Genomic DNA, 143,576 nt, shown 5'->3' on the forward strand with positions numbered 1-143,576 from the left:
AGTACAGTCGTACCTTAGAAGTTGAACGGAATCCGTTCTGGAAGTCCATTTGACTTCCAAACTTTCAGAAACCAAAGCGTGGCTTCTGATTGGCTGCAGGAAGCTCCTGCAGCCAATCGTAAGCCACAGAAGCCCTGTCAGACATTCAGCTTCCAAAAATAGTTCGCAAACCGGAACAGTCACTTCTGGGTTTGCAATGATCAGGAGCCAAAATGTTCAAGAACTAAGCTGTTTGAAAACCAAGGTATGACTGTATTTGAAGGAGGTTGTTGTTGTTGTTGTTTACCAGCGTCTTAAATACTTGCTCAGATAGGGGCGGCTCAGTTGTTTCTACTTGAACATATGGAGGGCTGTTGGTAATATTTTTCTGTACTTCTAAACTTCCAAGGAGTACAAAAATTACTAAAAGCAGGAACACATTTTGTAAGGGGTGAAATATTTTTATTTGGGGGAAAAAACCTTTTATTTTATCCAGACCAGCTGAAGACCAGCCAAAGCTGATGGATGAGACCTTGAGCCACCGAGGCCTTCCATGGATCCAGGAGGACCCCCAAACCTGGAACCCACACTTTGAGAAGAAATGTGACATGTCTAGAGCAGGCTCATATGAACTATATCATATGAGGAGAAGAGCCTCATATTTATTGAATCCAGTTATTAAGAAAAAGCAAGTCACCCCTATGCCGTTAATGCTGTGCTATCCAAAACAGGAAGAAAAATAATCATGGTCCAGGCTAGCAAAAAGAATTAAAATCAAACCTAGGCCTAACAAGATGACACTCAGATATACGGTGACCACAGTTGTGCTGTTATAAAAGGAGATTTGCACAAAAAATGTCTATAATCTGCATCTATACATATTCATAATTAAGAAATAATGACTATAATTTAAATAGAAATACGCCGTAGGGAAGATGAGTTGCTGCTCAGCTGCTCTTCAGGTGATAACTGTTGCTGTGCAATTTCAAGGTCCTTCCTCTCCCTACTTATAGCCTTTAAACCAAACCTGGACCCAACAGCCCTTTCAGCAGAGGAGACTTTCAAATAAGACATCTGTCCTCTGACAGCTCTTCTGGTAGAGAACCATCTTAATCACCTTAGGAGACCGGTCTTACCTGCTTTATCCTTCCTTCCCCTACTTAGAAGTACGTCCCCTAGTTTTAGCTTTTAATTCTGTTCTTCACCCTGCATGCATTCCCTACCTGTTCTATACAACCCATAGGACACCTGCTTCCCTGCTCGCTGCCTGTTCTGCTGCTTCATCAACTGGTCCATCTGTAAGCCTGTCTCTGCAAGCCTGACTTGCTTGGCATCTTGGCACCGACTTGACCACCGGAGAGGATTATGCCTTTCAACGCACCAAAGTCACTGTCTAAACTCTGATTCTTGAAGCCTTGGCCCTATCTACAGTAGGACCATTGTTTCTTTGTTCCTTGTTTATATAGAAAGAGTATAGCAGTGCAGACCCTGCTGGCATCCTGCCTGTTAAGACATTAGGCCCTTGAGCAAAGGTGCAATGTTAAAAGAAGATGGGTTTTCCTCCATGTATTGGAAAAAACAACAACTGAAGAATACTCTTTTGTCTCTTTCTTAATCTTCAATGGTTGTAGGAAAAGGCATTGGTGAATCTGCAGAGATAAACCCACTGCCATCCATACTCCCAACCGGAGTAAAGATATAAGGCATTACATGAGTTAAGCATTAAAAGTCACAGCTTTCTTAACTACAGAACAAAGATCAGCAAGAAGCATTGCCAAATGTACAAAATTCAGCTGTGGGCACACTATAAATAGATCTTTTGTGGTGGTTCCCCCCTCCCCAACGGTGAGCCTATTTTTATTTTACTGAATTTTAAATTTGTGACCTGCCCAGACAACATGGTTAATTAGGTTGTATATTATTAATCAATTAATATCCTTCTAAATATATGTCTCAAGGCAATGTACACAAAGTAACAAAAACAGCCTTTTTTTAAAAAAAAAAAGTTAAAATAGCACAGACAAATAAGAGCAGATGTATTGAAAACAATAAAAGGAGTCACCCATGGCAGAGACATGTTCATCCGGTGGGAAATCTTGTCAGAACAGAATTGTCTTCAGCTGTTTCCAGAAAGTGCAGACAGTGGGTGCTTGTCCTATCCCAACAGCAGCAGGGACAGCCACCCTAAAAACCCGGCTCTGAGTTACTGTGAAGAGAGCTTCTGATCTCTTTCGAACCTTTAGGAGAAACTCTTCCACAGACTGCAGTGACCTACTGGGTATATAAAGGATTTGGTGGTCTCTCATGTAACCTGGTCCTAGCTCCCCCCCCCAACCCCCATTGAGTGCTGCTACATGCCTGTGGTGTTTTCAGAGCCATGTGGCATTGTGGAAACTGTAGTGAAACACAGAACTGACCAAGCTGTATACATCACTTGGTGTCCCATATTAAAGGTGCCCCATATTTAGTTAAGGTGAGTTGCAAACAAAAAGCATTATCCAGCATTAATGAATCTAAGTTACAGTGGTACCTTGGGTTAAGTACTTAATTTGTTCCGGAGGTCCGTTCTTAACCTGAAACTGTTCTTAACCTGAAGCACCACTTTAGCTAATGGGGCCTTCTACTGCCACTGCGCTGGCGGAGCACGATTTCTGTTCTCATCCTGAAGCAAAGTTCTTAACCTGAAGCACTATTTCTGGGTTAGCGGAGTCTGTAACCTGAAGCGTATGTAACCTGAGGTACGACTCTACTCATGTCTGTTAATTCCTATGGGTCTACTCTGAATAAAACTAACAGTGGATACAACTTATTACAGACCCTCCAAGTATCCCTATCTTCCAGGGACATCCCTGATTTAGAGAAGCTATCTCGGTTTCAGATTTGATCCTGGAATGTCCCAGAGTAGACCCATTCCTTAGGATGTCCCTGTTTTCATTTGAAAAATGTTGGAGGTTATGGAGTTATCTGACCCCTGAGCCATCTGAAGGCAATCCTGCATAGGTAAGTTTTTTTAAAAAAATGTTTAATGTTTTATTATGTTTTTATATGTTTTGGAAGCTGCCCAGAGTGGCTGGTGCAACCCAGTAAAAGGTGTGGGGTATAAATAGTAAAATTATCATTATGGAATGGGACATCTTTATTTTCGTCAGAGAAATGTTGTAGTTATGTATTATTGCAGTCGCATACATTAAACAAGACCTTCAATACAAAGAATATACATTGTGGCAAACACATTAATATACTTGAATATATTCAAAATAAACGTTGGCAAAAACCATTTTTAATACCACACTCATCTATACACTATTGTTTTGCTCTTTTGGCAGCTCTTAAAGTTGTTATCGTTTTGGAGCATATGCCTTTTTAAAAAAGAAAAAAGAAAGATTACGTAAATATATTTGTTGTATGCAGTGGTTCAATCTCAGCCTGATTCAGAAGCTCCATTAAGCCAACAGTGCAATCAGCATTTAATTCATTAGCAGAAACATACTAAGCTATGAACCCCCGTTGTTTATGAACAACAGCTTCTCCTGGCTTATAAATATAATTGATATTGGGGTTTACGAGAACAAGGTTAGGCCAGCGTGAATTCCTTCCCTGTTTCTTTTTATTTTTCTGACTGGTTTGTGGATCAGTGTTGCTGGGACCAAGCTAATCGCATTTTCACTAGCTACTACTACATTCATTCACTTTGTGTTACGTTTCATCAAAGGTCATCACATATATATATTTTCCCCCTCCCTCCCCCAAGAACAGTAGCTTCTAATATCAAATACCTGTTCAAAGTAAAGGCGGATAATTAGTGGTTGGGGTGAGCACGGGATTTTCATCTCTAGAGGATCCACTCCTCACAGATCTCTAATTAAACCAGAAGAAGTTGCATGGCATGCGTATGCTGAGAGGCATTAAAAATCCAAGCCAGGCTTGAAGTGGGCTGGTACAAAGTAGAGGAGAGGATAGTGGCAGGGGTTTGGCTGGCTGCTTTTTTCATTAAACCTGACTGAAGTACTCGTACAGCGCTCTCTCTTCTGCAACTCTCTCATTAAGCTTGGTCTCACATGTGTGATGCAGGACTGACTTACCTTGCAAGGTCGCATTTGCCGCTTTGACACAGGGGAAGCTTACAATTTGAACTGCACACATTTCAACAGATAAAGGGCATTAAGAACTCTCTCCATCCAGCGCGTTGGTTTAGATCTGCAGGTCATTGATCTACTTATTTGTTTATAGAAGTGCCAATATACTGCTCTCTCGTAGAATATCAGGTCAGTGTAAAGCAAAAGAAAACATTAAAGTCCATTACCACCAGATTAATGAGACCTTTAAGCAGGACAGGAAACTAGGATTCCAGAAGGAGAGGTCAAAATTAGAAACTGAACTGCTAGAACCCAATACTAAGAATCTGTCTAGAATGTATAATCTGCTGCTAAAATGGAACACACAGGACGAAACAGTGAAATCAGCTATGATTAAGTGGGCACAAGATATTGGACATGATATTATGTTTGCGGACTGGGAACAGTTATGGACCACAGGCATTAAATTTACGGCATGTAGTGCCTTAAAAGAGAACATAATGAAAATGATCTATAGGTGGTACATGACCCCAGTTAAGCTTGCAAAGATATATCATCTGCCCAATAACAACTGTTGGAAATGTAATGAATGTGAAGGAACCTTTTATCATCTTTGGTGGACCTGCCCGAAGGTTAAGACTTACTGGGAAATGATCTACAATGAAATTAAGAAAATCCTTAAGTGGACATTTGTCAAGAAACCGGAGGCCTTTCTTTTGGGCATGGTCGGCCAAATGATTCCAAAGAAAGATAGAACCTTTTTTATGTATGCAACCACAGCAGCAAGAATTCTTTTGGCAAAGTATTGGAAGACTAAAGAACTACCTACTCTGGAAGAATGGCAGACCAAGGTGATTGAATTTATGGGACTGGCAGAGATGACCGGCAGAATTCGTGACCAGAGGAGAGAGACAGTGGAGGAGGACTGGAAAAAATTTAAAATTTATCTTAAAAATTCTTGTAAAATTGTGGAATGTTGAGATGTCGAGGGATATGATCTAGAGAATTACAGCTGTTAAAATTGAAATTAAGAAAATTCTTAAAGGGAATTAAACACAAAATTGAATGATGGATTGCTAGAAAAAAAGGATTTTAAAATAAGAATGCAGTGAAAGAGAGGTATGGGGAAGTCGTGTTTTGTTTGTTTGTATTTTGTTTATGTTTATGTTTATGTTTATGTTGTAAAATCAATAAAAATTATTATAAAAAAAAAAAAGAAAACATTAAAGTCATACCTCAGTTTATGAACTTAATCCGTTCCTGAAGTCCGTTCTTAAACCAAATCCGTTCTTAAACCAAGGCGCACTTTCCCTAATGAGGCCTTCCGCCACTGGTGCCCTTCCACCATTGCAGCTTCTCTTTGTCGACCGAGTTAAAGTTCACAAACCGGAATACTACTTCCGGTTTTGCGCAGTTCATAAACCGAATTGTTCGTTAACAGGACTGTTTGTAAGCTGAAGCACCACTGTATTTACAAACCCACTAGAAAGAGTATGGACCAATACTTAAAAATGAATGGCTGCTCCAGAATTTTTTTAAACAACTACATAGGCCTTCAAGAGATGTCCATCGAATCTCTGCTAGAAGAGCGTTCCACAGCCTGGGACCAGCATGAGGCTATAGGCAGATCCACACCACACATTTAAACCACATGACTTCCTGCAAAGAATCCTGGGAACTGTAGTTTATGGCTGCGAGACTTTTGTATGCACAAAGATGGCAGGACCCATTATGACCAACAATGGAAGAATGGCTGTTAAAAAAAAGGCATAGCTAAGACGGCGAAATTGACATGTTTAGTCAGAGAAAAGTCATTGTTAACATGTGCTAAAGATTGGAAACCTCTCGTAGATATTTTGCTTGAAAAGGAAAAAGAAATAATGACAATTGGATTTGAGGATTGAAGATAGTCTGTGCATAGAAAGTGGCTTTGTTGGGTGCTATTTGGGGTGGATGAACTGAATATTGTTTATATGTAGCGGGCAGGCGAAGAATCGGAAGTCCCTTACCTTCTGAATTTTATTTCTTTTTTTCTTTTAACCTGTCTTCTATTTCTATTTCTTTATTTCTATATTTCTCTTTCTTTATTCTTTTCTCTCCCACCCACTTCTCTTTATGTTTTTATTGTCTTGAGATCAAAGCCTTAGTTTCAACAAAAAAGAAGGGAAATGTATTTTATATTAAGTTTTGTATTTTTCTCTATAAACACTAAAAAAAATTAATAAATAGGAACTGTAGTTCCCTCTCACAGAGTTACAGTTTCCAGTACCCTTAACAAACTACAATTCCCACAATTCTTTTGGGGAAGTGATTTAAATATGTGCTGCGGATGTTTTAACTGTATGGTGCGGATCTGCCCTAAATCTCCACCAAATTCTGTTTCAGGCCACTTAGGCCTCTATAAATTGGCAGGGGGCACCTGACAGCATTCCACTAGATGATCTCATTGGTGGAGCTGTAATACAAGGGCTCCAGCAATCCTTAAGGTATCTAGTTTACAGGTGTGCCCATGGCTCACTAGGGGTGAGGGAGAAATTGTTTGCATATGAATGTGACCCTACCTAATTCACACACCCTCAAACAATGCAGGAACCAAAATAGAGCTACCTTTCCAAATTCACACTTCTCTGAATTTGGAGATGCAGTTCTCCAAGCAGAAGTAAATGCCAAAATATTAAGGGAAAGTGCGCATAAAAAATGTATATATTGGGGCAAACTGCATACAAAAATGTCACTTTAAGGAGAAAGGCACATTAAGATGGTGACGAAGTGATGTGATGAAGTGAATTGAAGGTTGGAAAAACAAGAAACAGGGAGGAAACAAAACTGACAGATGCGGTCATCTCCACTGCTCACCACTTTCCAACTCAATGCAAGCTATCAAATAATAGTAATAATTCCTTGAAGAACTGGAAAAAGTCCCCTAAAAGTGTCCCTGTACCTTGCCCTCCACTAAGCGCAGAATGCCCCAGAACCTGAAGATAAGCAAAGGCCCAGGTCTACCAAATCAGTTGTGTGATTTTTCCAAGGGCTTTCTTGTTGGGTTGGGGGAGAATAAGAAGAGGAGAGAGACAGCTTTTCTAGGCATCTACAGCATGATACACAACACCTCCCTGCTGCACATGCTGCTGGTGATGTGCTGAGTTATACAATATCAGTTTGAGATGTGTGGAGTTTGTTTTGTGAATTGTAACATTTTCGCTGTTACTACACTGGAAGGTGCCAAGCTGAGGCTGCCAGTTCTGGCAGTGTTCGTCTATCCCAGAGAGCGAAATAGACAAGACAGCCCAGAGGGAAGTGCTTGGAGCTTATTTTGAATCTTCCCTTGTCAATCTGGGGGGCATATGTTATGCTTGCATATACAGTACAGAGCAACGCCTGTCAGGAACTGTCCTCCTTCTCTGCAAGTCAAAATGTGGGTGAATTTTACAATTGGTTTTGCATGCTAAGAGGACCCAATTTAGAAGGTGCCATTCCCCCAAGTGTAGCACTCCTGGACAACAAAATCTATCTGTGACACCCAGGGCCGGATTTAGGTTTGATGAGGCCCTAAGCTACTGAAGGTAATGGGGCCCTTTATATGTCCAGCTGTCCTTTGTCAACAACAAATTGCCGCTGTTTTTTGTGTTGAATATATGTTATATGGTAATTTATGGACCTAACAGGTATCTAAAGCCATTTCCAGTTCTTTTCTTTATTTTTTTTGGGGGGGGGGTCCGCAAGAGAGTGGGGCCCTAAGCTATAGCTTATTTAGCTTATATACAAATTTGGCACTGGTGACACCTATGATGGGCACCAGGTTATGGGATTCCTTCCCTTCCAAGATGCATCAAAGCCCATTGCTTTCTGCTTTTCAACTGCAGATTAACAAATTCCTCTTTGGCCTGGCTTTCAGGGATCAATGAGCAACATATTAGATCAACTGTCCTCTCCTTCTGCAGCACTGTATGCCAATTGGAACGGTTTAAGTATGGTTTTCATGAATGTTTGAACTTATGTTTTATTTAATCATTCTTTTTCAATCATTGCATGCTGCTCCCTACATGGTTGAGAGCTAGTTTCCCAGGGCTGCCTCTTGCATGAGGGAAGATAGAGAGAGCAAGGAAGAGGAAGGATGGAGCTTGGGAGTTTGGCAGGAAACACTACAAAATGTATTTTTCCTATCTGTTAGTCTTAAACATGCCCTCTTCTGGCTGGAGGCATGCAAGGTTGCTTGTACCCAACAGATACAAAACAAAAGAAGATGACGCCAAATAACTCCCATGAGACTCAGCTATAAGGACCAATGAAAGCAGAGCAGAGAATTTTTCCAGGAAAGCTTGTGCTAGCAGAGAAGGACTGAAAATTGCAGCAAGTTTTTGAAATTATCCAAAAGCAGAATCCTAAGGAGAGGCATATAGGATCCAAAATTGTCATCCTCTCTCTGTCTCTCTCTCTCTGACCTAATTTCCTCATTTTGTTTTTGGCAGTTCTTAATTTCTAGCTTTCTATATTATAATGCCTGAAAACAAGCTCTGGAAAGCTAAAGTGCAGGGAGGAGATCAATGAAGCCTTTTTAGACGGTTGCTAAAAATGTGATAAATCTTTCCTCCAGTTTGTTCTATAATAGGCACAATATTTAGCAAAGCAGTTAAAGCAATTTCAGGTTCCTGTAAATCTGACTTGAGCTGCGTTAGCATTAGCGTGGGATGGAACATTAAACCATTATGGGTTATCTGTCTTAGAAACTTTGATCCCTGTTATTTGAATTATTCTTCTCAGTCAGTCAGTATATTCCACAGCTTACAGATCTGTGGGATTAAATTGTACACAGAAGCATCCCAGTCCAGCTCCATGAGCCTTTCAAAAAGTATTTATGTGTGTCAAGTTGCAACAGAATGCTCAAGATGCATGGTTGTATGCATGTTCCATTAGACACAACACAATAGGGACCAACGGTGTCAACACTTGAATGCACGTCTGAATGAGTATCAGGATTCTACCTATGGGTCCTAGTGCAGTGAGTGAAGTCCGGCATACAAAACTCCTTAGCTGCATTGGGCATCCATATTCAATGAAATACTGCATGCAAAAGTGAATCCACTAATTGACCATTTGATGTTAGTGGTGGCAACATTACCTGGGAATTCTAAGGAAGTCCCCAAATCAGGACAGATTCAAAATTAGTGATTAAAATCAGGGCAGTTTTGAAAGCTTCAGCTCACCATCTCAGGCCCTCCAAGTGTCCCTGTTTTCCAGGGACCGTCCTGGATTTACAGAAGCCATCCCAGTTTCTGATTTGATCCCAGAATGTCCCACTTTTCCTTAGGATGTCCCTATTTTCATCAGAGAGATGTTGGAGGATATGGAGTTCTCCAACAACTGAGCCAGTTGAAGGCAGCCCTGTATAGGGAAGTTTTTAAATGTTTTATTATGTTTTTATATATGTTGGAAGCCACCCGGAGTGGCTGGGGCAACCCAGTCAGATGGGCAGGGTAAAAATAGTAAAATTATCATTATTTTCTTTGGGAAAATGCAGGAGGGTATGCCATCTTGATTCAAAATAGCATCCAGTTGTTTTTAAACATAGACAAAAACCCATTCCCTGATCTCAATTGTGATATCTTAAGAGGCGTTTCTATGCCTAGAAATCAACTCCTCAAAGTAAATAGAACAACAACAAAAACAACATTTCTTGCCCACCCTTCACCATGAGGTTCCAGCGTGGGTTCCAAAAACAAAGAGTGGGTTTAAAAAAACAATATTAAAACCAGTTGAAACAAGTGGAGATGAGACACTGTCTTCAGAAGTCCCTGTACTGAACTGAGCTTATTCCTTTTATCTTGATAACTCTGTGGGCTGCCCTCAGGGCCCTGCCTATGAGGTTGGATAGACTAATAAATAAATCCTTCTAGCAATAAACTGCTCATGAGGAAGAACTAGTACAGCTTAATTACTAAGAAAGGGTATCTATGAAGACTACAGTGCGTAAGGAAAGCACTAAATGCAGAGGGGAAGACAGAGTAGTTGCTGCGATTTTAAATGGGATGTTTCAATGCAGCCAACCAGGGGCTTATTAATCTCTCCGTTTGTTATATCTTCTGCTGTATCTGTGTCTTCTTAGTAGTGCTCGTCAGCTATTTCTGCCTTGGCAGCTCCTATGAACAACTGTCGTTAAGTGCCATTTATTTTAAACATCCTTTGTGCTGTGCTTTACACGGTCTGCATAGCATCAGCCCCCAATAACCCCATATTCACAAACACAATTTTACCCGTGCAGTTCATATTCATCAATATTATTGATGCATTTTAAATAAAGTTTTTATTTCATTTAGAAACCTCAACCCACAGTAAAACACATCAGGGTTATTGTTTTTTGAGGGTGGGTGGGTGGGGGGTGTTGCAAAGGAGAAAGCCACCCTCTCCGCTGCTGGAAGACAAGAGTCATCTGCCTCCTTGTCACTGTGTGAATATGAATATTCCGATGAAACTGGTAGAGCTGTTTCTTTCTGTTGATCTCTGTTACTCAGTGTTTTCCAAGCCTGGGAACAGATGGTGCACCACCTGACTTTGAACAGTCTAATGTAAGATTCATTGTGCTTCACAGGAAATCAAAGATCAAGCAACATTGCAGAAGGTGAAGCAGCACCTCGGTAACCAGCAACACAGTATGATACAGTCATCGCGGCGAAGAGAGAAAGTAAGAGGAAAAGAAATCGAAAAGGAGAGAGGGAAGGAATTGGGGGGGGGGGTAGTTTGACTTTGATTTTCCAATGTTAGAAGTTCAGGCCTGAGAACCGAAAGCCTGAAAAGAAGTGCTTATGAGATTCTTTGGATGCGCACAGGTATCCATTAAAAACAAGTTCAAAGGGCTGCGAATGCACTTTGAGTTCTCTTCTCTTTTTTCCAAACATGTGCAGCTGTCGCTTATAAGCAAATTGAACACTGGCATATTGTATTTTTAATGCTTCCCTGCATTTTTATGATGGCAGTTGTCTTTTGCAAACTGCCCTGGGATCTCTTGTTGAGGAAGCGTGGTTGAAGAGATGGCTAAGTAAATACGCTCTTCCTCCATTCGCTGGCTGAGCTGTCTATGACACCGCCTCTTCCTCTTCCTGTTGGAGAACCAAATGCAACACAGCTGGGAAAACGAAGGAGATGGACAGTTTGCTTCAGTTTCGGGCACTCGGCTGCAGGGGACTTTTCTTTCCTGGAGACAGCTGCAGGAGGGAAAGGGGGTGGCAAGAAAGAAGAGAAAATGAATGCCCTGCAGCTATGTGTTTTCTTCTGCGGCTCATTCTCCCTGCAGTGCTTTTTCTTGACATAGGAGTAGTGGTTCCTCTAGCCAAGACAATCTAATCCAGGGAAGTGGAACCTCCAGTTGTATTGTCCTACAACTTTCATCATCCATGGCCGCTGGCTGTGGTGTTTGAGGCTGATGGTCAATGGAGACCAACAAAATCTGGAGGGACACACCACTACCCCCTGTTTTAGCGTAACTAAGCGATGCTAGGCATTCAGCTTTGGGCCTTCAATGAAAGCCTTCTGTTACACCGGTGGTTTATGATGCCCCTTTTCATGGTATTGAATTTCAGTAATAAAGACAGCATGCAATAAATGATTCCATGCTCAATTGAGTTTTTGAATGAGCAAGTCATGTAGCTTAGCAGAGGGAAGGCTTTAGCCAGTTTGACAGAAGATCAGGCAAGAGAAATACAATAGTTCCAGTCCCCCCACCCACCCCATGAATGAAATTGCATACAATCTTTGACTTGGCTGGAGAAGAAGCTAAGTTAGACATACTGAATGGAAGCGAATGTTTAGAATTTTTTTTCCTGGACAAGAGGGATTGTGAAACCCAGCCTAATAACAATCTTCAGGGCAGGTCTGTGACCAATGCAGTGCTGTCAGGAACCAGACTGAAGGGTATTGCTCTGAGGAAGAATGGTGGGAGCCCCACTCTCCCTCTACTCAAGGGCCTAATCCTGAAGCTCCTCTGGAGCAGGAGGATAGTATCGACCTAGAGCAATGGTTCGTGGAAGGACACAGTTTGGGAACTGACAGCTGGGCTGAGCTGGGAGAAGAGCAATCAAGGGGAGAGGAACAGGAACAGAGAGAGCTGGTTGAATCTCCCTCACTAGAAAGTGTGCAGCTCATGAGTCCTAGAGCCAGGCGTCTGGATAGGGTAGCCTCTCAGAAGGCTCAGTGGTGGAGGGATCACATGGTGAGGAGATGGGAAGATGGAAGTAACTAGGGGGAAGTGGTAGGAACTCAATTGGAAGCACCTGCACGATGAGAATGGATGCTTAATATTTGTGCTGTGTTTAATAAACCTCTCTGTTGCTGCAAAAGACTGCTTTCGCTTCGTGCTCTTATCTGTAGAGAGGAGGAAGGCAAGCCTTGCCTGGCAGCCTGACAAGTGCAGAAACAGGCCTGCAAATTTCGAGTTGTGGGTTTAACTGGACTGCAAACAGACAAATGGCTTCTTGACTCGCCAAGTATCTAATGCAGGATCAGTGGTTTTGTTGCCTGAGTACTTGCTTCCAATATGGTCTACCTCTACAATTGTAAATAAACAAATACACTATAAGCCTCCATTCAGTGCTCTGTCATCCAAAGGGACCCAAATCCTATAGTACTGGACCTCTGGGAATTGAGGAACACTTTACTGCACAATAGGCACATCCACAAATGCAGGAGTTTAATTTTTAAAATCACAAATAAGCGAATGCATTTTCAACACACCTTATTATAGCCCGGTTGTGTGCGATTTCAGAGCTGTGAAAGTGGCTAATGAATAATGACGCACTGTCTTCACTTTTTTCCCCGATTGAAAACCTAAAGATATTAAAGGCATATAAGTGGACCAATGGTGGGTTCACAGTTCGTAAATCATCTTCCTGGAAACAACAATGTTCACAAAACTGTTCCATCACTTCAGCTTGCTCAATCACTAACCTCAACACTCAGATGCAAATTCATTTATGTCTCCCCTTTTTCTGATCAGGAATGCATTTATTACCACTGCAAAGCAATTTGCACATATCAGCTTAGAGGTTAAACACTGAGCAGACCAGACTTGCCAAAAGGCAGTTGGGTAATTGTCATAGGTAGACATATCCAGTCAGCTGTTTGGTATCTTTTCCACACTATAGCATAGTCTGCAAAGAACAAGCCTTAACATTTCGCTTTGCTTTAAATAAAAACTATCCCATTTGTATAATAGCCCCCTCGTGTTCTTGTCACATCTCTGGTACATGCTATTTTTTTCTGAATAAAAGTTTAGGAAGTTACTTTGCAAGGTTCATGACCATTCTGATTCTGGCAACCAGAACCCCAGCCCTGGTGCAAAGTACCTGGATAATCAAAAGGGTGCTGAAACAAAAAGATAATTGTGCTCTTGAAAATTTGTTTAAGAATTTAATAATTAAGCCAGGTGCGGGAACCCTTGCCCTCCAGATGTTGCTGAACTCCAATTCCCATCACCTCTAGCAAGTTTGGCCAGGGATGATGGGAGCTGGGGCAGGCCAAAGGTTCCATACACCTGAATTAGGGGAACCACTGAGGTTCCTGGTAGGTGGACGGTCTATTTCGTGCAGTAATGGACTATTCTCTAGTCTCTGTGGTTTCGGCTGACTGTCCTGATGGACCCAACAGGATCTGCCATGTATAATCCTTCCACATATTTTCCCTCAAGATGTCTCCTCTAACTTTTCTTCCTCTAGTAACTCTTCTGAGACTGGCTTTATGGATGGCGCGTATTTCAAAATAGTTCTTGAAATGGTCTACATATGAAATGTATGGCATTGTAGGGTTCCTTTTAAATGCTAAATCCATGCTCTTGTTTGTTTGTTAAAGACAAGGCAAATACATCATAAGGTCCCAATTGCCTTGCTGGACCAAATCCCAAGCTCCATCCAGTTCAGACATCCTCCTCTAAGTTTTGCAACAGTGGCCAGTCAAATGTTTCTTGGAAGCCCATGCAGGACATAATAGAGAGGGCCACCTTCTGTTATTATGTGTGTCTCCTCAGCATTGTTCAATGACAGACATTGTCGTCTGAAAAGCAGGGCAGCTAACTCATCTCATCTTACCATATTGGTAGAGCAGTAACTACAGCGTTAGTAATGACTTCTAGTTGTAAGAATTATGATCAGAGTGTACGCATTACTCAATAATATAACCTCTTCCTTTCTTCCTTGGGACGCGGGTGGCGCTGTGGGTAAAACCTCAGCGCCTAGGACTTGCCGGTCGCATGGTCGGCAGTTCGAATCCCCGCGGCGGGGTGAGCTCCTGTCGTTCGGTCCCAGCTCCTGCCCACCTAGCAGTTTGAAAGCACCCTTAAGTGGAAGTAGATAAATAGGTACCGCTTTATAGCGGGAAGGTAAACAGTGTTTCCGTGTGCTGCTCTGGTGCCAGTTCGCCGGAGCAACCTTGTCACGCTGGCCATGTGACCCGGAAGTGTCTGCGGACAGCGCTGGCTCCTGGCCTCTAGAGTGAGATGAGCGCACAACCCTAGAGTCTGTCAAGACTGGCCCGTACGGGCAGGGGTACCTTTACCTTTTACCTTCCTTCCTAGACTTAAACTAATTTAAACCTATTCTGCATTTTAATGGTTCTGAATTGTTAAAATAGTCTTCTGATAGTGCTACACCAAAACTATCGCCAATGTGAATTTAGGTCCCTAAAGGGGATTTCTACCTTGCTGCAAATGACAGTTTTAGTAGGCCAATGATGTCTAATACTGAAAGGTTGACACATTGTCCCATGTATATTATTTTTACACATAATTCTCATTACGCCTCTTTAGTCATATTCTCAACAGCTTTCTTTAGCACCATTACCCTAATCCCCCACTGACTAAGTAAACATGCAATAGATTAGACAGTTGTAACGATTACTGACTGCAGGTCTCCTGCTGCTAAGATCCAATGACAAGCTCATCCCGAGCTCATGTTTCTGATGTTTGGCTGCTTTCCTTCATTATTCCCCAATAAACAGAGCTGGCAAGTCCCCATTCAATTCTGACAACCTAACTAGCAAAGTCAAGATTTAAACTGTGATCCCAACTAAACCGCGATCCCAGCAGCTCAAGAGCTTTCTGAGATGCCTTGTTGGTTGGCATTTCCATTTCCAAGTCATCCCTGCAAAATGACGGGGTAAAACCTCCTCCCACCCAAAAAAGTTGTCATCCTAGATCTACTTTGGCTATGGAATCTGTCATTTCTTGTGCAAGCCATCTGACTGAAGGCATGAAGCACTCAACGGGAGTGCCATATCTCAGAATCCATGGAAGCAGGCATTTCTTTCTGAATTATTTTAATTTTAAATTCAAGGAGACATATATGTTTAAAAGGGGTGGTGGTGGAAAAATTGAATACATCGAGATGGCATTTATATGCACATTTACCCAAGATAAAAAGTTCAATTTAACTCAAGAGAACTTACCTGCCCATTGATCCAATCCCTGCATCGGTTTTCTTCCCTCTTTCTCATCTGCTCACTAAAGTATTAGGGGTATTGGTGGGCCTCTACAGCATCTTAAAAAGCAGAGACATCACCTTGCCAACAAAGGTCTGTATAGTAAAAGCTACGGTTTTCCCAGTAGTGATGTATGGAAATGAGAGTTGTACCATAAAGAAGGCTGATGGCTGAAGAATTGATAGTTTTGAATTATGGTGCTGGAGGAGACTCTTGAGAGTCCCATGGACTGCAAGAAGATCAAACCTATCCATTCTTAAGGAAATCAGCCCTGAGTGCTCACTGGAAGGACAGATCCTGAAGCTGAGGCTCCAATACTTTGGCCACATTATGAGAAGAGAAGAGTCCCTGGAAAAGACCCTGAAAGATGGAGGGCACAAGGAGAAGGGGACGACAGAGGACGAGATGGTTGGACAGTGTTCTCAAAGCTACCAGCATGAGTTTGACCAAACTGCGGGAGGCAGTGGAAGACAGAAGTGCCTGGCGTGCTCTGGTCCATGGGGTCACGAAGAGTCGGACACGACTAAATGACTAAACAACAAGTATCAAATTAGAGCAGGGGCAGGGAACCTTTTTGAGCCCAGAGGGCATCCTTCCTTGTAGGCAACCATCCAGGGAATGCATGTTAGTGGGATGGCTAAAGGCCAAAGTGAACAGAGCAGTGAAGGTGGTCATTCCAGCCATGAAAAAGTGAGAGGTTTTGTCATGCACATGCACATGCATGCCTCTCTCCATCCAGGCAAACAAGAGGCATTATCGGAATGACAGGTTCCAGCTAGGCAAAAGCACTCAAGAAGGTGGCAAGGCAGGGGCTGTGATGGGTGTAGCCCAGGGAAGGTCCCAAGGGCCGGGCAGTCAGAACAGCTGAACCAGGAGTGAACCTGGATTGGTGTACAACGGCAGTGCTAGATGGGATGAGGGTCAATAAGCTGTGTTCAAATTGTGGGAAGGTGGAGGCTCTTTTGGGTTCCCACGTCTAGCAGATAGGCAAGTTACACATTCTAAATGGGGGTCACTTTGCCTCTGAAGGAACAGGCATGCAGCTTGAAGGTATTCTTCCCTACATCTGGAGGTCCAAGTGTCCTCTGTGACTCGGGATGCCATTTTTTTTAGCAGCCTCATTTGGTTCACCAGCTATGGCCATTCCCAGACAGGGGTAGCCTGATCACTGTGGTCTATGCATTGGCAATGCTGAGGTTCGATTACTGAAATGCATTGCTCTTGGTCCAGAAGTTCTATATGGTGCAGTCTGCAGTGGCCAGACTGCTGTTGAGGATATGTGGCCAGCAACATGTGGCACCATTGTTAAAACATCTACACTGGGTGGCCATCTACTACCAAATCAAGTTTAAAGTCCTTGTATCAATTTACAAACTTTACTGAACTTGGGCCATTGCTCAAAAGTTAAGTTGACTGCCAGCTTCCAGGTTTTCTGGCCAAGCAGTCAGTAACAAATATTTTATATACGTTGTTGTTTAGTCGTTTAGTCATGTCCGACTCTTCGTGACCGCATGGACCAGAGCACGCCAGGCACTCCTGTCTTCCACTGCCTCCCGCAGTTTGGTCAGACTCATGTTTGTAGCTTCGAGAACACTGTCCAACCATCTCGTCCTCTGTCGTCCCCTTCTCCTTGTGCCCTCCATCTTTCCCAACATCAGGGTCTTTTCCAGGGACTCTTCTCTTCTCATGAGGTTGCCAAAGTACTGGAGTCTCAGCTTCAGGATCTGTCCTTCCAGTGAGCACTCAGGGTTGATTTCCTTCAGAATGGATAGGTTTGATCTTCTTGCAGTCCATGGGACTCTCAAGAGTCTCCTCCAGCACCATAATTCAAAAGCATCAATTCTTCGGCGATCAGCCTTCTTTATGGTCCAGCTCTCACTTCCATACATCACTACTGGGAAAACCATAGCTTTAATAAATAAATAAATATAGAGGAGTGGAGAGCATGCCTCAGCCTGAGGTTTCCCACCTCTGCTTTAGAAGCTGACTTATCTGGTCATTTTCATTCACTTTGCTTGTGCAAGACTTGAATGACCTCTCCATGTGTGCTTTGGATCTCCAGGGACGGTGCACCATATATTTCCAAGAGATTCAAAGATCCCATGTATTCCCCTAACGTGCATTCTATTCACAATGCCTTCTTCCATCTTAGCATCAGGAGGAGTGGAAGGGAAGGTTACTTTATTCTAATCATGATATCTTATCATTAACACAATGTTCATATATTTCCTTCCAAATGAAATTGGATCTCAGTTAGAAAATCATTACTTATCTATACTTTCTTCGCATATCCACCTCTGCTGTTGTTTCTTGCGAAATGCCAGATAGCTGACATGATTGCTGTTATTTGGGAGTTTCAGCACTGTGCAAGCACTGGCATGCTGCTGTTCTTTCATGACAATTGGCAGGATGAGATACTACATCGCAAATCAGAGTGAATAAATAAGTTTTTACAAGTGATGCTCTGGACTGATCTTCAAGCAGAAACACAGCGTCCTTCTGTATCCTCGTGTCTAAATACCATTCATTGCAGCTAGCCTGTAGCAGATGCTCTACATGAAAGATGAAGAATTAAGGCATTTCTGCATTTACTAGAAAGGAACAAGTTCCTTGCAATTATATGGCACTTCTGTCCCTACTATGTCTTGCTATGGCTGCCAGTGTGGGATTAGAATCACTACCTGGCTAAACCGATACATTGCCAATATTGTTCTGCTATCCTAGAGAGAGTAAATATTGGCCCTGTCCATCAGGAATGCCAAAGCAACTTTCTTGGCTTGATCTAATACAACTTTTTTCCCCTTTTTTGTTTATAATTTTGGTTCAAAATCAAGACAACCCCAAGCATCAATGCTCTTCAATATCTAATTTCACAGTTTTCTTAACACATATCTCGCGTTATTTATTATAGTCGATGTCATCCAAACACCTTTGCCTATATGCCTGCAATATTTTAAATGGCATAACTGGCAAGCCATCAATCATAAATCAAGAAGCATCTTTTAACTTCAAGTAAGATCGCTTTTGGAAAGAAAGCAAGTATCGGATGGTCTAATTGGATACATTACTCACATCTGTAAGTGCCAAACGCCTGTTCGAGGAAGTAAAAAATTCCTCTTCTCGGGAAGGTGCAGGAAGAGGGGTGGTGGTTGCCCCCATTCCTCCTCAGTCCAGCCCCAAACAAGAATGGGGTAAGAAAGTATCAAAGATGGAACAACTCATGGGTCCTTATGTCCTGTGCCTTTGTGCACGATGAGTGCATTTGACATGCAATCAACTGGTTATCTGAAACTTCTAGCATGTGCCGCCTCTCAGGGATACAGCCTTTTGGTCATGAAAGCAGCTGTTCTTCAAGGAGGAAAGAAAGCATCTTGCATGTGAAAAGTTTATCACAGCACTAATTGATATGTTCATGGGAACCCATCTTCCTTTGATCTACATTGTCTGGGGAACAAACAAATAATTAGAAGAGAGTACTATTAACAGGTTTAGCACTGGGATACATAGGATACAAACTGTTAATTTGTATAAAAAATATGATCCTGCTAAATGAGATTCAGATAATTGGAGTCCTACTGTACATCACATTTTTGTAATTAGATCTGCTCTGAACTTATTTCAGTCCAAATCAATTTAATGCCATTATTAGGTTATTAGTACAGGGAATAAGCATGTGGCATTGCCTGCGTGTCCTTACATCTCATCAGCAACATTAGTATTACATTAATTAAACTGGTAAAAAGAGGAATGAGGGGGGGGGGGAAGGAGAGAGGGGTAAAAAGAAGGCACAACCTTAAGCAGGCTGCATTCAGCAAAGATGTAAACTGTGTGGACAGTGCCATTTTAATCTAAAAGGAAATAGTCGATGTTCACATCTTCCACACAGCGAATAGCACTAACTACATTAACCAGGTGATGTTCATTTCACTTTACAGGTAATTTATTGTGCCAGCAACACTGACTCCGAGGTGGTTCACACAAATAATTTACCTTAAGCAAACACCATTTGTCGCTAATGACAGGGCAAAGCAAACTTCGGGAGCATTTATGAACAGTAATGTCTCTCTCTTGCCCTACGCATTTGCAAGCCGATCTCTGTTATTTGCAGATGAATTAACGATGGCTTGCAAAAATCATTAAAGCCATCTGCTTGGATGAAGAAAGGGAGGGAGGGGGGAACCCACTGCGATCATTTGATTGTACTGTAGACCACACTACAATGTATTCGTTTTAGCATCATTTCCCCTAAATTTGACATGACGTCTAAAAAATGAGCAGCATTATCAGAGGTTGTTATGCCTACTTGGAAAGCTTTTTTTTTTTTTTTTTTTTTTGAAACTGAGAGAGAGAGAGAGAGAGAGAGAGAGAGAGAGAGAGAGAGAGAGAGAGAGAGAAACAGCTCATACAGGTAGCCTGAGGTATTTCTTTTGCTGGTCTCTGTTAGAGGAATAAACCTATTACAGTTTCAACAATTAAAATCAGTAGTTACATCAGACAAAAAGAAGAAGTCTTAAACTTTGCCATGAAGCCTTAATCATCCCTGAAATTATATGATCTAATCAGCATAAAAGTGTATCATCAGTGTTTCCCCAAATTAGTTCCTTTGCTCTACTAGAATACATTTTAAAGAGTCTTGCATCCAGCTGCTATGTGACAAATTTAAACTTGTTTTTAAAGGGCTATGTAATTGTATCCCTAATGAAAACTGAAGTTATAAAAGCAGTGGCTCTTTAGTCACTATAAGATTTCTGTTTCTCATTGGCTGGCACTGTGACCTCAGGATCCCTTGTAGGTGAGGGACCTCAAGCCCAGCCACAGATTTTCCCAACTAACTGAAGTCTCATTGATTTCAATGGGTCTACTCCTGTCATGATTATGTCTAGATCTGATGCTTTATCTGAGAACAGCAAACCACCAAGGATGGGGTTGTGCAACAAAAATACATAGCTTGGCAGCACCGACTGTAAGAGGCATTATGCTGCATTAGTGGTAAAGTTGGCTAGAAACAAATAGGAGTGGTAGGAAACAATTAAAGTTGGTCAGCATACAGGAAGCTGCCGTATGCTGAGTTAAACCACAGGCCCACCTGGCTTGGTCTCTCCTAACCCTACCTGGAAATATTGAACCTGCATGCAACTCAGATGCTCTACCCTTTCCCTGGGTGTCCTATCCCCTTGTTCGAGACGTCTTGAACGAGATTAGATGTAGCACGGAGGGTATGTGGAAGAAGCGAGATCACACCTTGCCTCCTGCACGTGGCATTTGTGAGGTCTGAAAGAGTAATAATGTGTGAAGAAAACATCCCGGACTCTCCAAATAAACATGCGGTGACAATAGGCACGCAATTTGTGTGAGCACAAGTGTTTTCAGACATCATGCTGAACACATATAGGGCCCAGTGACCACAGGTGGGACTGATACGATCTTGCTACACATATTCAGAGTGGTTTCTCCGCAGTGGTTTCTATCCCGATGCCTTTAAAGCAGGTTTGGGGTCCTCCAATTGCTGGGGCTGCTGGGAGTTGTAGTTTGGCAACATCTGGAGGGCCAGTGGTTCCCCAAACTGGCTTAAAAGGAACAGGCAATAGGAAGGAAGGGGAGGGAAGCGAGGAAGACAAAACAGTGTTGCTATAGAACACCATATTTTAGATGGCTTATATTTTTGTAAGTTCACAGTGTGCTCAGGTGTTGCCTAAAGGTAAAAAATAAATAGGTAAATGATCATAGGGGAAGTGTATCAACACACCAGTGGAAATGCATTCGTAAGTAGGAACATCATTTTTACTAAATATGGTTTTTTAAGAGAATTGTTGTAATATACCATTCCAGTGGAACTTTGCACCCAAAAGTACCGGTGTGTTATAGTTTCCTCTTTCTGCTTCTCAAACCATCTTCTGTACTTGTAGTAAAGATCACATCCCTACTTTCTACCTTGCTCCATTTTTGATGCTGTTTCCCATCACTGAAACACCTTTCTTCCATCTCCTAACTCTCTTCCTGTGTTTTTAAATCCAGGTGTTTCTTTAAGACGCTTCTATTCTCTTGGCTCTTTATGACTGAATCTTCTCCACTTTTACTTTCCTCTTCAGTGCCTCTAGTCTTTAAGAACATAGGGAGCTGCTGTATACTAGACCATTGGTCCATCTATGATTGCCTACCCTGACTGGTAGCTACAGCCACGAAACATTCCCAGCCCTACCTGGGATCCTTCTACATGTATTGTGTTCCCACAGGCAAGTCCAGTGTTATTTTTAATTTTTTATATACTGTGCTAGCAGCTGTATCGCTCCTGTGGGAGTTTTAAGGTTCTTCAAGATGTTTTCAGAGGAAAATATTATCGGTGGTTTACCAAGTCGTACACCATGATGGAAGAAAAAGGGGGTATAGAAAGAAGAATTAAAATAAATACATATGGTACGATAAAAAGATAGCTGCTATGGGAATGGTAAAGGAAGGATTGGTACAGAATGCTAATGACTAAGCAACAGTATAGTTGAAAAGAGGAAATGTGGATATATGGAGGCAGCACAGCTGGCAGCCATTTATAGATTATTTATTGAAATGAACATAATATCACATAAGGGGTAAGGTCTCAATATTGTCAATAACAGAAGGCATTACAAGGAATAGCAGCATTGTGAGTTTTAACTTACAAATGCGAGTTTCGGTAGTATTTTGCATTATTCTGAATGAAGTGTAATTTGATGGAAGGGGAAGTCTTGGCCTGACTGCTGAAGCCATAGAAAATAAGATCCTGCAACCAGAAGAGCGAAGGTTTCTGGAGTAGAAATGGAGCCCCTGGTCTTCTTCACACTAATCTTCTCTGAGATGAGTGACCTCTAATTGGCACCATTCTGCCTTCTGACAAGAGGTACAGGGAAATCTGTTGACAGAGCCACACTCCCGCAGGCATTTCCCCCAGGTTTTTATAACCACAGCTACAGAACTCTACAGCTAAGTGTACCTAAGGATGGGAGAGGGAACACCAGAGACATCTTCAAGTCTGTGGTCATACCCACACTCTCTATTTAAGTCACATTTAATGCACAAGGGACGAGGGAGCCGAGGGTGGCGCTGTGGGTTAAACCACAGAGCCTAGGATTTGCTGATCAGAAGGTCAGCGGTTCGAATCCCCGTGACGGGGTGAGCTCCCGTTGCTCAGTCCCAGCTCCTGCCAACCTAGCAGTTTGAAAGCACGTCAAAGTGCAAGTAGATAAATAGGTACCAGCGGGAAGGTAAACAGCATTTCCGTGCACTGCTCTGGTTTGCCAGAAGCGGCTTAGTCATGCTGGCCACATGACCTGGAAGCCGTACCCGGCTCCCTTGGCCAATAAAGCGAGATGAGCACTGCAACCCCAGAGTCGGTCACAACTGGACCTAATGGTCAGGGGTCCCTTTACCATTTACTAATGCACAAGGCTTCCCTGCCTGCAGAAAAATCATGGAAATTGCATTTTGTTAAAGGTGCTGGAAACTGTAGCTCTTGGAGGGGGAAACTACTGTTTCTAGGATCCCCAGAATGCTGTGATCTGAACCAATCCCATAAATCCTCTCACACAAAAATCCATTAAAAAATCCTGCTAAAAATGGGCAGCCAGACAGACTCAAAATGGGCAGTAATGGGGTGGGGTGGGGAGAGAGATCTACAATTCCCAAAATGGTTTAATAATCAACCCCCTTTCCCAGGGAACTCTGGGGATTGCACATCTGAGAGATGTACAAGGTACTCCCATTACCTCTCAACATCTTGAACAAAGTACAGTTCTCAATATTTCTTGGGGAAAGCCATGGCTGTATTAAGTGGTATCATAGTGCTTTAAATGCATAGTGCAGATGGGGCCTAAGCAAGAAAGCATCTATGCACACACAAGGGGAATGCACCAGTGTGACACATATTTTTTGTGCAAATTCTTATCACACACATTCCTTGATTGTTAAAAGACAACACCACCTGCCTCTAACTGTTATTTAACCTGATTTGTATTCAGCTCAGCAACCAAATTTAGGGGTAAGGAAGTGTTATTTGGCCCCTGTCATGTTTGCTTTATGGTCCTTCTTCTCCCTTGGGATATTTACTTCTTGATTCTCCTGTGACAACAAGCCAAAGTCTATAGCAAGCCACAACCACCCAGAAGTCCTCTGCTTCTGGAGAAGATTTGGCACACTCTTCTTGCATTATGTTTGAGCATGGATATCAGTGCGTCGGGACTCTTTCCCGTGCCATTTGGGAAAGGCCAAGTTGGAAGAGCTTGTGCTATTGCTCCTCCTTCCCATACGTATCATGTACGACGAGGCCCTCAGCAATCTCCCAGTGTGCTAAGCCAGGCCTCCTTTATGTCATCTAGGAGTGAATCAGTCCCAAGCTGCTGGGACATCCTTGCTCTCACTCATTCCAAAGTGTACCTGCTCTTTACTCATGGACCGATTCGTAAGGAGCCAGAACAGATGGCTGGCGGTTCTTTCCAACTCTATTATTTTGTGTTCTCTTTCTCAATTGCTCAGATTTTCAGTTTTACTTTGCCCTTGATTCTCTCTCTCACTCCTCCCCCCCAGTGTGTGTGTAAGTGGGGGACGTGTGGAAGGATGTTGTGCATTTTTAATCTAAGAATTTTTTTTATTTTCCCTTAAAATATTTATTTCATCTGCGCTGCAATTAAAATAATTGTTGTCTTCCGCTCCATCCCGATTCCTGACTCCTTCCGAGGTGCCCTTTTGCTACCATGCAATCAAGTGTCACATTTCAAGATCCTGTTTGGACAGGCTGAGTTTTACATTTCAGAAGAGCAATTGGCCTTTCTTTTCTGTCTCCCGCTCAGGAATGCCAGTCATTGTTTCCAGAAGAAGAATTTGCTATTATTGTGAATGGAGAAGGACTGCGGTGCCAGTACCTTCATGGAACTGCAGTGTCACAAATGCATGTGGTGGTGGGGTAACAAAAATAAAATCCCATCACAAGGCAATGGTAACATGGCAAATAAAATGGCATTAAAAGTGGTAAGGAAAGAATGCAAAAGGCCTGAGAGGATCAAAGCAAGCCTTCCTTCATGAGTGTTGCATAAGCATAGATAACTGTTAACTAGACTATCTCCTTCTATGAGACGTTGGCTCTGGTGTGCCAACCTGACCTGGCAAAAGGCACTCCATGCAACTTAGTTTACATGAAACTCAAATTCTAAAGCTGGCTCTAATAGCTCTCCCCAACTCCCACCCCACAGGTTGCAGACACAATCTCCTTGAACTGAAACACTGTCTGCCCAAGAAACCCTTGTCTTGTCTTGTCAAGGCTGAGTTTGTTTTTTGGCCCTCACCCAGCCCATTCCAGGCACCAATTCAGCCTTCCTACTTCCTCACCTGATAAAAGAGAATTAGAATTAGTGTGGGTGGCACTGTGGTCTCTAAACCACAGAGCCTAGAGCTTGCCGATTGGAAGGTCGGTGGTTCGAATCCCTGCAACGGGGTGAGCTCCCGTTGCTCGGTCCCTGCTCCTGCCAACGTTCAAAAGCACGTCAAAGAGCAAGTAGATAAATAGGTACTGCTCTGGCAGGAAGGTAAACAGCGTTTCCGTGCGATGCTCTGGTTCGCCAGAAGTGGCTTAGTCATGCTGGCCACATGACCCGGAAGCTGTACGCCAGCTCCCTCGGCCAATAAAGCGAGATGAGCACCGCAACCCCAGAGTCGGCCACGACTGGACCTAACGGTCAGGGGTCCCTTTACCTTTACTTTATAGTGATGATACCTTACCCTCACCCCAAAAATCCTAAGGTGACCTCCCACAGCAGTTTATGTAGATACTGAAAACCATGGGAGATAAGTGAGGTCCTGCAGGATCCAAAGCACAAAATGCAATGGAACTGAAATAATTGGATGGAAGGCTAAATATCATAGATCAGATCTTGTTTCTTGCAGTTAGCCTTATACATCAATGTGGGATTATCTTCTATCAGATCTTGCTCAAAAGCCTTTTCCTATTCCAGGTAATGAACACTGACCACCTGAGGGTTGATCTTCAGTTATCAGGAGCTCTTAGAATGAGACTATAAAATTATACCCCTATTTGACTCTGACAGGCAACAGTTTCAGATGATAAACCAGTGCTATCCAACTTCCTTCTTCCCCTCTGGGCTTGACTCTAGAGTCATTAGCTTTCCATGCCACAGGGAAGCAAACTATCTTTCAGTGGCTAAGTCCTCTGAGTTATTTATACATTCAACTTGTAGCCTGACCTCTCCCGATATTTTTTTTAATCTTCCCTGCATTACAACCCAGCCCTCATTTCTCTCAGTCTGCCCACTACAAGCCTTGACCTCTCCTTATTCACCATATAGCTGTTAACCCACCGCATGATTTCTCTATTCTTCCTTTTTCATTGCAGTATTTCTTCTTAATTACCACATTGCTTTAATTATTTGAACATCTTCCCCCCAAAAGTATGCATAGATGTTTAAAGAAACCAAGCACTTTTCTAAACTGATTGTCCCAAGGTACTACAAAGTAGTACTACTTAGAGAGTAAAGAAAGGAATGTTGATGTGACAAAATTGAAAACTTATGGGGTTGTCGATATGTCATCCGTGCGCCCAAAAGTTGTACTCCAGATAAGAGTGCAATTACTTTGTCCTATTGACTTCAGAGTATACTACTCTTAAATTGCCTCCTTTGAACATGTTTTATGCAATATGATAGTATACGTTTTACATAATAAGTTTTTAAATATTTAAACTGCTTTCTTTTGAAGACAGGCTGTACCTCTGTAAAATGCTTTTCTTCCAGGTCTAAAGGTCTTACTGGAGAACTCTATTTTAGGGTTGTTTTTTGTCTCTGGATTTTCACTTTTTGAAATATGGCAACCCTACACTATTTCACCCATTTAACACTATTTCACCCATCTAAAGGAAAGGCAGTGTTCAGATCATTTAAGCACCACGATTAGACCATTTCTGATGGTCACTGAATTCACTCTTTCTTATTTTCTTGCCCTGGTCCAACTCTGGTTATGCTTGAAATGGTATTTATGCATGGCTAGTTGTGCTAGGGTGTGCTATGGGGTGCATTTTTGACATTCAAATGCACATGATCGATTGGCTCCCATTGTTCCTGAGACAGTAAGTGGTGTTGCTGTTCCAGATGCAACAATGGAATATTTTTCTTCTGCTGCTGCTCCAGAAAATGGTTTAGTTGCCTTGAATCAATGAAAGAGTGAATGAACATACATAAACACCACGAGAAATCCAAACCACCACCTTTCAGAAATCAGCTGCCAGATTTATTAATCTACCTGGAAAATGTGGAATAAAAACAGAACTTAAAATAAACTCTTTTAAAAGGTACAGTTTCAAAAGGGTTAATCAATTCCATATAACATCTTTTTGTACCATTTCCCCCACCCACCCACCCCGCAAATTCATTCAATGGTGGGTGAAGTGCCTATTTTCTTCAGTGAATCACTACCTTATACAGTATATATAATTTTGTAAAAAATAGTATTAGACATTTGAATTAATGTTAGGCTTCTTTTTCTTTTAAACCACCCGCCCCATTCACCAAATATACATCTCTTCCTGACAATAAATGCTGCATGCCAGTATTGATGGAATCAAAAGCATTCAAATAACTTTTCATTCAAAGGGGTTCTATTTCATTGAAAACAACGTCCACCTTAGGAGTTCCTTATCCCACACTATACTTCTTCAGTCTCCGTGAGCCCCAGCCAGTATGCCCAAATATCAGGGGTGCTAGGAGTTGTAATCCAACCTATGCATGTATAAAGCTTCCCCACCTTAAAAATTGGCCCCTCCTGTATTATAGCTAGGTTTGGCCTATAGACAAGTTGACGCTTGGCCAAAGTGGCTGGAGCTGATGGGAGCTGGACTCCAACATCATCTGAAGAGCTACAGGGCTCCATACCCCTGGTTTAAAGGTTCTAGTCTGCACCAATGGGTGCTTTTTGTCTGTTCTCTTATTCGTCAATTGGAGCATTACGGCTATTGATTATTAGTGGGAATAAGGTAAAAGGCTTCCTATTGAGGTTTCTCTAGGGGGTTGCATGCCCTGGATTTGTACACACGCACCTATTAAGATATCTTATGCTTCTAGGTGTATTAAGACGCATATCCAGTGTGCTTTTCCATAACTGTGGTTTATAGTGGCTAACACTTGTTACTTTGAAATGAATTGCATAATAAATCATGTATAACTGCACTGCTTTCCTGACCGACACACAGTGCAAAGTAAATCTCTACCTCAAGGCATCTTTGATATCATGTCATTTACAATGAAACATTATTTCTGAGGCTAACGATTATGGAGTCCTATTCCCAATTTCCTTTTGCTCCAAAGTTGTTAGCATCTGGGAAAGATGGGCATGTTGGGGGGGGGGGATACTTGGAAGAGTCACTGCCTAAAATACTCACTGGACAGCTCAAATCTCTTTTCTATCCTTTTCAAACTAGGAAACTCAACGTTTCAGAAAAGGTGTTCATAAATATTTAAAACTTTCTCTCTCTTTTTTTTTATATGTAGAATAAGGTGTTTCTTGCTTTCACTATTACCCTTCTCAAAATTAAAAAATTAAAAATATTGTAAAAAAAAAATCAGAAAAACCTTTAAATCGTCTCCCAAACGTATCTGATCACATTTACATTTAGTGTCCAAAAAACAAAAGTTTGATTGATAGCATCAGTGCCAGCACTACAACATCATACAGCAAAGTCATTGTATTCTTTGACGCTTTGTATAAGTCTCGGCTCCACTGAAAGGTATAAAATGTTCTGCAGAGCTCCTCTTAGCAAGCTGAAGCTTACTATTCATTTCTCAACACGCGTAAAAGCTGCTTATAGAACAGCTGTGGCATAAGCTATTTTTTTTCCTAAGCAATAAATGGTTCAAGTCATCTATTTTGTCCTGAAATGCTACCTGTAGTTACAGCATTGCTTATAAATGGGCATAGTAAATTCAGCAAAGAGAATATTACAGAAAAAAAGACAGCAGCAGAAGCATTAGCATTATCTAGTATGTATATAGGTTATCAACGTAACACAGCAGTAAAAGGTTTAAATGCATATTAATGGGTACCATGTCTAAAAAAAAACATTACTAGAGTACCTATTTTCGTGTATTGGATATTTTGCTCAAGGAGTGCTTGCTGTGGTCTAAACAGCATGAGATATGTGACCTAGTACAGTTAATTCCTATCGATTAAATAACTTATTTATGAATAAAAGTAAATGGAAGGACACAATGCGACTTCTTCCTCTGTGATCACAATTCTGTTTTCAGTCTTGAAATAATATCCAGAACGGTTCAGCACATGGCATTACTATACTCAGGTGGCTCTGGAAAAGGCTAAAAGGCTTTACATTCGCTGTACTTGCATAGCAAGATGGCACCAGATACAAGGAGCGAAACCACAATCCGCTTCAAGCCAGGAATAGTGCTCTCCATTCCACCCTGAATGCCTTCCTTAATGAGCCATTAACGAGCACAAGGCAACAGAAACGATATGTAGAAACATTTAAAAAAAAAAAACACAACGGGGGGGGGGAAACAAAAAAACAAAACAAAACATGCCTTTTGAAAAACAAAACCAGAAAGGTGCACTGGCACTCCTAGCTCCTATCTAATTCTGCAGCTTCCAAAACTGGTCCGCAGCTCAGCAGCAGAGCCCACACTTTGCATGCACTATGTTCCAGGTCCGATCCCTAAGCACTTTCTTGCAGGACTGGGAAGGACTCCGGTCTGAAACCTTGGAGATCTGCTCAAGTCAGTGCGCATGCAGTACTGAACTAAGCTGGAGCAAATGGTCTGGTTCGGGGTTTTTTTTTTTTTTAAATTCAGGTGTAGAAAATAGACTAGGGTGTGGCAAAAAGGGTGTGACTGGTCAGGGCCATGTCTGTGCCTAATAGAATTTCCCAAGTCGTGTACAGAAACAGTTATTGATCACATCTAGAATTAACTGTACTATGGATACCCAGAGAACTTGTACAATATCTTGAAGCCAATATGAAACAGAAAACAGACATGATACAGCTTCGGTGTACTTAAAACCTGTATGTTCTATTCCCAACCTTAAGGTGTGGGGGGGACACAAACCCACCCTTTTCTTCTTGTTCCACAGAATAAAATCAATAGATCCCAATCTCCCCCTTTCAAATAAAGTGCACTGTCCATGGGAGACCATACGAGTGATGCAACAGGAAAAGCCCCTTTATAGTACTATTTTATTCTTTTTAATTCTTTTTTTGTGTTTGTTTGTGTTTTATTATTTTTTTTACAAAACCAACTTAAGGGGATTCGGGTTTCCTCCTGGTCTCATGAAAGGGGAGAAGCTGGGGGTGGGATGGGATTCTTCAGTGTCACGGCAGTTAATATACATAGCCTTCGTTGTAAGGGTGGGTGTTGCAGCAGCCTCCTTCCTGCATGTAGACCATGCTCTCGTCAAAGTGGGACAGCGGCACGGTGTCCTCTTCGTTAATATGGCGCTCCATGTCGGTCTTCAGCAGCGGGCGCTGGTTGTCCGGGAAGGCCATGGAGAAGAGGGCTTCGGGGTCACACACAAATTTGTAGACGTATCTTTCTCCAGCAACCTTAGGGGCAAGGTCAGAGAAGGGGAAGGAGGTGGGTAAAGGGTGTGAGAGGAAGACGTGGAATCTCCTTCCAGCAGCAAGATCATGCACTGTTTCACCCTCGCGTACAGGAGAAGCAGAAGACCCCAGTTAAGAGGAATGAGCGATCGACTGATTGCACTGTTGAAATTATCACTTTATCGCCTTTCTCAATCCAAGGACCACATGGGCAGCCTTCTGGCGGTCAAGGCCAGAGGCAAGAGTGAACGAGGCAGCAGGTGTGATTCTTACTTTTGTATAGAAAAGTCACAGGCCTCTGTTTACACTCATGCACCTCTCTCTATCGTCCATCCAGGGCAAGCAAGAAACATTACTGGAGTTCAAGGACACATTCCAGTCCTTATTTGGGCAGCAATGGCATGATCAAACTGGACTAAGTAACCACAGGTCTAGGCCTCTCTTGGGACTCTTCCCAGACCACACCCTGCAATAGCCCTGATCCCTCCTTGAGAGCGTTTCCATCTCCAGAAAGATTCCTACCTGAAACCCTGAAGAGCTGCTGTCCGTAGACAGAACTGTGCTGGGTGGCCCGATTGTCTGATCTGGTATAAGGATGGAAGACCAAATTCAGAGGTGAAACACAGCCAGGAATCTTTCTGGAGATGCCTGGGATATTTTATACGCAATGCCGTTTGAACAATCCAAACCATAGCCTTGTGGGAGGGGAAGGTGTCCTCTGCCCAAGGGCTTGTGCAGCAGCTAACTTTCTGTCTTTCTGTCTTGCATATAAGTACCGTTCATGAGGGTGTGTGGGTCGATTGGAAAGGAGGCGTGGATGCACTCTTCTCCAGGCGAACTGCCCTCAGTCTGCTTTTCCATCAGGTATACAGAAATGAAGAGTTGCCAGGGGCAGTACCTCAGAGTCATGGAGTCCCCTGCTTCTCTGCCAAGCACCAGGTCTCCAGGGGCAGAGGAAGCAGCTCGAGCACCTGGGGCCCATAGGGGCGGGGTGCACCGCGGGGCCTCTGGAGTCTGCTTGCCTCCTCCCACTCAGCCACCCTGCAGCTGGGGGGGGGGGGAGGCAGCGGGCGGACCATTTGGGCAGGAGAGACACATGGCTCGGGTGCGCTGCAGGCCCTGCGGTGAGTGCCACCCAGCATTTTGTCACCCCCCTCAGTAGTGACACCCAGGGTGTCCTGCACCCCCCCCCGCACCCCCTTCCTCCCCCTCCCGCAGGTCTCTTAGTGCAGGCCCAGGTAATTGAGCCTGAGCTTTCATAGCCGCCACCTGTCACAAACCACCACTGTCAGCAACAGCTGCAGAAATGCAATGTTTTCTCCTGCTGATTATGCTTTTTAAAATGTGCATTCTATAACTGACCTCCTTTTATTTTGACACGCTTAAGGTATTTTTTGTTGTTAACTTTCCTGCGTGAAAGGTGTATTCTGTACTTGACCCTCCTTTGTAATGTCTTGTTTTGAAATCTCTAAGATATTTTGGCTTCCTGTTAATTATGTTGCTTCAAATGTAAATTTTATACTTGATTTTCTTTCTCTAGTGTTTTATTTTGGAATGTTTTATTTGATGTTTTAATGTAAACTGCTTTGAGTTTTCCCCCCCTTAAAAATATAAAGCGGCATAGGAATGAAGTTAATAATAATAATAATAATAATAATAATGATGATGATGATGTTAACATGTAGGCAAAGTCTTGTTCTCTATACTGATTATTGTTAAACAGGTTTTGAGCTGGGACTGGTTTCAAGAAAAGCAGTTCAAATGTTTTTAAGTTAAGAAATGCAAATAAATGTGTTGAACAAAGGTGGCTTTTTCTTGTCCTGCTTCTTGTTTCTCTAAGCCTAGCCTATCCCACAAGGTTCTTATGAGGATAAAACAGGATCTTTGGTGGGTAAGGGGCAACATGTAACCCTGAGCTCCTTGAAGGAAGGATAGGATGAAAATATTAACAATAAAGGAATGCTATAAATAAATAATGTGGGTAATCTGTCAGGGTGTTTAAGAAGATACAAACGGGTAGATTTGAAATCCAATACAGAATGTGCAATTTTTGGATTTCCACCAGTGTGGTGGTGAAATTCTAAATTCTTAATTCTGCATTAAGAGAAAGAAAAGCCTCCATTTCATAAGCAGATAAAAATCTTAAAAGGTTTGCAGCACTTCCCTAATATTGGTAACAAACCATTTCAGAACAAGGCAATTTACAACAGCTTTGCCCTTATAAACCCAGTTTATAGATGCAACATTCCAATGAAATATTTAACACCACATTAACCGCTCACCTTTTGCATGATTCCCTTCTCATAATAATAACGAAGAGAACGGCTAAGTTTATCGTAGTTCATGGCTGGCCTGTTTTTCTGAATCCCCCAGCGACGTGCCACCTGTCACAGAAAGAGATTAGCACCGATTTGTTAAAATGTCTTTAACAAGCAGGCCTTACCTGCAGCTGCATTTCACAAAAGAAAAGGCAACCTAGAGGTCAAAAATACAAACCAAAGGTTTTGTAATACAGAAGTCTCAGGGTTCAAGTATGCAATTTATTCCAGAACACAAGTGGAACTGGCAACAAGGTTCCAGCTCTGCCTTATCCCAGGATACTCCATTCCATTTCCCTGCTTTCCAGTAGTCAGTCCAGATGCCATACCCATGGAGCATTCTCAGCCCTCACAGAGGTCTTTTTTCCTCTAGTTATATGCTGCGCGCGCGCGCACACACACACACACACACACACACACACACACACACACACACTTTTGGCAAACCTTGATACTTTGCCCCTTCTGTGTGAATGGGGACATTTTCATTCCATAAAGACAGTTTGCTGTTTCTATATATAATATGAATCTCTCTAACTTTAGTTTAGATTTTCGAAATCTTTATCCAGTGTTGGAGGCAATTTACTTCTGTATAACAGCTGCTGAGATTCACAAATGGAGAGCAAGATGGGCAGGGTACAAATAATAAATTTGATTATTTAATGCTGGATTAGGTGGGTCTTTGGCCAGATTCAGCAATGTAGCTGAGCCTACAAATACACGTAGCGACATATTTGTTCTTCACATGATCGGTCTGGTCCGCCTTTCTGGCGAGGGGGAAGGAAAATGCGTCTCAAGATAGATGGCATATTCCAATTCACTAATCTGGGTGGGGCCAGGCATGCTTGCTCCCAAGGACAAGGCCCCACCAGAATGCGAGGCTCTGCTCTAATGGCAGGGAAGCATTTGTCAACAAGTCAGATTGTAAGAATGTAGGAATATATGAAGAGCCCTGTTGAATGGCCAAAGGCCCATCTAGTCCAGTGTCCTGTTTCCAGCGGCCAACCAGATAAGGCTTATGGGGAGCTTGCAAGAAAGCAGGAGGACTAAAGCCCTCTCCCACTCATGACCCTCAGAAAATGGTCATCAGGTGCATGCTGCTTTTGAAACCAGAAGAAATTTAAAGTTATCCAAGTTGGTGGCCATTGTGATGTTTTATGGCAGTGAGTTCCAGAGTTGGCCTTGAATCTCACGGAGACAAATTTTCTCCCCACTGTGCATCATAAATTATGCCTGTCACCTTTTTTCTAAACTAAAAAGCCCCATCACCATCAATTTATTACCTGCCCTTCACCAGCAGGTACAACAATGTGGTACAACAGTGTAAAATTCAGAATTAAAACAGTTAAGATGTTACATTCAAAAGAACAGGTTGGGTCCTGAAAACACATATCTCAGGTGTCAAGGGCCCAGGTAAAGAGGTGCTGTAACCTTTCTTCAGAGGGGAATTGCTCCAGCCCCTTCATCATTTTGGCTGCCCTTTTTCCAGCTTTCCCTTCCAGTGTTGGAGTGTCGCATGGAAACCTATCTTCAAAATCCACTGCGGCATAAACGTACTAGCTTCCATTTTGCAGAAACCATTATGGAAGAAAAAGTATACTTCGACAGAACAAGGCATCAATGCTCTTCAGCCAAAACCTTCACACACATTCCAAGAGAGACGCTGCTCACCTCTTCCGGTTCAATCAGCTTGAATTCCATCCCTCGGCCAGTCCAAGCAATGAAGTGTGAGTTCGACGGATCATCAAGGAGGGCGACCAAAAACTGCCACAGCTGAAGGGAGCCCCGTCGCTGGTATGTGGGCCCCTCGCGGTACATTCCTGGCTCCTGCTTGATATCACCTACACAAAACGAAACAGCTTAATGAGACTCAGTTTGTCACATCAAGTATCAACACAAGCCAACACCTGCAGGAAAGGAATCCATGTTCCTCTAGCCTACAGTACTGAGTATCCTTCTGGCACTGGTCCAGCACACAAGATATGGGTACAGGGTACACAAAGCAATTAATAAATCACTATCAACTTAGCCAAATACGAGTCTTCCAAATGCGGCAAAATTAATTGCTGTCTCACTTGTTTGTCCCATTCCCGATCCATGCAAAACCAACTTGCAAACATCACGCAAGACTTAGCTTTGAAAGACCATGACCCGCTTTTATAACAACTTGAGTATTTGAGGGACTCCATTTGTATACAGTACTTTGCACAATCCCTCATTTGGAAACGCAATGTATGATTTATATATCTGCAAAACCCTATGACTGAAGTGCCTTTAGCATGCAAATTCTTCTAAGAAAAATTTGACAGAGTATTTGACTAGGACTTAAACAGCGTGAGCTTTATGTACGTATGGGTATGGGTATGCAAATCCTGCGGATAGACAAGTTCCTCTTTGGCATATTGGACTTGCATGCAAAATGGGTTCATATTTAGCATGGTTTAGCTGTGCATTAGCAATTCTTCTGAAAAACACTATATCAATTGCAAAGGCAAAACAAGAGCAATCTGAAAATTTATCATAAGTTGTCCCCAGCGGGGAAAAAAGCCAACAAAACTCAAATGCTCAACAGAAGACTGTTTTTAATATAATCTCACTGAGAAGCTCACAGAATTGTCAGCTGAAAAGCTCAGAAGTAAGATTACAATTCCCCCCCCCCCACTAATGATGACTGCAATGCCTGATCTTTGAGCGAAAATGCATTATTTCCCACTTTGATGCAAAGTACAGAATCTATATAAAAAGCATCCTGAAGCCCTGTGCTATGGTACATAACAACTTTACAGTAATCCTGTTCATACGGTATAGGCAAAAGAAGGCTATTCACAACAATACGCTTACAAACATGCTAGCACCCCTATCGTTTTGAACCAAATAGAAATATTGCTATTTAAGTGCCCTTCTTTCAATTAGATCCTTACTGCTGTTTACATCTGAGGAATCTATAAACAGATTAAAAATGACTGAAAACCTGATTCTTAAATAGAGGAGTAGAATTCAATGTTCCAAATGTTATTAAGCCAATCCTTTGCTACTGTCTGCTGTTCTTTGACCCACCCTTTGGGTAGCACAAAGGGTTGATGGTAAACTATACTTTATGACTGATGTCTTTACATCTACGCATTCCACAAAGTGTTGTGATATATTTTGAGAGGGACACAGATGTATAGCTCCTGCACATGCAGAATAGAGTACAGGTGGAGTGAATGAATATTTCTGAAAGCTAAATTACAGTGGTGCCCCACAAGACGAATGCCTCGCAAGACGAAAAACTCGCTAGACGAAAGGGTTTTCCGTTTTTTGAGTCGTTCTGCAAGACGAATTTCCCTATGAGCTTGCTTCGCAAGACGAAACGTCTTGCGTGTTCTTGCGAGTTTGTTTCCTTTTTCTTAAAGCCGCTAATAGCCGCTAAGCCGCTAATAGCCGTGCTTCGCAAGACGATAAAACCACAAGACAAAGAGACTCGCACAACGGATTAATTTCGTCTTGCGAGGCACCACTGTAATTCTTCTGTCTTGCGAACTTACATTATTTTAAAACAGCTTGCAGCCCAGATAGGCCTCTGTTGCTGTTTTGACCAAGCCATGTCCACCTGCCTTCCACCTTTATGGGGCAGATAAATATGTGTTTGGGCCAAAAGGGGGCTTGCAGGCACCAATCAGCATATCTGTGGCTCATGAACCTGTGAACGGCACTATGCAAAAATGGGTCACCCAAGACTATTGTGATTGGCTGATGGGCAGCCCAGCACAACTGTCAAACTTTTCCCTCAGTTTACGGTGCAGGGAGAGGAAAGAAGGACCCAGACTGCTAGTTGAATCCAGTTCCCTACCCTTACTTTACATGATTATCTGGTGATATTTAACCATATATGCAAGAGCCAGACATGTCCTCATTGCTAAATGGAAAATTTGCTGTAGAAGCCAAAAGAAAACAAAAAACTAGGACTCCAGGGTCTGGCACTCCAGGAAAAAAAACAAAAAACCAGGCAATATGAGCTGCTAAAAAAACCACCATAGTTAGCATATGTTGAATTCCCAGAGTACCAGGCTGACTTTCAGGAAAGTCATCTGCGTATAGATGTGTCAGCCTTATGTTAGCAAAATCAGTTCTAAAATGGATAGGAAAACTAATTTTTAAATTGTGCAGAGAAGTGCCACCTCCACTGGGTGAAGAGAATCCAGAATATGATTCAGAAGCAGGCATGCCCCATCCCAACTAACATTTCATGTCGAAACCCTTCCAAGCTGTGAGTAAAATCTATTCATTAACATTAGTGAATCAAAGACAAATGCTAACAGGTCCCTGTTCCCCCCACCCTATGTTTTTAGCTGTTCTTATTTCATTTGCAAGCCACTTTGAGCCGTTGTCAAGGAAAAGACAGCGCAATAATAAATTTAGATAGATGGATAGGTGGATGGATAGATAGATAGATAGATAGATAGATAGATAGATAGATAGATAGATAGATATTCTATATTTTCTTGTTTGAACTGTGAGCATTCAAGGGGAAAAAACCCGAGCAGGTTCTTATGAGGGAATACGGTCTTTTAGATATAGCAGTTCAGTATCAGAAAAAGGGTAGTACATGTTGAACTCTGGGCATTCAAATCCTGCCACTAATAGGTAACAAAACTGTATGAAAATAAAATAAGTAAATTTTCCAACTCTGGGCACCATGAAGATGTGGAATAATCTCCAGCCCACAGAGGAAGGCGCAGTTTGCCCCCCCCGGCACAGAAGAGCTTATGTCAAGCTCTTAATAATTATAATTATAAAAACAATAATTATAATAGCAGAAAAAGAATACACCCTTGTGTTTTTATTTTGTATTTTCGTGCTGCAAACCGCCCTGTGATCTTCAGGTGAAGGGCGGTATATAAATTTAAAAAAAACCAACAAAAAAAACCCCAAATACCATAAGCCCAGGCTCATATGTGAAAGACAGGTGGTGCATACCAGTGAAATAAATAACACATGAATTCAGCCATTGGTCTTGCCTCCTCCTGCTAACCACCTCTTCCACCTGTTCTAGTAGGGAAAAATTAACTGAGCACCCTGCAGCTGGGTGGCTAGGATGAGGGAATGTTGCATCACTTCCTCCCTTTCCTTCAGAGCTTGGTGGAAATTCACTCCCGAGCAGAACGGGTGGAAGGGTGAAAGGCGACCCCTGCACAAAGGAAAGGAAGGAAGGGTAGGAGGGAAGGAGAGAGGGAGGAGACGGAGGGAGTGGAATGACCTTTTTGCATCTCAGGAACCTGGCTGCAGAGTGCTTTTTTCACTGTCCTCAGCTGAAGATGGTAGCAGTAGACTGGCAGGTGGGAGCAAGCCTGACAGCTGAGCTCAGTTCCGAAATGGCATCCACACACGTCTTTCCAGCTGCAAGCCCTGTTTTCATTTTATGCCTGTCTTCGCTATTGCTTGGCAGCAATAACTAACACTGCCTATATTATTTTTAGCTCTGTACCAGTATGGAGATGACACCATACCTGCAACTAAATCAATTAGCTGTTTGTTTTGCAAACCAAACTCCCCCAAAAGCTGGAGAGAGGCACAATTACTGTGAGAAGGAACACCGGTCCAAATTCCTTTGGCTACAAAAGCAACATTAACCTCATTAGCGCTTCTCCCCACAGAATACACGCTGGATTTATAGCTAATAATGAGGAGGCTATGTTTTGTTTCATAAGCCATTTGATACTAGTTAGCCATCCCCAAGAACGTTTTCAGAAAAATAAACGGATATTATACATTCTGCTCTTTAGGCATCAGCTTCATTAAGCAAACTAATGCAACGTTCAACAAAGCACAGCTTTCTCTTTAAACACACAGAAACCCCTGAATAGCTCGGTGGCACTTGTGTTCCATAATTCATCTCTTCATGGATAAAAAAAGACAAGAGTTTGCATTAGTCATCAGTAAATCCAGAGTAGCTGCTTTCTGTTCTGCTTCGTTAATTAAAGGATCAGCTTTCAATAAATCTCTAATAACAAGCTGTATGTGATCATCAGTGCAATGGAAATCCTCCTATTACTTCTCAGAACAGCCAGAGCGACAGTGCTTTATCTTGTCTCTGCGTACAAAATCTCTTGCTAGCAAAAATAGAATGACATCTTATTGAAAAGCAGTCTTTGGTTTCTGGAGGGAAAGGTCAGTCTTTGGTTGGACATGCGACAAATGGTCTATTAAATGGCCTGGAGTCAGAATGCTGCTAACCTTTCATTTCATTTCATTTTTACTATCTATCAAGGAAACAGAAACGACTCGTTTACGGTTCCAGCTCTCCGCGAGAAGAAACACAAACACACAGGCATCTAACATACCGTCAAATTTCTCTGGAACAACACAGGTGTCATCGTAAAACTGTCTCGGCCCCTTTTCATACATACAACCTGGAATTTTTTAGGAGAAAGAGAAACGTATTTACCAAGCAGAATAGGGGGGGAAAGGGTTACCAATTTAAAGCAGGCATCCCCATTAAAACTAAGCAGTAAAGGTGCATGCGTATGTTGTGTTAGTCTTTTTTTGTTGTTGTTGTCCCAAACAAGAGAATGCATTAGTAATGGAAAGTCCTGCGCAAAATGCCAGCCTCCACCATTAGAGAATCCCCTCTGCTGCATATTCTTAAAGCGGTGGTTTTTCCCAGTCAAAAAGGCAGAAATGGGAAGCTTCATGCATCAACTGAATTTTCCAAGCAATCGCCCACAAGCGTTGCTGCTCGCCACACCACCCTCTAGTTGTGTTGCTGTTGCATACCAGGAGGAACAGTAGCAGAGGCAAGGTGGCAGCTATGCAAATGTGCTGGCAGGAGCACCAGACCCCGCTGACCCATCCTGTTATGCAGCAAAATCACAGTTGCAGGAGGTTCGGGAGAGCAGCAGGGCCCCATCACTCTGTCCGGTACTGTCACCACCTCATATGACTTTGCCATGAGAAGTTACCAGAAGAGGCACAGACGAAGAAGCATACAAGAGAGTGTGTGTGGGAGGAGAGACACAGTATAGCTGCTCATGGTCTTGAAAACCAGAAAACCCACGGTCACATGTTTGCTTTGCCAAGAAGGTTGATCCTTGAGGAAATCACCATGGGTGAGAATTTGCATGTACTCTACACAGTGTGCAGTGCTTCTCCACACAGAGAGAAGTGGTCAAGGAAAGCCTAGTCTTCACGTGTTCTCACTTCAAAATAAAAATAAAAATCAGTACCCCTTGCTGATGGGCTTATAGCTTCAAAGAGGCACTAGTCTTTTGCTGTCTCGAGGCTATAACTTAAGGGATGGGCTTAAATTGCCAGTTCAGATGTGTGCCTTTGGGTAATCACAACATGGCTGAAGATAAAGGAAAGTGTGCTGCAATTTAAACATATTTTTCCTATGTTAGAAAAGACATGCAAGCTCCAGAATTTCTCCTAGAGCTTTCAGGTGCCTATTCTGCAAAAGGAAAAAATAAATAAATGCATGATTATAATCAGCCTTATTTATAACCTTTATGAGAATAGGGTTTCAAAGGCAGCATCATGTTCCTCTTTTTTATTATGTGGATACCTAAATTTTGCTTCTGGAGAAAACAGAACTACACAAACACACACTTACATACCTTCTGTTCTGTTTTGGTGAGCCAGGAAGCCTTCTTGCCTCATGTAAATGGAATGGCAGCTAGGCACTTCTGGAAAGAGAAGGCAATGGGTGAGATTTCAACGTACAGTCTGAGAGTGACATTCCGTAAGCAGCAATGCATAACCTTAATTGTTACTGAGAATAACAATATATAATAATAACAGCTGTTGTGGTAAGAGATCTGGAGCAAATGCAAGGCGTCCATTGGATTTGCACTAAGAATGAAGCTCCCACTAGTGGAATGCTGCTTGCATGAAGAGGACTGCCACAATTTGGTATCACAAAAGTTAGTTAGAATATTGTTTGGAATGACACAAGTCAAGAAATAAGGGAAGCTGTAGAGAGAAAAAGAGCACACATGAAGCTACAGGGAATGGCAACCTGTCAACATTTAGGAGTTTAGAATAGCATGTGGAAGGCAAAATAAAGGAAAGGAAAGGAAAACTATAATGTGATTAATATAAATCTTACCCAACATAGATCATTAAACAAAGTATAGTGGTACCTCAGGTTACATATGCTTCAGGTTACATATGCTTCAGGTTACAGACTCCACTAACCCAGAAATAGTACCTCGGGTTAAGAACTTTGCTTCAGGATGAGAACAGAAATCGTGTGGTGGCAGCACAGTAGCAGAGGGAGGCCCCATTAGCTAAAGTGGTGCTTCAGCTTAAGAAGAGTTTTAGGTTAAGAACAGACCTTCGGAACGAATTAAGTACTTAACCCGAGGTACCACTGTATTTAAATCGTCACTGGAGCTTTTGGTGAAGCTCATTACAGTTAGCAGGGAAAAAAGAAAAACTAATAAAGTCCAAATAAAGTCCAGAAACCTCCTTATTGAACAACTGACATAGCATGCTTTTGAAGGACTGTGGCTAGATGGAACAGAAATGTACAGCAAAATGATGAGTTTTGAAAGATTAGATATTTCCACAAAGAACAGTGCTCAAATTCATTAGCAAACTGATTGTCACAATCAGCCTCAGAGTCAAGTTTCAATAAAACTTCTGACATGCCTAGTGAAAAAGGCTACAGGTGACACATGGTCAGTTTCCATGCTAACCAAGTTGAACCTGTTACAGATAGGTAGCCGTGTTGGTCTGCCATAGCTATCTGCCAATCACCCATTCCCAACACCCTTCTGAGTAATACCCCTCCCCACCTTCTCACTATATAGAAGGATCTGGCAACTTCTGTTTCAGTGTATCTGAAGAAGTGTGCATGCACACGAAAGCTCATACCAAGAACTAACTTAGTTGGTCTTTAAGGTGCTACTGGAAGGAATTTTTCAAGTTGAACCTGTATACCTAGAACATATAAACATGTGATATTCTAATGATTCAGCATATACAAAAGGGAAGGGATCAGCAATAGCACTTGATTCTAAAAACAGGCTTAAGTGGGAGTAGGTTCTACCAAAATCAATACAGTTGCGGTACCCAGGCTGCAATTTACTAATGCAGCTCCACCTAGGTGATAGCCTTGTTCTGCCATGTGCTGGCTAAACAGAAGAAGGGGAAGGCATTCACCCACAGAACTTCCACCTGTAACAAGAGATCAATTCATCCACATTAAGGTGCCATGCAACTGCTGAAACCCAGCATTCCAGTAGACTGGCACCTTAACTTCCTGTACCACAACAGCCCAGTCTGGCAGACTTAGCTCTGAACCTCCAGAATGCTACCATATTTGCTGAGGTTCTGATCCTGTCATCTATTGCAGTATTGTTTCAGCTCTCTGCAGATGGCCAGATAAAGCACTAGCTTCAGTACTGGGCTGTGCAATAGGAGCAGCTCAACTATTAGAGAGGACCCTGCTAACTTCACTTTTGGAGCCCAGTCCCTGCTTGTTACAACCTGCTGAATCTGGCTTTTTTCCTTATCTTGGACTACAGTGGTACCTTGGTTCCCAAACGCCGAAAACCCGGAAGTAAGTGTTCCGGTTTTTGAAAGTTTTTTGGAAGCCGAACGTCCGATGCAGTTGTTGGCTATTGTTTCTGGGGCGCCTGCACCAATCAGAAGCTTCGCCTTGGTTTTCAAACATTTTGGAAGTCAAATGGACTTTGGCGCTTTTGTTTTTGCTATTTATTTTGCGTTTTTGTTTTTGAGGATTTTTTGGTTAAGTTGTTTTTGCGACTGTGTGGAACCCAGTTCAGCTACTGATTGATTGATTGTTTGACTGCGGAAAGGGATAAAAGCCCCCCATCCAAACAATGACTACCACCAGAAAAAATATTAATTTAAATTTTTATCATCTACAATACTGTCTAATTTCTTTTTCAGCACAGTACATTGATTATTGCTTTCATTTTATGGATCAATGGTCTCGTTAGATAGTAAAATTCATGTTAAATTGCTGTTTTAGGGGTTGTTTTTTAAAGTCTGGAACCGATTAATCCGTTTTGTATTACTTTCTATGGGAAAGTGTGCCTTGGTTTTGGAACACTTTGGTTTTGGAACGGACTTCTGGGATGGATTAAGTTTGAGAACCAAGGTACCACTGCACATTATTTGCCACCTGGCCACTCAAACCACGTCTGTTCCTCTTCAACCATTAACCCTACTTTGCAGATCCTAAAACCTGAACTCTTGGAGGCTCAAGCCTTGTTGGGTACTGACCATAGGAGCCAACTCCTAGGGGTCGAGGTCCCTTCAGCCCTCTTAATAAAATATTTGAGGGCCCTCCCCCCAAGTTGCCATTCAAATGGGATGTGTGTGTCGTGTCCTGTGATCGATTATGCGGGTGGGGCAAGAGGGAAGCAAGTCAGAGATTGACTTAGCATAACATGGGGACCAGTACTCGTGGTTTGTTTCCTCTAAAGAAACCACACATGGTAAGCCAAGAACAAACATTGGCTTCTGCTCACGGTTTGTTTGGAGAGAAACAAACCACGAGTGCTGGTTCAGATTTAACATTAAGCCAGCTTCTGGTTTGTTTTCCTCTTGGTATGGCACATAAACGAGCAGCAGAGGAGTGAAGTGGGAGCTTCTGAGTAGTTTTCAATGGCTTGTTCAAATTAAACCATGATTTAAAATAAACAACATTTTAACATTACATACAAATGGGGACACGATGTACCATGTGTGTACTGAACTTACATTGTTGGTTGTTTTTTTAAAAAAAACGGAATTTAACTCTTCAGTTGAAATATTAAATGAACTGATTAAAACTGTATTATCTCTGTTAAATCTCACACTCTTGCTACAATGTAAGTATCTACACATACATGAAAACCTTTTGTTCTCTTACACTGCAATTCTCTACACTCGTAGGCCAGCAGTAAACCTGGGAAATGAGATTTAACTCTGACCACACCTGCATTGTACTCAGGACCTGAATAAAGTCCTGTGGAGTTCAACAAGGCTTATTCCCATGTAGCCAGCATTTGAACCTTAACTATTTGAAAGCTAAAATATTGTTCAGTACACCATTGCATTCTGTTCTTCAATCAGCCACTGGAGAAGCACTCACATAAAACCTGCAACAGGACCAAACATAATTTGTCCAGTGTTGTGTGCAAGTCTTTTCCAAAACGCAATCCTGAATTTCACTGTTCACTGACTAGGGATGAGCATCGATGACTTGGAAGGAGAAGAAAATGAGATTTTACACTGAATTCACTAAGTAAGTGCTTATTACAATGGAAGTTCATCTACCCATAGTCTCATTCCACAAATTTTCATTACTCTTTTTTACGATGAAGTGTGTCTATCGCTTGGGACCTCCAGTGATTCAGAATCCCTATCTAAAAAGCAGCCACAAAACTCAAGACAGAACCAGATGCAATGATTGACAGGAGGCTACCACCAAAAATGAGGGCCTTGGGCTAAATTCTTCCTGTAAATGTTTAGGCTGACTTACTTGTATTGCAAGCTCATGTTTTGCATTTGCCCCCCATCAACACCAAGGTTACCGCTTGCAGAGAAATCACACTGGCAAGTCCACCAGAACATTAGCAGAAGTGTGTGGCGAACTTGCTAAGTATCACCTCTAGTTCTCTCAGAGATATGCGACTTTGATGGGAGAAAAGGCAAAAACACCTGTACAAAATGAGCTACATAATAAAGTAGGTAAGTTTGATAGGCGTGTGTGTTTGCAGGAGAAGAGAGTCAAAGTTTTATCTAACAGATCTTGATTTACGATTGTGGCTAAGTATCACCTCTAGTTCTCTCAGAGATATGTGACTTTGATGGGAAAAAAGGCAAAAACACCAGTACAAAATGAGCTACATAATAAACTAGGTAAGTTTGATAGGCGTGTGTGTTTGCAGGAGAAGAGAGTCAAAGTTTTATCTAACAGATCTTGATTTACGATTGTGGCATGTAGCCCCAGTTTCCTGGTAGGGATGCAACAGGACTGCATGTTGACATTAGAAAAGGAGGAACAAAGGCGCACAAAAATGCTCAGAGTCTTGGGTCTGACAAGCCATGGCTTACTCAACCAAAATCATTCTGCCTGAATTCCACCAGGCGACTCTGGAATTCCCTATATTGGGGAAGCACTAAACTCAGGGAGAGGGGAGCCAGGGCTGCTGCAACAAACAGCTGTGCAAGCCTTGGGGAGGCAGAGATGTGAGGGGGCCTCAGAGGAGGGAGGGAAGGAAAGAGGGAAAGAGGCCAGTGTTGCCTGCGGCACCTCTGACCTTCATTCAAGGCACCCTAGGGTGCCATGGCACACTGGTTGAAAACCACTGCATTAGGCTGTATGTTGTGTATGTCTGGTTAGGACAGGGTTTGGGAACCTGCAGCCTCAAAATGTAGCTGGACTCCAACTCCCATCAGGCCCTGCCTGGATAGTCAATGGTCAGGGATTATGGGAGCTGTGGTCCAGCAATACATGAAGAGTCACAGGATCCCCAGGCCTGGGATAAACCTAACAATTGTGAAGAGGCAACTTGTATTTAGCAACATTAACTACAGCATAAGCATATGATTAAACAATCCACAGAGGACGGGGGCGGGGAGGGATACGTCTGAGAAGACTTTGTTCCTTGCAAAGTACCTAAAGTCTTATTATTCTAAAGTGCTATTGGTTAATTTATGACTATCAGAATGGGTCAAACTCTAATCAAATTGTAGAAACATTTCCAAAGTGATTATTCAATCAAATGACTAACATGGTTAATTAGGAGCCATAAACATTGCTCTGAAGTTCATCAAAGTAATGACTTGCCCAGAAAAATTACTGCCAATTAAATTGCCTTCTGCTTTCATTTCTACTTTATCTAATAAAAAGGCCAACCAATGAAATTTAACATTGCAGTTTTAAATTGTGCTAAATGCTTGACTAAGACCCAGGAATAGGTTTAACTACCTAACTGGGGTTACATTAGAGAGCAGCAAATGAAGAACAGAAACTGTATGTTTACTTCTTGTTTCCAAGATGGCCTTTAAAAGAGAAAAAGGAGGAAAGGAAAGATGCCATGCAGCAAAGTTTAGGTACTGGCTTGAAGATGGAATGAATCTGTTGGGCAGAACAGAGCCATTAACTTTTTAGATTTTTTTTTAATTGCACATGTCCCCCCCCACCCCCCGGCAGCATAATTCAGCAGTTCACCTTCTATATTTTGCTATAATTTGTTGTGCACAAGACCTACTACCCAGATTAAAATCCACTATGGAAGAAGAGTTTGAAGAAGAAGAGTTTGGATTTGATATCCCGCTTTATCACTACCCGAAGGAGTCTCAAAGCAGCCAACATTATCCTTTCCCTTCCTCCCCCACAACAAACACTCTGTGAGGTGAGTGAGGCTGAGAGACTTCAGAGAAGCGTGACTAGCCCAAGGTCACCCAGCAGCTGCATGTGGAGGAGCGAGGACGCGAACCCAGTTCACCAGATTACTAGTCCACCGCTCTTAACCACTACACCACACTGGCTGCCAATCCACTTTGTTTGTGTGCAGAGGTCCTGGATTCAGTCCCCAGCATCTCTAGGTAGTGCAAGGAAATGCTCCTGTTCAAAACCTTGCAGAGCTATGGCCAGTCAGTGTTGGTAATGCTGACCTAGGTAGACTGTACATTGTAAACGCCAGTGCCTTATAGTCCTACATATGAGTTTAAGAAGTGAGCAGGAATCTGAGCTACAAATGCTGGGGTGGGGAGGAATCTGCAGTAGTAGTAGTATTCAGACTGCAAAGCAAGTTGCAGTTTTGAGCCATATGCGTGATCTATGAACAGAACAGTATTTTTCTATTATAATTTTTTAACCCAAGACTTCCGAAAGACACGTTTTATTCAATGAGCCTAAATCCTGAGGCCGGTTTCTATGCCGGGAGTTGCCACTCCTATCCCATTGCCACGTGGGTAACAGAGAACATTGGCATTGACGAGGGGATGTGGTCAAGCAAAACCTCTATTCCTTCATGGCCCTGGCAGTTTTAACACCCCTTGCCCGAGACAAGAGAAGATGAAGTATTAGTCATCTGGTAACCTGAGACGTCTAAAGAGGAAAGTGTTGTGTTAAAGGAATCATAGAATCATAGAGTTGGAATAGACCACAAGGGCCATCGAGTCCAACCCCCTGCCAAGCAGGAAACACCAAAGTTTGTTGCCTAGAAAATAAAGAGGAAAGAAGTCAGCTGACTTAAGAGAATCAGCTGGTCCATAAGAAGGAAATACAAATGCGTCCACCCGACAACATTCACAGGGGAAATCCCTTCCACCAGTGACTGTTTTGAAACCAATAGTTCAACTTTGGCCCTGAAGCACTGGGGGGAAAGATGTGAGCTCAGAGACATTGTGCCTAAGCTCACACTGTCTCTAAACCCATTTCCCTGCCTACCCCTGATATCTCCCTATGGGACGCAGTATATAGTTTGTATGCAAGCCATATTTTATGGCCACTTTTGCCTCTGAAACAACTGTTTCATCTGCCTTGTTTGTGGCACGCCCCAGATTCAATCCTTGGCACCTCCAGGTAGGCCTTCGAATGTTAAGTCTGAAACCATAGAGATCTGCTGCACTGAGCTGAATGGACAAATATTCTGAAACTGTGTAAGGCAGTTTCCTGCGTTCTTTTGTAATTTTGAGCTCTGAGACCAGCATGGTAAAATGTGTTCTGTCTCAGAGCAAAACTGTGCCAGTTGACCGCGGTTTGGCCAGCACAATTAAATCCTCCCATCCCTGGCCAGGGCTTGCTTGCTTATTTATTTATTTATTTATTTATTTATTTATTTATTCATTCATTCATTCATTCATATCATTTATATTCCACCTTTTCAGAGGCATACACTGAAGGGTACTGTGTGGGATTCCCCCCTAAATGCAAGATACTCTGGCCCTCTCCTTCTGGTTTGGGTGTTTGGAGCATTTTCACACACTGGGTGCCTGCCATACTAATAGGGGCTATCTTTGCAGTCATAAGCTGAAATGAACAGGGGAAGAGAGGAGGAGACTTATCAGGCAGCAGAACTCTAGACAACATCCATGCCTATGACGTTTCCAGTTTAGCGATTGTGCTCCATTGCTTTACTTGAGCCACAAATTGTTAAGTTAGATGCAGAAATTGACACAGCGGCGTCAAATATATGGCTCATGTTAAGCAGAGCTGAACCATAGCAGCCCTTCCAGACCATAAACTTGCAGGAGTGTAAGAAGCAATCTTGCGTAAAGGGAGAGCATAATATAAATGGAGACGCGACAAATCACTCACAACTGTATTCCTCACAAAGTTGGAGGAAGTAAACTGAAGCAGCAGCAAGATGCAACAAGTAAACAGGACGATGGAACCAACTCGCATTGTCTTAAAAAGAGAGAGAGAGAGAGAGAGAGAGAGAGAGAGACGATGCTGAATGTCTCCTATCACCACAGCATATTTGGATTAGAACTCAGATGATTTAAAAGAGAATAAAGCAGTGAACACAATATACCATTTAAAGCACTGTTCCCCCTTCTCAAAGAACTCTGGCCACTGTGGTTTGTAAAGGTATAGGGTCCATGGATGGTTACGTCCAAAGGCGACTCTGGGGTTGTGGCGCTCATCTCACTTTCAGGCTGAGGGAGCTGGTGTTTGTCCACAGACAGCTTTCCGGGTCATGTGGCCAGCATGACTAAACTGCTTCTGGCACAACGGAACGCAGTGACAGAAACCAGAGTGCACGGAAATGCCATTTACCTTCCTGCCACAGTGGTACCTATTTATCTACTTGCAGTGGTGCGCTTTTAAAGTGCTAGGTTGGCAGGAGCTGGGCCAGAGCAACGGGAGCTCACCCCGTCACGGGGATTTGAACCACCAACCTTCTAATCAGCAAGCCCAAGAGGCTCAGTGGTTTAGACCACAGGGCCACCCACACTGGGATTTTTAATTCAGTTGCTGGGAATTTTTATTCTGTTGGGGGTAAACTACAGTACCCAGAATCCTTTGAGGGAGAAATATGTGCTTTGAATGTGCACAGCGTTAGACAAATGCATGGAGAATATTGCACCAATGGCTTCTAGCCACAGATGGGAGGCAGAATGCTTTTGAATGCCAGCTGCTAGGAATCACAACTTGAAGGGTAGGGAGAGTCCTACTGTACCCAAGTCCTGCTTGTAGGCTTCCCACAGGAATCTGGTTGGCAACCATGAGAAGAGGGGCTGGAATTGGGCTCATCTTATGTTCATAATTCAAGAATCACATCTGAATCGGAACAGGGAGGTCCTTTTAAGATCACAACCCTTTTTCCCTACAGGGGCCAGATAACTATTTTAGGGAGGTAAACAAGGATGGCGTGATGGCAGCAATATGTATTTCCTGTTAATCCCAAGCATAAGGCGAGAAGGATGTGGAAATTTTGTGCCAATTTTTCTCCCCGTCTCAAGAAATTTGCCTAAAAACACAGACATGTTCTATTTACAGCCTGCATAATTATGATAAAGACCTTCAATTTTACGTTACCTGACTGGTACAGTACAATGCAATTTAAAACCAGCAACCATATCTTGGCATCGGCAATAGCCTTTGAATATTGAAAACAGGAGGAAAATCCATAGGATGTATTTATCAGGGATACAGCTTATTGACTCCAAGTTGTTAAATCTATTAACTGGAAAGCTAGTTTGGCAATTGTTCCACAGATACCGTTGCCTTTTGCACTGATGGCTCCCCTTGCAAATCCCGCCAGCTTGTTCTATTATAGTCGCAACGTAATTGATGGTTTCTGCTACACAACACATGTTCGTCTAATAGGGACACAGATGTGATAAATAGCGATGAGATATAGTTTCAGAAGGATGACACTAGTGCACTAGGGGGGAAACCCTAACTTTCAGATGGGGAAAATATTCCTTATTCTCCAGGACCACCTGTTTTGCATGTGGGTTGAACACCAGGTAGAACCAGGGCCGTCTTAACTGTTGGCGCTAGGGGTGCACGGAGGAAACATCTCTGGACAATGACAAAACCCGACGAATAGGAGCGCACGGATCCCCTCCAGAGATCTTTCCTCCGCTCCCGCTTGCATCCCCCATCGTTCTGTGCTGGCACCCCACATTGTGCGGCGCTGGGAGTGTGCGCTGACAGCAGAAAAGCAGTAAAGGAACCCTCAGCTTGGCGCATGCAACAGGATGCGTTGCACAGCACCCACAACATTACATGACACTCCGGGCGCTGCACGCAGCCAAAACAGTTAACCACCATGCAGGGGGGGGGGCAGCGGGTGTACAGTGCTGTGAGTGTGCCGCCCGATATTTGTCCCTCCCCCCCAGCATGGAACCCGCACCCACCTTCGTACGCCCCTGTGTGTTCCAGCGTCCCACAACTTTTCTAAAGGTAAACAACTATTTCCTTAAGAAAGGTCAACAACTTTGGGCAATCTAGGGGCGCCCGGTGGATCTTTGCATCCCAGTGCTGCATATGCTTAAGATGGCCCTGGGTAGAACCCCCCACCAAGAAAGTCTGAAAAAGATGCCTGCCCAAAATCCTGGAGAGACAGTGCCTGTGAATGCAGGTAATAATGTGCTCCATGGTCCAAAGATCAGGGTGGATTAAAGAAAAAAGCTTTTTTAAATAAAAAAAATCAGATTTTTAAAATAAAATTAAATCGGATTTTTAAAATAAAATGCTTTTGGAGGAAAAATCTTTCTAAAGATAGTTTTCTATTTAAGTTACATTATAGTCCAAAAGCTATTCATCAGGAAATAAGGATTTGTTTTAAGTTTTTCATGTGTGCTAAAACTCAAGTCTATAGTATTTTATTTTTTAAAAATCATTTAACCACATCAGTTAACAAACATGGATACATATTCTATGTTATTGTTTTAGTTAAATAATTTGTTTATATTGTTATTAAGGAAATGATTATTTTTCTCCTTCCAATAAAGTACAGCAGAAAAGTTGTTCAAATATAAACAGCTAACTTATTAAAACTCACAATAATTTCATAATTATCTGTCTATGTATTTCTAATAATATAACCAAATCAGTAATTTTTAATATAACTGTAAAAACAACTCTGAAAATTTATTATTCCAAAAATGAAACCTTCCTCTGGTTGTCAATATTAAGATGATACCAGCAAGAATGAGTCTTTCTGTTTTAAAAAATGATTTAAATCAAGTCTTACTGACTAGTGATTTAAATTGATTTGATTTAAATAAAATCCACCCGGCCAAAGATATAAGGCATTTCCCTATGTTCTCATGCGAAACATTTCCAGGATTTAAGAATCAAAGACAATGGATGACATAACTGAGCTATGACTCTAGAAAGGAAGCGGAAAGAAAAACAAGACAATCTTAATTTTCATTTGGGATTCAAATGAAGACAATGAACACCTTTCTTTTATAGGCTGCTAGATTAAAGCATTGTCCATGAAATCTAAGAAACCCGCAAATACTGGAGGTTTTTAAACGGACAGTGTAATTTGTTAGTTTTAGACCAGTTCGCAATTAGGATTTTAAAACTATATATCGTCAAGAGAGGGGGTGGGAGAAGGAGTCAGCACACTTACTTTGCCTCTTCTCCCAACTGAATTGCAGAGAGCAGGCAAGTTGAACCCTTCTTGCAGGGGAGCGATCTCTCAATTGGTGCTCAAACCCATATAGAACAGACAAACAAATAAACCACTTTCCAAAATATATAGTAGAGATTGTGTGTGTGTGTGTGTGTGTGTGTGTGTGTGTGAGAGAGAGAGAGAGAGAGAGAGAGAGAGAGAGAGAGTGCGCGCTCTGATCCACTATGAAGTATCAATACATCTACATACAGTGGTGCCCCGCAAGACGAATGCCTCGCAAGACGAAAAACCCGCTAGACGAAAGGGTTTTCCATTTTTGAGTTGCTTCGCAAGACGATTTTACCTATGGGCTTGCTTCGCAAGACAAAAACGTCTTGCGAGTCTTGCGATTTTTCCCCGCTTCCCCCCTTTTTTCTAAGCCGCTAAGCCTTTAATAGCCGCTAAGCCGCTAATAGCGCTAATCCGATAAGCCGCTAATGGGGTTGCTTCGCAAGACGAAAAAACTGCTAGACGAAGAGACTTGCGGAATGGATTATTTTCGTCTTGCGAGGCACCACTGTAGTTCTTTTAAGGTTCAAAGCACTCCATATAGTAACCTTCACTCAATAATCTTTGTTAATTAGGCAAGTATTATTATTCCCATACAGTGGTACCTTGGGATACAGATGCTTCAGGTTACATACGCTTCAGGTTACAGACTCCACTAACCCAGAAATATTACCTCGGGTTAAGAACTTTGCTTCAGGATGAGAACAGAAATCGTGCTCTGGCAGCGCGGCAGCAGCAGGAGGCCCCATTAGCTAAAGTGGTGCTTCAGATTAAGAACAGTTTCAGGTTAAGAACGGACCTCCAGAACGAATTAAGTATGTAACCCGAGGTACCACTGTATTGCATACTGGGGTGTGTGCAGTGCTGGATTAAACCCTGTGGAGGCCCCTAGGCAGTTGAAATCTCAGGGGGCCCACCACAAAATATCTCCCGATACCAGTGCTTTTTTCTGGGGGGACACGGGAGCGCATATCCCTAAAAATTTTGTGAATCTAAGTTTGGTCTCATTGAGGGGCAGTATTTTAATATGAGTAGGAAAATGAGAGTACCCATAAACATTTTTTTTAAAAGAAAAAAGCACTGCCTAATACATTTTGTAATTTTCTTTCAAGATCACATCAATATTATTATGATCCTCTAAAAGGTGTTGGGCTCATAGGTCGGTTCCTGTTCTGCCTATTTCGTAATCCGGTGCTGGATGTGTGTGAATAGAACTGTCTACTCTCTACCAAGAATTGCTGGATAAAGGTAATATTTAGTTTAAAGTATTCTACTTATGCACCCAAGTACTGTCAGTAACATTCCCAATGCTCGGGGTAAGGACATCAGGGTTATCCTAAAGGAGGATGCAAAAAAGATGTCTCTGAAAAATCAAGTTAAAAATTAAAATTAATTCGGAGTAACAGAAACATCGCATTACGACAAGATGCCAATAAATTCAAAAGCCAGGCTTCACAGAGAGGGAACGTAATCCCTACCTCTCATCTGGCAAACAACCTACAAGTTGTAATTTAATTTGGCTAAAGCAATTCCAAAAGAAACCAAAACACATGCAAAATAAAATCCACAGTTTTCCTCCCTGAAATACACCAGATTGCTTTCTATAGCGAACTGCTGATTTACTCTGGCATCATCACGACATCCGGTTTTCAGAAAACACATTAGGCAACAGCAGCCTCCTTCAACAAAAGGCTACTTGTTATTGACAGCAGAACCAAAACATTAAAAGGACGTCATATTTTTTTTTTTTTTAATGTACAATCCTGTCCCAGCTGGTGGCTCTCCATTTTTACGCTCTATGTTTATTTCAGTCATATGGGGTCACTTTCAAACTATGTGTACGTTAAGTTGCTATTTACAAGAAGAGAAAAACATACACAGAAAACACACAGAGAAAAAGACCCCTCTCTCTTTTGTGAGCCTTGGCTGCAAAAAACACACATCTGCATGGCTCCTCCTCCATCCCATTCTCAGTCTATAAAATTTAAGTTCTACAAACACTGCCTGGCTGAAGTGACATATTTGAATGGAATTCAGACCAACCAGTTCCTGTTTATGTTTCTGATTGGATTATGTAGCCTTCTCATTCACCATACATTAGGAACGCACCAAGGCCATAAATGGTGTCAAGTTACAAGCAGAGGAGGCCAGCAAGCATTAATCATTACTTTAAGTCAATGGGCAAGGGAAGCAGCTGATGGAACACTACACCCTTCAGCTCTCTATAAATGGACATTCCAATGTGTGCACTCCTCCCGCCGCCTCCCTCCCCCTTTCCCCCCTTCAGCATCCATTTTATGAATGAAACTCCAGGCTGCACAGAGTCCATTCATATAAAAGCTTTGCTTACTAGGCTCGGCCTCTAGGGATCAGTCAGTCTTGGAAAGGCCGATGTGATTGGTTTAAGAAAAGCTTCAGCCTTCCATTACTGATTTAAAATGCAGCCCGTGTCCATTTGACCTGCGTTAATGCATAGAGAGTAAATCCAGACTGTATTCTCAATTCTCAAATCAAATCATTAGCCAGTGCCACTTACTGTAACCGTAGATTCAGAGGATATTTTATCCGTTTCTTTGAAAAGGGAGGGAGGAGAGAGACAAAACTTTATAGATATTGCCTGTCCGAATTGATGCAGCACTCACTGCAAGAGAGCTATGGATTTTATGGGGTTATACCTCTAAATAAGAAAATAATCTTGGTAATTAACTTTTTAAACATTGTGTACACATGGAAAACAGACATGGGGGAAGTGAAGGAAGAATACCAGCTAAGGCAGGCACTTTTGAATGTGAACAGTTTCAAGCTGCACAATGCTCTCCCCATAATATGCAGCATTTCCATGTTTTTTGCGACAGGCATGATGAAAACTGTTTATGCCATTTTCTTCTGACAGTGGTCAGAGTGAACCTCTATCAAAATGCTTGGTGTGAGAGGAGTGCCGATGGCCAACAGGCAAGATCACCCAGCCGACAGACTAATCATTGAAATTGCTGGATTCCATAGTCACATGATTTCCTTAGTGATGTACTGAGACTACATGATGCTGGCCTTCAAAGCATGCAGCAAGCCCTTCCAGATGGGTGCAAGCAGTTCCTATGTGAGCCACAAGTTCCTGGGTGTGAGCTCTCTTCCAACTCCATTTTGTGTTGATTTGCAAAAGTGCCAGCGTTTAACTATAAAGCCCTAAATGACTTGGGACCCTAATACCTGATGGATCAACTCTCCCCATCCTGTCCATTCCAATGAAGTTCAGATGGAAAGCTTCTCCACATTCCACTGTCAAGCAAAGTGTGTTATGCAGAATACTCTCCCCTTAGTGTTGATGGTGACACCACATCATTCTGGCACCAAGTTAAGACCCATCTGTTTTCACAGGCACTTTTAGTAGTTTAGCTGATTGGAATTGGATTAATCCTGCTCTATGGTTTTAGCTTCCCCACGGGCTGGGAGGGATTTTATGGTTTTAACATTGGGTATGAATGTGATATTAGGAACTGTGAACATATAATTTATTTATGTACTATTAATATTAGTACATAATATTTTGATGCCTTCTAAAAACTTTGCTTAAGATAGCCTACCCACGCAGTTTTACTATGTACATTTGGTTTTGTAAACTGTTTTTATTTATATTTTGATAATTCTATTGTGTATTTTGTTTTTAAAGTCTGCTTTTTTTCCTATCGTTAATTAACAGTTTACACCATTTAAACTGCTTTGAATTTTTTTCTGACTAAGCAGCACATAAAGCTTGCTATAAAGAAATAAATAAAGTTTTTGTGTCTTGCATTCTCTCCTAGTATCTGTACAGATGAACGGCGGGGTTGCAAATATGTTAACAACAGAACAGCTGTGTGGGCTGAAAGCCAACAGGATGTCTGTCCCTGTCTCCATTACAAACACCTGTGGGCCTGCTCTCTCTCTCTCTCCCTCCATTCTTCTTTTTTCTTTACCGATGAGAAATAAGAAAGTAGTAACAGTCAGCCAATCTATCATTTCTTTCATTCATTCATACTATGAGGCAACAGGCTGACATATAAATTCTTAAAATGGAATACAACTCATTCCCATTCTAGGACCTAATTGAGCAGTCCTTGTGTGGTTGTGTTATTGCAGCAAAAGAATTAGCAATGAGAGGAGATTAAGTCTTTTCAGTGCAAGGCAAGCCAGAGTTCAGTGGCTTTATCTGTTTGTACAGCACAGGATTGTGGTTCAAGAGATGTTTCCCTGCCAGATCAGGCTGTCCTAGCGACTCATAAGGGCAAAATTAACAAGTCTGTGTTGCACAAGCAACCACCACAAGGGTTTACTGTCGGGGTTTTTTAAAGGAACAATTGCTGATCAGAAAAATAAACTTTCTGAACAGCTTGATTCAACACATTCAGCTTTACAGAGGCTGAGGAACAATTAACAAGTGCGGCAGCCTACTGCAATATAGCTATGCTATTTGAAGAGGCTAAAAACGAAAACTATCAGGGCATCAACATAAACTTGTTTCCAAGGATGTAGCAAGGATACATTACTATATACGTTGCCATTAATATATACGCATGGCAAGCGGTTACCATTTTTTGTCTGGCAGAAACAACTATACACAACAATCTTGAATGTTGTGAAGCAAAATGCACTGACTATTTGACCCTACAACTCTTTGTATTGGATAAAACAGGACAATAAATTGTAGCTGCCACCTGCCGTATAAACTAACAGAAGAGTTGTTTCCACATTATAAGGCATTTAGGAATTCATCAAAAACTACTTGTTTTGTACTGATGGGAACTTCAAAACTCGTGTGAACTTCAAAACAAAACAATACCCTAAAAAACTCTAGACAAGAAATACTAAGGAATATATATATATAGGCAGTAGTAGAGCAGAGGATAGTTACATGAATTTGAACAGCACTTGTCCCTAATGTTAACCTACTAAGCAAATAGAAAATAACTGTGTTATATTAAGGTATATCTCATCATTAACAGTGCTAACATGTATTTTACTCAGAAATCTCTACTATGTTCAATGAGTTTTACTTCCTAAAAAGTGTACATCACAATCTAAGGGTTCTTTTACAGAGTGGAATGGAATATCAAAGATAAAAAGGCGTTTATAAAAGATTTGAAACATAAAAAACGGGGCAGGGGTGGGGGAGATAGGCAATCTAAAGGCATAAATATTAGAAGGTCAGCTCTTCAAATCTACAAATTAAGAAGAACATTTCACCTTGGCCTTATTTGCTCTTGCTACAGAGACATCCATCTGGTAAGATACAGTGGTGCCCCGCAAGACGAATGCCTCGCAAGACGGAAAACCCGCAAGACGAAAGGGTTTTCCGTTTTGGAGGCGCTTCGCAAGACGAATTTCCCTATGGGCTTGCTTCGCAAGAAGAACGCGCTGCCTTTCTCCGCTCTCCCGGGAAGGCAGGCAGGGGGGAGCAAAGTCTTTTGCCCCCCGCCGGCCTTCAGAAGAGGTCCAGGACCTCTTCTGAAGGCTGGCGGGGGGCAAAAGTCTTTGTCCCCCCTGCCTGCCTTCCCAGGGGCTTTTACATCGCCCCGGACAGCGGAGAAGTCCTCCGCTGTCCCGGGCGATTTTAAAATGCCGCCCGCCAGCATTTCAAGATCGCCCCGGACAGCGGAGAAGTCCTCCGCTGTCCCGGGGTTTTTTAAAATGCTGGGGGTGGGAAGAAAAGCCCTTGTTCCCCCCCCCCCAGCCTTCAGAAGAGGTCGGGGGACAGACTGTCCCCGGACCTGGTCTGAAGGCGGTTTCCATAGGAACGCATTAATTGATTTTCAATGCATTCCTATGGGAAACCGTGCATCGCAAGACGAAAAACTCGCAAGAAGAAAAAACTTGCGGAATGAATTAATTTCGTCTTGCGAGGCACCACTGTACTGAAATTCTGTTCACTTAAAATATTACACTGAAGAAACAAACCAGGGCACAACCAGCCAAATCACCATAAAAGTTTTTCAAAGCTTTGTTTTTGAAGTCTTTTAACCAGTCTGGTTAAGCAAGGCAAATTCAGATTTGAAGGGGGGGGGAGTAGGCCACATTCAACGTTCTGTTGTACGGAAGCAGTGGATGAAACCAGACACAGAATTCCCGGGGCATCAAACTTGGTCATAAAGGGAGGGAAGAAAGTGCTCCCCACAGCACTCTACCCAAGCAGCTTTGAGTTTCACTCTGGTGAAGATTTGCACAATGCCAGTACAGACTTTGTCTGTCCCAGGCAGGGGCTGTAGCTCAGTAGTAGAGGATATGCTTTGCACAGAGAAGTTTAATCCCTGGCACCTCCAGGTTTCAGGGTTTTTTGTATAGTACCAAGTAGCAGAGGTTAGGATGTGATGGACCTATTCCTCAGACTCTTGATAACCTCTACTGGTCAGAGTAGATAATACTGGATGAGAGGGACAAGCCATCCAGCCTCCCAACCTTCCAACACAGTTTATTTGTCGACCTTCCTAATGGCAGTGGCTCAGGCCCACCTGGCCCTTAGAACTTGCCTGACCCCCCTCAGCAAGCAACAACCCTCAATGAACCTGCTCTTGCTTTCACACTCACTTTTGACAATGGCCTCCCCCATCACTGGCCCGCGCCCCTCACCCTGGAGGCTATCCACAAAAGAATGTGGCCCTCAGGATGGAAAACACCCACACACCCAATCCCTGCTCTACAGCAGATATCTTTCACGTTGCCTACGAAATGTTCTCCCCCCCCCCCTTAAGTTGCCTTTGATGTTCTGCAGCAAAAGCATGTGATTATCCCTGAGCTATGGTCCTTGCACAGAGATAGTGTATTGATTTGTGTGTTTGTTTTTAAATGCTTCTTTGAGATTAAAAAGAAGTAACAAACATAAGGGCTAATAAAAAAAGGGAAAGAAAATGATACAATTTGTTACATCCTATCACTGTACATTCTTCTTGAGTTTCTAACAACTTCCCGTTACCTCATCCTTTATTTACCACTTAATCTATCTAGCACACTGCTAACTTTCATTTTCTTTTTGTTAATTTTCATCAATGTTACCATGCCTCATGGTTGTTCATCCTACCACAGAAGTCATTCAAATCCTGCCACTGACGTCATATTATTGCAGTATTCAGTAAGATATTTTTATCTTTCCTAATAAATGCTTGGTCAGTATTACTTCTCAGTTTGTCATTTTTGCCAACTCAGAGTACCCTAACAACTTAGTTTGCCACTCCAGCTTTGTTGGGATTTTCTCTCCTCTCCAGTTTGTGGCAATTAATATTTTTGCGGCAATATAGTGTATTGCTTTGATTATGTCACTCTCCCTGCCCCGCCCTCGCCGCCACTGGCACTCTTCCCACCCCATTTTTAAAACATTTTCATTCTGACTCCTATATGTAGTAAACAGCATAAACACCAGATTTTTACTCACCTTTGCAATGACAATAATAATAATAATAGTATGTTATGGTAATCTTGCGTTGTATGGTGACAACACCATGGAGTTTGAATCATTTATCTTTGAAAGAGTTTTGCTTCTCTGGTTATCCTTCCTTCAACTCCCATGCCAATTCTCTACTGAGCACTAAGTTTACAAGTGACAGACTGCTGTCATGCTTGTGCCTTGTTTTCTCTGAATATTTCAAACAGAAGAAAATAAACAGCATTCCCAAAGTGTGAAGAGGGAATATTTTGACAGAGAAATTTCTGTTCCAGACATAGAGCAAGTTTCAGCAAGGCACTGCCATTATAGGCTGCCTTTTCTTTGTGACACTCAACAGTTGGTCAACTGACCTGTTGAATATTGTCAAAGGACAGTCAAGTATTTTTAAAGAATCAATGTTATGAGGCAACAAAGTTAATAAATTTTAAATGTGACTGAAAAGCTGGTGGCAAATGCGGGGGGCGGGGGGTTTTTATACTTTGTGTCACAACATTTAATTAAGAACCAGGTGAAGTAATGGATTCAGAACTGTTCAAGGCTGTGAAACTTATTCACTATTACAAGCTGAACCCATTAAATATGGGACACCCTCTACTACTCTCTCAGTCCTCCCCACATTCCCAAATAAAGCAAAAGTGAAAGACTTGTTTTTTTGACCATGGTCTAGTCTCAACAAGCTCACCCACATTCAGCCTCCCAACACACACTGGGATATTTGATTACATCTGATGTTACAGAAATGATGTCAACGGAAGAAACACAAAGTGTCTGCATACAGAGCATGTGGGATATAAAACACACACACACACACACACACACACACACACACACACACCCTGCCCATCCGGCTGGGTTTCCCCAGCCACTCTGGGTGGCTCTCAACAGATTAAAAACAGAATAAAACATCAAACATTAAAAACTTCCCTAAACAGTGCTGCCTTCAGATGTCTTCTAAAAGTCAGATAGTTGTTTATTTCCTTAACATCTGATGGGAGGGGATTCCACAGGGCGGGTGCCACCACCGAGAAGGCCTTCTGCCTGGTTCGCAGTGAGGGAACCGCCAGAAGACCATCGGAGCTGGACCTCAGTATCCAGGCAGAATGATGGGAGTGGAAACGCTCCATCAGGTATACTAGGCCTAGGCCATTTAGGGCTTTAAAGGTCAGCAGCAACACTTTGAATTGTGCTCGGAAACGTACTGGGAGCCAATGTGGGTCTTTTAGGACTGGTACGTGCATGTATGTACAGTAGGGCTGGGCGATATATCGCCCAAAACTGGTTTAAAGTCCATATTGTGATATTGGTTTCAGTTTTTGACCTGGCAATATATTGCGAATGTGTGTGTGAGCACGCACGCACTATGAAAAAATCACAATGTGGGAAAACCCGTGAAGGCAGCCAATGTCTCTACATAGTTCCATCCTTATTTCAGACATCGCGATATATCAATATGTTGTGAAGTTTAGCTGGTGATATATCACGATGTTGAAAACCAGATATTATTCGCAACACCATCCACTTGACATATTAAACCAGGACTGCAAAAAAACAAACAAAAAACATACACAAGTGTCTTGCAACTTTTGCTATCACTGCTGGTTTGTTATATGCAAAACCACTTTAAAGCAGAAGATACTTAATAGTCCATTTTGTCAATAAGAAAAATGATAATTTGGCAGGAAGTGGGCTGAATGAAAATGAGCTGTACGTACAGCTGTGTGGCATTACCACACCAGATGGTACGCTATGCAATTTATAGGATTGAACCCATATTCTGAAGATGATGGGAAGCAAGTATAAACCCTGCAGAGCCCTACAGATAAGTAAGGGGTTGGATAAGCCGTTGCTCAGCACCAAACTTTGGGATGCCTCCCCTCAGAAAAATGAACAGATCAGCTTGAGGTAAGACCCAGGGAAATCTGCACTTCCAGTATTATCAAGCCTAATCATAACAATAGGGTACAATTTATCCTAATGTTGTCTAAGCACAGATAATCTAAGCCACAAGAGCAGTCCTGGTGCTATATTCAGGCTAAAAGAGTTTTTTTTTTATAAAAAACAACAACCTGGCAGGTATCCAGGCACACTTGAAACAGTTCCCCAGAATGGAAAATTGGGGTAGGGTGATAGCTGACTGGGAATATGTTCTGTACTCATGGTTGTTAAAAACAACACATCACGATAGAAGCAAATTCCCATTTTAAATCGACTAACTTCATTTGGCTATTTGAGTATACAAGCTATTGAATTACCTAGAATACTTTACTGTGCAGAATTCTGTGTAACTGAAAAGCTTGCGTATTCTTTCTCTAATAGAAATTAGTCAAATCAAAGGCACTGCCTTATTTTATGTTACTTGATTTTGCCCTCAGCATGGCTCCTAGGATGGGTGGAAAAATAAAGCAGCTTCTATTCTGTTGACATTTCTCTTTTTTTCCATGTTCCATTATCTCAACATTCTGCAATAGAAATTGCATACCTGCAATTACAATTACAACTAATTGATCTGCCATTTCCGATGTCATAATTAATGTCATGTTTTAATAGAGTTATAATCATCCCATAATAATGGTTTTCATTCACCAGATTTCCAAAACGGGTAAGAATACAGTGCTCAAAAGCAATCAGCAGTTATGAGGCTCTTTCAAAATATCCCAGAAGGAACATCTTAGTATAATAATCTTGCAAAACAGATTTTTGAATTTTTATCTGGACAGCAAAGTAATATTATGCAAGCTCTTTGTCAGAGCGACTTATACCCAAACATCCATAAGCATAATAAAATCAATGATTCAATGGCAAATGCATTATGTCTCCAAAAAGGTTATTTAATGTACCCTTAGAGCAAGGAAAGGGAAAATGATGGTTTCTGGAGAACAGATGGCAACACGACAAAATATCATCAGACCCTAGTTGTTGACTGCAATTTATGTTGTGTACAGATGTGTCAACTTAAATGTGGGGTTTTTGGAGTCAATAAGAAGTACTCTGAGGCCACAAATCAATTTTTAATGGCCACTAGTTGCACTGTTGGTTCATTTTTAGAACTAATTCTTCTCCTGCAAGAGCAAAGAGACCAACTTCTGAAGTTTATAGTGATGGGCAGAAAGGAAGGGGAATCAGAAACAAACATATTGGAATAAGAGGGGGAGAGTGTGCTCCATACTGAGTACTAAAAATAAAAGTGCATCAAGGAGCCAGAATAATGCTCCACCAGAGCCAGCCATCACATTCCCCATTGTGTGTCCAAACTATCCATTACCTAGAATGGGAGGACAGTACAGTCAATGTTTCAGGCAACCGAAGAATATACTCAAATTCAACACTCTATGCAAATTCTGAGTCACACCATGGGTGGGTGAGAAATAGTAACCTGTGTGTTCCGTTTTCCTCCTCCCTTATATTTTCATATCATGTGTTTATATTATAAGCCTGAGAATAGGGATAGCCTTTATCACTGACATTTCCAAGCCACTCCAAGATTTTTTTTTATGGCTGAAAAATGGGAAAACAGTACTTTAAATAAATAGATGAGAGTGGTGGAGGACTAGACTAAGGGCTGGTACAATGTGATCTGCACATGCCTAGCAGAGAAGGTTTTATTGGGCCTGGTTGTCAACTGTAAGCGCACAAGTGGATGGAGGGATTGCCCAATGCATTTTTGTCAAAATGCAATGATGACGACTTTGGGAAGAACCTTGTGTGGAAGGCACTAATAGACACAAGTGCATAGTGTATGTGTGGTGGAGCACTTAGAGCAGGCATGGCCAAACTTGGCCCTCCAGCTGTTTTGGGACTACAACTCCCATCATCCCTAGCTCACAGGGCCAGTGGTCAGGGATGATGGGAACTGTAGTCCCAAAACAGTTGGAGGGCCAAGTTTGGCCATGCCTGACTTAGAGTGTCGGACTAGCACATGGAAGACCCACTTTCAAATCCCCACTCAGCTATGAAGTTCACTGGGTAACCATGGGCCCATCACACTTTCTCAGCCTAACCTACTTCATAGGGCTGATGCAAGGATAAAACAGGGGACAGAGAACTTGTACACCACCCTGACTTTCTTGAAGGAAGGGTGAGATAAGAATACATATTCCCGTCTTCATAAAGTGATAATCAAGGACTTTAATTTTCGAATATAAAGGAGATGGCAAGGGAAAGAACCATTTAAGACATTAAACCCCTGTTCAGCAAGGCTATTTCTGACTATCAGGGATATTTCAGGCTCCTCCAGCCAACCTGTATATTGAGCATTCGCCTTCAAATAGCACAGAGGTTATAATTGGTCATTCATTCCAGTTTGCTTGTGGGGAAGTTATGCGACAACAATCATTCATCATGAAATCATATGCTCATATGCTTGTGTGGTAGCTATGCACAGTTCATCCCACACATTTATCTGTTACTTTCCTAACTGCAAAGAGTTCAGGCGGGGTGGTGGATTTGTTGTACCATAGTAACAGAGTGTTTTACTTTACTTTACTTTTTACTTTGGCAAATCTAACATTTCTAGAAACCCTCTTGCAAAATACTGACAGTATTGAGGTGGCCTCCCTATTTGTCCAAAACTGTACTGGGGGGGGGGGGAGTTTTCCCTACCAGCAATGGAAAACAGAAGTTTAAAGACTACTGCACCAGATGATCATCTTTGTGAATGGTAAGGGGGTTAGGGGGAGAAATCATTTGATGGATAAATGAGAAAGAATGAGTAGGAGCTCCCGTGGAAACCAAGAGTGGGGGAAATTGCACAAACTACTTGCCTAAACATAAAAAGCACATTGACAATAGAGCCTTGTTGCCCTTGAAATTTAGTAGGCTGAACAAGTGCACTTGTAAAGATCATAACACGGTGACTAGGACTGTAGGCCCTTTTATTTCTGTGTCATGAGCAACATCTGCTATGCTATGCTAAAAGGAAACAGTTTCAAGGCTTTGAGCAACTCTTAAATCGTGGACAAATCTTTCCAGATTTAATCCTACTGTAAGGTGTGTGGGGGTGGGGGGTGGAATCAATTCTAAGAGGAAAGTGCTCAAGCTTTATCGATTGGAACCTTAACTAGCCCCTCCTGAGCAACTTAATAGGTGGCCGATAGCATCGGCCTTTTGCTAAGCAAAGGACAAGGGTTCTCTGAACAGCAGGCTCTGATGCTTTTGACCTGGCTTCCCAGACATGGGAAATTATCTTATAACCATACAAGGCAATAACACACCATGGGAACTTTAACCTGAAATAGGCTGCCTACTCCTTGCACCAAAAAAGCGAGCACATTCATGGTGTGTCTCCCGAAGAGGCAAAATGTATTATACTCATAATTAGTAAAGGTAAAGGGACCCCTGACCATTAGGTCCAGTCATGACCGACTCTGGGGTTGCGGCGCTCATCTCGCTTTATTGGCCGAGGGAGCCGGCGTACAGCTTCCGGGTCATGTGGCCAGCATGGCTAAGCTGCTTCTGGCAATCCAGAGCAGCGCACGGAAACGCCGTTTACCTTCCCGCCGGAGCGGTACCTATTAATCTACTTGCACTTTGATGTGCTTTCGAACTGCTAGGTTGGCAGGAGCAGGGACCAAGCAACAGGAGCTCACCCCGTCGTGGGGATTCAAACCGCCGACCTTCTGATTGGCAAGTCCTAGGCTCTATGGTTTAACCCACAGCGCCACCCGCATCCCTCATACTCATAATTACTAATTACTTAAAAAGAAAAGAACAGTATCAGCTGAAAGCCAGGATATAAGTCACAATCCAAACGCAATTCATCTGAATTGAATATTCAATATCAAAATCTTTGGAGAATTCTTAAGATCAATAGAAGTGGTGTTTATGGAGACATTCAGTGATATAGATATAGTCAGAGGAGGGGGGTGGGGAGCATGTGGTTCCCCAGATGTTGCTGGAGGGTGACACCTTTTCATCACCGGTGACTACTGACATGCTGGTTGGAGCTGATGGGAGAGGGAGGGCCATAGACACCCAATTCCTGTTTTGATTGGCCTGTTGAATTCCCAATGCACTCAAGATGAAGAATCAAGTCTCTAATATGGCTACGTGAATGTAAAGGTTTAAATTCTGTTCCTAAAATATCGGAGGAGAAGCTCAGACATCACTACATAGACAGATGTATAACTGTATTACGAGCTACAGCATCACGTTCAACAACCAGTTCTCTTCCTCAACAGCTGAAATGATTTCTTTCCATTGCAATTTCACAGGAAAGTATTCAAGAGAGAGAGAAAGCATGGCAAGGCAATTTGAACGCAGCTTTATCTGCTCTGATGAGATAGGGCTGCTAGTCTGGTGTCTAGTACAATAAAGCCTTTTCTACCACAACAATCTCAACATGGAAACTCAAAGGAGTACAGTATTCTTATTTATCAGGAAAGTTATCCTCTCCTATGAGACTTACCGAGGAGGCAAATTGTTGAATAAAGAAAAGCCTACCAAACAAAAGAGGAAAGAGAATAACCTTCTACCTACCTGAATCATACGCAAAATCTCTAGGTTCTTGTTTAATCATCAGAGGAGGGGGAAAGTTTTGATTGACTGAATTGCCAACCATGGCATTGTGTTCATACACTGGATCATGGTACTCCTGCTTAAACCCTTGAGGTGGGAAAGGGATGTTTGGCTCAGACATCTGCCGTTGGTACATCGGGCGTCCTTCCCTTGGCATGGTAGGCAAAGGAGGGAATGAATTGCAAGGTTCTGAGAGCTGACGGCGAAATCTAGGATACAAACACAGAGAGAGTTCAGTTCGAGATACAGAGCGATGTTACTACTATTAATCCAGGAATGGGGGAAAGGTGGGAGGGGGAGTCAGCATGAAAAATTCGAGAAGCGGGAAAAACTCTCACAACAGGTGAGAAACAATTTGTGGTGGTATGCTTTCTGGGACAGAAATCCTTCTACAAGGTAAACACTGCTTATATAATTTTTTTTTGCAGAGTAATGCCTTGACTGGCCTGTATGAGACAGCGCAAGAGGCATCTATCTGCAAGAATTAGATAAGGAGAGTTGCCCCCGAGAAGGCTTTCATAATAAAATTATTTTCCTAGCACCACCACTCATAAGTGATAGAAATTAGGTGGTTGTTTTTTAAAAACAACAACAACAACCAACTATTAGAAACCACAATATTGAATATTTTTGGTCACTTGAGATATGGGGCGGGGGGGGGGGAATAAAACACACATATCATTCAAGTTTTTACTTTCTCCAATTCCACTTCCAAATGCTCAGAAGATCATGGTTTAAACACTAGCTTCTGCTAAAGTGATATTCCCATCTCTAACATTATAATGTACTTTGTACGATATGATAATCTTTATTGTCATTGTCCCATACAGAACAATGAAATTGAAAAAATCTACATCAGACATTCAAAAACCAACAAACCTGCTATCCCAGCCTGTTTAGCCCCCTAAAAACTCTGATACCCTATAATTAAATACAATACACTCCCATAGAGACTACCTTACACTGCATTTAAAACCAAAATTGCATTTGGATAGAAACTGTTTCTAAAGCGGCTAGTCCTAGTCTTTATAACCCTGTACCTTCTTCCAGAAGGCAGAAGCTGAAAGAGATCATTTCCAAGGTGCGCACTATCCTGCACTATCTCTGCAGCTTTCTTATGGCACCTGGAAGCATAGATTTGATCCAAGATGGGAAGAGTGCACCCAATTATTTTCTCTGCAGTCTTTACAACCCTGGACAGCATTTTTCCCTGACCATGCAGCTCCCAAACCACACACACAGACCATAAGTTAATACACTCTCAACAGTACAATGGTAAAATGCCATCAACAGGTCCTTTGAGAGATTATTTTTCCGGAGGATTCTCAGAAAATATAACCTCTGCTGTGCTCTCTTCATCAGGTCTTTGCTGTTTTCCCCAGGTTAGGTCATCTCTCAACTCCATTCCCAGAAATCAAAACACTGAGACCTGTTCCACACACTTCTCCTCAATAATAAGTGGCTGAATTTTCAATTTACATTTCCTAAAGTCCACAATAATCTCTTTTGTTTTCTTTGAGTTAAGGAGTAAGTTGTTTTTCCTGCACCACTCCCCCAACTGCTCAATTTCCTTCCTATAGGCCGCCACCCCCTCTCCAGCTGTGATTAAACCAACCACCGTTGTATCATCTGCAAACTTAATGATCTTATTACTGGGGTATTTGGGGGCACAGTTGGTTCAGAAAACATGCTCAACAATAGTGGGAATAAGAAGAAGTCCTCAAGGTTCACACATCCATCCCACCACAACCAACTCCAGCGTGGCCATAAGGAGTTTGGCAGTTTTTGCTTGGTTTTTGTAAACTAATTCTATTGTATTTTAGTGTAATGTCAAAACCCCTAAGTATGGTTAATATTAACTATGGTTTATTGAAGCAAACTATTGTTTGTGCACACCACAGTTTACCAGGAATTGAGGGAGAGAATTGAAGCATATAAGTAAAGGCGAAAGTGGTCCTAGAAGACAAAGGTGATGATTCACTAGACCAGTGGTTTTCAACCAGTGTGCCGTCGCACCCTGGGGCGCCTTGAATGATGGCCAGGGGTGCTGCAGGAAACACTGGCCTCTGTCCCTCTTCCCTTCCCTCCTCTGATGCCCTCTCGCATCTCTGCCTCCCAAAGGCTTGTACAGCTGTTTGCTGCAGCAGCCCCGGCTACAAGCTCCCCAGGTGAATTGTTCCTCTGGGGCTGGCCAGAGGGTGTTTCCCAGGCCACTGTGGGGCAGTGTGAGGAGGCACCTCTCTGTGGGGCAGGTCGGACAGCTCGAGATCAGGGGCTGCAGCTGCAGCTGTCCAGAGGACTCCCAAGGAGAGAGGAGAGGGGAGGAGGCTAAGGGAACCCTCCACAAGGGAGGGCTAAGGGGCTACCAGCTCTGAAGGCAAGGGGTGACATAATTGGGCTTCTGAGCCCCACAGGGGTGCAATAGAAAGAATGCAGTTGGTCAAGGGAGCTGTGGACCCAAAAAGGTTGAAAACCTCTGCACTAGACACTCCATGGAACCCACTGAACATTTTCTTTTTTCAGCAAGCCTGAAACACAGTCCAATCGGCAAAGCCATAGTTTGACCATTACATGTAAACCACAAATTAACATGTGTTCCATGTCAGCTCTCTTATTATTTTAACTCCAGAGATTCAAAGCAATTAATTAAAGTTATTTTAAAAAGTGAAACTGGAAATATTAATTTATTTGAGCAATTGTATTGACTCAGACAAGCAGAATTAAATGAAGTTGGAGCAGTTACGGTGGGCAGAGCATCCCCAACACTGAAGAGTATTATTATTTATATAATATAGTGCATCTTGTCCTTGTGCCATGTCCAAGCTATATCAGTGTTGCCTACAGCTACAACAGGATCGGGCTAAAAGTATGATCAGAAATAAAACCTGCGCTTGGATTAATTTAAATTTACAGATTCATTCAAAGTAATGCTGAACTCATTCATTCCAAAGAAAGATAAAAAAGACATGGTGTGGAAGCAAGTCTATTTCACACCGCTAAAAATATTCTGTGCCATGGTGAAAGGAGTGGTGCCTTTGCAGTCTGCCCACGCATTCAGAAAATAAAGTATTAACCTCAAAGCACAAGAAAATAGCTAAGTTGACTGGCACTACGCTCATGTTCTGCCCCCACCCCTTTCCCCTTTAGTAAAGAAAAGAAGCAGAAATCATCATTAAAAACTGCCAAGGAGTGAACTTAAAATAAGAAACAGTCTCACTCATGAAGCCTCAAAGGATGTTAATAATACTTGCACTGGAAGTTTTGTATGGAATCAAGCCATGTGTTTATACAAGTGGCTTCGATTCCTGTTGGTGCTTGTTAGGACCATTTATATTCCACATACTTGTTCCTTTTTACGAACTGTGTTATTGAAGCAGCAGGTATGCTAAGCCAGAGGTTCACTCAATTCTGCAAACTTCTTGGGAGTTTTCTTTCTTCCATACAGCAACTGTTTCCCACCCACCCCAAACCTTGCTGTGCCCTGCCACCATACAATTACAGGAGAGCCAGGATGCCAAGCGAGATCATCATCATCACGGGTAAAAAAGGAATTTGCCAAGAAGGCTGCTGCAATAACATCATCTATAGAGCAGCATGGCTATGTAATCTTCTGAACAGGTACTTGGAAGTAAGACCCCACTGAGCTCAATGCGTCTACTTCCAAGCAAGCGTACATGAGATTGGGCCGTGCTCTTGAAACGTGTGGTTTAACAGAGGCCATTTATAAGGCAAGAGGCTCGTTCAATGATCAAGTATTACATAAGCAGGGCACAGGCAGCAATACTGAACCCATGGATGGCTCCTATAGCCTAAAGCTACAGTTACATGGTGTTGGAATGATCATGCTACCAGGATACATAAGTCAAAACGATGCAGGGAACCACCATCAAATTACATGGGCCGTCATGGCAAAATTGTGCCACAATGGTAAAAATCCATTAAATATAATGCCATTTGTGGGTCTTTACATTACTTCACAGGGGCTGGGGAAGTAAAGACACATGACATCAGAGCTGGCTCCTTGAGTATGTTCTGAGCAGGTTAGAACATAACCAAATAAGTAAATGTTTGATCAGACTTGCATAAACAATTACAATCACAATTCAAACATAGCCACAGCAAAATCTAAGCAAAATAGATTTAGCTCAGTCAATGAATGCTTTGCCTTAGGAGCTTCAAACACAAAGACTAAGCAGGGTGATTTAGGGACGTAGAGATGAAGCTTCAATTCAGTTTTTTAGCTTTTGTGGTTTTGCTCAGCCTAGAGTTATTTGAACGTAGTTTGTTTTGGCAGCTTAACTTCCTTTTCCTAAGCTGTTGCATTTCAAAAAGCTCAAAGGGGGGAAAACCCACACCCTTTCAATGGATACTATGCAAATTGTTACAACAAGCAGCAATGCCTGTAGACCTAGGCTATAAAGAACTTAATTCAGAATAGTAACCTGCTGTATTGAAAAGCCACATTCTCCTGAACTGAATGATATACACCAGTGTTTCCCAAACGTGGGTTTCCAGCTGTTTTTGGACTATAACTCCCATCATCCCTGACCACTGGTCCTGCTAGTTAAGGATGATGGGAGTTGGTGTCCAACAACAGCTGGAGACCCAAGTTTGCGAAACCCTGATACACAGCATTACCCATCAACTTGGCTCCACAAAAACAAATGCATAGATGTACATATACCCTATGCTTTCTGTCCTACTCCCCTACAGTGGGTATGATCTATAGAAATATTATGCTACATTTGATCATATTTGCTACAGTGGAACTTATATGGGCCTAGAGCTGTCAGTTTACAACATCCGCTACTTCTGAATAACGCCTACCTTTCACATTCCTTAAAGACGTTCCTGTTTGCCTTTTGCTCATTGACACCCAGAGACACAAGCAGGAACTACAGCAAGAATGGAGAACTTGTGGCCCTCCTGTTGTTGTTAACTACAACAGCCATCATCCATTACCATTGACCATGCTGACTGGGGCTGATGGGACTTGTAGTTCCAAAGAATATAGAGAATCACAAGTTCCCTGTTCCTCTATAAAAGCTTCAAGTATAGAAGACAGCACAAGTGTTGAAAGGCAGTCTTCAACCAGGCCTTTGGCCGATTAATATTCTATGGCCTTGGGGGGGTGTTGTTGTTTCGTTTTGACTATTTGTTTTGTGTTTTTATCCCATATTTCTGTCTTGTGAACCTCCCTGAGATCTTTGGATGAAGGGTGGTATATAAATTTAATAAATATTAATAAACAACAACAATAATAATCAATGGAATATACAGCTACAGCCTTACTCTTTACTTTCCCTTATATGATATCACTTTCACATACATAATCTTCCTGGCAATTGGGTGAAATGTAGCAAGACTGCCCAAAGATACTTAGCTTCATTGTTTTCTTTCCAAAACTAAAAACATGGCGAATGGCGATGGCCAAATTTGCAAGGAACACTGATACAAACAAACAATATGCTCGCTGTGGAAGAAGTAAGGAAAAGCTATCTCTTACCTGTGATCCATGGGGAAGCTGTTGTCTGGGATGGGCTGGGATGGAGGCAGGTGAGCAGAAAAAACCCGGTCAGGTTTAGGATTCTGAGCTGAGTTTGGGGATGCATGGTGCAGTGGCGAGACTGGAGTGCTGGATGGAGTTGGTGGATTGGACGGCCTCATTCCCACTTGTGGCTTCTGATCATAGGCACTGCCAGTTAAATAAAGGGTTGCAAATAATTGACACATTAGCCCCATATACGCAGTGCCATATAGCCTGTACAGAGTCACAAACTCAGTGGCAGAACACATGGATTTGCATGTGAAAAGGTCCTCATTTCAAACACCAACATCTCTAGACTGCTGCTGCCAGTCAGTGCAAATAATACTGAACTAGATAGACCAGTAGTGTGACTTGGTATAAAGCAGCCCTATGACTGGCATTGGTCATCATAGACATGGGAAACCTGGGTTTTACTAACACCTCATTAATGGACAAAACATTCTCTATCCATCATTTCCTGTCTCCATTTAAAAGTTAGGGAAAGAACACTTGGGCATGTAATATACCTAACAAGTAAATGTTGACTAGAAATGTCAGCTGCAAAGTATCCCACAGGACTCCAGCAATGAGTTTTTTGCAAGACCCAACAATCAGCTGATTGTCTTAAGAAGCCCATTGTGAACTGGCTGTGCAACAGAAGAGTCTTGTGGAACACTTTGCAACAGACTGTGCAAGACCCAAGGATCACCTGACTGTCCGTTCTTGCAGAATGCAACTGAACCAATAAACCGTGGCTTAATCTTGGGGCTACAAACTAGTATACAAAACATTCTGCAATTCAGTGTACGAAACCAGGATCTGATCCACAGATATTCTGGTTCAGATGCAACAAAGAACTATGCTTTAATGAAGCCAGGTAGTCTCTTATTGAAGAATGTGAGCAAAGGGAGAGATGAGTTAGCAAGCACAATACTCATTCACAGTCTAATGATGACTTTATTAGACCAGGACCATTATGAATGAACCAGTCTACCGATAGACCTACACTTCCATGTATTAAAACATTGTGCAAAAGCACTTTCCTCAATCCATGCCCAGCTTTTTCAAACCAATAGCTATGTTTTTAGAGGAGGCTCCTCCAGAAGCTTTTCATTCTCTTCGAGAAAGGACCAAGGTGTCTTGCAAGCAGCATGGACCTTTGACCCAATTAAGCCACAGTCAATGTTTAAGTATGGTTTAACAAGAACAAGGAGTGTGACGGTGCACAATGTTCAAAAGTCCCCCCACAAACCTCGGCTTGGTGTGTCATCTGAACTCAGGCTTGTGGTTTGTTTCCCTGAGTGGTAAGCCCAAACAAGTCTCTGTTATTGCATACGGTTTGTTTGGAGAGACACAAGTCACAAGTCCAGGTTCAAACAACGCATTTTAAGGCTTATGGTTTGTTGCTACGAGCCCTACAAGGAGCAAAGTGAAGAATTTTAAGCCGCGTGCACCTGCAGGCTCTTATTTGTGTTTAACTATGGTTTAATGTGATGCGCAAACTAGGTTCTTTTTTAATTTATAAACATGTGAATTCCAAATCCCATCTCGAAGACAAGCTTTTGAAAAAGCCCAAATACTGCCAGAAGGAAACTCTCCTACCAACTGGTAGGAATAGTATACACAATGTAGACACTGATGACATTTCAAAATATTAGAGCCAACCTCTAACTACAAAAAGGTCTTCAACAAGGAACTAGCTCAAGTGGGACAGCATATTTGTATGCCAAATATATGTTTTGTTAACTGAGGTTTTATCTACAACATTTTGGGAGGAAATATAATGGGCAAGAATTGGATCTGTGTTCTTACTGCTGGTTATAAGAGGACTGTCGTCCTTTGGTGGTGCAAAAGTTTGTTGACCATTTTGTAGAAAGTTCCTACGGAGAAATAAGTCTGTCTATGCAGTCAATTTATAATCCTTGTTCTGAGATTTTGGAGAAGCAATGCATGGAGAAACTTTGTGCCGGCAAACTCAAAAGCGAAAGCTATTAAAGAGCATAATGCTATCACACCAATTAAAAATTATTCTACAAGCCATTTAAAAAGGCTTGCTCTCCACCCTTCGTTCCCCAAAGGGAAGAAACCTGTTTCTGAAGAGATAATAGTATCTGTAAAGCCGAATGAAATGTGATTTTTAGTAATCATCCATGAATGAACACACATATCATCTGCAAAAGTTAACAGAACACCTAATGCATTTTGCCCAGGCTTGTTGTCTATGCAGGAAGGACTCTTTCAACCTAATGCATGTAATGCATTTTTTAAAAGTGCTTACACACACACACACCCTTACCTACCAACCTTGGGGCAACCAAGAACCTCCCTTTTGGAATTCAAATTCTAAGGGAAGGTAAATGCATAGTGCCTATATGTAACAATATTATTACCTTAAAGTGAGTTTAGAATCATGGGGTGCCTCCCCTCCAATTAACCATAAACTCCAACTCCCTAGCTTTTTTTAAAAAAAGTTTTTAGTATCTGTAGAATTTGAGCTATGAAGCAAAGTCTACAGGCACTCTTCTTCTCTTTCTGTGTGAGCAAAACTAGCTTGCTTCCCACTCTGCTTTTCACTGTTTTGATTCCCCCAACCACACCGGGAAAATTCCAGTGGACACCCACATTTAGAATGTGTCGGTAAGGATGTAAATATATCCATCGCTCTTCAGTAAATTTCTTCTCATCAGTCTAAAGCAGGCATCCCCAAACTCGGCCCTTCAGATATTTTGGGACTACAGTTCCCATCATCCCTGACCACTGGTCCTATTAGCTAGGGATCACGGGAGTTGTAGTCCCAAAACATCTGGAGGGCTGAGTTTGGGGGTGCCTGGTCTAAAGCTTCGTAATATTAGTTTGTTTGTTTTTATAATTTTCATTTTCATCTTCTAATACACAAAAAGCGAAAAACAGAAAAATAAGGAAGAGAATTTTTGTATTTTAGGTGGTTTTATTTATTTATTTATTTATATTTATTTATCCTGAGGCAGTAGAGTGGACTGTACCACTTTAAAATGAAAGTAAGAAACAACAACAACAATGCACCCCCCCCAAAAAAAAATATTTCAGGGGAAATGGTTCTAACCTAGCCCACTCTACTGCTGTGCTAGTTTTCTGCAGAGGAGATTGTTACAATATCCCCCCCGCTTTCAGTCTGGAGTAGTATAGTCCATTCTAATGCCTCAGAATTTTTCAACTTTATTCTGCTGTGTATTTAGACCAGGCTGCAGCTGCAGGGGAAGGGGAACTTTTACAGCTCAATTACCATCATAGCTTAAATACTACAGCTTGTCACTGAAAATGCTACCACAAAATACAGTGAGGGGGAGGGGAGGGAAGTTAGGAATGAACCCCAGATGCTTGAAGACTGGTTTATTTTAGGTTGAATGCATTTCGGAATACCCTTTCTTATTTACTACACAATTTGATGCACTGGACGAGAATTGTTACTGCCAACAAAAAGTTCCTAAAAGAAGAAGGATTATTCTAAAATGTCACAGGTCTGAAAAAATCTCTTTCTCCAGGCAGATACAGTTCTGTCCCCCTCCCCCCACTCCTATCAGCGGTTTTGTGCTAGTTTTACTACAAAAATACACCTGCTACTTTACCTGACACTGTACAGGCACTTTTCCCCATAACTGAATTTGAATGGTTGCTCTTGACTACAAGCCGAACTGAGTTCAGAACACGGACTGTGCGGTTCTTTCTTGATTTTCACTGGGAGACCATGGAAAGCCACTGGAAAGAAAGAAGACAGAGAACAGAAACTAAGCCATTTCAAGCAATAACAATCAGATGAGAGAATCAAGAGGGTTCAACTCCGTTTTAAACCTGGCACTGGACGGAATGAAATTGCTCCCCTATACTGCTCTCGCCTCCTGTCTAAAATCAGGTTTCTACTGATGTGTGTGTGTCATCGGGACAACAGGTACCTGCTTTTCGGAGAAGACTCTGGATTAGGGGCAACAAACGTGATGCTTTCTAGATGTGGTTGGACTACAACTCCCATCAGCCCCCACCAATCAGGGACGATGAGAGCTGCACATGTGAAGTGCACCATATTGACTATACTTTCTCCCACCCATCAGAACTTCAAAACTGTATGGCTCAGCCTATGATACCGTAGCCTCAGTCAGCACCATCCTGATTTGTTCAGCACTGCACAGTGCATCATGTGCTGCCTGAATTTCAGCATGAACCTGGCTGCGTGGCTTGGTTCACAAACACGAATATTTCAGCCTGCACAGTCGCATGATAAAAACGGGCATCAAAAAGCATGTTGCGTCTGCAGATCCCTAAATACGTAAAACTGGATTTCAGAATTTAAAGACATAAAACACATTTCTAACCCTCGTGAAAATATGATAAAAAATGCTTAAGGATCTGGATTGTAGCAAAACGAAAGACACATGTTAAAATGTATTCACACACACACAACCTGCAATTCTCACAATGCTCCAAGCAACCTATTATGGTAAGTTTCCCACTCTAGGATGCCAATTTTTTGTTCCACGTTCGATGATAACTGACACAATCTAGCACCCCAACCATGTATACAAGTGCTTCCTGTTCTCCTCTACAAAGGCTACACTGTATACGCAAATGGTGAATGCCTATTAGAAGCATAGAACATTCAAAGAAAAGAACAGGTGCATCAACACCACATGTCCATCAACTTCAGTTTGGCACCTTCCAGGATTCATGCAAATGATATGCAAATCCAGTGCTTATATTAACTCAACATATCTAAAGTAAGCAAATGAGCTGCAGCCCAGTAGCTCATCGTATTTCCAATTTTGCCTTCAATGTGGGGCAAGGAAGCCACCCTCCTACCCTTGGTTTAGTGCAGCTTACAAAATGAATGATTAATTAAATCACTGGAGTAAAAATGCAGAGAGAGAATTATCAGGAACATCTTTGGGTGTCAATAGACACCAGGGATCCTTTGTGTTATTAGTGCTTTTAGCCTTTAAAGCTGAAGCATGGCCAAGATTCCAGCTCATTAGCAAGCAAACAAACAATGACCCATTTGCATTTGTTTTTAGCTACTATAATTTATATCACAGGTATTGTACTTACTACAAGAAAGGGCTTCGAAATATCATTGGGCTGGGGAGCCGGAGTACAGAGGAGAAGGGTAACTTTTGGTTGCAGAATGCAATCCTGATCCAGTGAATTCAGAGCCTAACAGCAGAAGACCTTCATCAGCAGTGTTTGAAACTCCCATCGTTCTAGGTGCATTTTGCGACAGGGAATTTCATTAGCGCGAGCCTTTTCTGAGCTCTGGGTGCAGTCCTGTGCCTAAGACTTCAGATTAAAACTGAAGAGTGGAAGGAAGGGAGGACCTCTTTCTGCCTCCCCACTTCTAGCTACTCTCTGAAAACTGGAGAAGAGACCCTCTTAAGAATAGTAGGGGGGTGGGCATGGGAACGACTATACCATGTAAAAAATGAACATACTATTTTAGCTACAGTTTACTCATTTTCAGCTTTGTATGATTCTTATTTTAAAAAATGCACCTAGACATTCCGTTGTTGCAGCCATAATCTAGGTTCAATGTGCCATTTAGCTCCTAGCTTTCATATTTCAGTTTCTAACACTGTTCACCAGTTATCAAAATCACATGCAGGGACATCATACTGCATAACTACCACTATATAACAAACAATATAGGGTTGTTACAAACCATGTGCTCTTCAGCATTCTTTGCGCTTGTTCACATGTTCAAGAACATGTGCAGCTGGATCCAGAACAACCTGCTGCATGTTTACGCAAATGTAAGTCCTACAATGCTCAAGAAATAAATGTATATACTAGGACTGCAGCCTAAGCATTGAGTCACATTGAAATAAAGTGGGACAAAAATATGACTCACTATTCACATTTATGCCAATGAGACCTACCTGTGTACACACTCCTGCTAGTACACACTCCTGCATCCCGTGCTCTCCCACCACTGCTTTGGGAAGCAGCGTTCACATGACAGCCACAATCCATATCCATCCTGCCATTCTTTTTATGTGTTTCCCCAATCCAGCTTCAATCCGAATTGAGAAAAAGGAGGACCTGTGTAATGTGTGGTGTGTACACAGCCAAAATTAGGCTGGATGCAATCCATTATGTGGCCAATTCTACTGCAGAATATTTTCTGCAGTTGTTTTTTTAATCCCTGGGGCAGGGTGTGTCCCTTCAATCTGCTATATAAACTAGGAAACAAAGGTCTTATAAATAAAAAGATTATAAATAAAAACACACTAAAAATTTGATCATTATGACTTATATTTACAGCTGCTTAAAAATAATTTAAATAATTCTAAGCCACACAAATGGCCCACGAAATGGTAAAGAGCAGCATTCCCTAACTCTGTGTTAGGACTGATGGGAGTTGTAGTTCAGAACATGTGGAAGACACAGTGTTGGGGACAGCTGCTTTAGACTTGGAGCAAATGTACCTGTGCAAAACACGTTATGGCCTGAGAGACTTGGGCTGTGGACCATAATGGCAAAAGGGACAGAAATTGACTTACAGCATTACAGCTCTTAACCCCAGAGTTCCCTCTCCCACTTCCTTTCTCCACATTGTAATTACTCACTCTTTGCCAAGTCAGCATGGCCAACGACATGGATGTTGGGAACAGCAATCCCACAACATCTGGAGGGCTCCATGTTGGCTATCCCTGAAAGCCCCTGGTTCTTCCCTTCTCCCTCTGTACTCCCTCAAACTCTGTGTGCATCTCTCTCTGTGTGTGTCAGTGTGTTCTATGTACTGAGAACTCTGGCTCTGCCTACCCCAGCACCACCTGCTTTAAGCTGCCCTGCCCTCTCCTCCCTGTCCTTTGCCCTGTTTGCCCCAGTGGGCAGAAGCTGCCCACTGCCAGGGGGCCAAAAGACATTCACTCTTACAGGTTCACTTTTTAAACCTGTAGAAGAAGCATGGGAAAGTAGACTACCAATTCAGTTTTGATATTTTACTTAAGATTAATATAGTGGTGAAACTTTTAAAATACTTCTATCAACCCTCTGCTGCCACCCTAACTGCACATACAGCCCAGTGGTTTCGCTTAGCATGACATGTGAAAGAGGCCACCAGCACCCGTGTTTATAAGGCACCATCTTGGTTTTGGTGCTGACAATCGTTATATTGGCTCTAAAAAAATAAGATGCAAAATAGGTGAAAAGGCATCTCTTTCACTAGACCAACCACTACTGGCAACTTTCAAACTCCCCAGAAATCTTCAATAGCTTTATTCTAGAAAAAGAACCCATTGGACAAGGAAACATATGTTTTCAAGCTCTTCTTAGCTTTTAATATTCACCATTGTGGTCCAAGTCTGCTGTCTAATGAAGAGCCAGTATAGAGTAGCTGGAGGGGAGTGGAGAGATGAACCCGTGGTGCACAAGTGGCTTTGGACTCCAGATCCCACCAATTCCAGTCACCATGGCAAATGGTCAGGGATAACGGGAGCTGTATTCCAGCAGCATCTTAATGGGTCACAGGTTTCTTCATCCCTTGGCTAGAATTGGGAGACCAAGATTGCCACGATGCTCAGTGGGTGACCATTTCTCAGCTTAACCGCTCCCCTCAAGCCTATATCACAGTGTTGTTGTGAAGATAAAATGGCTTCAGGGAGAACAGAGTATATCATACTGAGTTTCTTGAAGGAAAGGTGGGATATCAATATAAGAAATAATAATTCGAAAAGCCCAGGAGGGATGGCACGACTGTTCCTCAACGCCTTATGATGTATTTGGATGTGCTGATATCAAGCAGTCATCCTTGCGCTTCCAAGATATGAGTGCTATGGTCATCGGGCATCTTATCAGGATCTAAAGGCCCTAAAGAATTCCATTCTTCATGTTTTTAAAGGACTGGTAAGAGAACCAGACCTTTTACACAAATAATTTTCAGAACATTCCTTTCCCTTCTAAATCATAAGAACATAAGACAAGTCTGCTGCATCAGGCCAATGGCCCATCAAAGTCTAGCATCCTGTTCTCACAGTCGCCCGCTGTGGTTTCCAGAAACTGGTATATCCTGTACCCCAACACAAAACCACTTTACTTTCTGAACTTTCTGCTTTTTTGTTTCCTTCCCCGCAGCCAATTTTACTGTATGTAAAAATAGCTTCCCGTTTTTATTTCAAAATGGGGGAAAGCACAGAAACTCCCACATCACACTCCAATGTGGAGAAATGCTGGAGTGTTTTCACCCACAGCATGGAGAACCTGAGCGGCTGCTAACAGGCAGTTTTCCAGCTCACTGGCACTGAGACAAGCAAAAGCAGCACATTCATTTTGTGCAATTTGCTTTACCTTCCCACATGGAGTTGGTAGATGTAAAAGGCTGTTAAGTACTAAATTATTCCTTATCAAATCACCATCATCTGGAGTCATGATCAACACTAATTAAATTACTTTCACTGAACACGGCTCCTGCCTTCTGCTTCGGCTGCAAGGTACATTTTATTTTGCTTTACAGAAAAGGGACTAGCTAGGTCCACAGTGCAGAGCTAGGAGGCTGCTGTGCTGGAGTTTTAATTTAAGATCACCCCCGCTATTTTGGGTTCTCTAAACTGCAGCATCTCAGATTAGGGATGTTAACTCTTTCATGTCACCCCCTCCACTCTTTAGGGGACAGGACCCTCAAAAACTCCCAAGAGGCAATTCACCAAGCATTGTTCCTGTACAATCTTCATTGAGAGAGGGCAGTGAGGTCAAAGCAGTAGTGTTTGGCAGATGGTCTTCCAAAGATTTTGATCTTCCCTGCTGCCAAAGTGGATAACATGCTTTTAAAATTTGAATAAATCCTCGGGTGTTCCGCAGGTATGTTTACTATGCAAAACTTTTATGCACTGTCATTTAAAAACGGCCCAGCTTGCTGAAGTAAGAGGCAGACTTTTGTGTTCGTTTCAAATGGTAGCTGTTTGACCATATTTAAAATTTCAATGAATTATACTAGCACACTAACCAGGTGCTAGGAACCAGACTGTTAGTGCCAAACTTCCATTGTCACCTGCTTTCACTGTTTAGGTCATATTACAATTACATGCTATATTGGAATCTTCAAAACTGTATTTAAATGCGGGGAAGGACTTTGGATAAATTAGTTACCTTCTATCAGCATCTATATGGAAAGTGTAACACAACTACTGTATAAATAAGCTAAGCAATTCAGCTGCCTGGTTCTCAGTTTCTTGGATACAGGGGAAAAGGAACTTTCCCTCCCCCAAATTGCTTCTGGAGAGCATTTCTAGATTTCGAACATACTGTACCAATATCCTCTATGAAAGATTATAACACTACAAGTCATACAGATTGTTGTTGCTGATTTGGAGAAATAATTCTGTCATTCAGTTCTCTACAACTAAGTATTTCAGCGTTAAGACCACATATCATCTAGTATAAAACTAAGCCGTAGGAGGAAAGTAGTAAAAATGAGATTGAGCACTGTGAGCTGGATTACACAAAGTATTACTCCTTGGAAGATCAGAATGAACTGTTGCATTTAGAAGTGGATTATTGCACCAATGGGGAGCGCAATTTGCTGATCACCAAATCCTTTGACATGACCCTCAGGACATCTTCTTAAATCCTATAGTCCAGGAAGTTTTAGTGAAATGCCCCTTCCACAAATCACACATTAACAAGCACAAGCACTTACACTGGGCAGAAGCTTGTATTTACATGCAAGTCTCTGTACAGATTTCATGAAACCTAGATTTTCCCTACATTTTTGCTTCCTTTTCTAACCTCCTGAATCTTGATGTTCACCTAGGATGCTTGCATGAAGCAGGGTGACAAGAAATGAATCACCCACAGAAAGAACAAGTCCAGGGAAAATTCCTGCAAACCACTTTTCAAATCTCCGAGAACATTGGTTTTTTTTTAAAAAAGGCAACACATACATGCAGACAAGGCCTCATCATCTCAAGGAGTCAAGCGCACAAGAGTCATATGAATGCTGGTACTAGATGTGAATTACAATGACTTTCAAACAGAACAACACATGAATGATGGGAGAAGCTTGAACAAAGGCAAATTGTGCTGGATACTTCTCAGTAAAAGGCTGGAAAATAAATTAAATTTAAAAGTCTTTTCAACTAAAATGCCTGGCCTGATCAGAATGAGAAAGAGATTAAGGCTGGAGTAAGACTTCCATGTTTGCATACATATACACACACACATATATACACACAAGACCCTTACTATTCAATCTTTGACAAGCTCCCACCCTAGACGCTGAGATTCTGCATTATGTAGAATCCAGAGCAAAAGGTATCTGTATATTTAAAAACCAATCAAAGTACAGACACATTCTATGCAGAGACTGGTGCAAACCACTGCCAGTTACAAATCATTGGCTTCTGCAAACCTTCATGCAACTTATCTATGCCAGATCCCCAAAATGCACACCAGAGAAACTTGGCACTCGACCACAAAAGGAAGCAAAAGAAGACACAAGACTTGCCACAGAAACATATACCAGAAATGGGTGTGTGGGTTGGTTCTAACACAAAGCAAAAGCTGCGTCTTCAAGAAAGCTTTACTCACTTTCGGCCCAATCAAGGAATGTTTAGAAGTGCTCTGGAATGAAGAGTCTCATAACGAAGCAATGTGCACAGGGCACATGCTTTTTCATGAGAACGAGCAGAAAAGATGGGCCAGCCATACTCCTCTATCTCGGCTGATCTCACTCTGTCTCCAGGTGATGAACTGATTGAGATGACCTCAATTAATATGCAGTTAAATTCCAGAGGCAAAAGGGTACTCATAAAACCCACAGTGTCGAAGACTCGTTAAACCCATCTACCTGCCCATGCATAAGACTCAGAGCAGAAGGCACTTCAGATACATCATCACTGCCTCTCAAAGATTCTTTTCCAGTACATTTCCCTCTGCCAAGCCCTCCCTCCCCCCTCTTTCTCCAGCACGCAAAAATCCATTACTAAAGGGTCTAATCTCAGCTATCAGTGCAGAGTGCCTTTTAGGGAGCCATTAAACCATTTCTCTTGTTTACAGTGCCTGAAGAAAGATGTGAATTATGTCTGTGACAAAGTGGGTGATAACGTTTCTAAACTGCAATCAAAATGCAAACTGAAATACATTTAAAGGACAGGGGCCCTGATTTTGCTTTTGCAGTTTTCTTTACCTGCTCCAAGTTGGGCAAACAGATCCTGCACACACACAAACACACAGCAGGTCTTACAGGGAATGGTGGGACTCCTGTGGGTGGGTGTTTGACACAAGGCAAGATATGCTTATCATCTCAAGTATCTTTAGTTAATACAAAAAGGTTATCACTCAGAAATGTAACCCCCTCACTTGCAAAAATATTAAAAAATGTTAAAAGATTGCCTCCATAGACTCTGCTACTACCGATAAGTGCTCTTGACAAACTGAACCGATCAATACTATTTTTTTCCAAGAGGAATCAAGAATTTCTGATGCAAAGAGATGCTTAAAATACAATAACAATGATACTGCCCTACCCACGATGTTTAAATCCATTTATGCATCATGGAGTCCTAGTTGTATAGACTTGCCAAAGAGATGGATGCAAAACTGAAGACTTTCAAGATGCATTCTAGTCTGACGTATTTATGTGAAAATGCTGAAGATGCAGCATTAAAAACATCGCTGCATTTATCTGCTGCTCTTCAAATGGCTCTGCAGCCCAACCGTTGAGGTCTACATGGAAACTCCCAGACCTTTTGGAGTCTGAATCACTCTTCCTACCCTCCCTTGTTTGACTGGTGTCTTTGAAAAAGCAACACTTATTGCCAAGTATGATTCTGTTTTGTCTTTCAAAGCCTCTGTGCAGTCCCACAATTGGGAGATTTTTCATGTTGGACCTGGAGAAGAGGGCCAAGCAAGGTTGGGAAACCTCAGGCCTGAGGGCCAAATGCAGCCCTCAAAGCTTCTGTATCTGGCCCTCAGAACCCTCCCCAGGCCACCCCCCTCACTTTCAGGCTGCCTGGAATGTATCTCTGGACTCTGATAATGCCTCTTTCTTCTCCATATGGAAGCTAGAGGGTTGTGTGAAGAAAGCAGCCGACATGGGTTACTACATCCACTTTTGCCTGTGACCTTACCCATCATCGGTGTTGGCCAGAAGGGAACCGTAGAGGCTCATTCACACCAATGCTCTTGAAGACTGCCCTGCTCACATTGGCTCATTTTCTCCCATAAATATCAATGGGTCCATGCACTTCACAAAGTTGAGTAGGGATGGACAACCAAGCAGTCATTCTGCACAGTTCCTGATCCACCCTCTTCAAAGTACTGTTGCAGCAGCTTGGGCCTGTGTTGAGTGAACATCCACCTTCAAAGTGAAAGGACAAATCTGCTGACTTGGCAGTTAAGTTGCAGATATAATTCCATCTAGGTATTGCCTGGGGAATAAGAACTCCCATGTGTACAGATAAAAGGTAAGAGCTCTGCGAACACAAAGAGTGCAGGGTGGATTCCGAATTAAAAGCAGATCTATGTCCTGGTTACCAGGAAACACAGGACAGAGGGGAAGAGAGACATTCTAAACTGGGTTGTGAAAAAAGTCATCTGCATCCATTTTTGGAAACCAAGTGTTGCCGTGTTAAGCTCCTGCTTACCAATTCTCCTAGAGTAACTAAAATGCTACAAAAGCACAATGCTGAAGAAAAGACAATCTAATGAACATTTAGCAAGCGGTTCAGAGGATTTCACATCAGTTAAAAGTGTGGTGCTGCAGTGTGGACTAGAGCAATCTCGTGAAATATGCCTTTCAGAAACTTCTCTTTGGATGAGAGAAGATACTGTCCTTTAAAGTGGGATATATTAGCTGAGACAGCATCCAAGTAAACTTTAAATGAGTTTCTACATCACTCCTGTTCTAGAGTTGTTGTTTTTTTAATGTACCACCAGACACAGGGGAAAGGATCAGAGGGCTTTGGGGGAAAGAACATGAGCAATCCATTTACGCCCATCCTGCATGTGGCACTTTTATAGACATGGAAAGAACATACTCAATCCCACCCCCACCCAAAAAAACCTTGCATCTTCAGTGCTCTTAAATGTAGACTGCAAAGATCCCCAAAAGATGGGTGCACTCTGTTTGTGTGTTAAAATATCTGGGATGAAGGGCATGAACTCTTGCAAGGGACAGCAGGAGAGGATTCCACAATTGTCTTTTCCAAGCTGGAAATATAAGGATGCTCATTGACCATAGGGCATGTTATCAAAGGTTCTGGAAGAAAAGAATTACAGACACACCTGCCCATTGAATTTGAAGTTAAGCTTCCAAAGAATCAGGACTGAGTCCCACAATGCTGAAAAATTAAAAGCTATAGTCCCTGCTAACAGAAGGCATATAGTGGCATCACTAAATAAACACCAAACTCCAAATCTAACTATTATGGATTTTTATTAGCCCTATCATCTTTCACTATGTGGACCATGGTACCATGAAAATGTCTCCAGTTCAGACTTCACTGGAAGCTTATAGGTTTAATATCTATGAGGAACAGAAGTGGAATTCTTGCCTGATCTTGGAACCAATATAGTCCCCATGAGTCCCACCACAGAAGTGTGCTGGAAACAGAGATGAAGAATGATATTAGAGATATTTTCCAGGAGCACTTTAGTTTAGAATTGTACAAATGTCATAAGACTCGGATCCAGATATTCCCCTTTTTTCCCTCGTCCTGGTGCCCTACAATGGACTGCAACTTCCATCAGCCCAAGACAGCCCAAGTTGGGATAACTTTTCCAAGTATAGGTAAGATTTATATTTTTTAAAATCCACTTTCTGAATCCACTGGCCTCTCTGTTTGGACACAATATTGTTTTGGTGCACTGTCTTCCTTTTGTTTCAAGGAATCCAGCATTTTTGGCAGGGATACCACCTTAGCTTCTTCAGATAATGTATGTGAAACTTCATTTAATCCAATGTTAAACTTTTTAGAAACTGGTGGGGTAGACTAGAACCCCCCTGTTGAGCCCTCTCTCCTACAGCCATGGTAGCAAAAGAGAGAGAAAAGGAACTGAGGGTGTGAGGTCCTGGCTCTGCTCCATTATCAATGAACTTGGCACCCAATATACACTACTAAAGGGAAGGGGAACAATGACCTCATGCTCCAAAAATAATCCTCTAGCCTTTCACCTATGCAGGTACAAATCCCAATTATAGGACGACCAAGACAACAAAGACTTAACAGGTTTCAAAACACGGGTTTCAAGTATTATTTTAGCACAAAAAACTACTTAGACCCTATGAGCTTCTTTCCTCAAGTAATTCCCTCTCAGAAACTCCCCAGTATTCAGCCTTTTTTGCCACTAACATGCAAGAATCCACATCAGACACAGAAGCAACAGACACTGACCTGTAGCTTTGGCCAAGGCAAAGGGAAAGGGCACAGGCCCCTTGAAATATCCTGGAGGCTTTGAGAAAACTGTAGGATGACTGAAGTGAAGGGCAGTATGGAGATCACCCTGTCCCATCAGCCAAAACCCAGCTTCCAGGACCCAGAAATGTGCACATGATCCTGGACCATCCTCCTCAAAAAGCCTCCAAACCCCTGGCAAACCTTGTAACCCTTCAACCCCCGGTTACATCCCCAACACGTCTCTCAAAACGCCCTTCTCTTCACCAGAAGCCTTTCTCTTTCTGGACCCTCTGAGCACGACTTGGTCCAGCTGTGGGATGGCCTGGCTTTAGCCTGGGCCCCCAAGTGTGGTGCATCAATCTATGCATATGGTTTGCTGGCCCAAAAAATCCAGCCCTCAAGAGCTGCATCTGTGGAGAAATTCAACAGCATCCATACAGCTGCCTTTCCTCTGTTGGTGCAATTACAATTACACAAACACATCCATTGGAAATATCAAATACAAAATGGAAGAAAGCAAATTACATGCAACACTTCTGCGATAGCCAGTTATATGTGTTAGAAGGTAAGTAAACTACAGTAAGGCATTAATGTTTGTGAATGTATTATTCCTGGACATTATTCCAGTAGATTATGAACTGTTGCCATTCTTCTGAAGTGCCCCAACCTCCCTCCCTCAACCTGCCCATGCTTTTGCACTAGCTGTCAATTTGGACAACATCGTGGGCTTATCCTTTATGCTCCTACAAACCACCATTTATGGAGGATTTATACCTGGTGCATAGGAGCCATTACTCTTGAGTAATACATATGGCACTTTGCTTAATGGCTTAATTATAGCATAAGCCCTTCCCACATTACAATTTGCATCATGGAATTTACTTGCAGAATCACTTATGTGAACAAAAACATTAATACTGAAAGCAGCCTTTTCCCAGAAAGCAAAGTTGCAAAACTTGACAATACTTTGGCAAGGATATTAGATGTAATCCAATCCTATCTGGTTCTGCTTTGGCATCGGATCAGATCCTTCCAACCCACACTAGATTAGTGGATGGAAACAGCATGGCATCTCTTTTTTGGAAACTAATTCAGTATGATGAGCCCAAGCACTGGATGACTGAGCCAACTGGCAATAATGGACCATGTGGGCGAGATGAAGCCATGTGGGACATTTATCTAACCCAAAAGAAAAAAAAGAAGGGAAGTACAGCTATAAAGAAAAAGTTGCTACCTTTCCTAGAAAGTAAGGACTCAGAAAAGTAGACAAGTAAATTTAAGAATATCATCTGTCCAAATCCATTACCCAGCCAACAATTCTCCCCCTCCACCTCCAATATAAAAAAGCAGCACACATTAAGAGCATAAAAGAAATCTATATTATGGATGCTACACCATTCAGTAGCAAGACAGTTCATTTCACTATATTTCACCACTTTGAAACAAGCATAATGCTAGCACCAAAGGGTGCTAGCACACAGATGAGGAAGCAAGGAAGCAAAGATGAGGCTACACAAGTCAAGCCAAGTCATGCACCAGCAAGAGTTATGAATAAGTTGTGCTGCTGACCTTGCTTTAGCTCAAGTCCTTTGAAAAGGGAAAGGCTCCCAATCAAGACGCCGCCCAAATGTTTCCAATGTAAAGCATGGATGCTGTATCCCAGTTGGTAACATATGGCAACTGAACGTCAACCCTCCTGACACACGTATATTTCCAAGGAAAGATGCGACTGTACTGGGACGTGAGTTTGTAATGCCTGTGAGCCTTTCTGCTTGCGCCAAGCAAGGGTCAGCATTATCACATACTTGCCAAGGCCCACAATCAACCAACCAGAGTCCCATGCCGTTCTTCCTATTTGTTGTCACTGTCACTGTGAATGCTCAAAGAGTGAAGAACAAGGAGAAGAGTAGCCGCATCCGCTCACATTGCTCACTCCCTGTAGGACTGGGGTGGGAACCTGAGGTCCAGGGGCCAAATGTGGACCTCCACACCTGTATCTTGAGACTTTCTTGAGACTCTCCTCAGACCCCATCACCTCCCCAGCCACACCCTTTCTTGCTAGGCCGCACCCCTCACTGGCCCTGCTACACGCCCTCCTGGAGAGTTTGGCCACCTGGAATATGTTCTTGAACTTTGGTCATGCCACTTGCTTGCCTGGACGAAGGATAGAGAGTATTCTAATATACCAAAGGTAGGATGAACATCTGTTGCTCAGACTACTTTTGCCCCTGGTTCCGCCCACCCTTGAAATGTGGCCCTTGGAAGGTTGCCCAGAAAGGAATGTGGCCCTCAAGCTGAAAAGGGTTTCCTAACCCCTTTTCTTTTGACTAAACATGGAAAAACCTGGTGTTAACCAATGGCATGCCTTGATTTCAATCAAGAATTTTGATTCCCAAGTTCCGATATTCTTCTATTCTGTGAACCACCCTGAAATATTATGATGGAGGGCAGTATATAAATTTTAAGAACAACAACAACAGTTTTGCAGCCACATTTTTAATGCAAAGGGGGGTGGGAATGACGGCCTATTTAAATGTAACATCAGGAAAAGTATCCATGAGTTAATGACACTAATACTGTATGTCGCCTCCACAACTCTGGTGCTTTGAAATTCAAAGGAACAACCAGCCACATCTCCTTGGAGGATTTGTCAACAGCTAAATTTCAGCTGGAGAGAGAAAGCCTGGGAGGCTAACAATTCCTACAGGACAAGAGCAAAATGTTTAAAACAAAGTTTAGCAAAGGTGCCAAGGTTAAATCTGTTGTAGGTGAGGCAATATTTTATCCCATTCATACGGCTGCACCACTAATAGGAACCACCAACCATTCCACCTCAGAAGCAAATATGCCTGTGGTTCTTCTGCTACAAGCACCCAACAAGCTTTGGAGATAGTCAGGAAAATGACCAGTAAGAAACTCATTGCCCACTGGTGGGAATCCCAGCTGGGAATCTGCTGGTCTTGGAAACTGCTGATCCCCAGTGCCTCTCCTCTAGTTAGAAAACAACAACTATGGTAAGGAAAATATTTCCAAGCCATCTTTGGGTAATAAGCCACACTTGCCACATATTGCTCTTGCCCGAAACCTAAAAAGGAAGCACTTATTTAGAACTACTCAGAGTCATTGTGACATTAGGGAAGGATGAGGTGGTCTACCAATTAACTGGACTTACATTTGCAGAGTGCTGATGATTCCAATGACGACATGATTAAAGCCTAACCAAGCATTATTAGTTCTTTATTTTTTGTTGAAGGGGGGGAACACCCCACTGATTAACAATTGCAAATATGCTCTAAATATCAAATGAGGGATATTCCCGCCCCCTCCTGTTACACACCAAAGAAAGAAAGAAAGAAAGAAAGAAAGAAAGAAAGAGGGAGAGGCAGAGGGAAAAGGAAAGTCAGCTTGCTGCAGTCAAAGAGAAGCTTCCACTAAATGCCAAGGATATAACCTGCTTCCAAAACAGCAGAGACAAAGCAATTACGGAAGAAAACTTTTCAATACACTGCCAGTAAACACCTTGTTAGGCCAAATGACTGATAGTGTCCTAAATTGTTTCAGCTGTTAATAGGCTGGAAATCCACATGACTAGAGAAGATTCTGTCAACAGTAGGAGGAGGGTGGGGGAAAAATAAATTATAAAAAGCAGGGGTGGGGAGAGGACATACATACCAAATTATAGCACACATTTTGCAAGTTCATTCATGAACACCCTATCCTCTACTGCTGGTGAAAGCTTCTGAATCTTCTTTCTCTCAGTGCCTTGGAATATTTTACACCGGCTCAGCTGCTACAATACAAACAGTCTCACTAGGTTCCAAAAGGAAACTTGGTGCAGAAATGCAATCTCAAAACAGTTATTTTAAGCCTACTCTGAGCCTTCCCCTGTATGGGTTGTAGATGGTAATGCTTTTAATTTCACTCTAGACATTTGCCTGTTTGCCTCTGGAAATGGCCCTAATTATATGTCTCCTCATCAAATGCAAACAGAGTAAGACAAAAGAAGCATCCCAAAGCAATAACTGATGTGGTGATAAAACACCAAAGAGACATAAACAACCCCCCCCCCAAAAAAAAAATCAGAAGAAGATACTTGCATAATAATGGTGGGTGAAAAGGGATGAATAGAAAACTGTCAGAATCCCATCCACCTCCTTTCCTGCCCTGGAATATTCCTCCCAAAAGGAAATTCCTCATGTCTCTTATGGAAATGCTCCATCTTAAAGAAAACAAAGGGGTGTTTGAAAACTTGTCGAATGCAGTAATTTAGAAGGCTGCATCCATTTGTTCTCAGGGCAGTAGCTATCTTAAATATATAGATGTATATTTCACATTCTTTCCTTTCCACTTGCAGTTTGTGCTGCCGCTCTTTTTCCATCCATAACCCCAGAAAGATTAAGTCTGAACCTGAAGCTCCTTAGAATAGGGACTGTTCTTTTGGTTGCATTACTCTGTTTCTAAAAAGCACTACAAAAACAGCCACAATACCTATTTCACCCGTCACAACTGTTTCTTAGCTATTGCACTTTATTGTGAGGGAGTCAGGAAGGAGTAAACCAAGTGGTCTGCGTTCTGGCCACAAACCTTCAGTCTACTTCTGGCTAATTTTGGAGCCTCATTCAGATGTGAATGCTAGCAGAAAGTCACACGGGTATCCTGGAGTTGTCCCCTTTAAAAGCGGAGATGAACCAGTCAGTATTGGGCAGCTTTCTATGCTCCTCCAGCTGTTGCTGAACTCCACCCACCACCAGTCAAAGCCAGCATGGTCAGTGGTCAGGTATGAGGTGTGCTGTAGGTCTAGCAACATCTGGAAGGTTACAAATTAGCCAACCGTTTTGAGGAGTATGTATATCTGACTAGGGGGAGGGAGACACAAAAGGATAGGCTAAGAATAACCAAGTGATGCAGATCCATTTTATACCAAAGGAAGACAAGGAGGGGGAATCTTGGCCTTCCAACTTCCAACCAGCCCTAGACAGCATGGTCAATGGTCAGGCATGATGCCATTATATGTCCATCCCCACCATAAAAGAGCAATTAGAAGTAGTCCAACAGAAGAGAAAACATGTAAGATTTCTCTGCTCTCTTTATTTACACATTATTCCTTAAGAGCTGTTGGATCCAATCAAACTTATTCTTATTCTTATTCTTATACATTTTCACCCATCAGCCGTAAGAATTTAATACAGAAGTAGAGGTGTATTATGGATCACCAAACCAAGTTTGTAAAAGTTTTCAAAGCAATGGAGATGCAGTGCACACAAATCATGAAGTACAGTTTTATGTGGAACGGTAAAGAGTCACAGATTAGGTTTTCAACTCTCTTAACCTTGCTCAATCATACACTGTCCTTCCAAGAATTAGAATTCCTGAAACATTTCATACCTCATTTAATTGGTATGCGGTTTCTTTTTTTAAAAAAAAAATAATTGCCAAAAACACTGGAGCCTGTTGACTGCCATTCAGGTTCTGCTTTGCCTCTTATATAAGCAAGTGCGCGCTCTCTCTCTCTCTCTCTCTCTCTCTCTCTCTCTTCCTTCAAGTGCCTGCTTTCCCCAAACGCCCACCAGAAATAAAAGAACAATAAGATGCTCAACAATACTGATTTATTAATAGGCATACTGCGGCAAAATAGTGACAGAGTTCAGAGAAACCACAGGGACAAGGCACTTGCCATTTCATAGAATCGGAAGACCTCCAAGGGTATTCTAATCCAACCACCTAAAATTCAGGAATATTTTGCCCAATGTGATGATCAAACCCACAACCCTGAGATTAAGAGCCTCATACTCTACTGACTGAGCTATCGTACAGGTCCAGATATCATATGGGAACAGCCCGCAGCAAAATGGGAAAGTATGGGCTTCCTCTGCAATATATTCTAAGTGCAATATCTAACATATTCAAGTAATGACGAGCAAACACTCTCCCACACTCTCAATTTGGATTAGAGTAAGCTGACCTATTTTCCTCACCTCAAAAAGAAATACATCAAGAAATTGTTTAGTTTGTTTCTGTCCAAATAATGAATTTATTCAGACCCCATCATGTCTCCAGTTGGGGACGCAATGGGATCCAATCATTCTCCCATCCTTGCAAGTCTCTCTCCATCACCTTCCCGTATCTTCATCCATCCCTTCTGATTACCTGCAACTGCAAGGAGGTTTTTTCCCCTGCAGGTGCAGAAACACCATGAAAGTAAACCTGGGAAATGTAGTTTTCCAATGTTTGGAGAACTACACCTGCCAGGTCTATTCATACACACTGTGGTGTGTTACATCAGTGCCAGGAACCACAGGGGAGAAACGCCATTCCCACATTTTTGTCCTCCCTCCCAACTGCTGCCCGGGAAGTGGGTGGGAAGTGCGGGAGAGGGAGTTTTATTCTTCTCATGAGGTTAAAATCCAAACCAGAGAAGAATTATGGTGATGTAATGATTACCTCATATTTAAAGCGAACATTACAATCCCACATTTCATATTTCCGAGCCAAGAAATATGCAAGTATTGTCTACACCACTACTTGAAAGGATTTTCAGTAGGCTTGATTGACCTCTGCCAGTCACAATAAGCAAAAGTGGATTAGGTATACCAAGAATAAGGCAACCAAGGATATCCCTGAAATATCCTTTGCAGCATCACTATGGTGAATTTCACATCCACCATAAATTTTGATATAAATCAAACAAAACATCACTGTCCTGCAATTTAGGCACTCTTGTCAGGTGGATGACGTTCTGTTGTGGCAAAATCTCACTTGCTAACATAGACTCTGTATACAAAAGGTTGCTCAAATCTTGAGAAGCTACAAGATCCTCCAGTCCAGTACATCAATACTTGGAATATTCAGAATGTTCTAAGTGCAAACACCCTGGGATAGCACTGCCATTTGGAACACAGTCTTTTGAATTTCACAATGACAGTGTCATGAGATGTAAGCCAAGTTGTTATCAGACCTTGCACGTGTCCCTTATCTTAAGCCAACAAGTGCGCAGGCTGCTTAAATAGAAGCACGTTGCTAAAAAAAGAAAAGGAACTGAGATACTGTCCTTACACCTCTGATGATGGACGTACCAACCAGACAGAATTTTAAGTCCAAAATGAAGCAATTCACATCATACAGGTGAATAGCATATAGACCCATCATTATCTTACCTCTGTGCAGAAACCTACCCCTTCACATGCAAAGACAGCATTAAGCAATGAGCATCACCCACTTTGGGCAATTAAGGAGCATTGGGCCCCCTTTTATAGTGCCTGGTTTTTCCGGTAGCAAAGGAAGTTGTAGGTGGAAAATAGATGTAAGCGCAATACAAGGCTGATGTTGCTAAAAGTTCCAACGCCTCACAGTTACAAAGCTTAAGATAGCGACTCTGCCAAGCAAGCAAAAGATGTAGGGTTACAGAAGTAACACTAGAACACAGGAAGCTGGAAGAAGCTGCGTGATAAAGGGTTTCAGGCTCAAAAATGTAGGACTTTTCTATTCGTGTTGCCTGTCCCTGGTTCTGACACCTGAAGAGAGCTTTAAAATTAAATTAGAATCTGAACATCTCCTGTCCCACAATCCCTAGGCATCTCACAAAAGAAGGTTGGAGAGTCTCAGGCACTCATGCTTCTTCTTCTTCTCCTTACCCTCTTCAGATATCCTAACTTCAAACATTTACAAATCTAGTCTCCTAACTTCAGAGCTGCTCCTTGGTTTGCCAGTAATTAAAAAATTAAAGGGGAAAGGCAATCTACAGTTGAAAGGAACGCTTACACAACACTGCTAAAAAGTGCCACCACAACCCAAAAGTCCATGTGTAAACATTCCAAAGTATATATTCAGAGCAGATCGCTAGACTTCTTCCACTGAGCAGGTTTTCTGTTCAACCCATCTAACATGTGTTATTCTCAAAATCATTCACGGCATGATTTGCCAAGCAAGTTGTTTAATTCTCTGTAGGCCACACAGTTGTGACCAGGAATGATGCTGCCCATATTTGCGACCACCACACATTTCTCAGGTCAGCATTCCAACTACAAATGTCTGTTCCTGTTCTCTGCCCTCCATCAGATCAATCTGGAGCACATGGTGGAACAAACCTTTCCAATCTGACTGCGCCAAGCGAGATGGGACTGAGGAATAACTTGAAGAATTAAGCTACCAAGTTGCTGACAGAATTGAAAGAGCACCAACATTCCATAAAAAGCACACTCCCTTCCCAAAGCCCTCAATGAATGGGATGAGATGTGTCTATAGTAATTCTGCTATTATTAAGTCACAAGGAGGATGTCCGTTACAGTGCTGAGAACAACAGATGAGCATATATATCTGCCTATAATAGCTTTGAGTGCTGGTTACAACTATGCCTGCCAATTACTCCTGCTTTTCAAGATGTGTATTTCAGCCTGTTTGTTTCTGGATACTTTAAGAACAAAGAGTTTGCTGAATCAGACTGACGGCCCGTCCAGTCCAGCATCCTGTTCGCACAGTGGCAAACCAGATGTATGTGGGAAGCCTATGAGCATAACAGCACTCTGCCTACTTATGACTCCCAACAAATGGTATTCAGAAGCATACAGCCTCTGGCAGTAGAGACAGAACACTGACATCATGACTTGTAACCATAGACAGCCTTGTCCTCCATTAATTTGTCCCTTTGAAAGCCATCCAAGTTGGTGACCATCACTGCTTCAAGGGCCATTGTTTAACTGTGTATACTGTGTGTAGAAATACTTCCTTTGATCTGTCCTGAATTCCAACATTCAGCTTCATTGATGTCCACAAGTTCTAATGTTATGGAAGAGGGAGAAAAACTTTTATCCATCCACTTTCTCCATGCTATACATAATTCCTATAAACTTCTATCATGCCACATCTTGCTCACGTTTTTTCAAAACCAAGAAGCCCCATTCTATACTATATTGATGCTTGAGGGATTCCCCTTTCTACCGCTCTCCATATGGAGAATTGTATAGAATTCTATCCATTTATTAGTACTCTCCACTTCCAGCCACTTAATCAATTCCTGACTCACAAGACGACGTTTCCTCTTATTACATGACTGCTCAACTTACCCAAAAGTCTTTGGTGAGAAACCTTGTCGAAAGCTTTTTGAATGTCAAGTGCTACGTCAACCAGATCATGCCTATCTATATGCTTGTTGATACTCTCAAAGATGTCTTACCAGGTTCATGAAACAGAACTTGCCCTTGCAGAAGCCATGCTGGCTCTGCTTCAGCAAGACCTATTCTTCTATAGGCTTGGTTATTTTATCTTTGACAATACTTTCCAACAGTTTTCCAGGACATAAGTTATGCTTACTAGCCAGTAGTTACCAAGATCCGCCCCCCCCCAAAGCCTTTTTTTAAAAATTGCATTACCTGAGGACAGAAAAGTAGCCCAGGAATAGAGACTGATCGGAGGGCCAAGTGACATTTTCATTAAAAGATCACCAATTTCACCAATAGAACTAACTGGCTGTGTCTAGTGCAATTTTTCTCAAAAAAGAGGTGCTGTAGCGCACCATGAACACCTCCCTTGTTCTCTTAAGAGTGGCACTGGTGCCTACCTGAGAGGTGCCGGACCTGAGCTCTGGCTGAAAAAAAGCCCTGGCTGTGTCTGATAAATGCCAGAGGCTCTTCCAGTGACCAGAAAGGTAACAGTAAGAATATTTGCTCAACGCTTTCCTAACTCAGAAGCATCAAGGCTGGTGTCATCTTTAGGAAGGCCTTGGGCAATATGCTCTCTGGGAACCATATGCACCATCCTCACAGGGGACCCCTCAGTAGTCCTACAAGGCAGAAGTGAGTGGCGGGAGTCCCTTTCTTACATTTTTACCACAGCATTGGGCACACAGCAAAGCAAAGTACTGGCCAAAACCCCAGGGAAATACAGCATCCATCCCCTATGGACCTTCTTGGGGCCTGGCCTTTACCTTACAGTGCCAGGCGTGAGGGCAAATATCATGTCATAGTGTGAATGAACAGGCACAGCTTTCCCATTGAGGATGGACGTTATTAGATCTGTAGGGGGTCATTATTAGTTCCTTCAACTTTTTTCCAGTTAGCCACTGTTTATCTGTCCAGTTGCATACCAAATCCTTTGTATAATATATATCAAGTGAAGGGAAAATACTGTGTGTGTGTGCGCGCGCGCATGTACAATCTTCAGTTCTCTGAGGGAAACTTCCACCTGCCAAATGTAAAATAACATTTCAGTCTTCACCTTTAGGCAGACTTGCAATCAAACTGTAGATTATTTTATTTAAAAGCAGCCCTGATTCCCGAAGTCAAACCTCAATTAATTACACTGCTCTTCCAAATGTAAGTAGTAACCATGTCTAATCTAATGAACAGCATATGCTTATTTCATGTTATGACAGAGCCATTACTTATGTCGATAAACTGCGTACACTTCCCTCAGCTGTAATAGGGGACAGGAAAATGCTCCAATTAAAGGATGCTGAAGACTATGAAGATTATTAAAAAGGAAAAGCAATCTGCTGTTCACATAAGGGCATACAACAGAGCTATTAAAAGGCTGATTTCCAAAGCCAAGACTGCATGATCCATCTCTTTCCCAAGGTATCCAATTAGATAGATCTAAGGACTGCCATTCATCTCTATGTATCACTTCTCATGGTCTGGCACAGGTTGACTATGGGGCAGGTATCAAGTTTGTGAAGAGGCAAGACAGAAGATTTAAAAGCTGGTTTTTATTAAGATGGGCATCTATTGTGTACACTCTCTATTACACACACACTTCTAAATTTAAAACTTTGGAGGAGACACAAAAGTCTCGTAGTCACGAAGCAATGACTTCTTCTCTTGTTTTATTACAGACAAAGAGAAACACGCTGCCTGATCCTTCTTAAAAGTCTACCACATCAGATTCTTCATTAAGCACCTTTCAAAAAACATAAAGCTGCCTTTATTATTATTATTAATAACAACAATAATAATTTTATTATTTATACCCCACCTATCTGGCTGGGTTTTTCCAGCCACCCTGGGTGGCTCCCAACAGAACACTAAAAAACAGAATAAAACTTCAAACATTAAAAACTTCCTTAAACAGGGCTGCCTTCAGATGTCTTCTAAAAGTCGGATAGTTGTTTATTTCTTTGACATCGGGTGGGAGGGCATTTCACAGGTTGGGCACCACCACCGAGAAGGCCCTCTGCCTGGTTCCCTGTAACCTCACTTCTTGCAGTGAGGGAACCACCAGAAGGCCCTCGGAGCTGGACCTCAATTATGGGGGTGGAGACGCTCCTTCAGGTATACTGGGCTGAGGCCATTTAGGGTTTTAAAGGTCAGCACCAACTTTGAATTGTGCTTGGAAACGTACTGGGAGCCAATGTAGGTCTTTCAGGACCGGTGTTATATGGTCTCAGTGGCCACTCCCAGTCACCAGTCTGGCTGCAGCACTCTGGATTAGTTGTAGTTTCTGGGTCACCATGTAGAGTGCATTGCAGTAATCCAAGTGGGAGATAACCAGCAGGTTCTTCTTGGTTCCTTCCACCCGTTCACGTAGCTTTTCTTACATTGCCCTGTTTGGTGTCATCTGTTGGGTGGTGCCCTCTATGGAGGTACAAAATCCTGGGGTACATGATTGTTCTCCCAGTTGAGAGAAGGGCTCTCTTCTGATCAAGTGGGCTTTGGAGGTTATTAAACAAATGCCTACAAAACCTGCTTTGCCGGAAGTGAAAGTTGAATGAGCTTACAAGCAGGAAACTCCCACCCCTTAAAACTGCATCGAACTCTCTGAAAAAAGCTGTTGTGTCTTTCCAGCCTAAGCTCACCAACACGACATGTAAAGATGGCATTGAGCAAGACCGAATGCTGGACAGGGTGACAAAAATCAAATGCATGGGATCAGACAGAAAGAGCTTGAATTACCTTTCATATCCAAGGTCCCCATAACCACTTCAAATCCTGAAGAATAAAAACCCCTGATTTGCAGTTGTAAGCATCTGAACTGAACCATCACATACAGTATGCAAAATCATATATAACGCTGTTTATCAAGCAAAAAGCTTATTTACATGAAATCAAAGCTGAGTGCCATTCACACTTTTAAATGGGCACCAACTTTACTGCATATAAACCTGCATTTTCAGTGGTAAGTAAATGTGAAGGCAAGATGCGCGTTTGCAAGCACAAACACAGGTGAGCAAGTTTTTCTTAAATCAATAGCTAAGCACATAGGACTTGTTTAGAGAAATCGCAGGGACAAGAGACAGACAGAAACATGTCACAAAGTTCCCAGTGTCTTGTTTTCAGATAAGCTGCCCTGATTATAGCCCATGGAAGGAAACATTTGAAAAATAAATAAATGTCACAATTTGGAAAAGAAAGAAAAGAAAATATATGGAGTGGTGAGGTATCTGAGGCCATGTGGAAGGAATCTGATGGACCTAAGATTAGGAGATTTAACCTTCTTAATGCAAACCAAGATGTAAACCCCTAATAAAAGAGTGAACAACAGAGATTAGCGAAATAAAACTTTGGCCTGACAAGTGAAGAAAAAAACCCTCAACAATGATAACATACTTACACTTTAAAAAATCAGTTACAGATAGGTAGCCGTGTTGGTCTGCCATAGTCAAAACAAAGAAAATTCCTTCCAGTAGCACCTTAAAGACCAACTAAGTTAGTTCTTGGTATGAGCTTTCGTGTGCATGCACACTTCTTCAGATGTGCATGCACACTGGTGTTATATGGTCTCAGTGGCCACTCCCAGTTATATGGTCACCAGTGGCCACTGGTGCATGCACACTGAAGAAGTGTGCATGCACACGAAAGCTCATACCAAGAACTAACTTAGTTGGTCTTTAAGGTGCTACTGGAAGGAATTTTCTTTGTTTTTAAAAAATCAAGTAGGTTAAAGAAAAGGTCATTAAATCTCACGCATGTGCCTTAAATGTCAAAAAGTAATTCAAAGGAATAGGGCCCAAGACCTGCCAACTTCCATGTATGGCAAGAGGGCAATTTCAGTAAGCAAAGCCTGTTCACCTCATAGCAGCAAGGTCATTAAAAAAAAAAAAGGTTTCCAAAAGGATTAAACATCAATACTGTCTATATACATTGGCAGCGAGCAGCCATTTATTTTATAGTAATATTGTGCCAGTTGTGTATCAGATCGATACTGAGGCTAAATATATCAAGGTCTTTGTACCCTTCAGAGTTAGGAGTTACATATTAATAAAAAATCTCCACAGTCTGCAGAAAAACAAGAACTACTTATTAAAACCAAAATAAAGCTTTCAAGTTGCTACTACAACCACAGATTAAAGGCATTATTGACTAGGAGGAGCCCAGTGGTAAGCCTTCTCTCTCTCGCTATATTCATGAAGAATAGCCTTCCTCAAATTTAAGTAAGTCTTCCATCCTTATATATAAAGAGCGGGGGGCGGGGAGGAATACTGCTAAATACAGACTAATGCTTGGGGCTAACCACAAAATGAAACCGTAGAGGTCAGGTGCAAAGGAAAGCAGTCAACTATATTATTAAAATTATTTCACTCAGCTGAAGTGAGAGGAGAAGTAGTCAAGGAAGACTACGTACTTTACTCTCATCTGTAAAAGCTAATGCTGGGCCAAAACCTGCCCTCCAATTTCGGGAAACTTCCCTTGCCCAGCAAATACGGATAGAAGAAGGCATCAATTTCCATTCTGCCCAGAATTATACATTTCTCCCCATTTTTGCAGCTTCCTCAACTGCCTGAACTTCTTCAATCTGAAAAGGCCCCATGAGAGAAGTTCGTTCTTTAAATTACAAACAGCTGTCAGATGCATAGTAGGCAGCCTCCCCAACTTCCCCTACTTATAGGAAATCCCATTTGAAGACATAGATTGCAGGCACCCAATGTGGCTGCAGTTGCAGAAAACCAGAGAGATGGTATGGGAAGAAAGGACACTCACAATCACCCCTGGGCCCCCTTGAAATATGGGGCAGAATTTTTTTCAAGTGCTCTGTTTTTTTCCTGCGGAAAATCTTCTACTTCCTAAGTTCATTAGTAAAAATGAATGGATGCCAATTGCAAATAAATATCCGGCATTTTTTCTAGCATTGTTTACTAAATACAAGTGAAATAAACATGCCAAAATAGAGCACTCTCTTGGGCATCGGTGAATTTTCTGATGCAAGTTACCCTACGCAGACTATACTCAAGTGCAAATTATTTACATAGGGAAGTTTTCCAATTAAATATATCCCAGAAAACCTACATCACTGCTGGAAAGGTTAAGCACAGCAACACCTCACCTGTGAAAATTTCTCCAATATCTTCTCCTACCTTTTGTAGTTCTTGAATATATGGTCGGGGGGGGGGGGATTGGCACAGTGCTAGTAAACATTTATGACTTGGATAGATTCTGGATAAAGATGCATAATATTTTTGTTTTGTTTTTTAACATTGCGGAGTGATTCAGTTTTTTCTAAAGAGGAATGGGCATAAGGTGATGTGAAAAACTGTTGCCTTAGACCGTGAAGAGCCACTGTAATCCAGAACAAGCATTACTGAACTACGTGCTCCTAAAACATCCCTTTCAAATCCCCACTCAGCTACGAAACTCACTGGGTAACCTTGGGCAGCAACCATCTCTCAGCCTAACCTACCTCACAGGGTAGTCGTCACGGCTATAGAATGGGGAGGGAGAAAACCATATATGCCACCTTGAGCTCCATGGATAAAAAGTGGGCTATAAATGCAAAATCATCATCATCAATTGTTAGTCTTTACACAAAAGCAGGCTCAAAAGAAAGAGGAAGTACTACTGCTTCAACATAGAGTGCAGGAGACTGTTACAGATCTTAAAACCTCAAGAACAGAATAGAGTAGCAACGTGGGGAACCTAGGCCAGTGCTACTATGGTCCTCTGCAGATGGCAGCAATGAGATCACAGCAGTATAACAGCAGTCATGCGTAAATGCCACCTGCAACTCCCTAAGATGGCTCCAGCTCAGAGTGACAACATAGTCGACGGCCTGAGGTGACTGCAAAGTCAACGCAGCAACAGCCCCAGTGGAAAACGCCTGCCTAGAAGCGCCCTTAGAAATTATCAGCAGCATGCTGGACTAGGTTAAGTCCTTTCCTTAGACTTAGAAGGGCTCTTCTAGCATTCCTGGGATGTTGTAGTGGTTATCTGTACACACGTCCGAAGCACACAAAGCAGTAACAGACAATGAACTGCAAAGCTCTAGAATCAGCAGGCAGGGAACCCTGCATAAACGAAAGATTTCCAAGTAAGAATCCCAAGGGGTATGAGCGCGGGAGATTTTACACCACTAGAGGAGCTTGACATATTGCAAAATTAAATTGTGCATTATTTCAGTGCAATAGGCAGACAGATTTTGCTGAAATCTTTGGGCTGATGACTGCTTTGAAAAGACAGCAGACAGAGAAACTCTCTTTAGGCATTCTTCATGGGGAGGGGATTTGCAACAAAAAAAGCTAGATTTGTCCCACATTGCTTCTCCAGTCATTTCCCTCCACCTCAGGGAAGGTGATGATCAAACCAGCAAAACAAGACGGAGCTAGCATCCTTGTCCCCCACAGCGCCCCCCACCCAAGAGAAAGACCTGATTTCAATTAATTGATTGTGATTTTATGTAAATTACGTTACTTTTATTGCTGTTAGCCGCTCTGAGCCTGGCTTCAGCTGGGGAGGGCAGGATATAAATTTATCTATTTATTATTTATGGTGGCTTTAGATCAGGGGTGGGAATCTCTGGCCTTCCAGATGACTCTGAGCTACAACCCCCATCATCTCTGAGCACTGGCCATGCTGCCTAGGACTGAAGTCCAAGAACAGGCTTCTTCAACCTTGGCCCTCCAGATGTTTTTGGCCTACAACTCCCATGATCCCTAGCTAGCAGGACCAGTGGTCAGGGATGATGGGAATTGTAGTCTCAAAACATCTGGAGGGCCGAGGTTGAGGAAGGCTGCCCAAGAACATCTCGAGCGTCACAGGGAGGGTTCCATCATTGCTTTAATCAGATGCTCCTTGCAACTACAGCTTAAAAATATATTCAAGACTTTTTTCTTTTCTTTTTTTAAAAGCCAGAAGCTACTTTTGCCATATCTACCATCGTATTTTCACTTCTAACAACACCAATGCTGTATTTGCTAAGAAACATTCCCAAGAAAGCAAAAACCTTGAGATGAGATGGGAATTTTTTTTTCTAACTTCAAAGGAAACTATTCTGCAAGGCTGTTGATAAGAGTATCTTTACATCATTTTTTTTAAAAAAAGGCCCTCAGCAGCATTTGCAAAGAAGAAAATACCTTTGCTTCTTCTACTCAATCTATTCCCCCGCTTTCTTTTTAAATATCACCTAATTTGAGTCAAATTCACACAAAAAAACCACAATTACTCCATTATAGTAATATTAAATGATGCCCTGCATGTAAGAAACAAACGTAGCAGATTGAATGCCTGAAAACAAAGTTTTCACATCACTCAATATTATCTCAAATTATAATACTTTAAAAGAGGCAATTCAGCACTGGAGTGTTGATTAAGAAAGATATTTGAGTGGAACACACTAGTGCATGAGTGAATGAGCCCTCAGGCACTATTCCAGATTGAATCTGTTCTTCCAAGCAAACTGGCGCACCCAAGAACTAACAAAGCCACCTGTCTGGTGATTGCATGAGCCACAAAGGAGCCTCAAGGAACTTTCAACCTGTTGCTGCAGCCAATTCTACATATGTACCAACTATCCCTGCTTTGCTCCCTACAACAATGCAGAAACTTACTATACGGCCCTGACCGAAGGAGATGGAAATATCTGGAGTTAAGGCACATATACAGAACAGAAAATATATCTCCAAGCACGCTTGAACACACCCTATTCATGGTCTTCAAAGCAGTACCCAACATACCCTGTTGCAAAGAGATTTGTGGCACCTTAAATGCTAACGGATTTATTGTGGTATAAACTTTCATGGACTAAAGACTATATGTTAACGGATGAAGGGGACTCCAGTCCACTAAAGCTTGTGCCATAATAAATTTGTTGGCCTATATGGCAGTGCAGGACACATTAATGGATCTCTCCTTCCTTGCAATTTGCTCAAGCCTGTGTCACTTTGCACTACAGTGGTACCTCGAGTTACAAACGCCTCAGGCTACAAATCAGGTTAAAACTCCGCTAACTTGGAAGAGTTACCTCAAGTTGAGAACTTTGCCCCAGGATGAGAATGGAAATTGTGTGCTGGCAGTGCAGTGGCAGCAAGAGGTCCCATTAGCGAAAACACACCTCTAGTTAAGAACAGTTTCAGGTTAAGAACGGACCTCTGGAATGAATTAAGTTCACAACTAGAGGTACCACTGTATAAGGATTTGTATCCAGTTTGAATCTGCTACTGGCTTGGCATTGATTCCCCCCCCCCCCGACACACACACCTTCCCACTCCCATCAGTTTTGAAATTTATGAGAATCACCTATGTATAAGCGCGTCACCCCCATTCTCTGACCCCCTCTGCCCCAAATAGTTCTTGTTTTCCGCTCTAGATAGATTTGCAGTTTCTCTGTGGTCTTCACAATTCTCGCAGAGCATAACCTTTGTTACTTCTGCAAAGTTCTCTGTTGCAAAAATCAAAACCGTATCCCTGCATTTATAGCGCTATACATAGCAAATCTATATAATGTACCTCTAAGAGATTCTGAGTTCACCTCTTTAAATCACCCAACAGCTTTGCTTACTCCAATATTTTACGCACCTCATGGATGTAACTTACATCGCTAAATCTGTGTTGGAAACTCTGCAGCCTTTGCTGGATTAACTCCCCGGGAAGCTTCCTGACCTTTCCTTTGGAAAGGGAAAGCAAGGAAAAAACAAAACAAACAAATGCTCTTTTGATAGGGTTGTGTAAATTGTAGCTGAGGTGGTTCCAGTTAACAAAGAACATTAAGAAAACACCTATGCCCCAATCCAGGCATCCCCAAACTCGGCCCTCCAGATGTTTTGGGACTACAGTTCCCATCATCCCTGACCACCGGTCCTGTTAGCCAGGGATGATGGGAGTTGTAGTCCCAAAACATCTGAAGGGCTGAGTTTGGAGTTTGGAGGTGCCTGCCCCAATCCAAAAGTTGTGTGTGCCCAGGACAGCCAAAGTCATGCATATGAACTCCTTTCAAGCCATTTAAAATGCAACCCAAACAGGGGAAGTGAGAGCTGGGTTCAAGTTCCCTGCCTGCCCCAGATTCCTCACCAAACCAATGGCAGATTGAAAGACACAGCTCTAACAACTGGATCAGATATTCAGATATGAGAACTATGCATGCAGCATCTGTTTCTACATTATTATTATTATTATTATTATTATTATTAGGCTGGGCACAGGTCTGCTTATGCCTGCAGAGAGCCTCTAACTAGATTAGGGCATTAATGTCCGAGGGTGAAGTGCTTACTCAAGAAACCCTGACAATATTTGACAGGGTTTCTCATTCACAGTCCATAGCCCTTCTCTACGAATCATTGATTTATTTTGTACAATAGTCGGTGAAACAATCAGCAGAACTTTGCACTCCCAGAGAAAGAATTTGGGTAATACCTAGAAATGGCCCTTGACCTCAGTACAGACACCTAATTTAGTGGGGTGGGTCGCAAGTCACACACCCCTGCTATTTTATTTTTAAAGATATCGTAGGATTAGTTTTCCAGCCCACAATTTCCTCCAAAGGAGCCCAAAGGGTAACAGATTCAAAATATATGAACTGAGTTCTCCACTATCGGTTTTTTTGCACATAGAACTGTAGAGTTGGCAGGGACCTTGAGGGTCATCTAGTCCTTTAAAGGGGCTCTTGTATTATAATATAGGAAGCAGTATTATAATATATGGAAGTGGCATTGAAAACATATGGGTCATTTAAAGCTCTATGATACTACTTCAAGCAGCCATGGCTTCCCCGAAAGAATCTGGGGAACGGTAGTTTGCTAAGGGCGCTGAAAGTATTTAGTAGACTCCTATTCCCCTCACAGAGCTACTATTCCCCAGAAGGAGGGATTAACTGTTATACTACTGTGGGAATTGCAGCTCTGTGAGAAGAACAGTTTCCAGGATACCTGAGGGGAAGCCAGGACTGTTAAAGCGGCATCATACTGTTCCAAATGTATTGTGCAGACGGAAGTCCTTGGTTTGAAAACTTAAGTTTAACATACTGTCTTTGAACTCCAACTATTTTGTCCAAACTCCATTTCAAGGCAACACAGCTGGTTTCGTTTCATGCAGGGGGGGAAAGAGAGAGATACCATTTGACATGGGGCTCACAGGCTATTATTTCAGTTTTACTCATATCACTAAACATAGCACAACATGTTTCTTTCACTTGTATCTGTTTAATGTCATCTTCTACAACACCTTAATGTTAAAATTAACAGGTACTTGATTTCAAAGGTTACATTCCCCCCCCCCATCAATAACTTACATAAGCAAGCGAAAAATTAGTTATACAGTCTGCTGGAATACGGAAGGGTTGCCAAGGAAGTCAAATTTGAGAAAACAATTCCAAGCTGACTGGAATTGTCATATTTACCTCAAGGGGAACGATGGATTAGAATCCAGTCGTACTTTAAAGCTGTTTAAATGTGTAGAGGGGAAGGATCTGTGTTATGGGCCACTCTTGAAGCTCTGTCGCTTTGTTTCACGGAAGATGGTTCTTTTTCTCTCTCTCTTTTTAGAACGCCAGTTTTTGAGGTGGAAGACACACACAAGATCATGGCAAAATACCACATTACCATATTCTGAAAGGAACATTTGATGTTATTTTCAGTATCTATGATTTGCGAATGACAGGGCGGCGGGGAGTTCTTTCACAAAACCTCTTTATCACATAAAATGAGAGAGGAAAATCACCAGTGGTGACTCTTTGGCCACAGAATCAGTCATGGGGAAAAGAGGTTTACTCTTTAAATAAAGCTGTTGGTAGAACTGCCAGTGGTTCCAGAAGAGCAGCCTATTGCTGTCTACTCAGAAGCAAGCTCACTGTACTCCCAGGTTGAATGTGCAAAGCAGCTTGAGGGTCACATTCTATCATGGGCAGCCCTCCAACGACAGGTGTGGCCAAGTGTCGCCAGAGACAGACCACTCTCCATCCAGGCAAACAAGAGGTTCAAGGACACATTCCAGTTAGGTAAAATCACCGGAGACTTAGAGCAGGGTCAGTGAAGGGTTGTGGCCTAGGCAGAGGCCCGAGGGCCAAACAGAGAGGCATGAAGGGCCACATCCAGCCCCTCTACTTGAGGTTCCTCATCCCTGGTATATTGGATTGCAGCTTAAGAAAACAACAACAACAGACCTACTAAAAACGGTTCTCAAGAACTTTGGGGGCAGGCATGAACTTTCAAGGGACCCCCTTTCACCTCAGTTGTGTGCACGCATGTGAATCTCTTTCCAGCAATACAATGCAGGAAGCCCCGAATTGCCCACCCAACACCTGACATAAACTCTTGGATGGCTTATTAGCCTCAGCGCCACATTTCCCCCTTCTGATAAGCCCACTCCCAAGGTCAAATTCCATCTTAGCCGGGAGAAACAAGGCAACTTTCGCATCTCATTTCGACAGAAGTGAACTGCATTTTGTAAGGAAGGTTAACCTGTGGAAGGAAATTCAAAAGGCAAAATGCTGCACACTTTGGCAACCTATGTGCCAGGAGAACCTGTGGGAGTTGGGAGTCCAACAGTTTTGGTAGAGTCACAAGTTCCTCATCTATGCACTGGAGAACAAAATGAAAACTACGCTGTTCATAATGTTAGAACTAGGATAGGCAATTTGTGGCCTTCTGTGTCTCATTGGACTCCAACTCCCATCAGCCCTAGCTCACATAGCCAGTGCTCATGGAGGATGGGTGCCGTAGTCCCGCAGCATCTGGAGGCCCAGAGCTTGCTCATCCCTATATTAAAAGAATGCACTCTTTGCAATTACCCACAAGCCCCTTCACAAAAGGAAAAATGATATCACCACCTTCAGCCAAACCATTCCCCGCCACCAAAACCACCCCGGCTGCAATTCAGCAATTTCTTTCCTCACATGTTTCTATGGTGATGCCATGGCCTGATAACCACACCTATCATGTGAGCACCGGCTAACCAAAACAAGAAAGGTAAGACATTTTCTTAAGTGAAGCAAAAGTGGCGAGTCATACAATACTTACAACTCTCAGCCTGGTAGTCTGGCACAAACTGCTCATCATTGTCAGGTACCTGAGCTGAAGATAGGGTGGGGGGGGGGAAACAGAAAGAAAGGAATTAACATCCACAAGCCAGCAAAACATCCAAGTGATCCTAACTCTTAGCACTAGCCAGCGCCCAAATCGAGAAGATGATTTAGCATGAACAAAACGTCGACGTATGTACGAGAAGCAACCCAAAATGAACTCCGAGTGTGGGAATTCTGCATTTGTTGTTACCACTGAACAGTTACACCCATTTTAGAAAATGGCAGTATGTACATTGGTAAATCAGGCGATGCTTTAGTTGCCAAGTACCCCCCGACAGTAAAACTAGTGGTAGGCAGTAGTTGCCCATGCTTGCATCTGACCAACATTGAGGAGGTAGAACTGCATCTCTGTAGTAATAAATCAAGCTGGTACTACTGGAGAAAGTAGCAAAGGGGGGTCATATATAATATATGCAGAAGTCCATGGAAGCGTTTTAGGCTGTTGCCTTTGAACAACTGTAGCAGTTTATGGAAAAGAGAAAAGCTACAGTGGGAGCGGGAACAGAATAGTTGCTAATAAGAGATGAAAAAAGATGCATTTCCTAGTGAATTCTATGATCCATCTAAAACATTGTTAATTGTACCAAGAACTCCAAACTGATCATTCACACACACACACACACACACACACACACACAAAATTCAAGCACAAATGGGAACTTGGCTCAATGCTTCTAAAGACAGGGATCTATTTTACACATTCACAATTTAGATTAAGAGATTAAGAGCATCTCTGCAAAGAACCCTACAATCAGATGCTAAGATTAGCAGGGATCCACTACGCATCTACTGGTGTGCTTAAAGGACACATGGTGCTAAACAAATGTATATTATATAGCAAAGTTTCACGTCTCCATATTCTAAGTGAGACACATATAACTCAAGGCTTCTCTTTATGCATAGATACTCAGAAATGAAGCCCATTGAGCTCAATCCAATTTACTTCCTAGAAAAATTAGGATTACAGCTCTGCCACCTAATCCTACAAATCTTAATTCAGAAATAAGTATATTTTTTATTTCCCATCTTCACCAAGAGGCTTATCGCCCAACCAGACATTCATGCTGATCAATACGGGTTAGTTTGCTTTGTGATCAGAACCATCGTTGGGGTCACTTAATGAAATGCATATGGGTAAATTAATCAGCAATGAACATTACAAGTCGTGCCCTTATTGATATTAACATACGTCTAAAATCAAGATTAGTTGGGAGCTTGCTTTTAAGATACCACCAGACACTGTCATTTTCACGTCAAGCAACGGAAGTTGACACTGTTTCTCTCTCGCGCGCTTTCCATTATCTATACACATGGATAGCTCAGTTGGTTAGAGTGTGGTGCTGATAACACCAGCAAGGTTTCAGGTCCAATCCCACTGTGGGACAGCTGCCTATTCCTGCAGGGCAGGGGTTGGACTAGATGAACCTCGGGGTCCCTTCCAACCCTTCTATGACACACACAGAGATATTTTATATGCAGTATGTCATTATGCAAAAGAGTGAACAGAACAAAAACTTACTACTGGACCCTTCCAGCCCTAATAAATGAAGATAGTGTTACTTGCACTTTCAAACAGGCTTCCTATCTTAGCACACACAAGAGAGATGCATTTGTACCGCTCCTATTAAGGCGAACGTGAAATCATGTTGATGAGTTAAGAATAAGAATGAATAGAGCACTACAAGATGAGTTCATACAGGCAACAATAAAAAAAAATGTTTATTAAGGCTGTGATCCAAAGAGCTGCTTAGACACAAGCATGTGGCTTGCGCCAACCCAGTTTTTCTTTGAATAACTGGGCCCCACATCCTAAGATGAGTTCCTTTTGAATAGCCCCTGGGGTTCCAATGACAGATTGCCGAACAGCACAATGACTTCTCTGAGAGCAAGCCTTGTGTAAGGATTCCTTTGGCTCTTGGAATTAAGTTTTTTCCCCCTTTGTCTCGATCTAGGCCTGGTTTTCGAGATCACACCTGTCCCAACACCACTTGATCATCTTTTTATTAACCGGACATCATTAGACTCAAGGCAAAGCCATCATTATCTATACAACTTAATTTATATAACCAAGTTAGCATCTCCTTTTTACACGCTACGGAGAAAAGGTGTCAGAATAACCACCACGCTTTTAAATGCTTCTGAGGAAGCTATGAAACCATAGAAAAAACAGCTGACAAACTGCAGTGCGGAATCCTTTCCATTGCTCTCCCTCATTCCCACATAAGACCAACTACTATGAAGATGCCACACAGACTGGATTTTAAAAACAATTTGAATTCCATATGACAACTTAACCTTCCTTTTTGTTTCACATCAAAAGAAACCACAATGGCTTAGAACAGAAGGTGTCCTACTTTTCTTTCTTTTTTAATGAAAGCGTTTTAGTGTTACAGCAATAATAATAATAATAATAATAATAATTTATTATTTATACCCCGCCCATCTGGCTGAGTTTCCCCAGCCACTCTGGGCGGCTCCCAATCAGTGTTAAAAACAGTACAGCATTACATATTAAAAACTTCCCTGAACAGGGCTGCCTTAAGATGTCTTCTGAATATCAGGTAATTATTTATCTCTTTGACATCTAATGGGAGGGCGTTCCACAGGGCGGGCGCCACTACCGAGAAGGCCCTCTGTCTGGTTCCCTGTAGCCTCACTTCTCGCAATGAGGGAACCGCCAGAAGGCCCTCGGCGCTGGATCTCAGTGTCCGGGCTGAATGATGGGGGTGGAGACGCTCCTTCAGGTATACTGGACCGAGGCCGTTTAGGGCTTTAAAGGTCAGCACCAACACTTTGAATCGTGCTCGGAAACGTACTGGGAGCCAATGCAGGTCTCTCAGAACCGGTGTTATATGGTCCCGGCGGCAACCCTGTGAGGTAGGCTTTGGCTGATTTGGGGCAGATTTGAAGCCAGATTTCCCACATCAAAAGTAAACAGATAGCGACTGTACTATGCTGGTTCTCAAGGGCAAGAGAAAAAGCACAAGTTGTTTTATTCAGATCAACAGAATATGCATATTGTAGAGGGGAAATTGACATATAAATATAAATGAAAGTTCCCAAACTAACTTGCCACCCTTCCAGTTAAAAACTATTAAAATGCATCAAATCATTTATTGAAAAGCTTATAAAAAGGATAAAACAAACTTTTTGAGCATCATCATGCATTTCAGAATCTGGTACAATGAAACAGCACCTATAGCTTCAGTCTCTCTTTACTGAAAGTAGGAAATATATTTAAGGCCCAGGGATGAAAAGGCCAGCATTAGTTTTAAAATAGTTCTTTTAAAAGCAAACCCCCCCAAATCTATGTAAATCAGCACACACCCTTCTGTTATAGAATCCAGACACATGTAGCAAAAACTGCACATGATAGCTGCAGAATGTGGTCTTTACATCCATTGGTATAGAAGTTATACTTTGCAACACACCAGTTGAGTTTGTTTCCGTAGTATTACAAACAAACCAGAACCAAGCTTCAGCTTCCCCTTTCAAAGGAATGAAAATCTGCAGCACAAATCCTCTATTAGCATTCATTTTTATCACTGGCTTTACATCTGCCCTGACTTTGGATGTGTCAGCTTCACAATAAAGGGGCACCCACAGTTGCGTATCACAGAAAATATACAAGGGAGGGAGGGAAACAAGCACACAACAAGACTCTGGGGGGAAAGAAGAAGCTATTTTTATTTTAAGAAAAAACTTGACAAAACAATTTACAAAACTCTGTGGAAAGGTCTGAAATGTAGCGGCTTTACCTCTCTTGGGGGATAAATTAAATCGTGACTGAGCCCCTGCTCTGACATTCTTTGCTCTTCCCTGGGTGCAAACGCTTCCCCTTGGACATGAAAATGTCGATGAAATGCAGAGAAGGAATCAGAATGAGTATTCAAAGCTCATGTCCCGCAACACCACAAAACCTCCCTTTAAAATGGGGGCTGGTGACGTACATTAGTGATTTACAGCACAATCTTACATATGTCGCCTCAGACGTTAGACCCACTGGGTTCAATGGGACACTCCCTGGTAAGTGTGTATTAAGGCCCTTATTTGTCAAGAATGCCTTCACAATATTCCCCCCTCAAATATATACACACACACATACATACACCTCAGCCTTGAAGGACTTACAAGTCAGACCAGCAAGCAGGCGGTTAACTTGGGCTAAAAACATGGATGCCTGAAAAGAAAAATATGACTTTGGAGTGCTGTAACTGCAGGCACATTTATATATCATTCATTTCCTCTTTTCTTGTCAATGCCGACGCTGCAATTCTGTGAGGCTGTCATAAAAGCTACAGTGGTTTTGAATACAGTGACAGTGTGTGCAGGGGGGGGGGCGGTGGCTACAGAAGGGGGGGGAAGAGGGCATGTCAACATAAGTGTTTGCCGAACGCAGATAAGGAGACAGAAAAACGTTTAGATGCATGTAATGGTTACACCTTTAAAAAAAACACACACAAAAAAACACAATGGAGACTATCTCCCCACTCTATTTAATGAAGCAAGACTGAGGGGAAAATAAACACCAGAAGCGTTTTGAGAAGCTCAAACATGTGGCAATATTGGGAACAGCTCTGTCAGGTTCGTTCTGCATTAAGGTAATAGACAAGTTGCCACCAACTTGAGAGACCAACATCTGTTCTTTGGTTAAGACTGATCGTTGCCAAATGCTTCTCCTCCCCACACAAATTCTCACCGTTTCCCACAGGTAGAAGTCAAGGCAACACCGCATTAATTAAGATCTTTCAGGGGAGTTTTCTTGGTTTGGATGGGGTCTCCCCCCAACTTCCCTAGAAATCGCTTGCTTAGTTAAAAATCATGAGCTCCTTTCAGCCCAATCTCTTACACAGGATGTTTTGCATCATGATGAGTCCGACCTGAGCTTAATGGGACAGGCACAGGTGTTCGCAGGACCGTGCAGCTTGATCTCTTGGCATTTTAAAGACCAGTAGTTGTCGTCCGACCTGTGGAACACCCTCCCATCAGAGGTGAAGGAAATAAGCAACTATTTGACTTTTAGAAGACATCTGAAGGCAGCCCTGTTTAGGGAAGTTTTTAATGTTTGGCGTCTTATTGTGTTTTGATTTGTTGGAAGCTACCCAGAGCAGCTGGGGCAACCCACTCAGATGGGCGACATATAAATATCAAATTGTTGTTGCTATTATTATTACAAGTACTGAAATGAACCTCAGACCCCCTTTTTAATAAGGAGAAGAAGAAATCTGAACATCGTTAGTGAGGAGAAGAGAGACAGCAGCATTTTAGCGCATGAAGCAAGCCAGAAGTAGGCTGGAAAAGAAAAGCCAAAAGCCGAGGATCAATTTACTTTCTTCTCTTGGAAAGTATACAGGGGAAAAAAAAGTAAGTATGTGCACTGAAGGGAAGGAGGGGGAGAAGAGGATGGAAAACTAGGCACCAGCCCATACAAAAAAAGGAAGCTGCTATTTAATTAAAACCAGCTCTACCCACTGTAACAATGACCTGGAGCCAAACAAGGCAGAAGACGTAGGAGTCATTCTTTCTGCCAGTGAATGAGACAGCTGATCTCCTAAGCAATTCTTCAAGACAAGCAGTCAAAACTGGAGCGCTGCCTCCATTCACAAAAAACAGAATCCAGCAAGAAACATCTGGCTTCAACCACAATCTTTTCTTGTCACACCCCGGTAGGGGGAAAAAAAAGAAGTAAAAGAGAGAGAGAAAACAGAGTAAACTTGAACTTTTTACATAAACACATCCATTTCCCTGCTTCGTCTCACATACGGCACAGGCTCTACAAGGACAGGCAAACTTAATATAAATGGGAAGTCAAGGAAAAAACTAAAAAGGTGCTGTCTGAAGGAAGAGGGTTATAGGACATACATAGGAGGAGAGGGGTTGAAAAAGAGGAGCAGATAAAGTGGATTAGAGGGGTGGATTAGAGGAATGAATCCTATTTCTATCCCCTTGCTTGTCTAAAGAACTTTCTTCAGAATATGGTAGCACTTCCTCTCGTGATATCAGTAATTTCGGGTTATGAAGGGATTAGGTATTTCCTTAAAGAAGTCTCCCACCTGCCCTGAAAAGACACCTTGGGAGAGGATATAGAACACAAACCAGGAATAAATATTAGTTTGATTATTTTGGAAGCAACTTATTGAGTGGCTAAAATTTAGCAAATCAGTTGGACCTTGCTCTCTTCTATGCGACCAGTGAATATTCTAAAATGAACTCTACCAGAGAGTACGAGACCACCTGAAGAAAGGCCAGGGCATTTTTGCATCTTCTGGATGTACTAAAATTGTGAACAGTGCTGAAGGCTTTGTGCAAACAACTTTTAAGAACCCACACCTTTGCATGAAATATGAACAGTGTATAAAATTTGAGGTGATTTTAAAAGTGCGGCTCAGACTTAACACAAAGTTATAAGCATTTTTAAAACAGCCCCCGAAGGTTGTGAAGCTGGCGAACTGCAAGCTAGAAATCCTCAATGGCACAAAATAGTTCACTGAGCCTCATAAAGCTCAGAATTGCCAATTTGGAACATCATTTGTGACACTTAAAAGCTTATCCCCCCCCCCCAACTTCAGGAACCTGCTGTTTCCGAAGTCCACCTCTGTCCCCAAACAAAGAATAATCATGTGTGCTAGATTTCAATATCATTTTTCAAATACTTCTAGGCTTTCACTGTACTGGGTTCGTTCCAAAATCACATTGATTGATTTCTCGACATTATTTCCTTCATGGGATTATGTGGTCTTAAAAAGGAAAGAGAAGACATTTTTTTATTAAGCACCGGACCAACAACTGCAGAGCAAGATCCTTAGACTTAAGGCTGCAATCCTATATCCAGTTAACATGGAGCAAGTCCCACTGAAGTCAGCGAGACTCTCTTTTGAGTAAACAAGTATAGGATTGCAGTTACAAAGTTATTTCAACTCTCTTGACTGGGACAGGCGGGGTGGAGATGGAAGTTGGACTGATTTACACCACCTGGAAAAAAACCACAATGTTGCACATTTTGCATTGCTATTGCAATGAGAATTTGAGTGTTATGGGAGGGGGCACGGACTTCTACTGGCAACTTTTAGTTTCATTTTAAAAAGAGAGAGGCAAGAGTCAAAGCTGACAAGGGTGCTCATAATATACAGGTGTTGACAGTAGAAAGTGACCTGATGCATAGCCTTTCTTAGAAAGTTTACTCACCAAAGCTGACCAATATTCAGTAGGGCCAATATATTTTAAAGAAATCAAGATCTTATTACCTGGGCGCCACCTTGTAGAGAGAAGCAATTCCTTCACCTACCCTTCTGATTAACAGATTAGCCTACATAAAAAATCCAGATGACACTTTGCCAAATCAATACTAATGTTAACAGAAAGAGGGGCTTAATAGTCTCTCCTACAATATTTACATTATGGTTATTCCATTCATCTTTTTTAAAAAATGTTTTCAAGAAGGATTTGAAAGCACACTTCCCTTTTAGCTTATTTTTCTTTCAACCACAAAAGTGTTTCCAACATAACACAGCAGGCTTTCAGCACCAGTTACTTCCCCCCTTTTTCTTCTTCTTTGTTGTTGTTGTTGTTACAGAACAAACAGCTGGAGCTTCCCATAATGAAAAAAATACATTACGTTCATATTTGAGCTGATTATTTCAAGTCAATAGCTAACTTCGATTTGTCAAGGCAAACTTATGCAATAGCGACAGATACAGTACAGGGCTTCTACAGTATGCTGGGTCAAGAATGGGGCTGCCATGACTTCACCCTGGGCAGCGACGGTATGGAGAGTGCAAGGGAAGAAATCACACACAGGGGTACTGCAATCCTTTTATCACCTGACAGCAAGTTCCCCCAATTTAAGGGAACTTTGACGTGCGTGCATAAAAAGAGCCCAAGTAGTATTTCACTATGAGGAGACGATATTAATGTTTGACTAAACGAGGAAATTATTAACAGGCTTTCCTTATTATTTCTTAGTACCCTGATATCGATTGCTGATTCCAGCGACTCAGCACCACTACAAAAAAGGAACAGGAGTTTTGTTTCGTCCCCCCCACTGAGGGGGCAAGTGATTTAATTCTGTTCCTCCCGTGTGAAGCAGGAACAAATTCTGTCAAACACTCTGCAGCGTCCTTGCACTACAGGATGCCACAAATTTTTGAATGTGACATTCTGGGTTTGGCACAGTGTACACATCACACAACAGCGACAAAATAAGATGGCCTGCTTCCATTCACCACTTTGAATTATATTCTTCCTCCAATACATATGTAAATCCCATTGTTACCAATGGCACTTTTTTGTGCCTACACTGAAAAGAGAATAGACTGTTTATGATTACTCATTTTAAGCAACATTCTCTGCAGAAGAATAGGGATGCTGATAAATATGCAGCTGAAGCGTCTCAACTATTAAGGGCAATTCTCTCTCATCCCCACCCCCTCAATCCTTCATATCCACAGAGTTAAGTATGTTGCAGTGCAATGGAGAGGAGGTTTTTTTTCCCCTGACCTGGTTACTACCCAGTGGGAGTTCCGAACTCATAGGAGAATCTTGTCAATTGCTGTTGCTCCAAGTTTTTTTAAAAGAAAGAAAGGGGGGGGGAGAGAATCAAAATGTCACGGTCACTTTCCTGGCCACAGAGCTTCATGAAAATAATTATGTGAACATGTAGCAAGGTGGCCAATTTGGCAGGGCTGCAACTTTATAAAGAACCAGGAGGACATCAATTGACAAAATCGAGGGAAAGGTAAAAAAAATGAGTTTAGTTTAAAGAGCTGTTTAAGAGATTAAAAAGTCATCGCTGGTCAAATTGCAGTTGGCACCGCATCCCCGATGGCTTGAACCTTTGCACTAGATCCCATCCTTTCACCCCCTTCAACATGCAAAAAGCGATTTAAGAAATTGTGATGGTGTCGTTTGTTTTTTGGGGTTTGTTTTTTAAAAAAGAAGTCCTCTTCTTCCAGCGCACAAACACACAAACTTTAAACTGCAGTTATTTCTAAGTAATGTGGAAGTAACTAGATCAGTGCCACCTTTAAAAGTTTATTTAGTGGTTGGATCCATTCACAATATATACATATTTCTGTGCAGTCTTTCATTTCAAGTAGCATATTTCAGTAATACTATCTTATTTTACTTAGCTTCACTAACAGTGCAAGCCTACACATGTCTACTCAAGAAATAAGTGTCACCGAGTTTCCTGGCTTACTCCCAGGAAAGCGGATATGGGATACATGTCTACCAAGAAGATAGTCTCATTGTCTTCCATTGGGCTGGATCCAAGATAAGTGCACAGGATTGCAGTTTAAATTCTCAATTCACCAGCATGGATGTGTACACATACAAATTGATGACTGGTTTCAAATCCTTTCTTCCTGAACATAACAGGCAACAGAAACTTTCTTATGGAAGGTATGAAAATACTCAGTCACTTTTCAAAAACAGTGATTCGACAGCAAGAATACTGACTCCAATAATAATTTCTCGCATGACTGCCAATACCTAGGTACTATCAACTTAGCCCAAATCCAACATAGATTCAAACAAACTGTAATTAAATTTTTTTTAAAAAAAAACTTGCATCACTTTGTTGGGAATTAAGAGCCTCATTCCAGCTTTTGCAGTTTTGATAATGTTCTGGTTTATTAAGCTGAGTAAGAAGTTGTTCAGAGATGTTTAGCAAAGTTACCTTAACATAATGAGTCACTGTTGCATTTTAAGGGGGATTTCAGAGAGCAGGTCCTATTTCAAGTGCTCTTCCAATTTAAAGTTTAACCATCTCTTATGTATACAAGGCACCTGGTTTCTCCTTAACTAATGCTGGATATAAAAAGCATGACTAAGAATAAAAGATTAGAAAAAAGGATGGAAAAGCTTACGCTATATATGTGCTAACAACTTGGCAAAACTATATGGAGAAATATCAAAAAGCTAGTCAGTCTATATACCATTACAGCATTTCCTCCTTTCTATGTTAAGCAATCACATTCAACCCTCCCTTCTGGTTCTCCCCTCTGAAAGAAACAGAATGTCCATTCAAACAAACAATAATGCACATTCAGCAGGAGATTTAAAAAATATAAAAATAAAACCCTGAATTCTCCATGTGTACAAGCAAGTCAGAATATATGTACAGTACTAGTTACATCCGAATGAGATGGGATGTTTCTAGTTAAAGGTATAATATATATTAAAAAGAACGCAAGATAATCTATATTGAGTCATCTTCATGGTGCAAATAAACAGGATTTAAAATAGCCGAGTGCGTCACAGAAAACAGCATCAAAATATAACTCAGCTAGGAACAACTTCCCTTGCCTTTGCAAAACTTCTAACATCTCATTCTGTTCAAGTCAAAAATTCACAGCTATTCAACTTCAGCATTACAACTTATTTTCTTTAAAACTGTCAGCAGTGCTGCAGCAAAGGCATCAGATTTCAAATGATCACAAATAAAAGAAACAAGGGGGGAGGAAAGACAGTTTCTCTTTTTAAAAGAAAAAAAAAGGATTGCAAAATAACAAAAAACATATAAACCGCATTGCCCCTTCAGCATTTCGATACACACCTAATGTTCTGTGTTGTGAGCAAGGTGGGAAGAAGACACTTGCACCTAAATCTTGAAGCATCCCGTCCTGATGAACCCAGAGAAACTATATTCTGCCATCAGAAAAGTACTTCCACCAGAAGACCAAACAATTGTATGCACTGCTCTAAAGGAAAGAGCAAGCCCAGATCTGGCTGTATGCAGTCTCTTGAGGTACAATAATATAAACCTGATCAATTGCAATTAAAATCTGAACAGAGGCTTGGAACTTGAAGTCTTGGAGCATTAGTTCTTGCCAAAAGCAGATGTGATTGTGAGCTGGAAGCAATTTCTCCTGGTAATTTGTGATGACATTGGGTAGAGCAGCCCCAGAGTCCCTAAAGACAAACTCATCAGAGGCTCTAATGTATGCATGACACATGAGGTGGCTTTTTTAGAGCTCAATTAATTGGGCTGAACATTAAGACAGCAAGTTCAGGACTTTTTCCTCCCCCCCCCCACTCCCGCCCCACCAACCCACCCTCCCCTTTTTTCATCCAGAGTTGTTTTTTCCCCTTTTCATTTTTTTGCAAAAGGACTTTCCCCCCTTACCTTCTGCAAGCCATGTCTCCTGTAATTGGCTCAGATCTTGAAACAGTTCTAGGAAAAGAGGAAGAGATGGATAAAGGACCTTTCAATTTATACATAAAGTGCTTGCATGTACTTCACTCCCCAGCCCCCAGCCCTGTAAAGACAAATACTTGTTAATTCTATTCTATCTCATTTTGCCTAGATTCAAACTGGAAATACCCCCATCGTGCTGCATTATTATGATTTCGATTAGACGAAAAACATATGTAACCGAGCGCTTTTATTTCGCTATCAACCCAGGCAATAATAATCAGTACCCTTTTCAGCTGACTTGCACACATGGCACAGCATGTCTGTTTCCCCGGCACACTTATTTCTGAGTGAGTCCTGCTGAAGTCAGTGGGGCTTATTTCTGAGTAGACGCGCATAGGATTGCACTGTTAGTCACTCAAAAGACAAATGCCCAGCATGACTGTTTGCATGTTTGTACAGAAGTAAGTCCCACTGATTTCACTGGGACTTACTCCTAGGTAACCAAGCACAGTATCCTAGCCTCGTTTTCATTTAGAATAATCTTGTTTCTCCTTAAAACAATTGAAGACCTGTTCCATAAAGCTTTGAACGAACAGCTGCGGTGATTTGCACCCAGGTTGGATATGTAGCACTATTTCCCCCCTCTTTTTTATGTCAGAGTAAAGCAAGGGCTCCAGGTTTCTTATTATACTACACACTCGAATCCAAACCCGAGCAGAATTTGAACCCAATATCTGCATTTTCCGGTCTTAAGTCATTCTGGTTTACATTTAGTTACTTGCAGGACTGCAGCAGTTTGGAAAACTGATTCAGAATGATCAAAACGTTCTTATTTGAGAGAGAGAGAGAGAGAGAGAGAGAGAGAGAGAGAGAGAGAGAGAGATATTTAACAGAATATTTGCAAATACTTAACCACTTCCCAAGTTCCTACAGATCAGTCTTTGCAGGTGGATGTTGAATGCTTGGGAAGTTTGTTGGCTAAAACCAAGCTTGGGGGATAGAGTGTTGCAAGTGTCCAGACTGTGTGGACATTGTGAAGGTTTCTAAATGAAATTCTTAGGGCTCCCAACTTCTCAAGAGGCTGCAGTGCCTCGCTTGCAGTGTGAGAAAAAGTTGTGTGGGTCTCCATATACCCACCTCGCCCAAGGGATTGTCATCACACAGAACAATCTGTACAAGAAATGCCACTGCAGAACAGATGATCACTGCATGCGCAGGAATCTCCTTCCTGGCCGAAACAACCTGAAATAGGATTGCAGTGACACTGCTATGAACTCCTAAGAAGTTAGCTTTGGGGGACTTGCTGGTATGAGCTGTTTTTTGAGGTTAAGGTATAAGCTACCCATTTCCCTCTTTGTGTTTCATGGTATTGTCAATGCTACTGGCCAAATTAAGAGAGCAGGATGCTAAGGGTAGCTCACGCCCGGGAGGGCGGGGTATAAATAAAATTTATTATTATTATTTATTATTTTAATAGTGCCACAGATCCTTTTGCCCTCTTATCACCGATGTGGACAACACTCTGGTTGGGCAGGCGGTCTACGTCACGAGTTCACTATCTCTCCGAAGAGCAGTAGGGTCAGCAGCACAAAGAAACTTTCTTGCGATGGGGAGCCAGCGAGGCCTCCAAGCAAAGGAGCCGCACACACGATTCTAGGGTCCATCATGTCAATCCTCGCCTAATTCTCACCTCAGGTGTATGACATTATTTATATCCCTTCTGTGCAGCAATACCTAACACAGAGAAGGGTGACTCATGGAGAGATACAGCAGCTTAGCGGTGAATTGCTTTTGTCATCTTGTGTCACATCATTAAATGTGGTTTTCTCGTCTCATTTCTATAAATAGAGGTAGACAAGAATCCCAACTTGGGGAGGTGGGGGAGAATAAAAACAACAAAATATTTAGAAATAAACACCATAGGGCAACATGTCGTCAAGAGTGGCATGGCGGGGTGGGGTGGGGAGCCAATACAATTTATTCACCCTCCCTCCCCCAGCACAAATCCTCACCTTCTGAGTCATGAGCCAGATCTCTGTTAATGAATTTTCTTTTCCTGACATTTGTTGGTCGCTCATTACAGTTTCTCCCACAGGGATTCTACAAATAGAAAAGATTGGTTACTTTGAAAGAATAAAGAAAAGGAAAAGGGGGGGAGAGAAGGAGAGGCAACACAACAACTCACACTGGCAGTATATTTTAAAAAAATATTAAGAGCCGAAAGAGATAGGTGATAAAACTGTTTAAAAATGGCTCAAAAGCTAAATTGCAAACTAGAATTTTGCGACCGGATCACCATCGTTCTTCTTCTTCAGGGGAATATTTTATGCCTCAACCCACCTGCTCAAAACACACATCTGTACAGAGAAACACTGCATAAAGTATATAACATATTTTTAGAAATTTACAACACTAACACCTACATAAAAGTCTTTTTTTTTAATGTCAACCATTCACTAAAGCTAGTTGGGAGACGTGGGAGCTGATAACAAGAGGTTGCTTTGTTTTCAAGGCTTATTTGTCATCAAAGTCCCTTTTAAAAAAAATATGGACAGGTTTTTTTAAAAAAATGTAAGTTTGTTTCCTCTGGCAGAAACTTTGAAAGCAGGATCAGACCTTGCTGCTTTTATCTTCTTCCACTAATACTGGGGGGCAGGCGGGGGGTGGTGGTTTTGTTTTTATCTAGTCTGAGATGGTCTTTCGAAGAAAAAAACAGAATATATCGAAATAAAAGTCTACACAGAAACGGCACAGGAATCCTCCTCTCACTGCAAATATATATATATTTCCTCTGAAAAGCTTTTCCTCCCCCCCTCCCCTTTATTTCCCCCTGACCCCCAAGAAATCCAAGTTTAAACAACTTTGGAACTGATCACTCACATTGGTGACCATGTAAGGCACTTGCTGGTCATAAAATCCATCCATTCTGCAGATTTTTGCCGAGTATTTTTTGTTGCTGTTGTTATTGTGATTATTTTCTGGACATTGGACTTAAAAGAGGCTTTCTCCAGATGTAGTCTTCCAGCAGCCTAAAAACAAGAACACAAAATGGCTTTTAGATTTATTTTTTTCAAAAAAAACAACACACGCACACACTCATGAATGAACCGCTTGAATTTGCATAGCTAATGATCCTCCCAGAGTCCCATTCATAAAAAACACACACACATCCCTCCCTCTCTCGCTCTCTGCGCTGCCTTCTGCTGGGTTACAAGCAAAAGCCGGAAAAAGGCAGCCAGAAAGAAGGAAAGGACTTTTTAATACAAGAAATCAAATGGAGAAGGAAAGCTGTTTATTGGCATGCCCGTTTCGTCCCTTGGAGCGCGCTGAGGGGAAAAATTAGCCCCGCTCATTCGTAAACGTGTGCAGAACTAGCAATGGCGCACGACAAAACTCGCGTTGCACCTAACGGGAGAGAGAGAGAGAGAGAGAGAGAGAGAGAGAGAAGGCTGAGCTACCTTTCTTTCTTTTTTCTTTTTTTGCAAACCACAACCACGTAATCAGCCGAAGCTACGAACAACAAAGTTGCTGCAAAGACCCACCTGAAGGTACCGCCGGACGATCGGCTGCGCGCACACGCGCACACGCACGCCCCCAAAGAAGTCCCTCCAAATTTAATTAAAAAAAACATTAATTATTTCCCAGCACTTCCCCCTTGGAAGCGAAAAGCGCCACTGACAGGGTTTCTTATTCGGTGGTTTTTCCTCTATTTCTCCTCCAGGGGCCTCCAATCCAAACTGATGGATCTCCGCATCCCATTGGCTCTCCGCGTCTTTCACAGGATCAGATTTCTGCCTGTCACTCAGACTGCCTCTCACCCCCTCAGGGAAAAAGGGAAAAGACGGATCCTCCCGGATTTCGGCAGGGGATTCGACGGGTCGCTTACTTCGTCATTTGATCGTGTGTGTGTATGTATATATATTTAAAAAAAATAAAAAGACAGGTCCTCCAAAATAAACTCTCCTTTACGCAAAGGATCTGTGCGACTCTCGGATTCACAGCACCTCTTCTAGACAGACCGTGGCTCCCAGATCCGGTAATTTTGCGCCCCCGACCCCAGCACGAAATGATTCTGTTAAGCAACTTGGAGTGACCGCCCCCCCCCCCATCCACCCACAGTGCCAGCAATTGCACGCACTAAACGTAACAAGTGCGAATTGTTTTGTGTGTTTATCATCAATTGTGTGTCCAGATACAGCCCCAGCCGGTGGCCAGATTCTGGCCCAAAGCTCGCCACCAGGTCCGCAGCCTATTATGAAGAACTTGCTTGTGGGGGAGACAAGTCGAATGCCAGCTGATTTCCTACTTTAGAGCACCCTGCAAAGGCCGTTGCGCACAAGCAATGTGAGATTAAAATTGTAGTTGGGTTTAGGATTGTTTCACCAGCGTGTCGTAGGAACATAGGAAGCTCCTCATATTTCAAGTCAGACCACTGGCCCATCTAGCTTAGTATTACCAACACTGACTGGCAACAGCTCTCCGGCAGGGGACATTCCCAGCAGTCCTTGGTGTTGCCAGAGTTTGGACGCGGACTCTTCTGCCTGATGCTTCCCCGTCTACTTTCTGGAACTATCAATAACAGGCAGGCAACTTTGTTGCATTGTTTTCAACGTTTGCTTAAAAAAACATTGTTCTTGAGGCAAGCCTACCCAAACATGTACAGTGGTACCTCGGGTTAAGTACTTAATTCTTTCCGGAGGCCCGTTCTTAACCTGAAACTGTTCTTAACCTGAAGCACCACTTTAGCTAATGGGGCCTCCTGCTGCTGCTGCGCCGCCGGAGCCCGATTTCTGTTCTTATCCTGAAGCAAAGTTCTTAACCTGAAGCACTATTTCTGGGTTAGCGGAGTGTGTAACCTGAAGTGTATGTAACCTGAAGCGTATGTAACCCGAGGTACCACTGTAATTCTATTATATTTGTTCTTTAATTTACTTATCTCTATTATGCCTACTTGTTTCCAAAGTTTGCTTTCATTTGTTATTTTTCATCAGTATTTTATATTCTTATGCGAACTGCTTAGAGGTTTTTTGTTGATCAAGAAATGTATCCATTTCATTTTTAAAAAAACATCACCAATATCTTTTATGCAATTTTTTCACCACCACATGTAAACATTTTTGGTGACGTCAAAATGTGTATCAGTAGATCTTTGGGACAGGCCCTTTTTAATGGCAATGGGGAGCACTGGCCACAGAGAGAGAAAGCCTCTTGGCCTCAGCTGCTGGCCACACCAGAATCACAGAACTGCAAAGTTGGAAGGGACCAGGAGGGTCATCTAGTCCAACCCCCTGAAATGCAGGAATCTTTCACCCAACATGGGTCCTGAACCCACAACCCTGAGATTAAGTGTCTCATGCTCTACCATCTAAGGGTGTGATCTGCTTTGCAGGAAGAAAGCAGCTGACTGGCTGCAGAAGATTCCATCTGCTTTCTTGCACACTTGGAAAGGAATGTGGGAGGGCCTTCCTTTTCACTCCTTTTGATTCTAGAGGCTGCCCTGCTGCTTAGTCCCCACCCTCTCCTTTTGATTGGCCCAGCTGGAGAGGAAGAGGCGGGGCGATGCTTACTGTCAGCAGCTGTGCAGCAAAAGAGGCAGCTGTGCTGTGGGGCAGAAACTCAGTTGCCCCGAAGATATAAAGGAGAAAGATTACTGACTGGTGGGTATGCATGCAAGTGAGTGAACCATCTTTCTTTCTGTCCACAGCTTCTTTCCCTATTTTATTTTAGTCCCTTTTAGTCCCACCTTTTGTTTGTGTGTGTGCCCATGTTTTCGGCATTAGCGCTTTCAGATGCCCAGATTTTCTGCAACTCATTGTAGGCTTCTGAATGTCATGGAGTGTTACTCCAAGCAACAAAGCATACATGCACACATGCGCACACACACACAGAGAGAGAAAATGCCCAGGTGTATTATAGCAATATGCACACAAATTATGTGTGCATAATTGCAAAGCGAATTTTTCTGGATACACCCCTGAATACAGCGCAAGTGAAACCCTTGTAATTTTTGTCTTTGCGTTTTCGAGATCAGGAATCCTAACATACTGCTTCTTATATCAAATATAGATCTTAAAATAAATGACTATATGAACTTATGGGGGCGCTTCCAGGTTAGAGAAAAATGACATTGACATGCAGTGCAATTAGTACATATTGCTACAATACTTGGAGATGTTTCGCAGGAACCAATTCATAATAATGAATGAAATATAAAAGAGAACTGGAATGTGGTGGGCTCAAAAGAATGTTCTGGCCCCTGGCCTCGTAAGTGTCTTTAAAAGGGGGATACTCTGGGTGATTTGTGCAAGATCAGCAAAAGTTTCTGACTTAGTTGTTTCACAATAGCAGCCCCTAAAAAGAGTGTTCTCCCTACAATTACACTGCTGAAAAATGACTGCGTTGGGAGAAACCAGGAGTAGTTTTTTATGTGAAAGGACTTGTGTGGCTTGGTTTTGGTACTGATTGAAAATCCCTAGGGTTGAGCATGTGTAAAAGGTAAAGGTAAAGGGACCCCTGACCATTAGGTCCCATCATGACCGACTCTGGGGTTGCGGCACTCATCTCGCTTTACTGGCCAAGGGAGCTGGCGTACAGCTTCCAGGTCATGTGGCCAGCATGACTAAGCCACTTCTGGAGAACCAGAGCAGCACACAGAAACACCGTTTACCTTCCCACCGGAGTGGTACCTATTTATCTACTTGCACTTTGACATGCTTTCGAACTGCTAGGTTGGCAGGAGCAGGGACCAAGCAACGGGAGCTCACCCCATTGCGGGGATTCGAACCACTGACTTTCTGATCGGCAAGTCCTAGGCTCAGTGGTTTAACCCACAGTGCCACCCGTGTCCCTGAGCATGTGTACTTTAATGTACGGTAATTCCACCAGTTTAAGCCACTGTTTTGTGGGTTGGCTAAGATTGACTAATCTCATGGGGGGTGGGGGGGAACCAAGTAGATTCTACATGCCTGAAATCTGCACACTTCTGCATTGAGAGAACAGATTCCAGCCTGTGAGAAAGGATTTGCATGGTGACAATAGTATGCCAGGGGTCCACTAGGGCACAGAAACAAAAGGGATGTTAAGGTGGAAACAGCATGGTGTGTTTCACATCTCCCCTCTCCCCAAGCACTGGGTGCACCCAGTGAAGCAAGGTGGAAAGTTTTCCAGTGTTTTATATTTTTCCCACGGGAAACTCAATGTTTCGTAAGTTCATCAGTAACAACGAAGGGATGTCAACTCTGCAAATATAGCATTAGGCAAGCTTGACAGTTTTGACTTTTGTTTTGTTGGCTGAATACAAGTAAGGCAAACATGCTAAATTAGATCACCCTCTAGGGCATCGGGAAATTTCCCGATGCAAAGCCCCCTAAGGAAATCAGCTTAATTTGCATAAAGGGAAATTTTCTGGATTTATTTTTTTCAAATTTGCATTCCCCCCCCCCGCAAACCCCCCCCCCACATCCTAGGGTGCATCCCCTCCCAAGCTGAGTGTATATTCAGGTGATCGGCTTCCCCTGCTGGTCCTTCATGAGTTGAACTGTTCAAAAGGTGGCCTTACCTTCCTACTTTACAGTCCTCTGCTTGAAGGGAGGCCGGATTTACCGTAAGTCCTGCTTAAAGTCATAAGAAGGGAGAGCAGGAAGGGGCTTGGAGCAGAATTTGCAGGTACACAGGTCACTTGGTCACAGACTTCTCCACTATGGAGAGGTCACCTGTATTTCCATTAAAATTACAGTTACTTATATCAAATTATATAGTATACTGTGTTTTATATGATGTACTGTATTTTAACAATGCATCTATGCAATTCTGCACAGTATGCATAGAATACTTTTATTTCCTTTTTGGTTGAAATGACCGGGATAGTTGCAACAACAAATAAACCTTGACAATGATATCAAATTTTATACAGTGGCACCTCGGTTTACAAACAGGTCGGGTTACAGACTCCACTAACCCGGAAGTAGTAAGTACCTTGAGTTAAGAACTTTACCTCAGGATGAGAACAGAAATTGCGCGGCAGCGGGAGGCCCCATTAGCGAAAGTGGTACCTCAGGTTAAGAACGGTTTCAGGTTAAGAACGGACCTCCAGAACAAATTAAGTTTGTAACCAGAGGTACCACTGTACACACACACACACACACACACACACACACACACACGACCCACCATGGGTCTAGTCTATTTATTTCACCTGGGTCAAAGACCCAGCTTGGCACATGCGCACGCGCACACACACACACGTGCATTTGTGTACACACACACAGAGGCTGGGAGTCTCAATGGCCCCCCTGAAGACTTCACCCGGGCCAAAACACAAACAAACTGGCTAGCCCCCCTGTAGCTATGGTTCTGGCCTGCAGTCACTGCCTGGTTCTGCTGCTTGCTCACCTGCTGCTTTGCATTTGCAGAAAAGAAGGGGAAACGTTTCACCAGTAGCACTAGCTGCTGGGTTCCTCCTCCCACTTTCAAGGGCATAAGGGTGGGACCTAGCTGGGCAGCAGGCACACCACAGCTCTTCTCTGAGCATGTTCCTGCCAGCAGCTGTCAAGATGGTCAGAAGCACTGACGGGTGCAGTCAAAACTCTTGCAAATCCAGTCCTTGCTCATTTCTATGAAGGCACTTCATCCTGGCACCCAGGTCGCAGCTGATTCCCAGTGGGAGTTTGTGTTCAGGTTAATGCACTCCCCCCTCCTCCTTCTACATTCTACACACATATAAAAGATACCGTTTGTGAAAGACTTCAAACGAAAGTCCTAAATAATTGGCCATATTGCTGCCATAGTTTTGTCGCTGCGCTGCTGTTGTTACTGTTATCGGTTATGATATTGTGAGTTGCCTTGGTTAGGCTGTGCCCAATAAACACTTTTATAAATAATGAGTCAAAGGGAAAATATATTAATGTAAAGCCCCTACTGTTGATAGTAGGTTTTGCTCTCTGTTTTAGGGGTTAGTACTAATTTGTTGGTGTCCCCCCCCCCCATTATTTATTTATAGAAATTATATTCTACCTCTCCTCATTTCTGCAGTTTCTGGACAGACCTCAAGGGCCGCCCCACAAAGAGCAAATTAAAGTAATCCATCTGGGAGGTCAGTAGTGCTGAATGACTGTGGTCAAGCTACTGGCAATTGACAGGTTTTTTTTTCTAGATTAGGGAGGTCTTACAAAGGCAGCTGGTCTTAATATGCCATACAAAGAACTACAAGACTTTGACTACCAATTTAGGATGTGTGCACGTGTTCTGTTAGTTATAAAGGTAATCTGCAAATGGCAGTCACACTGAATGGAAATTTACAATTTGGCCCAATTTCAGAACGGGAACGGAAGAAGCAAGAAAGCAAGGGCTTGACGTTTCTTTGCATGTGTTTCGAAATCGCATCTTGATTGAGAAAGAGAATTAAAGGAAAGAAATAAACATTCCCAATAAGAGCAACGGTCTCAAGGTGAAGTTACAGCTTCACAGACACCTAGGTTTGGGGGCTGTTGCCGTGTTTGCACATTGCAATGTTCTAAAACCTGTAGAGAATATTTGCAGTCAGTTTGCATAGATTGCCACTGAATCCCAATTGTTGGGAAGGACCAGTGGGAGAGAGCTAATGCTCTCATGCTCTGCTTGTAACCTTCCCAGAAGCATCTCAGAGGAAGGAAGATGCAGGACTAGATGGTCCTTTGCTCTCATCCAGCAGGATGCTTCTGATGTCCAGTTTTCAGATTCAGGTGCTGCAGCTCCAGTGTTTGCAGTGCTCCCTTAACTGGTTCAGCTCCCCTCTGCATTCCAGTGGGGTAACCAACCCATATAATTATTATTTTGCACATACGGATGCTTCTTTTCTGAATTCTTCTTTCCCCGCAACTGCTACCACCACTAGAGTCCCCACCACCCCACCCCAAGGTCCTGGGTCAGGAAGGAAGAAAAACACACACTTCAGATACTGGGACACTCCAGAAAAATTACAGGAATAAAGTTTCAATGCAGACCCTAGCATAGGAAAGGCCAGCATTGGCATTCTCTGGACATTGTTGGACTACAACTATTATTTGTTGCTGTTGTTTGTTTATTAATAGAATATTATTTATTAAATTAATATTATGTATTAAATTAATACATTGATTAATATGTTAATTCCACTGGGTTGCTCAGATACGTGACTAAGCTGAAAGGCATTTTGAATACTTGCCAATCTGATTCCTCCAGAACGAGAATTTAGAATAGGGTTCATTGATGCTGGCTTTCTGTAGTTAGGATTGCTCCATTAGACAGGTTTAATTAGAGCAATTCTATGCCACACCTTTGTACACTGTTATCAGGAAAAAATCAGCTTATTCCCATAAAAGCTGTCTTACAATGTTAGTCTTCGTAGTCAGTCTTCGTTGGCTGGGGCTGATGGGAATTGTAGTCTAAAACACACACTTTGAGAAGCCGCTAGATCCCCTCTTGTCTTTTCCTGCAGCAGAGCAATGTGATTACTCATCTGGAATCTGAATATGGACATCCCTTCTAACATTTGAAACTATAATGGTGGCTACCAGTTGCATCCGCTTTCCTCTCACTCTTTTCTCACAACTTCTGGGGGAAGGTGTGGGGGCGGGGGGAAATGCCTCCTGCTTTTCAGCAAATCACATTTCCCCCTCTCGTTCTTTTATTAGAATTGTGCCAGGACACACACTGAGCATTAGAACATGGTGTACAAACAAGTCGAGAACACCATCTACATTTCAAAGAGTGATGTAGACGCGTGGCAGGCGGTACATACAAGATTTCTGCCGCTGCCAATCCACTTCTCCTTCGTCATTCTAAATCAGTAAAGTTCTTAGCAGCACCTGTTACCCGCTATTTCAAATATATATATTTAAAAAGTTGAGTTTCAGAAAGAAAAGGCATGTGGTTTTCTCGCCCTTGCTCCCCCCATCCCATTCCACACCTTCGCCTCTTTTTCTTCGTATTTCCAAACATAAAGCTTTGATTTCCCCTAATAAACTAGCTGGATTCGTTGCATGGAAGAGTAAATTAATCTGCAATCTCCTTGCACTGGCAAAGAGTGCTTGATCAGATCAGATGTGGCCAAGGCTGGAACGATAGCTCCTTCATTAGCCAAAGGTTGTTGTTTTGGTGCGCTTGTCACGTCACATTGGTAGCTTTCTCGATATCTGCGCACCAAGAACTTGAGTAAAATAACAGAGTACAGTAACTTGGCGTTTGCAAGCACGAGTTTCCTCATCTTCTCGACTCTTGCAGAGACCAAAAATCAATACTGTCTCTTTGCTGGAGATTGAAAGTCACTGCTGATTCAATGGAAATGAGCACTCAAGAGCAATTATATTGTTTCACAGTGCTTACCACAATATCCTAGGCTTCTGTATTAGAAGCACTTACCATTCCTGCTTCCAAAGTCATGCAAGAGTGCCTAGCTGCTACAAACAATGGTTCCTGTGCGGAAGAAAAGAGGGCAGGCGGAAGTACCAGGGGGTGGTTTCAGACAGCCTTCTTCCTGAATCTGGGGCCCTACAGATGTTTTAGACTACGGTTCCCATCAGCCCCAGACATCCTACAGGTGTGCACACTGTAGGCATGGAAGCCAGGAGAAGGAGCTGCTCAGCAGGCACGGTGTTTGGCAGTGCCGTTTTTCTTTAAAAAAAGGTGCCGGAACTCACCACAAACACCTCCCTTGTTCTCTTAGAATGGCAATGGCGCCCACCTGAGAGGTGCTGGAACTGAGTTCCTGTGAGTTCCAGTTGGAAAAAAGACCACAAGCCAATTGGGTGTGGCTCCACTGCCCCCTTGCATACCATTTTCACACAGGAGAGTAATGCCTGGATGTGCATATCAGATCCAAAAATTAAAAAATGCAGCTCCTTTCATGCTGCTCTTAACCACCTCTGACACATGGCATTACGCATGATCCACTATGCCATGGGGTGGGGGAGCAAGCCACTCGCCACATCCCTGTCCCCCTCGTGCATGTTGATTTTACCCACAAGACCTGGAAACGGCTTTTTATACAAGCCACCTTGGGGATCCTTCGGGATAAGGAAGAGGGATAACAACCAAATAAGCAAAGGCATAGAAACATCGTAAATACATTGGCCATATAGCTGGCGTGATGCACTGCTTGGAAACAAATGTATCTGCCGCTTCTGTTAGCAAGTAAAGCACCAACTTTTCTGTTGCTTTTCACCTATTCCTGTGAACTGCTTTTTAAAAGTACTGTTCTTTTGACAATCAGTCTCAGACCTTCAAGAATTGATCCAAAGAGTCAAAGGGAAAGTCAATTCGTGATGCAGCCCCTTTATGGGCTGAAACTGTGCCTTCCTTCTGGAAGTCCTGGAAGGGTGAGAAGGAGTTCAGCTTCCGCAGCTATTTAAGCCTGCACTTGTCTGTACAAACTGCCAAAAAGGAAACCAATAAAACCTCAAGAATGGCGGGGATGATAACAAGCTTAGCCCTATAACAGTTGACTTCCCTCCCCGCCTCTCAACTGGTTTTGATTTCCCTCTCTCTCTTCAGTCAAGATTCCTAACCGCTATTTTTATATCTGGACAGCGCCGTCTTAATAGCTGGGGTGCTTTATAAATAATGAAATAATCATAAAATAACTCTCCATCGTTATGCTGAAGCATTCGGTTTAAAAGTACAAAGCTGCAGAAAAAAGTATCAGATAAAGCTCATGAAAGAACCCCATTGAGATTCTGGGGTTTTATATACCCAAAATAAATTCCCTTTGTCTTTCAGAGAGTCCATAATTCATGCATCCCATTTCATAGTAAACCATCCACTCCAGCGGACCCGTCATAGTCATGTTCTTGGACTCCAACTCCCATCCAACATGACCAATGGTCAGGAGTGATGGGAGTTGTGGTCCAGCAACATCCAGGGGTGACCACACTGGCTAGCGTTTGATTTGTTTGAACTGAGTTATGCTTCTTATCCAATGTTTGCTGGAACCTGCTCTCTGAACCCTTTTGGAACCATTTTGGTGAAAAGCCACCTATAGCCTAGAATTAAAAACAGCTTCTAGACTCAATTCCCAAAGTGGCCTTCCCCTTGGGAAGAGAGGGAGCGAGGTCTCCAGCGAAGAAGCACATACATTGAGTGAACTGCATCCCAGTTGGGTTTCACATGGCTTATCCAGTGATTTCAATGTCTGTGGCCCTTCAGACATTGATTCACAACAGCTCTCATTATCTCTGGCCCTCTGCTGCACCAGCTAGAGATGATGGCAGCTGGAGTCAGACAACACCCAGAGTGCCACAAGTTCCTCATTCTCAAGTTAGAGGATATCAAGTCTTAGGTCTTGCGAAAGCCCTCTGACTGATACCTCTGTGCTGTAGGCATTGTTGAACAACAACTCTCATCATTCCTGGTCATTGGCCATGCTGTTGGGGGCTGATGGGAGTTGTAATTCCACAACATCTGGAAGACCACGTGTTAGCCACCCCTGATATATGCCTTGCTGTCTGGTAATCAATTTTTTTAACAGAAGGAGAGCAACCAAAAATCAACAGCAGAACCCACGTGTCCATATGCCAAGTGTCAGTTTGCCCTGTGACTATATCGGCTCAAGTCACTTGTGGAACGATAACATCCCTAGGCATTGCAACAGAATCAGAAGCTTCCCTTATTCAGCTGCTTACATTTGTTCTTGTTTACACTGTGTCTCGTTTTTGATAGGAAGTTTACTTTCTAGCGTTCCTGTTTGGAAATCCAGCAGTGGTGAAGAAAGACACACTGCCCTTTGATTCGTGCCAGCAAGTGCAATGCAGTGGCTAATAAAATAGCTTTCAAGCACTTCTTTTCCAAGCTACAAATACGGTCTTTAATTGCATCTGTGGCAAAGATCCTAGTCATGCCTCAGGCCTATTCATATGGCATGATGTGTATTCCATATACAATGATACAGATATGTTACACGCCTTCTGTAAGGTAAGCAATTCCACATTCCAAGTACGACTCAGTGTGCCCATTTAATGCAGAATTCAAGAGGTCGTCTATAAGATAGTCATAGCAGGCCTTGGAGTTCCTTATTAAATCAGGTGCTTTTCCCACAGCCTAATCATTTTGAAACCAAAGGTAATAATTATGCCATTTCTGTAAGTTTGGCAGCTTCTTTGGTTTGTCAGGTCTGATTAGCTCTTCAACATCACTTGGGCTGTCCCAAAAGATTTCTGGCTCAAACGATCCCATTGGCAACCGTTTTGCTTTGTACTCCTGGCACAGAGGATGGCAACAGAGTTCTGAACTGTATCTGTACAGTTAATTAGGATGGGACACCTTGACTGCAGTCCAGTGGCTTCCTGGTTACACAGTTCCGCATCAAGTAGCTCTTGCATTTGCATCAGTGGGCTTTGAACAGAAAAAGGCAATTCTGCACATATCAAGTATTTTCTCCTTATGGAAGACAACAGGGAGCACCAACTTGCCTGCAGCTCGAGATGACACCCCTGGCTTTGAATTCTGTGTGCAAAGGCTAGTTGCGCTAGTTTCCTAATCCTGGCTATTTGAAGGAAGTCAAAACTAAGAAGAAGAAAACAGAAACAAAGTCTTGTTCCATAGATGTGTTTTCCACAAGTAGCCAAATTCATAATCTGAAATTTATTGAATGAATTGGTAACTGGAGACCAGTTTACATAACCATCTTATGACCCTGAATCTCACCTTTGTACCATGCCATTGGTAAGCCAATCATGCTCAGAATTACATTTTAGGTGCCTACCTGTTAAGATTGGTGTGTGTAGAAGCTGTAGAAGCTACTGTGTTATCTTTGACAATCAAGAATGAACTCTCTGCCATGTGCATTCCTTGGGCTGGACAACAATCCAGTATACCTGAAGGAGCGTCTCCACCCCCATCATTCTGCCCGGACGCTGAGATCCAGCGCCGAGGGCCTTCTGGCGGTTCCCTCATTGCGAGAAGCAAAGCTACAGGGAACCAGGCAGAGGGCCTTCTCGGTAGTGGCGCCCACCCTGTGGAACGCCCTTCCAGCAGATGTCAAAGTGATAAATAACTACCTGACATTCAAGAGACATCTTAAGGCAGCCCTGTTCAGGGAAGTTTTTAACATGTGATATTTTATTGTATTTTTGGTTTTTATGGAAGCCGCCCAGAGTGGCTGGGGAGGCCCAGCCAGATGGGCGGGGTATAAATAATAAATTATTATTATTATTATTATTATTATTATTATTCTAATGTTTAACCCATTATGTTTTATTTATTCAGCATTTATTTATTATTTATTTATTCATTTAATTTTTTTTGTGAGAAGTCCTAGCCAGTGATTCATATTCTAAAGAAACAAGACATTTGAAAGGGAAACAATAGATCTCTTTATTGTTATCAAATGACTGTCCCTTGCCAGTACTGAGTTACAATACTCACATACTCAGAGAACGCCAGTGTGGTTGTAGTCGTTAGAATGCTGGACCAGGAGCTGGGAGACATGGGTTCAGATCCCCATTCAGCCATGAAGCTCACTGGGTGACCTTGGGCCAATCACACTGCCTCTTAGCCTAACCTACCTCACAGGGTTGTTGGGAGGATGAAATGAAACGGGAAGCGGGAGAACCATGCATGACTCCTTGGGAGAAAGAAGGGATATAGATGTAATAAATAAATAAGAAATTAAACCATGTTGGTCCCAATGAAGTCAATAATAATGTAGATTTAAGAATGACTGAATACGCTGAGCAAGAGTTTCAACACTCTTCTCAGCTGTATATGTTCAGCCTCGATTCACTTGCTGCAGTATGGAGCTAATGATACTATCCTGCCTTAGAAGGCTTTTGAAGGTTTGCTGGGACAATGAATGTGAAACACTGTGAACCCTAGAAATCCCCTTGTGTTATTATCATTAGACTTTAATCCCTTAAAAAAGTCTTTTTGGTAGAAAGCCCCCTAATATCAGCTACCTGCAGGTCAGTGATATCTCAACAAGAGCCACCCAGCTTCTTTTAAACAACTTCTTTAATCTTGAGCATGGTAGAAAAACTGGTTGTGATTTTAATTACCCAAATAGATGTAATTTCCAGAAGGACAATATCAATTGTATTGAAAAGCCAGATATAGTCCACTAAGATATCTTGCCTCATTGACAAGACAATGCATAGCTTCTGGAGCCAGCCTGTAGTGCTGACTTAAGTTCCATTAATATTATAAAGGGATTGTCCTCCCTTTAATTGCCAAGCTATTATCATGCCAACGCAAGGTCTTGGGGGAATTCTACTCCTTACAACTGTATTTTGTTGCATCTGGCATCATCCAACAAAAGAAAACTGAACTGTAATCAAAAGAAACAGAAAGCCTGTTAATTTTGAAGCAGAAAATAGAGATTAGAAAGCATTTATCAATACAAAGAATACGTCTTGTTCACACACAACAGAGTAAAGCTTCCTCAAGAGATCCCCAATGGTATCAGTCAGGAACTTTAGACAGGACTTAGAGAGTCTTGTAGAGAGCCAGTCTGGTCTAATGGTTAGAGCACTGGACTGGGACCTGGGAGTGGGTTCGAATCCCCACTCAGCCATCATGAAACTCACTGGATGACCTTGGCTCAGTCACTATAGATATAAAATGGGGATAGGGAGAATTGTGTTTGCCACCTTGAGCTCCGGTGGGATATAAGTGTTCTAATAATACATTCGGTCTGCCATAGAATTTCCAACCTCCCCTTTTAAACACCCCTAAAATTTTTCCTTTCAAACTGAAACTGCTTAAACCAAGAGATAACGTACGGATTGCCAGCCAAAATGGATTTTTCCCTTATGGTGTAATTTGGATTGTTTAATTGCGGAACAGCCAAATGTGAATTTTGTGACTAGCAGCAGTTACAAATAAAAAAAAAGTATCAGCTGCATATTTTATCCTTTATCTCTCTCTCTCCCCTCCTCACAATCTTCCTTTCTCTCTGCTCCCTCTCAGTTTTTCATTTTTACATTCATTTAATGCCGTGTATCCTACTGTGGCTTCGTGCCTCTGGATTTGACCCTGTAGCCCCTTGTGTACAGAAGTAGCTGTGCTCAAATGAGTAGCACATTTCGGTTCACTAGGATGACGCTTGAGAGCCAAGTTGCTTGTCTGCCTAAGTGTTTCCAGGACTCAGCCACCAGTAATTAAAAACAAAAATCTTGAGAGACAGCCAAGGCATTGCATAACTACGACACATGCACTTTTTATTACCCTTCCATAGATTCTTCCCTTGCCAAAGGCATAAAGGAACAATGACATTGGCTCAAGGCCATCTCTAGAAGTATCCCATACATGTCAATGAATGTATCTCACACTTGCATAAAGTGACTTCTCAACTTCCATTCAGCCCTGCCAATTGCAGCATTTCATACCCTTCCATTGATAGTATAATGGATTAGTGTCTCCTGTACTTCCTCTGACTTCTGAGCCATTATGATGTCAATGGAAAAAGTCTTATACAAATTCTCCCACTCAAAGACGACATTTTAACACCCATATTTTAGATTTATATATGCAGTGATGCTAATGCTCTCATCACCCCGATATATTATATTATATCACACACACACACATTCCTTTAGCTATTGACAGTTTGCAACTTATTTTAAGCTGAAACGCAAAACCGTTTTGGGTTACTCACAAAGCCAGTAAGTAAGTGCACATTCCAGAAGAGCATTCAGTTCCTGGAAAGAACACCCATTCAATTCAATGGGACTTGCATTAGGGACATTGCTGGTGGAATGTGCCCTTTCATAACACGTGTATAACACGATCATTATGTATGGGATTCTGCTCATTGCGCTGGGCAACCTAGTCAGATGGGCAGGGTGCAAATAAAATTATTATTACTATTATTATTATTATTATTATTATTATTATTATTATTATTATGTCAACAGTCCAGAGGGCTGTTGGTGACCAATAACCCAAATATTGCCACCTCTGAATCCATTGTCAGGCCAATCCGGTAACAAGACTCTGACACTGGCTTATCAGGACTGAGGGGTACAGTCTAGCTGCATTTAGGGTGTGATCCTGTGCCCATGCAGCTGGGAACATGCCCCTGAGAAGTGAGTGAGACTAGCTACTCAGTAAATATGTGTCCATAATTCCACTGAGCACTTTTAAGCTCCGTTTACGATGATGAATACTATGTAAGCTCCTGATTATTTACTTTGAAATCAATTGGATGTGATCTGAAAAGTGGCTGAATGATGTTCTGGATGAATCCTACTACACAACAGGATAACACACTTTTATAGTACTGGATTGTCCCTTAAAACAGTGTGCACTCGTTTTTGAATTACATACTTAATGGAGTTCACAATAAAAATTTAGGTAGGATGTCATTATAGAGTTGGGTTGATTGTTAGCTTGCCTGAGTCTTCTTTAAAATAAAACAGGAGGGGCTGAATGTACAAAGCCAAGCCTGGGTTTGTTTCTATTAGATGGTTCTGTAGATTCACTGCAAGTAAGACCAGAAATGAACATCACATGATCAAGGTGCATTGCAGGGGTTGGGCTAGATCACAGCTTTGTGTGTTTGTGTGTGTGACACATTAGTGTGTAGGTATGTTGAACAAACATTCCCCATACTCCTCCCCATGGGCTGGAAAAGGGTTAGTTTAACCTCCAGTTTGCTAGTCAAACTGAATTACTGTATCGTGAAATGATGCATGTCCAAAACGTATGTCACCAACTTGAAATGTTTGGAAAGCTCTGGACTAGATGATCCTCAGAGTCCCTTTGAACTCTACAACTCTGTGATTCTAAGGTGCAAAGACTTCAGTATGGTGAGCAATAGTTCAGATGACATTTGCTGTGGACACTTCCACTTGCTACCTTGGGGGGGTGGAATCCTGACAAATTCAGGACATGCAATTATGGTGGATTATATGTTGCATTTTTACATATAATGAAGCAGAAGTGTTCATTGGATTTAAGTGGGGCAACCCAGTCAGATGGGCGGGATATAAGTAATTAACAACTACTACTAATTAATAATAATTTCTTTATGGGGGAAATGTTATCTGCATTGAATATCTATTTTTTAGATAAATAAAATAGTTACTGCTTCTTGGTAGCAAATGACTGATGAGGCTAAAACAAAACCCTGTCATCTCTCTCTCGCTCTTTCTTTCTCTGTGTAGAGTCAAAACATATAAAATATTTCCTGGGATGGGGATGCATATTCCCAATCAATAACTAAAACCTCATGTTACACAAAGGAGAGCAAGCCATTTTCTTTTATAATAGATTTCAGAAAGTGACCACACTTTGCATTTCCTGCCTTTATGGCGGTTTTGGGTTTTGAAAGTCCCATCAATACAAAGCAAAGAACAAGTGTAGCACGAACGAACGAGCCGGTACAGGAGAAAGGAAAGACACGAAAACTCACAGCAAGGGAAGAAGCAGACAGATCTATGCCTCAGGTCAGGTTTCAGTCTGACCTCTGTCTCCATGTATGTGGTCATGTTACCCCAAAGTGCTTCAGGCAAGTGGCAATCAAGACGTCCGCAAGGTGGGCCTGTTGGCATCTAAGTCACACATAAAGCTGAGTTGTAAGCAACAATCTCACCCTGTTCTTTAAAAAAAAAAATTATCTCAAATGATACAAGTTGAAAGGTTTGATTTGAAGCATGGGTGTAGTCAACAGGGGGGACAGGGAGCAGCAGCTGCCCCCCAAATCAATACAAATCAATACAAATCAATACAAATCAATAAAAAGACATAGCAAACTGAGGTTCTGCACCCCCAAACAAAAGGCCTGCCCCCTCAACAAAACGCCTGTCCCCCCTAACGAGAATCTTGGCTACGCCCATGATTTGAAGTCAACTGGTAATAAAGCCAAAGTTTCCATAAAGCAACGGGGGTAAGGGACATAGGGCGTCTGCCTGTCATGAACTGGCAGGACAATGGGGAGGAAAAAATCCCAGTGAGGGGTGTAGCCATGACTGGTACACACCAGGGCAAGCAGGGGGTGGAGAAGGAGAGGTTGGGGGTGTAGAAAGTACTCACAGGGTGACAGAGAAGGGCAAGGGGATGGGGGACTGTTCACAGGAACCTGGGGAGCAGGACTCAGAGCCAGAGGGTCCCCCGTCTCCATAAACATGGCAGGCTTTGAGGTGTAGGAAGCAGCAGGAGGGACATTCTAGGAGGCTGAGTCAGGCAAAGGGCCACAGCTCAGCTTCCTAGCTGTCCAGGTGGAGCTCGCTAGCTCTGGGAGCAGGTGTGTGATTCCTCTGCTGGAGGAGGCTTGGAACAGGTGAGGGTCACTTGCCTCGTTAAGCCCAGATGCTGCAATCAGCATGCAAAGTACAGAAGGAAAGCAGAGCTGAGGTGCTGGGTTTGCTCAATTCCCATGTGGATGGATTGTGGCTTGTGCTTTTCAGGACTGAGCTCCAGGTTCCCTGACCCTGGACTGGCTTCAGAGGCAGGAACCTGGCCTGACTGTTGGACTTGCTGTATTGAACCTGGACTGTGTTTCCTGACATGTTGGACTGCCGGGCTATTTGCCCTTGGGACTGTATACACCAGTGGGACTGGTCGCCAGGTGTGCCGGGGTTCAGGACAGAAGGCTGCCGGTTCCATCTCCAGCATCTCCAGGTAAGTGTGGGAGAGAACTCTGCCTGAAATTCTGCAGAACTGCTGCCAATCAGTGACAATCATGCTGAGCTAGATGGACCAAAGGTCTGAGTCAGTAGAGGGTAGATTCCTATATTCCTTTCCAGTCATTGTAAGGAGCCCAACTGGTATCTCCCCCAAAGTTTCAAACATTTTAGCCGTATGGCATGCCTCACAAAGTGTGTTTGCCATTCCCAGAAGGCCGCAGCTGGAGGGGTTGGTTCACCCCAATTCCTGAACAACCCACCTGGCTCTTCTGCTAATCTACAGTTTCCTGCATTGCAGTGTTTCTCAACCTTTTTCCAACCCTGGCTCCCTTCTGACCTCGTTTCCTTCCTACGGGCCCCCTGTCCTACCGGTAGAAAGGTAGCTTTTTGTTTGTAAATAGAACATGTTTTATTTATAATTTTTAAATATATAAATTAAATAATTTAACCTGTGCCCCCCCTGGAATATCCTGGGGGTATTATCCTGAGTAATATCTTGGGGCCATATGCCCCCTGGTTGAGAAACTAGATTAGGTGACCCTTGCAGTCCCTTCAAACTCTTCAGTTCTATGATTCTATTCTCCATGCCACCAGCATGGCTATTAGCTCACAGAATTATGGAATTGGAAGGGATATCAAAGGTAACCTACTCCAACCCCCTGTTGATGTAAGAAATCCATTGCCACGGCATCCCTGCTGTGCTTCCATGGGGTATATGAAAAGACCCATTGTTTATGGTCCCATCTACACTATACATTTAAAGCAGTATCATACCACTCTGAACAGTCATGCCTTTCTGCAAAGCATCCTGGGAACTGTAGTTTAAAGGTGCCAAGATTTGTTCAGAAGCCCCAATACCCCTTGCAGAGCTCCACTTCCCAGAATTCCCTGGGAAGAGGGGTGGATTGATAAACCACTCTGTGAATTATAGCTCTGTGAGGGACACCTAGCAACAAAAGTCATTGATTGTAATTAGGTCCCATTGATGTCAAAGGGAAAGAAGTACTGCAAACATAGACTGGCTCCAACTCATGTGCTTTAATATTTGAATGATCTTTGGGGTTGTACAGATTTCATGTAATTTTCAAAAATATAATGAAAGCAAACAAAATCTCTCATTAGGAGAGGTTACAAGACTTCTTTCCACATGGATCACACTATTCCTCTATCACTACCCTACTAAGCCAAAGGCATCTGACCTTTCCAGTGAAAAGGGTTCCCTAAATTGTTTCCTGTTTTGCAAAGTCTGGGCAGGCATTCTTCAGCCAGCAAGCGGTGTGGGGGTGAATGTTGCCAAAGCCGAGGCCTCAGGAGCTGTTTGTACTGGGGAGAAAACAAGGTTTCCTGCTAAGAAAGGGTTGAAAGATCAGGAAATATGGGCAAACTAACAGCTCAAATGAGAATTCTGCTCTAGTACCAAGAGATAAAACACCACTTAGGTATTTGTACTCCGTATCAGAGCTGAAAATGGTACCCTGAAGAATGGTTAAATGAATTCTTGCAAAAGCCCCAAACAAAAACAAACTCTAGTTTCACAATTTAAAAGAGTAATGGTTTAGGAAAGAATTGTTTATGCCTTTGGATGGATTTTTCTTCTCTGTCCCACCCCTCATAATTTACCCCTTTCTTCTATGTCATCTATGCCCCCTACCCTGCTTTTTTCCGTTTTCCTCACTAGCTGGTAATAACCAACACACAGGGATCTAAGTCATAGACAGTTGTGGTCAGTGGCTGTAGGACAGTGGGAGAACATCTGTTTTGCAGGGAGAAGGTCTCAGGTTCAATCCTCAACATCTCCAGGTCGGGATGGAAGGGACCCCTGTCAAATTATGGAGAGCTGCTGCCAGTCAATGTAGACAATATTGAGCCTGATGGAACAATGTTTTGCTTTGGTATAAGGCAGCTTCCTATGTTCTTATGTAATTAGTAAGCACAGGAACCAAGGGTCTTCACTGGCATTTCATACTACAGTGGTACCTCAGGTTACAGACGCTTCAGGTTACATACGCTTCAGGTTACAGACTCCGCTAGCCCAGAAATAGTACCTCGGGTTAAGAACTTTGCTTCAGTATGAGAACAGAAATTGTGCTCCGGCGGCGCGGCAGCAGCAGGAGGCCCCATTCGCTAAAGTGGTGCTTCAGGTTAAGAACAGTTTCAGGTTAAGTACGGACCTCCAGAACGAATTAAGTTCTTAACCCAAGGTACCACTGTATATGAGAACTGTATTCTGCTAAGTAATTTTGTATTTACATATAATATGTATGTGTGTAATCTGCTCCCCAAAGTGGATCCCAGTAGATGGATCCAACCACCAGAGGGCCTCATTCCAATCCTCTTAGGAACAGAACCCCAATGTTATCAGAGGATCAGACTGCTAGTTCCAATTTATTGGTTAATCCCAATGGTTTCCAGCATTTACAGCACATCGTTAAAAGGAAATCGGAGTTTACATGATGAGGAAGAAAACCTCATAAAATCACAAGAAACGTAAAAAGCAGGCAAATGTGAGGGTTCTTAGGCAAAATAGCCCCTTTATGCAACAATTTATAGCTAATAGACTGTTTACCTTGAGATGGATAGATTTCGAATAAGATAGCCACACTTACCTCGCGTGCAGATGGCCTGTTGATTGAGCCTTTGTCTTGATTTGTTTGCACAGAGTTTGTGGGAGTGTTAGATGACATCAGCCTTCGCTGTGATTTGATTGTGGGGAGATTATACAATGTCGTGTCAAGCAATTGTCATCCCACACTTTCCTTTTTTTCTCTCCATAGTAATCTTTTATTTATTTATTTTTAAATATTTTATTAAGGATTTTCTTGTTTTACAGAAGTAAGTGTAATGCCTCGTTGGTTTTTTCCCATGTAACATTTTTACAAATCCGTTTCATTTGTTGAGGCATTAGGGGGAGAAGAAAAAAGAAAGAAAAAAGAAAGGGGGGTGGAGAGAGGGAAGATGGATGGGGTTGGGGTTGGGGTTGGGTGGCGGTGTTTCTATTATGTTTAATGTATGTAGAGTTTGGTGTCAGCGTTGCTTGTGTTGTTCACTTGTGTTCCTTTGGTGGTGAGAGAGGTTGGGGTTGGCCTAGGGTGTGATTGTTTGCTTGTGATTGGCTGTGGTGATCTTTGTTTTCGTGTGTGAGTGAGGTGGGTGGGTGTTTTGGATCAGGTTAGCCATATTGATTTGTATGCTGTTGGTGGATTATTGTCATTGTCCTGTTGGGCTGTGTATGTGATAAAGGGGAGCCATACCGGGGTGAAGGCGTCTTCTTCTGTTTGTCCCCGTGTCAGTTTCAGTTTATTAGTTAATTTTTCTAGTAGGGCTGTTTCCCATACTATTTGGTACCATTGATCCATGCTTACTCCTGACAGGTCTCTCCAGTGTCTGGTTATGGTGTTTCTGGCTGCTGAGAGCAGGTGGGTTATGAGTTCTTTGTGGTGTAAATGGGCATTGTTGTCTTGGAGGATGTTTAGTAGGGCCAATTCTGGGGTGATGCCTATTACTTGCTTAGTTATTTTACATATTTCTTGTATGGCTGTTGTCCAGAATAGTTGGATTTTGGGACACTCCCACCACATGTGGAGGTATGTGCCTGTGGAGGTGCACCCTCTCCAGCATTTTGGTGAGGTTCCTGGGTGTATTAGCGCTAGTTTCCTTGGTGTTAGGTACCACCTGTAGGTGAGTTTCAGTGTGAGTTCTTTTCTTTTCGTTGATATGGATTTAAAGGGGGGTTTAGACCACATTCTGGTCCATTGAGTGGGGTTAATCTCATAGCCTATGTCATTCTCCCATTGTTTTTTGATTGCATCTAGGGGATTTGTGGGATTTTGGAGTAGTATTTTGTATATTGCGGATACCGTCCCTTTACCGTTTCCCTTTGTTGTTAGGAGGAGGTTTTCGAAGGTTGTCAGGGGCCTAGTTGCTGCTGATTTTACTGTTGGGTTGTTTAAGAGGGCATGTAGTTGGTGTTGTGTTAACCAGAGCGTTTGGGTGTCTTCTAGTTTGTCTTGTATTTCTTGTGTTGACAAGGGTTTGTTATTTTTATAAAAGTCTATTAGGCGATATAAGCCTTTGGTTTGCCAGGTTTTTATCTGGAGGTTTTGTGCTGCATGGTGGAATAATGGGTGGTACGCCAGGGGGATTAGTGGGGATGGGGTTGGGGATAGTTTGCCTATTTGTGTTTTCCATGCTTTGAGCATGGTCTGTGTGTACCTGTTAAGTGTTGTGGGAATTTTCTTTAGTTTGGGAGGAGTGGGTATGTTGTGGTGCAGGTATTTTCAATTGTGTCCCTCTCTAGGTGTACCCATTGTTTTGTCTCATCTTCCAGTATATATGGGATTATATGGCGTATTTGGTTGGCATTGTAATATGCTTCTATGTTGGGGATTCCCCATCCTCCTTCTGAGGTGGGGAGGTGCAGGTATTTGGGGCTTATTCTTGGTTTTTTATGTGAGAAGATGAAAGAGTGTAGTTTTCTCTGCCAACTGTGAAGTTGGGTTGAGGGGATCCAGATTGGGAGGGTTTGGAATAGGTAGGTTAGTTTTGGGAGTGTGATCATTTTGATCATGGCTATTTTGTCTGAGAGAGTGAAATTCATGTTATTCCATTTCTTTAGGTCTTTGTTAATTTGTTGCCACAGGGGCTTGTAGTTGTGGAGGTACAATTTATTGAGGTTTCTGGTTATTTGTACCCCTAGGTATCTGAACTTGGTGTGGCAAAGTTTTATTTTGGTGACCTTCGTGAGTTCTTTTTGGGTGTGAGGAGGGGTGTTGAAGCACATAGCTTCTGACTTTGTGAAATTTACCTGTAGGCCCGACACCATTGCAAATGTGTTGAGTTCTCTGATTAGGGAGGTTGCTATGCTTATGGGGTCTGGTGTTGTGACCATTAGGTCATCTGCAAAGAGCCCTAATTTATAGGTTCTGCCTTTTATTTCCACTCCCTTGATGTCTGTGGCTGCTCGGATGCGGATTGCTAAGGGTTCCAGAGCCAGGATAAATAAGAAGGGAGACAGTGGGCATCCTTGTTTCGTGCCTCTTTGGACAGCTATAGTATTAGAATCCATATTGTTAGTTCTGCATTTTGCTGAGGCTTGGGAGTATATTTGTTTGAGGATTTGTAGGAAGTTGGGGCCAAATTTCATGTTGTCATCCCACACTTTCCAATACATTTCCCCCATCATTTTGTTTATCTCAGACAGTCCAGTTTTGGGGGAGGAGTGGATTCATTGCGCAAGAGTGTGCTTTAATGGTGCAACCTGGGCAGTATGTGACTGAATCCATACTGTCCAAAAATAGCAACTGGAAGCCCCCTTAGATCCCATTGACCTGTATGTGAAAAGGGAGACAGATTTAATTCCCATTGATCTCAATGAGTACCAAGATCAGCTAGTGGATAGTTTGCAAAACCCATTTGGCTTTCAAGCCATTTCAAAATGGAGTCAGCCACATGGGATCTGGGCTTCTAAGCAGACCCAGGTAACCATTTGTTCCATGCAGACAGGTAGTTGTCATGAAAAGCGCTGGCTACCTTCTTCCCAAGAGCTACTTGGATTTGCAAAGAGGTGTTTCTTGTGTCTCTCCTCTGGTTTTGAAAATGCAACCAATGAGAATAGGCAGAAAGCACTCTTTAGTGAAAGAGCTGATGAACTATGTGGTTGTAGAAGACTGTGGAAAGGACATAGCTCAAAAGGTTCCCATTTGGTCCTTTGCATGCAGACGGTCCCAGGGTCAATCTCTGACATCTCCTGGAAGGACTGGGGAAAACCTGTCTGAAACACTGGAGAGCAGTTTTGAATTTGTGCAGATGGCACTGAGCTACATGGGCCAATGATCTGAACTG

At 42.4% G+C, this 143,576-nt stretch overlaps 1 protein-coding gene across 7 annotated transcripts; it reads right to left on the reverse strand.

Moving 5' to 3' along the window:
- Window positions 1-29,766: 29,766 nt before the first annotated feature.
- ETV1 (ETS variant transcription factor 1) lies at window positions 29,767-120,878 on the reverse strand. 7 transcript variants are annotated; one of them, XM_028750126.2, is made up of 13 exons: window positions 120,705-120,878; window positions 120,043-120,191; window positions 119,175-119,262; window positions 117,151-117,198; window positions 105,961-106,014; window positions 74,061-74,190; window positions 70,435-70,623; window positions 64,890-65,137; window positions 40,007-40,075; window positions 38,735-38,803; window positions 34,083-34,252; window positions 32,376-32,477; window positions 29,767-30,096 (listed from the first exon to the last, which is right to left on the reverse strand). In XM_028750126.2, exons 2-13 carry the CDS (start codon window positions 120,085-120,087, stop codon window positions 29,875-29,877), a joined length of 1,434 nt encoding a protein of 477 aa, XP_028605959.1. In that variant the 5' UTR covers window positions 120,088-120,191; window positions 120,705-120,878; the 3' UTR covers window positions 29,767-29,874. The 7 variants fall into 7 exon arrangements, with proteins under 7 accessions (XP_028605959.1, XP_028605960.1, XP_028605961.1 ...); XM_028750127.2 differs by having other exon boundaries at window positions 120,621-120,746; XM_028750128.2 differs by lacking the exon at window positions 105,961-106,014.
- Between the last annotated feature and the right edge of the window lie 22,698 nt (window positions 120,879-143,576).

This window comes from Podarcis muralis, chromosome 12, assembly GCF_964188315.1.
Source record: "Podarcis muralis chromosome 12, rPodMur119.hap1.1, whole genome shotgun sequence".
Lineage (NCBI taxonomy): Eukaryota > Metazoa > Chordata > Lepidosauria > Squamata > Lacertidae > Podarcis > Podarcis muralis.

Coding starts and splice junctions, on each gene's coding strand:
- ETV1 (XM_028750126.2), bottom strand. CDS start 120,087: ATGGATGGATTTTATGACCAGCAAGTGCCTTACATGGTCACCAAT. Junction 117,199..119,174: donor TCTGGCTCATGACTCAGAAG/GTGAGGATTTGT, acceptor CTCTTTTCCTAG/AACTGTTTCAAGATCTGAGC. Junction 106,015..117,150: donor GGAGACATGGCTTGCAGAAG/GTAAGGGGGGAA, acceptor CCCTATCTTCAG/CTCAGGTACCTGACAATGAT.